General features: G+C 41.4%; 6 protein-coding genes across 10 annotated transcripts in view; all 6 read left to right on the top strand.

Moving 5' to 3' along the window:
* ifi44g (interferon induced protein 44g) overlaps positions 1 to 4153 on the top strand; it is a 5330-nt gene extending 1177 nt beyond the window's left edge. The window contains exons 2-9 of one of the 3 annotated variants that reach the window (XM_026142254.2): positions 1 to 57; positions 937 to 999; positions 1230 to 1281; positions 1403 to 1598; positions 1792 to 1938; positions 2677 to 2851; positions 3453 to 3553; positions 3853 to 4153. The exon at positions 1 to 57 is cut by the window's left edge and continues 140 nt beyond it. In XM_026142254.2, coding sequence (XP_025998039.1) covers positions 1 to 57; positions 937 to 999; positions 1230 to 1281; positions 1403 to 1598; positions 1792 to 1938; positions 2677 to 2851; positions 3453 to 3553; positions 3853 to 4053 — 992 coding nt within the window. In that variant the 3' untranslated portion in view covers positions 4054 to 4153. Of the gene's footprint in view, positions 58 to 936; positions 1000 to 1229; positions 1282 to 1402; positions 1599 to 1785; positions 1939 to 2676; positions 2852 to 3452; positions 3554 to 3852 lie in introns of all 3 variants that reach the window. The other 2 variants (XM_026142253.2, XM_026142255.2) reach the window with 2 other exon arrangements.
* A 3691-nt stretch (positions 4154 to 7844) lies between these two features.
* LOC145420308 (interferon-induced protein 44-like) lies at positions 7845 to 12597 on the top strand. The gene is made up of 9 exons (XM_080289393.1): positions 7845 to 7873; positions 8344 to 8504; positions 9384 to 9446; positions 9684 to 9735; positions 9857 to 10052; positions 10240 to 10392; positions 11131 to 11305; positions 11681 to 11781; positions 12084 to 12597. The coding sequence occupies exons 1-9, from the start codon at positions 7845 to 7847 to the stop codon at positions 12282 to 12284; spliced, it is 1131 nt and encodes a 376-aa protein (XP_080145519.1). The 3' UTR covers positions 12285 to 12597.
* Positions 12598 to 31341: 18744 nt separating this feature from the next.
* On the top strand, positions 31342 to 37100 carry LOC113007132 (interferon-induced protein 44-like). 2 transcript variants are annotated; one of them, XM_026143569.2, is made up of 8 exons: positions 31342 to 31664; positions 33360 to 33864; positions 34029 to 34077; positions 34349 to 34544; positions 34628 to 34780; positions 34881 to 35052; positions 36285 to 36385; positions 36514 to 37100. In XM_026143569.2, the coding sequence occupies exons 2-8, from the start codon at positions 33393 to 33395 to the stop codon at positions 36742 to 36744; spliced, it is 1374 nt and encodes a 457-aa protein (XP_025999354.2). In that variant the 5' UTR covers positions 31342 to 31664; positions 33360 to 33392; the 3' UTR covers positions 36745 to 37100. The 2 variants fall into 2 exon arrangements, with proteins under 2 accessions (XP_025999354.2, XP_080146194.1); XM_080290068.1 differs by having other exon boundaries at positions 36491 to 37100.
* A 9948-nt stretch (positions 37101 to 47048) lies between these two features.
* LOC145420644 (uncharacterized) lies at positions 47049 to 49058 on the top strand. The gene is made up of 3 exons (XM_080290066.1): positions 47049 to 47444; positions 47589 to 47862; positions 47990 to 49058. Exons 1-3 carry the CDS (start codon positions 47188 to 47190, stop codon positions 48659 to 48661), a joined length of 1203 nt encoding a protein of 400 aa, XP_080146192.1. The 5' UTR covers positions 47049 to 47187; the 3' UTR covers positions 48662 to 49058.
* Positions 49059 to 51195: 2137 nt separating this feature from the next.
* LOC113006449 (interferon-induced protein 44-like) lies at positions 51196 to 55418 on the top strand. Its single transcript, XM_026142429.2, has 8 exons — positions 51196 to 51291; positions 51884 to 52375; positions 53097 to 53145; positions 53236 to 53431; positions 53515 to 53667; positions 53767 to 53938; positions 54284 to 54384; positions 54473 to 55418. Exons 2-8 carry the CDS (start codon positions 51904 to 51906, stop codon positions 54665 to 54667), a joined length of 1338 nt encoding a protein of 445 aa, XP_025998214.2. The 5' UTR covers positions 51196 to 51291; positions 51884 to 51903; the 3' UTR covers positions 54668 to 55418.
* A 15193-nt stretch (positions 55419 to 70611) lies between these two features.
* Positions 70612 to 137323, top strand: large1 (LARGE xylosyl- and glucuronyltransferase 1). 2 transcript variants are annotated; one of them, XM_026194304.2, is made up of 15 exons: positions 70612 to 71197; positions 88829 to 89015; positions 92367 to 92665; positions 98571 to 98653; positions 107927 to 108050; positions 108197 to 108368; positions 115512 to 115616; positions 115966 to 116078; positions 119488 to 119613; positions 122143 to 122298; positions 127735 to 127898; positions 130196 to 130474; positions 130568 to 130714; positions 131437 to 131632; positions 134164 to 137323. In XM_026194304.2, the coding sequence occupies exons 2-15, from the start codon at positions 88910 to 88912 to the stop codon at positions 134359 to 134361; spliced, it is 2268 nt and encodes a 755-aa protein (XP_026050089.1). In that variant the 5' UTR covers positions 70612 to 71197; positions 88829 to 88909; the 3' UTR covers positions 134362 to 137323. The 2 variants fall into 2 exon arrangements, with proteins under 2 accessions (XP_026050089.1, XP_026050088.2); XM_026194303.2 differs by lacking the exon at positions 70612 to 71197 and having other exon boundaries at positions 88447 to 89015.
* The last annotated feature ends 6856 nt before the right edge of the window (positions 137324 to 144179 follow it).

Below are 144179 nucleotides of genomic sequence, written 5' to 3'. Positions count from 1 at the left end.
GCGAAGTCACAGGTAGTTCAGAGACAAGGGAACCAAGACCTCAGTTCACATTCTTGGGTGAGCCTCCTTTTACACAAAGTTCTTTTGTCAAAGACCCAAATAAGTATGAGAAACCTTTAACATCTCAAGTCCTGTGTTTCACCACGCTACTGTGAAGCTGTCTGTACACAAAGTGCAAATAGCTTTGGAGATCCATGATTTCCTCAGGGATTAATAGTGATTCTGGTAATAAAGTTGGACATTTTGTTCTTTCCTTTTTTGGTTACAAAGTCATTTTAATCAGTGGCATTCAATCAGGGCAAGAAAGACAAGCAGTGCTTATCTGGTGAAATCTACAAACAGACATCAGTTACAACATAACAAAGAAAAGGGTGTTTTTCTTTCATCTTAAACATCATTCTGACATGAAGCTTCTGTAATGCCTGTTGCCATTTATTCTTTGCATTACTGCCATCTTGTGGTCACAATTGTTTATTATCTCTGGAAGCAGAATGCTTGATTACAGAGCTGCTGAAATCTGAATGGGGTATTAGTCCCGTGACAGACTGGCGACCTGTCAGGGTGTAGCCCGTCTCTTGCCCTTTTGCTAAATTTCTGGTTCTGGGTGATTTTTATATATTAAATATATTTGTTACACTTTTTAAAATTAAGATGTAGGCCTGTGTTTCTGAGCTGGTTATAATGTGTTTTTTCCTTTCTTTTAAAAAAGACAAGGACAACAACTACATTTTTCTGTAGAATAATTATTTTTGCTTATTTTTTGTGAGTTATTAGTAATACAGTTTTATGTGTAGTGAAGTGTTTTCTTTGTGTTTTATTGTTACTTTTGCTAAAGTAATGGGTCTGAAAAAAATCCTCTACCATTGTCAGCAAATAGTAAAACTAAGTTTAGTTAGATGACAACTATAGTAGTAATATAATTTTACAATTCTTTAGCCAGGAAGGAGTGGCCAAAGGGGAGGACACCCAGGAAGAGTTCAGGAAAAAGCTGTCAGAATGGTATGTTTGATACTAGTCGAATTTTCAAAGACAGGAGGAAAGTGTTTTTTTTAGTATTATTTTTTTTTTTTTTTTTTTAAATTTTAATTTTTTTTTTGGGGGGGGGGGTCTTTGCTGAAGTCACTGAATGCCACTGCTTTTAACCCTAGCCTCGATGAATGTTAGAACTTTATATAAATACAACAAATACTGGCTATTTTGTCAAACCGCAATTCTTACATTTTTTTCAGGAGGTCAACTGAAGTTGGAATCTCCATGGAGAAACATGGACTGGACAGAAGAGTGAGTACAGTTGTGCTGTTCAATGAGCTCCTGTTCAACTAGCAGGAACTAGTAGATGTCAAGTAAGTGCATTTTTAAACTTTCAAACACAATGAGTCACTGAATGTATCACTGAACCCAGGCGAAAGACAAGCTTGATGGAGACAATCACCTCCTACAGACGGAGCTGTGAGGAGGTGCCTCAGGCCCGGGTTCTCCTCCTGGGCCCGGTCAGTTCTGGAAAGTCGAGCTTCATCAGTTCAGTCCAGTCTGTGTTTAACGGAAGAGTCACCAACCGGGCCATGGTGGGCTCCTTCTCATCTGGTTTTACCAAAAAGGTACACGAGGAGCATCTGCATGTATTTTAAATATGTGGAAAAATAAACACAGAGATCCTCATTTAGTTTCATGAGATTATTTAAGCATTTCAAAAAGGGAAAGCATCCACAAGGCCTCTCTTCATCCATGTCAATGAAACTAAACTTTAGGTTTCTGTCCTATTAACTTCCTTTTTGTGTGTGCCAGCTGCAGTCCTTCAACATTCGGGGTAAGAAGGGTGAGGATCATACTGGGCTGGTGCTGTGTGATACCATGGGTATGAGTGAAGACGGGATGACCGGACTGACTCTTCATGACATCCTGTCAGTCGTTAAAGGCCATGTTCCTGAAGGACACAAGGTAAGCATGCCTTGCCCTGTTTGTTCTCGTTTCAGTGCCCCACCCTGCCTCACTCATTCTCAGTTTGTCACCCTGCCTCACTAGCCTCAGATGTTCAGTGAGGCCTAACTCCAACTGTGGTCTCAGGCCTAGTTCATCGCTCACCCCATCCAGCTTTCATTCATCTACTATCAAACTTTATTTAACCGTGTTTGAGGTTGTGGTCCTTGTCAGTGAAGCTGCGCACTTTTTGTTCCCTATGAATCAGCAATAACTCCTTTATCCTGTCATGCTGAGAGTGGGAAAGAGCCAGGTTTCACCCAGGACATGTCATTAATCCATCACAGAGCTAATGCCCACAGCTAATTTAGGCTTGGCTTTAGAAATGCATGCTAGGTTAAGTGGGAGAAAGCTGGAGCAACCAGAGGAAATGAGGAGCAGGAGCAACGTCAAATCACCCAGAAAGTCAACAGCAGCTCCAAACCCCTTTTTAATGCCCGATATTTGTTCCCATCAGGGTAAACTAAAGAACAGTGATGATCAGCTGACTGGTCATATAGTCCTGTGATGTAAAAGAAACAACAAAACAAATCAGTTTCCCAACTTCTCTGACTAGTAAAACAACTGGGATCGCCATCACCCATAGCTGTACCTTATGGTTTGTGCCAACATGTAGAATTGTGTACATGAAGGCACACAGCATAGTTCTTTTTAATACTTTTTCTTTTTTAATAACTTAAAATACTTTCTCTCTTCCAGTTTAGCCCAGACCAGCCAGTCTCCGCCTCAGAAACTGTGGGCTATGTGAAGAGGCCGAGCCTTAAAGACAAAGTCCACTGTGTTGCCTTTGTGGTGGACGCCTCAAAAATCACAACTTACCCCAAAGGCCTGAGCACCACATTTAAACAGCTCAGAAAGCACATCAGTGACCTGGGTGAGCCACAGACACATGTTTACACAGAGCCTGACGTTAAAGGTTGTGTTGCTTGAGTTAGCTGACTTTTGCCTCAGTGCAGCTGCTCTTTAATAATGTTCCTAATACTCTTTTTTTTCTACATTTAGTGATTTTTTTTCTGTGTATGAATTAGGCCCGATCGTCTAAAACTAAATGAGTTTCAGGTTTTATGTGAACATATAATAACAGAAGAAATCATTTTAGATTGTGATTTTTTTTTTCTTCTTTTTTTGTGTGTTTTTTTTAAATAGGGTCCAGTACAACAGAGTATTAGAGCTACATTAAGAGCAGATTGTTATTGATCATTTTGAGAATAAAGCCTGAATTTCAAGAAAAAGTCGAAATGTGGAGATTACAGATGTTGTTTTGAGATAAAACGCCGCAACGCTTTAAAACACCTTATGTAGATGAGTTAGTGAAAAAGTATAAGGACGATGGTGAACGCTGCATCAGGTCAGAAAGACAACAAAGAAAGCTGAGCAAATGTTTATCTCTAGAACAAATGAACTGAGCACAATCTTTAAAGGATTCGCATTGTCTTTGCAAGTCTTCATCACAACAGTGTGTTTCTGTTCTTTAGGTGTTCACCAGGTGGCGCTGCTCACCCACGTGGACCAAGTTTGTTTGCAAACAGCCAAAGATGTCACTGGTGTTTATGAGAGCCGCACAATTCAGGATGTGGTAAGTTAAAACAAACCAAATACAGTTCAAGAAATGTTCATATACTGTAACTGCTCTACAAACCAGAATAGGATAAATCCTGCAAACAGCAATGTAAATGTAAAACTTGAAAAGATTTGACTTTGTTTGATTTTCTGAATATAAACAAGAGTTTAGAGTCAGTGTGACGTTAGAACAACTTTCCTCACAGATCACACTGAGATGATCATCTTAAGGAGATGCTGATTGTGTTTGGTGTTGTTCTTAATCAGCTGAAGAAACTAAACGCTGGAGGTGTACATGTGTCTGTGTGTTTGCAGATGGGTAAAGCCGCCGCTCTGTTGGGCATGTCCACCTCCTACATCGTTCCAGTGAAAAACTACTCGTCAGAACTGGACCTGGATGTAAACACAGATGTGCTGCTTCTCAGTGCTGTTGATCACATCCTGCAGTATGCTGACCTGTATTTCCAGGACAATGCACCACAGAACAAAGAGCTCAAGACAGCCCTGGATCTCTGATTTCTGAGCATTTAGATCAGGAGCATCATTTAACTGTTCCTGTTTCAATGTGTTAGAGAAGAGAGTTTTCATTTGTTACAAAAATTTGTGTTTCTTTTGTTTTTGACATTTCAAAAAAAAAAGGTGTAAAGGACATCAAAATGCTACACACAGGAACCTTAAACAATCTTGTTTTGTTTCTAGGTGATAAAACTGACTCTACGCTTTACGTTCTGTATGTGAGACAGATTTTTTTAATCAGTCTTTGGGCTTCTTTATTAAAACGTTTTACATTCACCAATGTTTTGCAGTTTTTTGCCTTTTTATTTTTCATTTAATAATAAAATAGTGAAAATGTGGTTCACACCCTCTCTAGAGACTTAAGGTTACACATGTGCTATCGCCCAGTGTACACCCTTAAAGTGGAAGATTTGTCTTTGCATTTTGAACAGGCTTGGAAACTGGACTGATTTCCCTTACTTTGGAGGTGGAGGAACATCACAGTAATTGCTTAAAGGAGCTTCTTCGACATCTTTAAGAGTTCTAAATAAATGTCTGTCCTCCTCCTGAAAGTCTTATGTACGCAAACACGCGTTGCAACTTCTTATCTTGTGTGCGTTTTTTATTTTGACAGCGAATGCGCACCTGCGGACCACTTATGTGCAGCCCTGGTTATATAGCTCGTCATATTGCAGCCACAGAAATTCTTTTGTCCATGAAACCATAAAGCTGCACTTTCTTTTTGCCTTATAGTCTGATTTGTCATAACCTCTCCGTTTTGTGGTAAGCTTTTCTTTGGCTGTCACTTCTTCACCCTGACCTGTCTTATTTGGCTCAGCAGAACTGAAATATATATCCTGCTACTTTTACACACGGACTCACATAACGCTCAGCGATTCTCTGCGCTCTCAACCTCTCACATGTTTAAGCTTGCTGCGGGAGATTTCACTTGTCATGTTTGCATAGTAAGCTAACGATTGATAAGACGATGTCAGAGGAATTGGTGCACAAATTATCATCACTCACCAATCAGTGCTGTCGCTCTCTATACACAGTTCGTGCGATTGCAAAGTGAAAGCAAAAAACAAGCGCAAATTCAAACGCGATTTCAATATGTCACATATTGACAGTGGCTCATCGATGCCAATGACGTAATTACCCAGCTACATTTCCGAAAGAATGCAAAAGCATTGACATATATTTTTCCTTCCTACGATAGGCCGACGGGCAGGGCAGAGATAGATTTTGGTAGCCCGACTGGAAAAATCGCTAGCCCCAGGACGTCGGGCTAGCGATTTTGCGAGCCCTGTATCTGATTGAGGAATCACTCATCTTTGGAAAAGAGAGTTTATTACAGAGAAATGTCTCTTTCCAAAATAAAAGCTATACTATACGCTTCTTCTGGGCTATATTCTCAGCAGCATATTAAACATATCAGGTCCCCATAAGGAGAATCATGTGCTAACGGCTGTCTAAATGACTCGAGTAAAGTTTGTAGCATGCGTGCTTGTTGTTTTTGTCTGCTTCCACTTGTCTTTGCACTAGGATGATGTCGGCGTAAATGTGCAGTCATATTCGTTGTGTTCCCACTAGTAAATCTCGTTGAAATGACCTTAACGCCACAACACGGCAAATCTCCGTTAAAGAGCTACCGCGGATCGCCCCGTGCATGGGGCTAGACGGCCAACACGTTAACGAGCTAATTGCGCTAACACACTAGCTCCCACCCATGTAATTGAGCATTGTGTGGCACATCCAACATACTGTTTTACTTTAGTCCGTGACGCGCTTACCTTCAGGGTCATACTTCACATGAAAACCAAAATAGTTCCAAACACCACATCTGAATGAGGGTGGGGGAGGTTCAATTTGCCATGTTGCAAGAAGAGCTTAACTTCTGTCTCGCTAGCTTGCCCTGCGCTCAGTGAATCTGCGTTCGACTACTCCGCCTAGGCTGCACTGTCGAGCGCAGATCCACTGAGCGCTCAACACAGACAGCATCGTCAGAAGGAAAGTTGATAAAATAAATTAAAAATTTTGTATTGTTCGATACATATGCGTACCGAACCGAAAGCACTGTATCGAACGGTTCAATATCGATACGAGTATCGTTGCACCCCTACTATCTATCTATCTATCTATCTATCTATCTATCTATCTATCTATCTATCTATCTATAGTTTGCAGGTTACAACAGAAAATTATTTATCATTCTCACGTGGATGAGACGTTTTGGCTGATAAGAGGTTAATCCCATCTGTGTAAACTTGATGCATATAAACTTTAACACTCAATATACCACATTCTCAACAAGTAAACACCCCGTGTTCGTTCCCAGACGTCCCATAAAAATACTATTTGCTCTGATTGTTGCACCAAACTTTACTGTATAGTGTAGTTACTGCTTTTGATCTTTGTCTTTTTAAGTCTTTCTGCCCCAGTCTTGTTTGGCCCACAGCCTTCTCCTGTGTAGAGAGAACAGATTCTATCAGAGCCGTTTACTTGTTGAGAACGTGGTATAATGAGTGTTAAAGTTTATATGACACACAGACTTGATTATCCTTTTATCAGGCTAAACGTTCTCGTTCTCGTTCGCTGTCCGTGCCCAGTGCGCGCTCCCGACGCACGGGAAACAAATTCTGCCGGGGGAATAACTACCTTGGCACACCTGTCTGGAGTCTGCGTGCGTTTACAGCAAGGACCGCGATCCCTGTTCACATTCTTCTATCCGTCTGGAACAGGAGGTAAAAGCGGAAACGTTAAAGAGCTTAATGAATTTAATGTAAACTTTTGTCTGTAAGATTAGTGAAATGTACGCATTATTCAAAAAAGAACCACTGCAAATGTGTTAAAGGATTCTTGGTGGAGTGGGAGAAACATTGTGTGCTCATCCTTATGCCAGTCTGTCTGGAAATGAAACTTATGACATCGTTACGTCAACTCAATTTTTTTTTTCTGTTCAGACCAAAGTAGCAACATACATTTAGATTTGGTTCTTTCAAGAAACAAATGCCTGAAGGGAATTAAGAACTGAAAATAATAATGTAAGTTGTTTTTAAATGGTTTTTAATATGCCATCGGGGTAGTTTTGACTGAATGAAGACGTCTACACAGTGGTGGAAAGTAACAAAAATTTCATTACTGTGGCTACTTAAGTAGAATTTTCAGGTATCCCTACTTTACTTGAGTAGTCTTTTTTTCTGATAGACTTTTAATTTGACTCCCTACATTTTTAAACAAATATCTCGACTCTCTGCTCCTTCCATTTTCAAATAAGGCTCCTTAGTTTTGGTTTAAGGCGTGTCTGAGGGGAGTTATTATTTCTGTCACTGAGCCTTCAAACACCAAATAGTCTCACAGTGTGTTGTGAGCTAGAGGTCCAGATGCTGTATTTACAGGGAGAGAAAAGCTAAATTAGGTTACTTGTTTGTTGATGTTGGTTTGATCCTTTTTATTATGATGATGCAGGAACAACAGCCTGTTTTAGCCTTGGAAGATGTAACTAGGTTGCTAGGCAGATTTTGCCAGCTAGCTACTTCTTTTCTTACTTTTGTGTGTGATCCAAGAGGTTGCGTTTTCGTTTGTTTGCTGTGTTTTTGCACATCTGCTTCTGCAGCATTAACTTTATTAGCACCAATCCATCTCCACAACGCAACACACCCTTCCTACGAACGTGTTACACTCAGATTTGCATTACTGGCGTTTGTGTGACAGTTTAAGTTTCATTTTCTTTTCTACGCAAAAGGCAGTGGCTCTTTCATTTGCGGTCTGTCCTGAGCTGCAGCTGCTGGTAACATCTACTTACAGGAGTTATGTCCACGCCTCGTAAAGAAATACTCAGGTAAGTTTAACTTTTAGTATTACAAAGATAAAGATTGCAAAGATACGTGAGTGGCCCATAGCAGTCATACCCTCAAATAACAGCAAGAAAAAAAAAGACCTGGCAGTACAAACAAATGTTAGAAATTAAATGGCTGCAAAGTGATAAAGTGAAGTTAGACATCTCCAAAGGTTGACTCTGTTCATAGATAGAGCATGCATCAAGATGAAGTTAGAAAGTAGTTGGATTCTGTAAATCGCTTCTAAATCTGAAGCAGGTTTCCTTCCAGGCTGCTGCAGGGACGGTGACACACACCTGCACCTGGCTATATCACCACATTTTAATTAGTTTCTGCTTTTCAGACTCATGTTTTGAGGTTGCTGATATTGTGTTTTAAGTGTAACATGTCAAACTAAAAACCTTCAATTTTCATGCTGTTCTAAATTTGTTAAGGGTCTTCCTCTAATGTGTACTTTTGTTTTTCTTATTAGCTTTGGTGGCTTTAGCTTTGGACTTCCACCACCACTCACAGCAGCTCCAACTACTTCAGTCCAACCTGCTTTTGGCACAACAACTCTCACCAGAGATGATAACAGCGAAGTCACAGATAGTTCAGAGACAAGGGAACCAAGACCTCAGTTCACATTCTTGGGTGAGCCTCCTTTTACACAAAGTTCTTTTGTCAAAGACCCAAATAAGTATGAGAAACCTTTAACATCTCAAGTCCTGTGTTTCACCACGCTACTGTGAAGCTGTCTGTACACAAAGTGCAAATAGCTTTGGAGATCCATGATTTCCTCAGGGATTAATAGTGATTCTGGTAATAAAGTTGGACATTTTGTTCTTTCCTTTTTTGGTTACAAAGTCATTTTAATCAGTGGCATTCAATCAGGGCAAGAAAGACAAGCAGTGCTTATCTGGTGAAATCTACAAACAGACATCAGTTACAACATAACAAAGAAAAGGGTGTTTTTCTTTCATCTTAAACATCATTCTGACATGAAGCTTCTGTAATGCCTGTTGCCATTTATTCTTTGCATTACTGCCATCTTGTGGTCACAATTGTTTATTATCTCTGGAAGCAGAATGCTTGATTACAGAGCTGCTGAAATCTGAATGGGGTATTAGTCCCGTGACAGACTGGCGACCTGTCAGGGTGTAGCCCGTCTCTTGCCCTTTTGCTAAATTTCTGGTTCTGGGTGATTTTTATATATTAAATATATTTGTTACACTTTTTAAAATTAAGATGTAGGCCTGTGTTTCTGAGCTGGTTATAATGTGTTTTTTCCTTTCTTTTAAAAAAGACAAGGACAACAACTACATTTTTCTGTAGAATAATTATTTTTGCTTATTTTTTGTGAGTTATTAGTAATACAGTTTTATGTGTAGTGAAGTGTTTTCTTTGTGTTTTATTGTTACTTTTGCTAAAGTAATGGGTCTGAAAAAAATCCTCTACCATTGTCAGCAAATAGTAAAACTAAGTTTAGTTAGATGACAACTATAGTAGTAATATAATTTTACAATTCTTTAGCCAGGAAAGAGTGGCCAAAGGGGAGGACACCCAGGAAGAGTTCAGGAAAAAGCTGTCAGAATGGTATGTTTGATACTAGTCGAATTTTCAAAGACAGGAGGAAAGTGTTTTTTTGGTATTATTTTTTTATTTTTATTTTTTAAAATTTTTATTTTTTTTTTGGGGGGGGGGGGGGGTGTCTTTGCTGAAGTCACTGAATGCCACTGCTTTTAACCCTAGCCTCGATGAATGTTAGAACTTTATATAAATACAACAAATACTGGCTATTTTGTCAAACCGCAATTCTTACATTTTTTTCAGGAGGTCAACTGAAGTTGGAATCTCCATGGAGAAACATGGACTGGACAGAAGAGTGAGTACAGTTGTGCTGTTCAATGAGCTCCTGTTCAACTAGCAGGAACTAGTAGATGTCAAGTAAGTGCATTTTTAAACTTTCAAACACAATGAGTCACTGAATGTATCACTGAACCCAGGCGAAAGACAAGCTTGATGGAGACAATCACCTCCTACAGACGGAGCTGTGAGGAGGTGCCTCAGGCCCAGGTTCTCCTCCTGGGCCCGGTCAGTTCTGGAAAGTCGAGCTTCATCAGTTCAGTCCAGTCTGTGTTTAACGGAAGAGTCACCAACCGGGCCATGGTGGGCTCCTTCTCATCCGGTTTTACCAAAAAGGTACACGAGGAGCATCTGCATGTATTTTAAATAAGTGGAAAAATAAACACAGAGATCCTCATTTAGTTTCATGAGATTATTTAAGCATTTCAAAAAGGGAAAGCGTCCACAAGGCCTCTCTTCATCCATGTCAATGAAACTAAACTTTAGGTTTCTGTCCTATTAACTTCCTTTTTGTGTGTGCCAGCTGCAGTCCTTCAACATTCGGGGTAAGAAGGGTGAGGATCATACTGGGCTGGTGCTGTGTGATACCATGGGTATGAGTGAAGACGGGATGACCGGACTGACTCTTCATGACATCCTGTCAGTCGTTAAAGGCCATGTTCCTGAAGGACACAAGGTAAGCATGCCTTGCCCTGTTTGTTCTCGTTTCAGTGCCCCACCCTGCCTCACTCATTCTCAGTTTGTCACCCTGCCTCACTAGCCTCAGATGTTCAGTGAGGCCTAACTCCAACTGTGGTCTCAGGCCTAGTTCATCGCTCACCCCATCCAGCTTTCATTCATCTACTATCAAACTTTATTTAACCGTGTTTGAGGTTGTGGTCCTTGTCAGTGAAGCTGCGCACTTTTTGTTCCCTATGAATCAGCAATAACTCCTTTATCCTGTCATGCTGAGAGTGGGAAAGAGCCAGGTTTCACCCAGGACATGTCATTAATCCATCACAGAGCTAATGCCCACAGCTAATTTAGGCTTGGCTTTAGAAATGCATGCTAGGTTAAGTGGGAGAAAGCTGGAGCAACCAGAGGAAATGAGGAGCAGGAGCAACGTCAAATCACCCAGAAAGTCAACAGCAGCTCCAAACCCCTTTTTAATGCCCGATATTTGTTCCCATCAGGGTAAACTAAAGAACAGTGATGATCAGCTGACTGGTCATATAGTCCTGTGATGTAAAAGAAACAACAAAACAAATCAGTTTCCCAACTTCTCTGACTAGTAAAACAACTGGGATCGCCATCACCCATAGCTGTACCTTATGGTTTGTGCCAACATGTAGAATTGTGTACATGAAGGCACACAGCATAGTTCTTTTTAATACTTTTTCTTTTTTAATAACTTAAAATACTTTCTCTCTTCCAGTTTAGCCCAGACCAGCCAGTCTCCGCCTCAGAAACTGTGGGCTATGTGAAGAGGCCGAGCCTTAAAGACAAAGTCCACTGTGTTGCCTTTGTGGTGGACGCCTCAAAAATCACAACTTACCCCAAAGGCCTGAGCACCACATTTAAACAGCTCAGAAAGCACATCAGTGACCTGGGTGAGCCACAGACACATGTTTACACAGAGCCTGACGTTAAAGGTTGTGTTGCTTGAGTTAGCTGACTTTTGCTACATTAAGAGCAGATTGTTATTGATCATTTTGAGAATAAAGCCTGAATTTCAAGAAAAAGTCGAAATGTGGAGATTACAGATGTTGTTTTGAGATAAAACGCCGCAACGCTTTAAAACACCTTATGTAGATGAGTTAGTGAAAAAGTATAAGGACGATGGTGAACGCTGCATCAGGTCAGAAAGACAACAAAGAAAGCTGAGCAAATGTTTATCTCTAGAACAAATGAACTGAGCACAATCTTTAAAGGATTCGCATTGTCTTTGCAAGTCTTCATCACAACAGTGTGTTTCTGTTCTTTAGGTGTTCACCAGGTGGCGCTGCTCACCCACGTGGACCAAGTTTGTTTGCAAACAGCCAAAGATGTCACTGGTGTTTATGAGAGCCGCACAATTCAGGATGTGGTAAGTTAAAACAAATCAAATACAGTTCAAGAAATGTTCATATACTGTAACTGCTCCACAAATCAGAATAGGATAAATCCTGCAAACAGCAATGTAAATGTAAAACTTGAAAAGATTTGACTTTGTTTGATTTTCTGAATATAAACAACAAGAGTTTAGAGTCAGTGTGACGTTAGAACAACTTTCCTCACAGATCACACTGAGATGATCATCTTAAGGAGATGCTGATTGTGTTTGGTGTTGTTCTTAATCAGCTGAAGATACTAAACGCTGGAGGTGTACATGTGTCTGTGTGTTTGCAGATGGGTAAAGCCGCCGCTCTGTTGGGCATGTCCACCTCCTACATCGTTCCAGTGAAAAACTACTCGTCAGAACTGGACCTGGATGTAAACACAGATGTGCTGCTTCTCAGTGCTGTTGATCACATCCTGCAGTATGCTGACCTGTATTTCCAGGACAATGCACCACAGAACAAAGAGCTCAAGACAGCCCTGGATCTCTGATTTCTGAGCATTTAGATTAGGAGCATCATACCCATAGCATCATGGCCATTAGATTAGGAACCCGGCTGTTCCTGTTTCAATGTGTTAGAGAAGAGAGTTTTCATTTGTTACAAAAATTTGTGTTTCTGTTGTTTTTGACATAAAAAAACCCAAAATGTGTAAAGGACATCAAAATGCTATACATAGGAACTTTAAACAGTCTTGTTTTGTTTCTAATTAATAAAAACTGACTGTACGCTTTACGTTCTGTTTGTGAGACAGATATATTTTTTAACCAGTCTTTGGGCTTCTTTATTAAAATGTTTTACATTCACCAATGTTTTGTAGTTTTTTCCCTTTCACAGGAAAAAAAATGAAACTTTTTCGCCATTTCATTATTAAATTAAAAATAAAATGTGGTTCACACCCTCTCTAGAGACTTAAGGTTACACATGTGCTATCGCCCAGTGTACACCCTTCTCTCCTCCATCAGAAAGGTTAAAGTGGAAGATTTGTCTTTGCATTTTGAACAGGCTTGGAAACTGGACTGATTCCCCTTACTGCTGTGTCATTCATTAATGCTGTGCAGAGTTCCTTTATCATTATTATGTCTGTGAAAGTTCTCAGTCATCCATGTCATCGTAGTCTAAGGAGCTTGGAAAGAAAAGCATCTGGACTTCTTTAAGTTGCATGAAAGCACATGATAGGGTGGGGCTAGGTTTCACAATGAGCTTTTGTCCCTCTCGGGAAGATACTTGTACAGGGCTTAAATGTAGGACTCTCCACTATTTGACCCTAGAACTGAAGAAGCTTCTCAGATGAGAGGTGAAACGTCTTCAAGCAACTTAAAGAAGTCTATAAGCTTTTCTTTCCAAGCTCCTTAGTTTATCCTTATTACTATTATTATGTGTGCTAGTTTAAATTGCATATATTTTTTAATGAACCGTCTTTTTAATTTAATAGCTGAAGAACCAGTAAGATGGGTCATTCTTGAGAAGAAGCTGGAAAACTGCAGCATGTGACGATGCACGGATCAGTTTGTTTATCATCTCACACTCTTAAAGTGATCCTTATTATTTTGGGAGAAGCAATTAAGGTCAAATGTCTCTAACGTTCATTTCCTCCTGTTCATGTTATTATGAATATAAATGTTCAGAAGTGAACACGGTTTGCTTGGAGCACCGTGCAACAGGAGCTTACGTGGAAGTGGATCCAAGTGCAGATATCAAACGGAAACAGTGATAAAGTTTAACATTCTCACTCGGATCATGACGCACGGGTGCCAAGAAGATAAAAAATTAATGAAAAAGTTCAGAGGAGGTCTATGAGTTTAACTAACGACTTGTGTTGTATTTGTCTTGAACTGAAAGGAAATGAAATAAAAACATCAGACAGGTTTTATTCTAGGAGCTTTTCTAGTAGGACACTTTCAGTTTCATTTCTTTCGAAAGTGGTGCCAAAATTGGAATTTGTGTCCTTGCGCTCCGGGAGCGCGCATTGGGCAGGGAACACGGACCCAAACGTTTTCTTTTGTGAGAAAGGGTCGTTACATTGCTGTTCAGTTTGCAGGTTACAACAGAAAATTGTACATTTATCATTCTCACGTGTATGGAAGCCCTTTTCCGCCACTGAAAAAAACACAAGTATCCATAACTCAAAATTTCAGGATATTTTCTTGAAATTTCGACTTATTAACTCGAAAGTTCGACTTACGAACTCCAAATTTTGAGAAACGTAACTCAAAATTTGGAGAAACATAACTCGAAATTTCGAGTTACTTTTCTCAAAATTTCGAGAAAATAACTTGGAATTTCGAGTTATGGATCCTTTTTTTGTGTGGTGGAAACGGGCTTCCATAGACGTGGTATCGACGGGATGGGACGTTTTGTCTGATAAAAGGATCCATATAAACTTTGACACTCAATATACCACATCCTCAGTCCTAGAAATACTATTCTCTGATTGTTCCACCAAAGTTGTTTCTGCTGGGTACAAAAATGCACCTTTCTAAGAGCACCAATGAAAACAATTGTGTGTTTTATTCTTCTAAAATACTTCTGTAGCTAAAATACAATAATAACTTTATTGTATATTTACTGTATATTTAAGATTATATTAGATTATAATTAATTACTGCGATTGATCATAGTCTTTTTAAGTCTTTCTGCCCCAGTCTTGCACAAAGTCGGCCTACAGCCTTCCCCTATATGGGCAGAACAGATTCTATCAGATCAGTTCACTTGTTGAGAACGTGCTGAGTGTTAAAGTTTTTATGACACACAGACGTGATTGTACTGTTATCAGGCTAAACGGATTCAGGAGACAGACACTATCTCTACTTTTAAGATTAGGTTTAAAACTTTCCTTTTTGCTAAAGCATATAGTTAGGGCTGGACCAGGTGACCCTGAATCCTCCCTTAGTTATGCTGCAATAGACATAGGCTGCCGGGGGATTCCCATGATGCATTGAGTTTTTCCTTTCCAGTCACCTTTCTCACTCACTATGTATTAACAGACCTCTCTGCATTGAATCATATCTGTTATTAACCTCTGTCTCTCTTCCACAGCATGTCTTTATCCTGTCTTCCTTCTCTCACCCCAACCGGTCGCAGCAGATGGCCGCCCCTCCCTGAGCCTGGTTCTGCCGGAGGTTTCCTCCTGTTAAAAGGGAGTTTTTCCTTCCCACTGTTGCCAAAGTGCTTGCTCATAGGGGGTCATATGATTGTTGGGTTTTTCTCTGTATCTATGAAGCGCCTTGAGGCGACTTATGTTGTGATTTGGCGCTATATAAATAAAATTGACTTGAATTGAATTGAACGTCCTCGTCTGCGGTCCGTGCCCAGTGCGAGCTCCCGACGCACGGGTAACTAAGATAAGATAAGATAAGATAAGATAAGATAACCTTTATTAGTCCCACACGTGGGAAATTTGTTTTGTCACAGCAGGAAGTGGACAGTGCAAAAGTTATGAGGCAAAAATTAGAATACAATAAGAATAAATACAGTACACAACTGTACAGAATAGAATAAAATAAAATACTATATACAGTAGAATAAAATAAAATAAATATACAATAAGATAAAAATAGAATACAAATACAAATACTATATACAACTGAGTAAAAATACAACGATGACAGAAAGGATTATTGCACTTAGTATTATTGCATATGTATGGATGTGTGTGCTTGATCAGTTAAAGTCTTTATTATGGAGTCTGACAGCAGTGGGGAGGAAAGACCTGCGAAATCTCTCCGTCCCACACCGTGGGTGCCGCAGTCTCCCACTGAAGGAGCTGCTCAGTGCTGTCACAGTCTGCTGCATGGGGTGGGAGATGTTGTCCAACAGGGATGACAGCTTAGCCGCCGTTCTCCTGTCACTCACCACCTCCACTGGGTCCAGAGGGCATCCTAGAACAGAGCTGGCCCTTCGGATCACCCTGTTCAGTCTCTTCCTGTCCCCAGCAGAGATGCTGCCGCCCCAGCAGACCACGCCATAAAAGATAGCAGAAGCCACAACAGAGTCATAGAATTTCTTCAGGAGTGGGCCCTCCACTCCAAACGACCTGAGTCTCCGCAGCAGGTACAGCCTGCTCTGCCCTTTCCTGTAGAGGGCGTCTGAGTTATGAGTCCAGTCCAGTCTATTGGTCAGATGAACACCAAGGTACCTGTAGCTGTCCACAGCCTCACTAACTGCTTGTGTTTGGCACAACACCTGGAATAACTACCTTGGCACACCTGTCTGTAGTCCTCCGTGTGTTTACAGCAAGGTCCGCGATCCCTGCTCCCTCGTCCGTCTGGAACAGGAGGTAAAAGCAGAAATGTTAAAGAGCTTAATGAATTTAACTTAAAATTGTGCCTGTAAGATTTTTATTAACTAAAGTTTTCCTTTCGGGATAGTAACTATACCGATGTAGTTGCGTAGAGTAGGAGTAGAGTAGTAGCCACCGCTAAAGTCACAAATTCAATTCTATTTATATAGTGAAATCATAGCTGGACTGGCCATTGGGCATACCGGGCATTTGCCCGGTGGGCCGCTGGCGATTTTTTGTTTTTATGGGCCGATGGGTTGTTTTTTTTTAGTTTTTTTTTTAGGGTATATATAATGAAAGGTGTTGGATTGGCTAATTGGTCATGATCGACTCTGGGCTGGACCAATTACAGCCGAGGAGGCCGGATGCACCCTCCCCCTTGTTTAGCAATCACGTGATTTTCGCACATTGCATGCCGGGAACTCGTGGCAAAACAATCCAAGTACCGCATCAAATGCAAGCATTTGCAGCACCGCAAAACGTTCATTCTCCGGTTCCAATACCTTCTTGTTTTTTCTTTGCCGCACAACAAAGGAATGTACAAAACAAAAGGAGAAGAATGGAAGAATGACGGTCCGTACAAAGACAGACTCGACGAAAAGACAAAGAAAAGATACGAGGAAAAAATCAAAGGAGTGAAAGGGTCAGACCCTTACGAGCACACAGAGGGACAAAAGACGTCAGCGTGCTGCCCAACTTTCACCACGCTCATATTTATAATTGTACGGTTCTTGGAGTGAGTGCATACACTCATGAAGTTTAGTAACTTCAGGTCACTGCAAGAAGCCCAGGTACAGTTTACCGACGGATGGGTACAGGACCTTGAAATGCACTGTGTAGAACGAAAGACCATCGTACGAACAAAGGTAAATTTACCAGTCTCACAAATCGTCGTCATAAATACACATTCGTTAACCGTTTATTAATAGGACCTTTGAGCTCAATTAATTAGTAGTGGAAATAATTTCTGGTAGCATTACAGAAATGTAGCAGTGACAATAATATTGTATGCTGTAATCGTACTGGGCAATTAGTGATACAAAATACCTGTTTTATCCTGTGAATAAAAGTATATGTTTTTGTCAGTGTACCATGGTAATAACAGAAGCGAAACGCAATATTGTGTCAGGACAATTTACTATTTATGCACAATAAACAAAGAAGCATAGCGCGACAATTTCTGTTCAGCGCCAGACTTGCTTGTAACCTATATCACCAATTATGTTATGAAAATGACGTATTAACTACTACAAAACTCTGACCTTTGTGGGAATGCTTGGAGCAGACTAACCTGTGAGCTGGAGTGTTCTGGGACGTTATATTTGGTATATCCAGACCATCCGTCGGCTCTTACTTCGGAAACATGGCTTAAAAAATTTCTCTTCAACGACGTAATCCGATTTAAAAAAAAAACGATCTCTTTACCCGTCGGCTTCCCGTGGCTGTCATGCGACCGGCTATTGAAGTTAATAATACAACAGCTTCTTGCCATTTTTTGGGTTTATTTTTATCGCTGTGTAACTGAGTTCAATTGAAAGCCTGCGTGCGCTAGTACCTCTTGCCACAAGTTCCCAGAATCCTTTGCGGTTTTACACCTGAATGCCGTCACATTGTCAATCTTTATCCTGGTGGGCCGGTCTCTAGTCAAAATGCCCGGGCCGATTTTTTGTCCCAGTCCAGCCTTGAGTGAAATGTACGCATTATTCTAAAAGCAACCACTGCAAATGTGTTAAAGGATTCCTGATGAAGTGGGAGAACAAAACGTGCTCATCCTTATGCCAGTCTGTCTGGAAATGAAACTTATGACATCGTTATGTTAACTCATTTTTTTCTGTTGAGACCAAAGTAGCAACATACATTTAGATTTGGTTCTTTCTAGAAACAAACATCTGAAGGCAATAAAAAAGGAAAATAATGATGTATATTGTTTTTAAATGTAGCTACTTAAGTAGAATTTTACTTGAGGAGTTTTTTTCTGACAACCTTTTAATTTTACTCCCTACATTTTTAAACAAATATCTGGACTCTCTGCTCCTTCCATTTTCAAATAAGGCTCCTTAGTTTTGCTTATTATTTTCTGTCACTGAGCCTTCAAACACCAAATAGTCTCTTCGTGTTTTGCTAGGTAAAGGTGCAGCTGCTGTACGTCACAGGGAAAGAATAGAAAGAGACAAACTGAGGTAGACTGTGTTATTTAAAGGTTACATGAAAATCCTCTGCAGGTTAGTGCAAGGTATGCAGGTTAGTTTGCTATATATTTCTATATTTCTGTACTGTGATGGGTTTAAAGTAAACAACAGTGTGTTGGACCGGTGCATCCATCTAATTGATGGAAATCACCCAGGAGAGCTCATGAAACATCTGCTCACATCTGGTTGAATTCAGGTGTGTAAATCCGCAGGGAACAGCAGGTCAGCTGATCACAGCCTGTACACTAAGAATATCTACTGGAGGTCTCAATAGAAATTATTGTAAATTGTGTAAATTGTAATCCTTTCCCTATGCTGAGCCATTAAAACTAATTTTGGGGTTCATGTAGATTGTGTTTGTCTTTTTGTGATTGATTCCACAGATTCAGTCACTTTCTTTACTACACTCAAACAACCAAGAGTCCAAAATGAACCCCATGCTAACACAAAGCCAGCAGAGAACAATCTGCGCTCAGCTGAGAAGAGTCAAACTACAGCTGCTGTACAAGGCCAGCATCCACGGCTTCACCGGTGCAGCATTTCACCAAAGATGTGACAACCGCTCTCCCACTGTGTCTGTGGGCTACAACAACTCTGGTTTTGTGTTTGGAGGCTACACCAAACAACCTTTTAGTCAGTCTGGACAGTACGTGAATGATGATCAGGCTTTTCTTTTTACATTTAATGGTGAAAACCTCATCAAATATCCAGTTACTAATCCTACATATGCAGTGAGAATGATAGCTAACTCTGGGCCTTATTTTGGAGGAGATTTGGTTCTTGTCAATGGAAGCCAAGCAGTAACGCACAGCAATCCAGGAAATTATTACAACTTCCCTGCTGCAGAGATGCATGGCAATGATCTCAACCTGACTGAGTGTGAAATCTACCAAGTGGAGGGTAAGTGTAACATAAGGCATCATGTAATCATTTAGCTGTTGCAGATAAGTGTTGATAAATTAGATATATCACAGTACAAATACTACAATATGCCAACACCCAAGCATGATTACTAACAGACCTGCCGAATAATGAAATCTCTTAATTTAAAGATGTCTGAAAAAATGAAGTAAGCTAAAAGATCTCAAAAAGCAAAACATCACAAAACAATAAAGAAACTTGAGAAACAAAGTCAGTGACATCTAAAGTTGGGGACTTGAGTGAACCATATATATATATATATATATACAACTGATATAAAACTAACACAACATTTCATAATAAGAACATGAAACCAACAGTCAAACTGTTAGGGTCCCTGGGTCGTTGACCCAGTGTTTTGTGTTTTTGGTTCTTTGATTTTGTTATTTCATTATATTCTAGCTTTGCTTTATGGGTTTTAGGATTATTCTTAGTTTAGGTTCTCTGGGTGGGGTTTGGTTAGAGTTTTAGTGTTCTGGTTTTCTGTCTGTGTTCCATGTTGCTGTCTCCCCTTTCTGCTGTATCCCCACATCCAGTCAGTGTCTGTGTCTGCCCTGGTCCCACGTCTGTTCCCTTTGTTATAGTGCCTGCCCGTGAGTCTGTGTTATGTTTCCTGTTTTACTTTGAAAGTCCATGTCTGATGTTAATGTGTCTGGTTTTGCTTCCCCTTGTCTCGTTAGGCCTGATTTGTCCCAGCTGTGTTTCCCTCCTGTTACTCATTTCCTGATTGCTCCCTCTGTGTATTTAAGCCCTGTGTTTCTCTGTGTCCGTGTCGCGATCTACCGTTTATTTTGCTGTGTGTTTTGCCCAGCCACTGGTGTTAGTTTATTTTGACTTTTTTCCAGTTATGTTATGTTTGAGTTCAGCATTAAAGCTGTTTTAGTTTAAGTTTCTCTCTGGAGTCTGCATCTTGGGTCCCATTCCTGTCTGCACACAGCCGTCACCTAACACAAACATGGTGGTGGCATTGTGATGGTGTAGGAATGCTTTTGCTGCTTTTACTTCAAGACCGTAAACAGTATAATCCATCAATTATACTGTTTTCATAATTGATGGAACCACAAGTTCAGTAGTGATGGGCAGATGAAGCTTCATGAAGCACTGAAGCTTTTCATCCAATTGGTTCACCCCAGCGCAAAGCTTCTTGAAGCTTCATTTGCTCTAGTAGGACACCTACTGGACGTAAAAATATTGGTTGGCATGAATTTGAAGAGTGTGACATTTTGCACACAGCCTGTAAATGTCAACAACAAAAGATCTATATTGTAGTGATGCAGTATACTGTGTATATTTATACTGGCAGTATGGAAAATGATAATTTGGAAATGCTTAAAATGGAAATGATCATCTCCTCCTTGAATCGCCACCTTATCGTGGTGGAGGGGTTTGTGTGTCCCAGGGATCCCAGGGGCTATGTTGTCTGGGGGCTTTTGCCCCCTGGTAGGGTCTCCCATGGCAAACTGGTCCTGGGTGAGGGACCAGACAAAGAGCGATTCAGAAGACCCCCATGAAAAGAATATCGAGGGAACAGTTTACCCTGCCCGGGATAGGGTTACCGGGGCCCCGCCCTGGAGCCAGGCCCGGGGAGGGTGCCCGAGGGCGAGCGTCTGGTGGCCGGGCCTTAGTCCATGGGGCCCGGCCGGGCACAGCCCGAAGAGGAGACATGGGCCCATCCTCCTGCAGGCCCACCACCCGCAGGAGGCGCCATAGGGGTCGGGTGCATTGTGAGCCGGGTGGCGGCCAGGAGCGGAGGCCCTGGCGGACCGACCCCCGGCTGCCAAGACTGGCAATAGGGACATGGAATGTCACCTCTCTGGTGGGGAAGGAGCCTGAGTTGGTGCGTGAGGTTGAGAGGTACCGGCTAGATATAGTTGGGCTCACCTCTACGCATTGTCTGGGCTCTGGAACCAGTCTCCTGGAGAGGGGCTGGACTCTGTCTCAGTCTGGAGTTGCCCCTGGTGAGAGGCGGTGGGCTGGGGTGGGTATTCTTATATCCCCTCGGCTTGCTGCCGGTACGTTGGGGTTTTTCCCGGTGGACGAGAGGGTTTGTTCCCTGCGCCTTAGGGTCGGGGAACGGGTCCTGACTGTCATCTGCGCTTATGCGCCGAGTGGCAGTTCGGAGTACCCAGCCTTCTTAGAGTCCCTGGGGGGGGTGCTGGAAGGTGCTCCACCTGGAGACTCTGTTGTCCTGCTGGGAGACTTCAATGCTCACGTGGGTAACGACAGCGAGACCTGGAGGGGCGTGATTGGGAGGAACGGCCTCCCTGATCTGAACCCGAGCGGTGCTTTGTTATTGGACTTCTGTGCTAATCACAGTTTGGCCATAACGAACACCCTGTTCGAACATAAGAGTGTCCATAAGTGCACGTGGCACCAGGATGCTCTAGGCCGTAGGTCGATGATCGATTTTGTAATCGTATCACCAGACCTGCGACCATATGTTTTGGACACTCGGGTAAAGAGAGGGGCTGAGCTGTCAACTGATCACCACCTGGTGGTGAGTTGGATCAGGTGGCGGGGGAGGACGCTGGACAGACCTGGTGCACCTAAACGCGTAGTGAGGGTGTGCTGGGAACGTCTAGCAGAGGCCCCAGTCCGCGAGATCTTCAACGCACACCTCCGGCAGAGCTTCAACAGCATTCCGAGGGAGACTGGGGACATTGAGTCCGAATGGACCATGTTCAGCGTCTCCATTGCCGAAGCTGCTGCATTGAGCTGCGGCCGCAAGGTGGTTGGTGCCTGCCGTGGTGGTAATCCCCGAACCAAATGGTGGACACCAGAGGTGAAGGGAGTCACCAGGCTGAAGAAGGAGGCCTATCGGGCTTGGTTAGCCTGTGGGACTCCGGAGGCAGCCGACAGGTATCGACAGGCCAAGCGGAATGCGGCTCGGGCAGTGGCTGAAGCAAAAACTCGGGTGTGGGAGGAGTTCGGAGAGGCCATGGAAAAAGACTTTCGGACTGCCTCGAAGAGATTCTGGCAAACCGTCAGGCGTCTCAGGAGGGGAAAGCGGTGCTCTACCTGCACTGTGTATAGTGCTGGCGGAGCGCTGTTGACGTCGACTGAGAAAATTGTCGGGCGGTGGAAGGAATACTTCGAGGACCTCCTTAATCCCACTGACACGTCTTCCGGGGAGGAAGCAGAGTCTGGGGATGAGGGGTGTGACCCGCCAATTTCCGGGGGCGAGGTCACTGAGGCAGTTAAACAACTCCTTGGTGGCAGAGCCCCTGGTGTCGATGAGGTCCGCCCCGAGTTCCTGAAGGCTCTGGACGTTGTAGGGCTGTCTTGGTTGACACGTCTCTGCAATGTTGCGTGGAGATCAGGGGCAGTACCTGTGGACTGGCAGACCGGGGTGGTGGTCCCCATCTTCAAGAAGGGGGACCGGAGGGTGTGTTCCAACTACAGGGGGATCACACTCCTCAGCCTCCCCGGGAAAGTCTATGCCAGGGTGCTGGAGAGGAGGGTTCGTCCGCTAGTCGAACCTCGGATACAGGAGGAACAATGCGGTTTTCGTCCGGGTCGCGGAACACTGGACCAGCTCTTTGTCCTCTCGAGGATACTTGAGGGTGCATGGGAGTTTGCCCAACCAGTCTACATGTGTTTTGTGGACCTGGAGAAGGCATTCGACCGTGTCCCTCGGGGTGTCCTGTGGGAGGTGTTGCGCGAGTATGGGGTGTCTGGCCCATTGCTACGGGCCATTCAATCCCTATACAACCGTTGCAAGAGCTTGGTTCGCATTGCCGGCAATAAGTCGGACTCGTTCCCGGTGGGTGATGGGCTCCGCCAGGGCTGCCCTTTGTCTCCGGTTCTGTTCATAATTTTTATGGACAGGATTTCTAGGCGCAGCCAAGTGGCGGAGGGCTTTCGCTTTGGTGGCCTCAGAATCTCATCTCTGATTTTTGCGGATGATGTGGTTCTGTTGGCTTCATCGGGTGAGGGCCTCCAGCTCGCACTGGAGCGGTTCGCAGCCGAGTGTAACGCAGCGGGAATGAGGATCAGCACCTCCAAATCTGAGGCCATGGTTCTCAGCCGGAAAAGGGTGGAGTGCCCACTCCGGGTCGGGGATGAGTTCCTGCCCCAAGTGGAGGAGTTCAAGTATCTCGGGGTCTTGTTCGCGAGTGATGGGAGAAGGGAGCTGGAGATCGACAGACGGATTGGGGCTGCGGCTGCAGTAATGCGGACGCTGCACCGGTCGGTCGTGGTGAAGAGGGAGCTGAGTGTAAAAGCGAAGCTCTCAATTTACCGGCCGATCTACGTCCCTACCCTCACCTATGGCCACGAGCTGTGGGTAGTGACCGAAAGAACGAGATCGCGGATACAAGCGGCGGAAATGAGCTTCCTCCGAAGGGTGGCTGGCCTCTCCCTTAGAGATAGGGTGAGAAGTTCGGCCATCCGGGAGGGGCTTAGAGTAGAGCAGCTGCTGCTCCACATCGAAAGGAGCCAGCTGAGGTGGTTCGGGCATCTGGCAAGGATGCCCCCTGGGCGCCTCCTGGGCGAGGTGTTCCAGGCATGTCCCACCGGGAGGAGGCCCCGGGGCAGACCCAGGACACGCTGGAGAGATTATATCTCTCGGCTGGCCTGGGAACGCCTTGGTATTCCCCCGGACAAGCTGGAGGAGGTGGCGGTCTGGACCTCTTTGCTTAGGCTGCTACCCCCGCGACCCGACCTCGGATAAGCGGATGAAGATGGATGGATGGATGGATGGAAATGATCATTTACTGTGAGGTGAGGTGTGGTTGGGGTGTGGACAGTGGTTGTGCTTTTGTAACGTTGAGGTATGGACAGCTACACTGAGCCTCAGTCCTGCCTGTTCACATTTTATTCTGTAAAAACTAAATTTTCACTGCTTTTATGACCTTTTTAGTGGGGAGAACATAGCTAGGATTCAATGATTTAACAAATCTTGTAAATCCTTTGTCCTCCACAATGCTAAATGGCTGGGAGTCCTCAATCACCATGGTAACCAGGTCTTCATCTATTTGAGATTGTTCTCCTGAGGAAAGACAACAAAAACAAAGCACAAATATAAATATCACACACGTAACTTATTACAGTTGTATAATATTGTTATATCATTTAGTAACATTACTGCATGCTATATTATCATTGCATTTGATGGCTCACCTGGTCTTGCTCCACAATCGGTGTTCCCTTATTCTCATGCAAAGCTCTGTAGTGCCTAAGCATGGATGAGGTGTTGTTGTTATTATATCCCAGCTCCCTGGCACATAGCAAACACTTCACCTTGTACAAAAGTAAAGCCGCTTAACATAAATTGTATTGCACCATCAGTATTATGAAAATACATCTTCTGTAGAAATTTAAATACCTTGTTGAGAGGAATAAAATCAAAATGTTCCCACACAGGGGAGAACATCCTCCTCTTCTTAGCTGGCCCCATTCTCTCCTGACTTTCTCTCATAAACCTCCAAACTGTCTCCAAACTCTCACTAACTGCAACTGTCCATCAAACACCCACATTTTGAATGAAGTCTGAGGGGTTTATATCGCTGTCATATCTCGCGGCAAAGTTCGAACCACTTCATGAACCAGTCACGTGGTACAGCCGGGCAGCGAGGCTTCGCACGTCATCATTTTCAGCTCCTCCCATAAATGAACTAGCCTCGATACGCGCATCGCGGAAACGCCCCCTCCATTACTCGACACAAGCTTTGAAGCCTCGATACAGAACGTCACATCACTAAAGTTCAGCTCCCTACCAGAAAATCCTGAAAGAGAATGCCAGTCATCAGCTCATGCCATGAAGCTCAAGCATATTTAGGTTAGCAGGGGAAAAACAGCAAGTCCATGTCTAAATGACTCAAAGCAAAATGAAGGCTTGGGATTAGCCCAGTATGTATCTGCAGATCTAGAGAGTTGAATTTAATGTCTTTACTAAATTCAATAACATTAATGTATCATTTCACTTTTTTCTTTAAGAAAGCACTGAACTTGAGAGGCCATGGAGGACTGTAACCTGGGAATCTAAGTAAGTCTGATGGAGCCAACATCCAGTCTGATGCTTTATGCACAACATATTTTAAAGAGTTTGATCGGGGGAAAAGCAATAATCTATTTTTGAACTGAATGCAGTTACATTATCCACACTTTATGACAAACAAGCTATATTTGAATGTCATACTCTACAAAGTATTTAAGGTGGCATTCCTGCAAAATACTATGCAATACTGTTTACCATGTTACCATGTTTTGTTTTGGCTTTACACTAAACATTACTGTTATATTCAAAATTTCTTCACGTTCAAAATGTTACCATTATTCATCTCCTTGTTTTGTACAGGAAGAGGACGGAGCTGATTGAGAGCATTAAAAGCTACAAACCCACAGTCAGCTCTGTGACCCAGCCTCGGGTTTTGCTCATTGGACCAGTCGGAGCTGGAAAGTCCAGCTTCTTTAACTCTGTCAACTCTGTATTCAGAGGCCACGTCACCAGCCAGGCCATCTCTGGCTCCTCCTCCACCAGCCTCACCACACAGGTCTGTGTCTGCTGTCTGATGATTTCCACTTATTGTGACTGATTTCAGTGGTCTGTCACTCATTCTCATTGTACTGTAAACAGTTTCGCTCCTACTCTGTGAAAGCTGGGCGTGAAGGGAAACCTCTGCCAATAATCTTGTGTGATACCATGGGACTGGAGGAGACCAAAGGGGCGGGGCTTGACATAGACGATCTGAGCAGCATCCTCAAAGGTCACCTGCCAGACCGTTATCAGGTGCTACATTATATCAGCGGGACACTGAATGTATGAAACACTGATTTGTCAGCAGTCGACTCAAACTGTGTCTCTGTTTCTCCTCAAATGTGTCATTTAGTTCAACCCTTCAGCTCCTCTGCATCCTGAGGCCCACGGCTATCGCACATCTCCTGGACTCAAGGACAAGATCCACTGTGTGGCCTATGTTATTGATGCTTCCAAGGTCTCCGTCATGCCCACAGGGCTGGAGGAGAAGCTGGATGCTATCCGCAGAAAGGTCAACCTAATCGGTCAGTGCCTGAGGTTTTGTCATATCTTTGGGGATTAGACAGTTTATGTGTAAAACAAATGAAGACAAAAATGCAATAATGTAAAAATCACTGAAAATCAGTTTTTATCTGTGCAAATTAGTATATTATGTGTTGAAATTGGAAATGTTTTCCCTTTTTAACAAAAAAAAAAAGCTATAGGTGGACCAGTTTAACAGCCGTGCATGGACTGTAGACAGGCAGAAATGAGCTTAATGGAAAACAAGCCTTTATTGAGACTGATTGCAAAAGTACAAAGTAATCAAAAAGGAAAATAACACAGGAGGAAGGGTATGTCAGGAGACAGGAAGTAACTAAATGTAAGAGAAGAAGAGTGACTGGCACAATAAGATGGAAAGTACAGAATACAAAGATGCAGATTTCACACACAGACAGGGAGACAAGACTGACTACATACAGGGGACTCTAGGGAGGATGCACAGATGAGACTAAGACAGACTGGACACGAAAGGAAACGAATTTAAACAGAGAACGTGTAACTACAAACATGATTAACTAAACTTGGAAAATTCACAGCACGACAGAACTCTGCACAAGTGAGCCGGAATCATGACAGCAATTTTCAACTTCATTTCATATCTTAAACAACTCAAAGAATTTGGATATTCCAATAACAATCCAATAGAAATCATTATGTCAAAGTGATCTTCCTGCTCATTTTGTTTCCAGGTATTCCTCAGCTGGTCCTCCTCACTAAAGTAGATGAAGCCTGTCCACTGGTGAAAGAGGATGTGAGAAACATTTATAAGAGTGGCTACATTAAAGATGTGGTAAGCATTTTTTACTTTTTTTAAACTGCTTTTTTTTAATTTATTTTTTATTAATAAACATTTTATATGAGGGTAGTAATACTTTTTCCCCTGTGTTCTGTCATACAGATGCAGGAGGTCGGCTCTCGGCTCGGTGTGCCGTTGTCCTGTGTTGTTCCGTTGAAGAACTACAGCGAGGAGCTGGAGTTGGACATGAATTGTGACATCCTGTTGCTCAGCGCCGTCATCCAGATGCTTCGCTTTGTTGATAATTACTTTGATGAGCTCAGTGACCGAATGAGCAACATGCAAACCAAAGACTAGGAGAAGACTGAGGAGATGATGTAATAGTCTGAGCAGCTGATGACATTTCCTTTAAAATGATTCAATCATGTACCTGCAGGTGATCCTACTGAGTACTAGTTCCCTGTGTTAACTGGGTTACTTGAAAGGCAGAAATTAGAAGCTAAACTACAAATTAGAAGCCTTCTTATATTGTGGGTATTGGGAGATATAGTATCTGTACTTTGTGAACATCCAGTTTCTTAATTTGAGCTCAGCAACAGAAAATAATGACATTAAAGGTCATCAGTCTCAAGATAATAAATTATTTTGAACATTTTTATTACCTCCTTTTTTCCATGTAGCTGAATATTTCATCACAAGTTAATAGATTTAATAAACTAAATTACTGTTTACTGTGTCAGAACCAGACACGGGGAAGCTGCATTCAGCTTTTATGCTTCATATATCCGGAACAAACTCCCAGAAAGCCTCAGATCAGCTGAAACACTCAGTTTATTTAAATCCAGGTTGAAGACTCACCTGTTCTCAGCTGCATTTGAATAAAACACCAAATCCACACTTTAAACTTAAATTTCAAAACTTACATTTTAACTACTGATTTTATCTACTGTTCTGATTTTATCTACTGTTTTTTTTTATCAATTTTAAATCATGCTTTTTATTGTTTTTATTTTTTAATGTCTCTGTAAAGCACTCTGAATCACCTTGTTGTTGAATTGTGCTATATAAATAAACTTACCTTGCCTTAACAACCCCGACTCCTACATGATGTTTTGGTTTAACATGAAATATTTCAGCACCCTGTGTAATTTTTTGCCTGCAAGGTGCACACATGCACACAAGAGAAACACTCAGTATAGCAGTATTATTTTTGGGGCAAGTTGCATCTGGCTTTTGGAATTGAATTTCTGCATACAAAATAAACAAAATGTAACTTTATTGTACTCAAAATGGTGCAAACACAACAACACACAACAACACTCAAACACAAACATTTGTGGCATCAATAAAAGGTATGTATTTATAGCTTTTTCTCTTTGTAACGTGACCTTGGGTTTTAGAAAGGCGCCCTCAAATAAAATGTATTATTATTATTTCCAGAGTTTAACAATCAACACCTGTGTTAAAATCTGAAATGCCCGTGGAGTTGATTTAAAATCTGCTCTGGCACATTTTTAGGAGTTGCTACTTAAAACAAGGAAAAAACAAACAGGAAAATAGGAAGATGAAAACCTTCAGTAACATGAGCAGAGATCATCAAGAGCCCGAAGGAAGACCACAAGAAGGGAGCAGAGTGTAGGCTCTTAGGGCAAAGCTGACAGTATCAGACAGTTCAGTTAGTCGATAGCAACACACACAGAAAGCACACATAGGATTGGTCACAGTCCAAAGGATGGTTTTCTTATCAGCACCTACACTGTAGCTTATCAGTAAATGATTTACTCAGATGGGCCACGATGATGGGTAATGATTTCCAGGTTTATGGTTAAAACTATGACGTATGCGTTCAGGCTAAATGAAACTAGGGGGCGTCTCCCATTTTGACCTCAGGACTTCCAGGCCATACTCAGAACAGATGTTACTGTATACTGTGCTAAGCTTGTTTCTGTGCTGCCATGATTAGTGCCTCTGTGCAGTCCAGCTTTGTCCAGCCACTGGTAGGATTTCTGGATGTCAGCCACCTCCTCTATCTGCCGGTGGTACATACCGTGCAGGGGCCTCTCCTTCCATGATGGTTCCTCCTCTTGGTCCTCTTCTTTCTTGGGTTTCTGCTGCCTGAGGTATTCAGTAAGCAGGGGGTTGGTTGTGGCCATCTTCCTTATGTACTCACAGATTTTCTTTGTTTTATCCTCTGATGATGGTTCTGACACTCACTAGTCCCTGGTTTCCTTCCGTCCTTCCACTTAGCGTACAGTCTTAGGGTGCTGGACTTGGGGTGAAACCCTCCAGCTCCAGGAGCATCCTGGTCTTGATGTCAGTTGCTTCTATCTCCTCCTTTGGCCAACTTATTAATCCAGCAGGGTACCTGATCACAAGCAGGGTATAGGTGTTTGATATCCTGGATTGCGTTCTTTCCATTCAGCTGACTCCTGAGGACTTGCCTGATCCTCTGCAGGTATTGGGTGATTGCGACTTTCCTAGCGGCCTCTTTATGGTTCCCATTTCTGACCACCTTCTCTTTGTTACCATCCGACTACGTTTCTCTCCGGTCATTCCAATGTTGTTGCTTATATCCTCATATCCTCGTGATGTGGATCAGTAAGTCGATGTCTCATTCACTCTTGGCATATGGCTTGATAACCCCTGCAGACACACACACACACACACACACACACACACACACACACACACACACACACACACACACACACACACACACACACACACACACACACGTTCTCCTTGTCCTCCTCTGTCTTCAGCCAACAGTAACTCAGCTTCCACCAGCGCCCTGTTGGCCAAAGCACCGCAGTGAGTTGTTGTTAACCTGCTATGGAAATCTCATTTTTAAATATTCTCATGAAAGTTGTCGATTTTGCCCATCGGTGCCCTGCTTAGCTCAACATCTCGAGCAATGGAATTCATTTTCTAAATTGTTTTTCTTCTCTTAAAAAAATGTACAAGATTATCTAAACAAACTGACACTTTAATGTCATTATTATTAATTAATTATTATTTTACAACTATAAGATCCTATAGTAAGTTTTGTACTGTTCTCATCTGAGACGGTATGTTCCATTCCTTTTTCAGAGGGCTGGAGAAATTGTGCACTGGAAAAGGTTAATGGACTTTCATTTTTAGCATTAATTAGTTTAAAACATTGATTGGTAAACGCTGCTGTTGTAGCTATATATTTAGCATGCATAAATTGTGTCCTGTTTGTGAAACTTGCAGCAGTTTTAGTATCTCTAACGTCATACCAATATAATGATTATCATTGCAATAACAGTGTTTGCACACAGGGTGGAGCTGAGCGACCAAGACAGATGAACCAATAGCTACTTCGCTTGTTGCCACAGATGCAGGCTGGATCTCTCGTCAGGATTCCTCTGATTCCTCAGCTCCTGCAGAACCACAAAATATGAACTGCATAGAGATATTTGATTTCCATCTTGTGTTCAAAGGATTTATTGAATATCACCATCAAAAGGGGCGTGTCCTTCCTGGGCTGGGAAGACAGGGTCAAGTTTATTTATGTAGCACATTTGCTAAACAATGTAAAATGCAACTAAAATAAGTGAAATGCACAACAATGATGCAATAAAATATAAAAGAGAAAGAATAATGCAATAAGTCAATTAAAAACAACAAAAACAACAACAACTAAGGCTGGTGAAACCAAAATGTTTTGCTGCTCAAAGTCAGACCATACGGAAGTGTTTCTGTTTTAAAAGTTCAGTGTGCAGAAAAAATGTTCTTAATTTTGCTGTTGTTTGAAGCAGGTAATGTATCTTAAGAATTTACTTGTGTATGTTCACGAGAATGCATGAGGCGTAGTATCAAGAGAGCTGTGGTATAAGACTGGATTTGACTGTGTCTGTTATTATATGCGTTTCTCAATTGTAACAACATCCTTGAGGATTTTGTGCCTACAAAATTATCTTTTTTTGTTTTTTAAAAATAAGACTCAAGTCAATATTTGCGTTTCAATGCAATTTAAACAGGAAATGTAATCAGTCTTGTACAACAGCATGCTCTCTTTTATTTCTCAAAAACTTTAATTAATAAAGCTAAAACTCTTAATAAATTTATTTTTTTATTATAAGAATGATCTTTATCAGTCAAATTGTTATTCATTAAAACTTACTACACTCACCGTTTTGTTAATTAGGTAAAATTACAGTAGATTAAGACAATCACACATATGTGTTTCAAACCTGCCATCATTGAGATGCACAGGTTGTCTTTATAGAGAGCTGAGGTTACACGTGGCATCATCTTGTGTTCTCTCTTCCATCTCCATTATTATCTGAATAATATTAAGGGAAAGGCTGACTTGTAAGTGAGGGAGGAGATAGGTAGGCCTATTGCGAACAGGCTTAACAGGTTAAACCTGTCATTACGTCGGAGTACTGCTGACGTATTGGTGGTAACATTTTGTTGTTGTTTTTCCTGAAATTAATACTCATAGTTTTCTAGATCAGACTAGGACCGAATGTAGGAAAATAAATCATTAACCCCACAGAGAAGTTGAAGTTGTAGTTTCTGCCATTGTTACTTTTAGATATTTTAAACTGAAAGGAGAGGCGCCACAAAGCACAGGCTTTAGCAACACTGCACGTAAGGCGTTCAGGACATCCAGTTTCACTTGCACAGCGCGCAGACGGCTCTCACACGTGTAATCTGCGCAACCACGATCCCCGCTCAGTTTCTAACCACAGCAGGTAAGACTGAAAATATTAAAGAGCTGCATGATTTTCAGAACTTTGTAAAAAAAATAATGTATGCGCTGGTTTTTGTTGTTGTGTGGAAGCATTGTGTTAAACTGACTTTAACACAATGCCCAGTAGGTTATTACTCCGACTTTTCATTTGAGCTTGTGGATACACTTTTTAAAAATATAACAAAAATGGTCTGTATTTATATAGCGCTTTACTAGTGCCTAAGGACCCCAAAGCGCTTTACATATCCAGTCATCCACCCATCCACTCACACACTGGTGATGGCAAGCTACATTGTAGCCACAGCCACCCTGGGGCGCACTGACAGAGGCGAGGCTGCCGGACACTGGCGCCACCGGGCCCTCTGACCACCACCAGTAGGCAACGAGTGAAGTGTCTTGCCCAAGCACACAACGACCGAGACTGTCCAAGCCGGGGCTTGAACCGGCAACCTTCACGATTACAATGCGAACGCCCAACTCTTGAGCCACGATCGCCCCAGCCCCAAAAGTACAAAGCGATACCTTAAGAAAGTGCAACGAGTACATCTGTGTTAAACTCATGATATTAGTGGAACGTTTGGCACAGTTTATAAGCTGGGTGTGTCTAATCCTTTTGACAGTTTTTTTTTTTGGCTGTTCCCCAATTCATTGGCTGCATTCTTCGAAAGCGGCACAGCAAACCATCCAGGCCAAAATTCGCCACTTTTCCAACCGTTTTTAATAACGGTGTTTTCGGCTGCGGCGCCCAGTGACAGCTGTGTCGGAATTTTCTTTAAATAATGCAGGGCCCTCCCCATGGTTCTCTCAACTGCTTAATTTAAACTCCAAATACCCAATCAAAGAGGAAGAAATTCATCCCAAACCCACTTTGTTGCAAAGCGACTGTCCAAGTTTGCCTACTTCATCTATTGACACTGGCACCACTGACTAACAATGAGCCGTGAGGTCATTCCCCAACTCTCTGTGAATGTTACTCATGGCTATTTATCAGTGATCATGACAATTTGTTTATTGTTTATTATTTATGATATTTAACTGAACTCACAGCCCATTGTTCACTCAGTAACATCAGCCTGTTTAATCTTCTGATTGTTTTCCATTTTTGGAAAAATTATTTTTCTCACCCAATAATTGATTCACTTTAGCCTTAATTTGAAGTGAAACATACAAAATGATCACATCTTTCTGGTTTATTTTTAGCTATCACTACATGATGTTGCCCAGACAGGTTAAATATATTAATATTTGTCTCTGAGACAATCATAGAGGTATAAAGTCTTATAGAAAAAAATAATGTACTGAAATGGAATATTTGAGACAACTGAGTTGAATTCAAATTCAAATCAAATTCAAATTTTATTTGTCACATACACAGTCATACACAGTACGATATGCAGTGAAATGCTTAGACAACTGCTCGTGACCTAAAGAAAAAAAGACTATGAATAGGATAGGAATTCCACCACTGGTCATTTTTTAAAAAGTATATTTCTCAGATGCATCACACCTATGAAACATCTCAATTTGCTCCGGTAAAAGTAAATCAAATGAGAGAAAGATTTTCAGTCAATCATACTCTCCACCATGGCTGTAGTTGCTACCAGAGCCGTTGAAAGGAACAGTTACAAAACCCCCAAAAATGTTAGCTCACCACTTTATGATGGTTTTTTATTATTTGTTTGTGTGTTTCAAATAGGCTTCTTGGATTAAAGATAACAAGATTTGAACTATGAACCCCAGACTAACACAAAGCCAGCAGAGAACAATCTGCGCTCAGCTGAGAAGATTCAAACTAAAGCTGCTGTACAAGGCCAGCATCCACGGCTTCACCGGTGCAGCATTTCACCAAAGATGTGACAATCGCTCTCCCACTGTGTCTGTGGGCTACAACAACTCTGGTTTTGTGTTTGGAGGCTACACCAAACAACCTTTTAGTCAGTCTGGACAGTACGTGAATGATGATCAGGCTTTTCTTTTTACATTTAATGGTGAAAACCTCATCAAATATCCAGTTACTAATCCTACATATGCAGTGAGAATGATAGCTAACTCTGGGCCTTATTTTGGAGAAACACTGGTTCTTGTCAATGGAAGCCAAGCAGTAACGTACAGCAATCCAGGAAATTATTACAACTTCCCTGCTACAGAGATGCATGGCAATGATCTCAACATGACTGAGTGTGAAGTCTACGAAGTGGAGGGTAAGTTGTAAAAAAAAATCATGTTGTTTTTTTTAGATGTTGCAGTTGATAAATTTCTTATATAATAACAGAACTAGTAGTTCACTAAAACTGTACTACATTAATATTTTTGGATTTGGGCACCAATTTAAAATCACAAATAAACTTACTGGTTTCTTTAACAGGAACCACTGAACTTGAAAGGGCATGGAGGACTGTAATCTGGGAATCTGAGTAAGTTTAAGGAAGAAACCATCCTGCTTGGTCTATTAACATTCCTCGGTTGTGCACAATATCCTTTCTACATTAAATGTAAAGTATACTATTGAATACTTAGCATGATATGGTATACTAAATATTTTAGATTTTGACAGAATCCATGCAAAATATGGAATATGTGTAACTGCAGCTGCTTCTGTCAAAGAAGTAATATTAGGAAAAATGATTTTACTACTACGACTTCTTCTAAAATGGGAAAAGTTCTTTATTTCCTTGTTTTGTACAGGAAGAGGACGGAGCTGATTGAGTACATTAAAAGCTACAAACCCACAGTCAGCTCTGTGACCCAGCCTCGGGTTTTGCTCATTGGACCAGTTGGAGCTGGAAAGTCCAGCTTCTTTAACTCTGTCAGCTCTGTATTCAGAGGCCACGTCACCAACCAAGCTATAGCAGGCTCCTCCTCCACCAGCCTCACCACACAGGTCTGTGTCTGCTGTCTGATGATTTCCACTTATTGTGACTGATTTCAGTGGTCTGTCACTCATTCTCATTGTACTGTAAACAGTTTCGCTCCTACTCTGTGAAAGCTGGGCGTGAAGGGAAACCTCTGCCAATAATCTTGTGTGATACCATGGGACTGGAGGAGACCAAAGGGGCGGGGCTTGACATAGACGATCTGAGCAGCATCCTCAAAGGTCACCTGCCAGACCGTTATCAGGTGCTACATTATATCAGCGGGACACTGAATGTATGAAACACTGATTTGTCAGCAGTCGACTCAAACTGTGTCTCTGTTTCTCCTCAACTGTGTTATTTAGTTCAACCCTTCAGCTCCTCTGCATCCTGAGGCCCACGGCTATCGCACATCTCCTGGACTCAAGGACAAGATCCACTGTGTGGCCTATGTTATTGATGCTTCCAAGGTCTCCATCATGCCCACAGGGCTGGAGGAGAAGCTGGATGCTATCCGCAAAAAGGTCAACCTAATTGGTCAGTAGAGTTGAGTCAACAAGGTTCCTGATAGCGTTATTGCGGCTTCCCACTTCCCACTGTGACAAAGAGAAAGACACATCCACACTCACACTCTCTCTTACACAAACTCACAGACACACACACACACACAATGTTGATTTATTCACCTGTGTATTTTTGAAGTTTTGTGTTCCAGGTGCAGCATGTTTGTTTTCTTACAGGCGCGGCACTTGGCGATACATCGTGCATCCTTTTATCACACACCCCCCTCCCTTTTTTCCCTGTCTGTCCTGCTTTAGACATTGTCACACTGTATACGACATATTATGTAATAACTGAAATAACACAAATAGATATGAATAAATAAACAGATAAAATAAACGCCTGAACAAGAGGAGCATTTAGATAATTTAGAGATCTGATCTTGAAAAAGCAAAATGTGAAGCACAACACTGCATTCAGATCATTATTATGATTGCAAAAGCTGCCAGATAGGTCAGGATTTAAAGGAGAGAAAAAGCCAATGCTCCCCAAACAATACCTACCTAATTATCAGCCTGTTAAGATGAATGAATGCAAATCATTCAAAACCTGTATTTATCAATGCAAAGAAACATCTCAAATGTTGAAATTTGTCAAATTCTTTTTTTATTCAATAAACAAAAAATATAAAATTGCTAGCAGGCTAGTTTAGCAGCTGGACTTAAACCGTGTTTTTTGTGATTCATGCTGATGTGATTTGAAGGAAGCAGGTCCTCAAATCTCATCTGAATGTTACCATGTGTTTATCCAAAACCTACATAAACACCTGTGAAGATGCCCGTTCCATAACATCACACAATATCATGATCTCTGTATGACATAGATCATGATGTCAATGATTTCAGTAAAACTGGTCACACTACAGAACAATTTCCTCTTCAACACTATTCATCTTAATTTCATCATGATGCAATTCATTATAAAGCCAGGGACAGAGGTAGCAGCAATATTTTGGAACATGATCAGTTACAATAACTGGACAAAGAATATGTGGAAATTATTTAATGGAAAAACTTTTAAAGATCTTCATAAAGACTAGAGAACTATTGCTCAGAACCACTTAAAAAAGATAAATATGAAAAAATAGTGAGTGACTCAAGACTCTTGCACAGTGCTGTGATTATTCCAGATACATGATCTTCAGATACTGAAACCTCATTATAAAAACCTAAGGTATTTTACCAGTCATCTTTCTGGTTTGTTTCCAGGTATTCCTCAGCTGGTCCTCCTCACTAAAGTAGATGAAGCCTGCCCACTGGTGAAAGAGGATGTGAGAAATGTTTATAAGAGTGGCTACATTAAGGACGTTGTACGTGCTTTTTATTTTTTTTACTGCTATTGTGGTTAATAATAATAATAATAATAATAATAATAATAATAATAATAATAATAATAATAATAATAATAATAGTAGTTTTCCTGTGTTGTGTCATACAGGTTCAGGAGGTCGGCTCTCGGCTCGGTGTGCCGTTGTCCTGTGTTGTTCCGGTGAAGAACTACAGCGAGGAGTTGGAGTTGGATATGAATTGTGACATCCTGTTGCTCAGCGCTGTCATTCAGATGTTTCGCTTTGTTGATGATTACTTTGATGAGCTCAGTGACCGAATGAGCAGCATGCAAACCACAGAGCGGAATGAAGTTAAGAAGCAGCTGTACCAACCCGAGTAGCTGATGAATTATGTCTGAAAATGGTTTGTTTACAGCAAAAAAAAAAAAAAAAAAACTTCGTTTATTCATCATCAGTGCAAACAGTTGAAGTTTCTAATGGCCCTGGGATTTGGTGTTGTTTCTGATTTATTGATTCTTCTTCATTATTGTGACTTTTGAGTTCCTTGTTATCATACTGGATTGTGAGTTTTGAGTGACATCACCACGTTTACAGTTTTATTCTGATCATCTTTGAGTTTTGCTTGCTCTCTGTATGACTGCCTTGATTACCTTTTTGTGTGTCTCATAATGAATGTGTCTTATTACCCTCCTGTCTTGGTCCACGCTCAGTCATTCAGTAAATCCAGGAAAGTTGATTCTGTTTCTGTTTGGATTGCTGCTTTATACCTTTTTGAATTTAGTCTATTTTGGAGTTTTGAATCAGCCACAACAAAGGCTCGGCTCTTTCTGAACATTCTGCCTCCATTGTCCTGTATTTGGGTCCTCATTTGCATAATCATAACAAAGCTTTAGTATTCTGTCATTTCAGACACTTTACCCTCACATCAAACTCTGTAGTAATGATACACTAATGAGTAATGGGTTTTTCCTTCAATTAATCATTTTTCAGTTGTTATCATGCCTACTATATTTATATTAGACTGGATGCCTTCATGTAAATGTGACAATTAAATGATTGGTAAAAGTAGAATTTTAAAAAGAAAACATAAAAAAATTCAGGATGTTGGCTTTATAAAATAATTACAGTTATGCATTTTGATAATTATACGTCTTTCATAAATTTGCAGTTCTACACCAACACAGTGGATTTTCAAGCAATTAAGATGTGATTGGAGTGCAGACTTTCAGCTTTATTTAAGCATTTTTACACAAACTATTACATTAACAGCTTATGAATTAGAGCCGTTTTTAAACACACAAAAATTCCCATTTTCAGAGGCACAAAATTAATTGGACTAGTCAGGATTATTTTAAACATGGGGATTGTTTTTAACACTTGGATGAAATCAGTCAATGACTGTCTGAAGACTAGAATCTTTTTATTTTTATTACCAAATGCTCATTCCTCTTTTGAGATATTCTACCAGCCCTTTACTGCTTGTCTGGGGGTCTCTCTCTGTATTCAGTTTTATATTTAATAACTGAAATGCTGACACTGTAAGAAAATTATACAGTGTCAGAGGAGAGGATTAATGTTAATATTACATAGATAAAATGACTATTTTGCTGCAATGGCAACATGTGAAGCAGGCAGTTATTATTATTATTATTTTCTTCACTCATTCAGACAGATGGCCAAATTCCCTCACTTGGTTCTTCCATCAGTTTTGCAGTCCTGGAAGTCAGTAAGCTCCACTCTGCCACCTGCTGGAAAAGGAATATTGCATTTTTTTTTCTACTTGCTTCAGCTGTGTTGCTTAGCTCTAGTGTGCATCCTACTATGGAAAGAGGGGGACTGGGATAATCATCTAGGCAATACCATTGATTGGGGAGGACAGGGTCTGGCATATGGAGCTGAAAGGAAAGGAGGCAGCGCTCTTTGAAGACCCTAAACTCTTGCTGGGCCAAGATGTTGTTCATCAAGACTTCCTGCTGACACTGGAGCTCCTGCAGAGCCAAAAAGGAGCAATATTCATGAATTAGGATGAGCATGAAGGAGAGGACAAAATCAAGCATAAACAAGTAACCCTTTTTCAATTACTGACTTTATTTGAACGTTAGAGCAGAGACAGAACATAGCTGTGTGGAAAACTAGTTGGAGCTGGTCCAATGAGTTCTTTAACTCTGTCAGCTGTGTATTCGGAGGTCACATCAACAATCAGGCCATTTTTGGTTCCACCACCCCAGCCTTACCACACAGGTTTGTGTCTGTTGTCTAATGATTTCCAGTCACTGTGATTCATTTCAGTGATCCACGTTTTGGGGTGTAGCCAATAATTTTGCTCTTACTTAGTGAAAGGTACGCATGAAGGGAAACCTCTGCCCATAATTCTTTTATACCATGGGACTAGAGGAGAGCAAAGAGGTGGGAATTGACATTGATGACCTCACCATCATTCCCAAAGGTCACCTGCCAGACTTTTATCAGGTAATGCATTTCATCAGCAAGACACTGAATATATGAATTCTGGGCTCCATACCTTACAGCCTCAACACCAGTCACACACTTAGTCAACAACAGACAAAAAGGACAAGATAGGCTTTCCTGAATCTGAGACGCTTCCCTGCCAGTGTTGGGAAAGTTACTTTGAAAAAGTAACTAGTTACTAGTTACTTCTTCAAAAAAAAGTACCTGAGTTAGTAACTGAGTTACAAGATTCAAAAAATAATTAATTACTTGAAAAGTAACTATTGCGTTGCTTTAAAAAAAAAAAAAAAGTTTAACCCTCTGGGGTCCAGGGTATAATTGGCCATTTTAATTTTATTTGCCTTGTTTGGTATCATCTTTTTCAGCACAACCTCACATGTCTGAATTTACAGTTACATTTTGACATACTGTATTAACACAATTGATCTAAAATCAGACAAAAAAAACATAAAATCAGAGTAGAAAAAGTTATATTTTTTACTGTAACAACCACAAACATGTTTAATGAATCATATTTCATAACTTTAAATGCAAATATACATTTTCAATTTTAAAACCGTATGCACACGTTTTGGAAACAAAGTTATTTGCAGCCATTTACCTTTTACCTTGATTTTTCTTAAAATAACCATTTCAAACTATTTACATAACAATCAGGTGTTCTGCATTCAATAAAATGCCACACAAATTATTTGTGCCACTCCAAAAACATAATTTCTGTCCACTATAAAGGAGAACATCACAGCCTGATACCTGCAGGTCTGACAGCAGGTGTATCACTCCTGTTTTATACCTGGAGACAGCAGCCACCTCATTGTTCTGACAGACAGCACAAAACTATCCACAACACTACACAAGACAAGACATTAACTACACACTCCAAACACGCTATAGGTCACAAATCTCTCACATCTCAAAACTCGCTCTCGCTCTCTCTCGCCGTCACTCCTGAAACTTCCTCCTCTTCCTAAACAACCAAATGTCATGTTGCCATATAATTTTTTGATTGGTCAACATGGTGCATTTTTCCATTTTTCAACACAATTTAAAAACTGGTATATATCACCTTGTAACTTTGTCATCTTGATGTGGTCGTGTGATTCACTTACCATGACTACTTTATTCTTACTCAGTCAAACAGCAGCACTCATACGCAGTGTTGGGTAAGTTACTTTAAATTAGTAACTTAGTTACATTACTAGTTACTTCTATCAAAAGTAACTCAGTTACTTCAAGTTACTCGTTACTTTCAAAGTAACTAGTTACTAGGGAAAGTAACTTTGGTTTTACTCAGAATTCTCTTGTTGACCGCCGCCATGATTCTAGCCTACATCACAGCGACATGTGTGCTTTTTACATCCAACACAAAAACTGCAGTCGTGGTGCTTTCGATTGTACTCAGAAGTCGGAAATTCTGCCTTCTGAATAGGAAGATGTAGGCAACACCAGACTGCAGATGAGCTGCATACAGAGCTGGACTGGGACAGAAAATTGTCCCGGGCATTTTGACTAGAGACCGGCCCGCCATTATAGGAAAAATCATAAAGCCTTTGAATGAAAACAAACGCTGTTGTGACAGTGATGTACACTGTTTTGATGGTATATATGTATCAATCTATCAATCGTTTGTTGTAAGACTCAGATAATTATTTTTTAAAAGCAAAACATTTTAAATGAGAATAAGAAAGAAAAGTATTTCTTTGTGCCCCCCTTTCCCTGTTAATGCCCTACCTGGCCCCCCAGCAACACTTTGCTAGACCCGCCCCTGCACAGTTACCAGCTGTCAGCTACATAGAAAAAGGATCCTGGTGTTATTTGTCTCTCAGAAACAGTTCATAACTTCCCTTCAACTCATTCCTGTCACCTAAAAGGTAAACCTGTTTCTCCATCACAGCTCTGATGATTCAGTAAGGACGTCTCCTGGTTTCATCTTCATGTTTCCCTCTCACCACATATACAAACCGATATCATGACCAGCAGCTTTACAGCTGTGGCTCCAGCAAACATCAGCTGATACTAGAAATTAATATTAAATAAAATCTAACAACAGCTGATCAAGCTTAAACGTGCTGCTGTTGTTTAGCGCGACAAATCGCGTTCCTTTTCACCTCAATACGAAACGCACAATATTTTCTCTGAAAATGGGACATTCCGTTTTTTAGGGCACGGTTGGCAACTCTAATAATTAACCTTATGAACTATGAACAAAATAAAGTTCAACATCAGTAACATCATAGCACCCACCCAGCTGTATAGAAACTCCGTCATGCTAGCTAGTACGCAGTACGGAAAAAAGTCAGCACAACGAAAATAAACTCCACCTAAACTTGGTTCATATCTGACCCAGATAGACTGAAGGTCATAACTTATTACCTGAAGTTCAGTTCTCCTGACACTCGGACCAGCGGCCGTTTCGGGTCTCTCCTCTTGCCTCCCCTTTCCCTCATCCACCTGCTGGCCTCCACCACTTGCTAATGTTACTGAATCTGTGGAAGCTCCGCGATAGCCACCACACGAAGTAACGAATAACACCTGGGATTTAGATTGGTTTTGGCATAATAACTAGTTACCATGCTCGTTACCACAATAATAACGTAGTTACTGTAACACGTTACTTAATAACGCGTTAGTCCCAGCACTGCTCATACGATTGTTTTGCCCCCTTAGCAACACGTGTTGTGCCAAAAAGTGATCGTATGCCAGAAAGTGACTGCCGTCCGCGGGAGCGTGCGCAGCTGCATAAAGCTGTAGCGCCCAGATTACTTGGAGCTACTTCTGTGCAACTGATATAAGATGCCGTAAGCTGAACACAGCTTCAACCGTCTGTTTGTTAAAAAATAGTAACGGACTGCATTTTCTTGTTAGTAACGGTAACAGCGTTGTAACGATAGAAATAGTAATTAATTAGATTACTCGTTACTGAAAAACGTAACGCCGTTAGTAACGCTGTTACTTGTAACGCCATTATTCCCATCACTGTTCCCCACCCACCTAAACTACCTCATAACTGGGCAATAGCACTTCCCTCACCTGAATGTTCCACTGCCTAAAGCCTGTGTGCAATCTAGAATCCCCAAAGCACAGACTGGACATCCAGATGTTGACGAATACACAGGATAGCTTGCCCAAGGCAACACACACCAACCCTATGAACATACAATAATACAGATAATACAAAGAAAATAGGAGGTGTGCTCTCCCATCCTGACGTTCTGGGGTCTATCACTGAGGAAGTCCAATATCCAGTTGCACAGTGAGCTGCTGAGTCCTAAGTTGCTTAGTTTTTTAACCAGTTTGTGGGGTTGAACTGTGTTGAAGGTGGGGCTTAAGTCCACAAACAGCATTCTCACATAAGTGTTACTATTGTCCAGATGTGTGAGGGTTGTGTGAAGAGCTGTTATTGTGGCATCGTCTGTCGACCTGTTTGCCTTGTATGCAAACTGGTATGGATTGAGGTCTGCAGGAATGACAGCCTTAATGTGTGACATGATGAGTTTCTAAATACAATTGGTGATTATGGGCATTAAAGGAATTGGATGACAGTCATTCAAGCAGCTCACTGTGTTCTTCTTGGGCACTCGAATGATGGAGGCTGACTTAAAGCAGGATGGTACTACAGACTATAGCAGTGAGAGGTTGAAGATGAAAGGCGAAAACCTCTGCTAATTGGTCTGCACATGCTTTAAGCACTCTTCCTACTACTCTGTTAGGACCAGCTGCTTTGGACTCTGTGCAGTGTGGTTCTGACCTGATGCTGTTCCAGCTGAATGGGGGCATTGTCCCCCTCTGAAACAGGTGCTGATGTCCCTGTTTTGTTGGTCAAAGGCAGAGAACTCATTTAGAGTGTCAGGTAAGGTGATGTGCAGAGAGTTTGTTTGTGTGCAATTGTGTTTGTAGCCTGTGAGTCTCTTGATCCCCTGCCACATGTTTCTGGAGTTGTTTGTGCTAAAATGTTCCCCTGAGGCACTGTTTGTATTTGCACTTGGCTTTGTTTATGCCCTTTAGCAGAGATTTGAAGGCATTGTCACATGCTCTTAGTAGGGCTTGCACTTCTTTGTTGAGCCATGGCTTCTGGTTCAGGAAGACTTTATGAGTTTTTGTTGTTGTTGCACTCTCAGTACAGAAGTTGATGTATGAGAGTACGGCAGATGTGTGGCCCTCCAAGTCTGTTCTTTCTGCAAATATACCCCAAACCGTGTTGTCAAAACAGTCCTGTATGGCTGTCGTGGATTCCTCCCACATAGCAAAATTGGTATGGCCCGCATCTGACCCGCATCTGACCCACACAGTGTGCTTACACATGGCCCACATACCGCAAAGAATGATGGCCCTTTGGTGGCCCAGATCTGGTTTGCCAGAGGTGACCCACACATGGGCCATCACAAGGCCAGTTGCAGACACCCCTGTGCTGGCCAAGAACAGTTTCAGCTCTGGCCCCAGATGTCAGCCTAATGTGTACCTTAATTAAGCCCATATCTGGATGACATATGTCTTATCATGCCAGAAGTCAGCCAGCAGTGCTGGCTTGATACCAGATCTGGGCCAGACCTGTCTGCTATGTGGGCTAATGTTTTCACAGACAATCTGAGTATGGACCGTGGACACCACCACAACCATACATGAAGCCACGACAGCCCTACAGGTTTGGGGTATATTTGCAGAAGGAACATACTTGGAGGGCCACACATCTGCCGTACCGCCATTTCCTCTCTAGCTTACGAGTTATCTGTTCTAAGATTTGAGAGTTATACCTGGGAGTCAAGTTCTTCTGATTTGTGGCTTTCTTTTCAAAGGAGCTACGGTATCCATGGACGTATATAGTGGGGAAAAAAATTATTAACAAGATAATCAACATCTGTGGGAGTGGGATTCAGGTAGCTGTTCTGCACTGCGTTGGTACAGGGCATTAAAGATGATAACAGTGGGTGAACTTTATCCTTTAACTTAGTTACAGTCCATTCAGAAAGACATCTACTGGGATGAAGTCTACTTCTCACTGCTGTGTAATCAATCATTGTAAATTTAAATGTTAACAGGAAATGATCAGACAAGAGAGGGTATTTAGGAAACACTGTTAAATGTTTTGATGCATGCTCAATCATCCAGGTAAGTAAATCCCCAAAAGTTGGGTGACTTCTTCAGTCTCAGCAGACTGCAGGTTTTTTCACTTACTACTATGAATCCCAAGCTAGTAAGAGTCAAGTGGCAGCTGCTGTACAAGGCCAGCATCCATGGTTTCAGTGGTTCAGTATTTCAGTATCTTACCAAAGATGTCACAAATATACTCCCACTGTGTCTGTGAGCTACAATAACTCTGATTTTGTTTTTGGAGGCTACACCAAACAACCTTTTAGTCAGTCTGAACCATACGTGAATGATGATCAGGCTTTTCTTTTTACCTTCAATGATAAATAGCTCCTTAAAAATCCAGTTACTGGTCCTGGAAATGCAGTGAGAATGATATCTAACTGTGGGCCTTAATTTGGATAAGCACTGGTTCTTGTCCACAAAAGCATCAGTAGTGTACAGCAATCCAGGAAATTATTACAACTTCCCCTCTGCAGAGATGTGTGGCAATGACCTCAACCTGATTGAGTGTGAAGTCACATTATCATTAGTCAATGAGCTGCGAAGTAACTTCAAAATGAGCACATTTGAAATGGTCTTTAAAATATCAGTGTCATGCACATAATTGACAGGGAACTTTCTCCAGCTTTGTCACAAACTTTCACAGACCAAACAGCAAGACTGATACAATACAGAAGTCCAGGTGTTCAGTAGGGCTGCCACAAATAGGGATGGGTATCGTTTAGGTTTTATCCGATACCGGTGCCAAATCGGTACTTTTGAAACGGTGCCGGTGCTCAAACCGGTGCTTAAAGAATGGAGAACACAAACTTTGTCCAAAAACCTCTCATGTTTAACTGTTTTCCACTTTTTCTTTGGTCATTTTAGCCTTTTTGGCCAAGGTGAAAGGAGTATCTGCCATCAAACAAGAAGACAGCCGCATGTAACTATGATGATGTTTGCTAGTTCACCTTACATGCATTAATGTAATAACGTGGTTAGCCTACTCAACGTAAATTACACACGAACAACATTAAGCTACTCACGCAGAGAAGAACGACTGCTGCTGCCATCATCATCCTCATCATTTCTGCTACACTGGCAGGGCTAGGGGCCAGGACTCTCCTCTTCGGGTTTTTGGGGGATGTTGCTAAATCCGGGTCCAATAACAGGCACCACACCCGCAGTAGATGTGCTCGGTGTGAAGTCTCGCAGCAAGCTATCAAATACGCCGCATTTCTCGGCTTTTAAAAAAAAACGCTATGCGTCGCCAGGTGTTTCATCGGATTTGAGGTGTTACCTCCTTTGACAGTATCACAGTATCACCTTAAAACACTTGTTGCAGGCTGCTGAGTTTGCATATTTTGCTGTGAAGTACAGCCAGACTTTTGACCGCTTCGCTTTGGGCATTTTTAATCTGTAGCTCTGCTCTAAAAGAACGTACGTACCTGGACCCGCCTACTATCCTCGGAAACGTAAAATGATTGGCTAGAAGTGTATAACAGCTCAGGAAAAAAAAGCACCGAAATAAAGCACCGAAATGTGCGCTGCTTTTCGGTCTGGTTACTACCGTTTATGTCAGAACCGGACACCGGTACCCATCCCTAGCCACAAACGATTATTTTGATAGTCGACTAGTCACTGATTATTTTTGCAATTAGTCGACTAATCAGATCATCATCCATTGGACGTAAAACTACAGCTTATTACACCAGCATGCATCTGCTCTTATATAACTATCATTAGCTTACAGCTTGAAGTGTTTAAGGTATGTGCTAACTAAAAATAAAGACAATTATTAAATTTTAATTAAATGTGCAGATTGTTTCGGCGGAGTTTAATAAACTCAGCCGATTTACTCAGGAACAAATAAAATACTGAAAAAAACAAACAAAAACATTTTTAAGTTATCTAAGTGACTTATATATTGTAGCGGGTCAGGGCTGTTCGGGGTTCTGTTTGTCTATGTTGCCATAGTGACGGGTGACGCCCTCTCGCTGCGACGGTGTGTCCTTCCGGGGTCAGAGGGCGCCCTGTGTGTTGTTGTTGTTGCTGCGCTGAGCAGTTAGCTAGCGGCAGTGTTCTTCTGCAAATGTTAATAAACGGCTGTGCTCCCTGGCTAGCTCACGGGAAGCAAGACCAAACAATACCTCCGTCTCCTCCTTGTCTGAGCTCACCACAATATCATGTTTAAACTGAGTAGCGAAAGACGGCGGTGGGTTTGAAAATGATTTGCCAGGAGTCCGCTGCTCTCATGGGCTCTAGTGAGCCTTGAACCCCGGCTTGCTATCGAGCTAGTGGGTAACAGATGTCTCCGAAAACGCCGGAGCGCTTTTGAAAATATGTGGTGTCTTGATAAACTGAACAGATTAATGGCAGCTGGCATCCTTGTACATGCAGTGCTGCCATCTTCTGTTTCAGTCCGTTATTACACTTAAATCCTACTACTTATTCCTGCATCTTTTGGGATCTTACAAAACTTCAAACGACACGTCGACTATTAAATTAGTCGTCGACAATTTTGATAGTCGACGTAATCATGACTAGTCGACTAATCGTGGCAGCCCTAGTGTTCAGTGAGCTTTTGTTTTCTCTTGTTTCACAACATTGAAGCATTTTCTCCAGTTGAAACACCAACTGACCCCCAGTAAGAGGACAGTACTCGTCTAATGAGGCTGAAAAATAAGATTATTTGACGAGTTGGGCAGAAATCATTAGGAGCACAGATGAAGACCACAAGAAAGAGCAAAGGATAGGCTCTTATGGCAAAGCTGACTCTCTCCAATAGTCCAAACAGTCAGTTTCTATACCTTCTCCCTCACAGAGAGAATTATGACCTTGTTTTCTGCTTGGCCTCCACCTAAGGATTTACATCCCTGATAAGCAGAAGGAGTCCCACTATCTGTTTACAGTTTTTCTCGATTGCTTAAACACTATAACCAGGCCTCTAAACTAAAATTTCAAAACCGTAACGCTACTGTTCAAAAAGCTCACCCATTTCCCTGAACTATAAACACTATTCCCTGCTTTGACACATGACTCAAATTTGGTGAACTGTTACTGCAAAACTCTACACACAAATCCCTACATTTTACAGTGCTTACACCATGTAGCCATTTAGAAAGCACTAGCATGCAATAATGTTAACTTAAGTCAGCATAGCTTGAGCTCAATTAGCACACAATTAACCAGGTGGAAACACTAGGAGTCAAAATTTAGCACACACCAATCAGAACCTGCGATAGATAGATAAAAGGGCCAAAGTCAGCTCATTCAGGTTTGAAACAATGGATCCAAAGAGATGCAAAGGAAGAGGACGTGGTGGAGAAAGAGGACGTGGTGAAGGAGGTGGAGAACGACGGCGACAAGGAAGGGGAAGAGCAAGGGCAAGAAGACAGTCAGTCTCGGATGAAATTCGAGCCACTTTAGTTCACCATGTCCTTGTCCATGGGATGACTATGAGGGAGGCTGGGCAACGAGTACAACCAAATTTGAGTCGCTTCACTGTTGCCTCCATCATCAGAACCTTCAGGGAGGAAAACAGGTAGGTGTACTTGCAGTAAGACTGCTTTGTACAGTAACGTTTAAGTTACTGAACTTATGTGTCTTGAGTTTCAGTATGTTTCCATTATTTGCCTGTAAAATGAATGTGTGACAGTTACAGTAATGAGTGCTTCTATTTTTGTAGGACACAGAGACGACCACCTGGTGGAGGCAGGTTAAGGCTTTTGTCGGAGGAGCAAGAGAGGGAACTTGTAAACATGGTAATTGCAAATAATGTAATCCGCCTGCAAGAGATTCAAAGGAGAGTGATTGAGGATGATCATCTTTTTCGAGGCATAAATGCCATCAGCCTCTCCACAATTGACCGAAAGAATCAATTCCGGATGAAACAGGCATACCGAGTCCCTTTCAAACGAAACTCTGACAGAGTGAAAAACCAACGTGTGGAATATGTTCAGGTATGAGTTTTGATACTGTATAAAGTATTGTGTACCATCACAGCATGGCAGTTTATGCTGCCATTTCAGCACTCTTGAACTGTGGTTCAGGGTACCGATTGACTCTACTGTGTTATGTGTTTTGCAGAGAATCTTTGAGATTGAAGGACGGCCTGTTCCCCATGAAATAATCTTTGTGGATGAGGCAGGTTTTAACCTGACCAAAAGAAGGAAAAGGGGGAGGAACATAATTGGCCATCGGGCTATTGTAAATGTCCCTGGTCAGCGTGGGGGGAATGTCACTATGTGCGCAGCCATCAGCCAACGAGGGGTACTCCACCGCCATGGGGTACTAGGACCCTATAACACTATGCTTCTCCTTGCTTTTCTTGATGGTTTAAGACAACATATGTTCCAGCTGGACTACAGGGAACCAGCACAGCCAGAGCAGCCTCACTACGTTGTTGTGTGGGATAACGTCAGCTTCCATCGCACTGCTCTGGTTCATGACTGGTTTACCAATAACCCAAGGTTTTCTAATATCTTTCTGCCTGCATACTCTCCCTTTCTAAACCCGATAGAGGAGTTATTTTCGGCATGGCGGTGGAAAGTGTATGGCCGAGAACCTTATGTCCGTGTTCACCTCCTTCAGGCCATGGAAGAGGCCTGCCTAGACATATCAGTAGATGTATGCCAGGGGTGGATCAGGCATGCAAGAGGATTTTACCCCCGCTGCCTGGCTGGGGCCAATATAGCCTGTGATGTGGATGAGATTCTCTGGCCTGACCCAGACCAAAGACAAGATGCTGAGGTGGGATAATGTTTCTGGTGTGTGTTGTACTGTATAGTACATGAATGACAATGTGCCACTGTACATACATTGGTTGCGTCTTTTGTGTTTATCATGTGACAAGGGTTTTGAAGGGGAGAACCATAAGCAACCTATTTGTTTTGGAACTATTGTTTTGAATTAATTGTACCAGTGTGCAAAACTCTGTTGTAGTGTGTGTCTTTTTGAGGGCTTGTGTTTGATGTCTGAGGGCAAAGTTTGGTTTTTCAGCAGGAGTGAATAGTTTTGGGTGTAGAGCTTCATTTTGACCTGGAAATAGGATGTTTGGGAAATTGAGTGAGATGTTATGGATTTGTGTTTACTGTTGTGAGGATATGAGGCGTAGTTTCAAGAAATGTGTTTTAGCAATCGAGAAAAACTGTAACGTCTCCCATTATAATGGCCTCACTGTGTTAACATTCCCCATGTATGTAAACTAGTGGCAGGAGTGCTCTTACTATAGTAAAGTGAGAAAGTGATATTACTATAACCAGAGATGGGCAGTAACGCGTTACTTGTAACGCGTTACTGTAATCTGATTACTTTTTTCAAGTAACGCGTAAAGTAAGGGATTACTATTGCAAAATGGTAATTAGATTACCGTTACTTTCCCGTAGTAACGCTGCATTACTGCGTTACTAAAAACGTCACGACAGTGACGTAAGCGAGTGCGCCGTTCGTGACAACAGCTGTGTGCAGATCAACAATGGATCACATATCGATTGTGGGAGAGAGTATGAGCGTGCAGCGTTTAAAGCGTGGAAGTACTGACCTTACTTTGAGTTTGATTCCATAAAAAGTGACAAAAACATTAGCGTCCATTGTGCGTGAGAAGAAAACTTCTTTATACAGCGAAAAAAAAACCTAAACTTCCAAGCAAGCACCGAGTGCGCTACAACGTAATGGGAAATTCACAGAGAAACTCGCGGATTCTTCAACTGACCGCGGCACACCTGCACCAGGGTAAACCTCCGCCTACCGCAGTCCTGCTTTACAGGTGAAAATAGAGCAACAGGACCGCTGAGTCTTTGACTTTATTTATTTTCTGCTGTGTTTTACTTGCATCTATTTGAAAGAGTGAGTGTAAACACAAAAAATATTTTATTTTATGTGCTGGAATGTGTAGAAAATAGGTTTAAATGTTAAACTAATTTATTCCAGTCAGAGAATGTTGCATATAATTAAATTTTTGCTTGATGCATAAAGTTAAAAGATTAAAACTGATAAAACAAGTTAAAAAAAGAGACTTTTCCATTTGATTACATTTTGTATGATGGATTATGCAGAAAAAGTAGAATTGGGCTGAAAGATCTATCGCTTTATCACCTCTTCAGGTTGTAAATCGGGTTTTTAAAAAGTAACTAAGTAATTAATTACTGTTGAAAATAAGTAATCAGTAAAGTAACAGGATTACTCTTTTGGGGAGGTAATCAGTAATTAGTTACTGATTACTTTTTTCAAGTAACTTGACCAACACGGACTATAATGTGATATGATTAAATATGTGATCAATACATGAAAAAAGAAATCTGCCACCACAGTGTTTATTGCTCAAAAAACAGAACACACAAGCAAAGCCAATAATGCCTAATCTGCACTTTATTTATTCATCATCTTTCTTAATAGCAGGTAAATGCTCCTTTTCACTGTTTACACTGTTTCCTGGCAGAGAATAAACATTTGGCCCTGGATCAGGTTAAGCTGCTTCTTAGTAGTGTTGACTATAAGTTTTGGCCTACAATTTTCTCGTAATAAGAAAAAAGTCAACATTCACATATCGATAATCACTTATGTTTCAGTGTTAACATTTAAAAAATGGGTTTGTTTTAAAACTTTTGTTTGTGTGATTTTAACATTTCTGTGAAAGCTTTAACAACAACAAAACGCTGCACATAGCTAAAGTAAGTAATCTTGTTTCTTAATGAAATTGATAAAATATAATTCTGAATGCAACACAAATGTGATTCAGAAATATGTTATCAAAGGTTTTGACATTCATTCAGTGCTTTAAGTTTTTTCTTTCACAGCATAAAAGTGAAATTTGCGTGTTTCAGTCATCCTCACCCTGCACAGACGGCCTTCCTCGTGTTACACAGCATTACCCAGTGCACCGTTCTCTCTTCCATCTCCATTACTGCTTTGAATAAAGTCATCACAAAGGTTAACTTGGAGCTGGAGCAATTTGGGCTTCTCCGCTCTTATAGTTTTCTTATTGTTGATTTTTACTCTTTGGGGAGAATTCTTGTTGAATTAATTAATAATGATCAAATGCTCTAACACTCACCTCCTTTTGAGCAAGTCGCTGTTTAATCAATCTAATTATGTTAATGTGGTTTACTTCACTCTATCACTCTATCTTCATACTATCACTAGTATGAAGAACAATGACCCCTCATAAAACATAAGCAAAAGTATACATTATTTATGATGTGTGCCACCTAGGTTTGTTTTATATGTGTTTTAAACTGAAAAGCCAGCGGACACAGTGTTTTATTTTGAAATCCAGCGTGTTCCAGTCTGAGACTTTCGGTTTCGTTTCTGCCGGCCTGAAACTGCTTGTCACATCTGAACAACGCATTTGTGATTTCTTCTCTTTTTTCCTCAGCTCTCTATAACAGGAGGTAAAACTGAAATTATTAAAGAGATGTATATTGATAAGATTTTGATTCTGATTAGATTATGAATGCCATGTGATGTAGTTCATTGATAGTTAATTAATGAACAATAGTGTAATGATTGTTCGCTGATTTATTTATTTAAGTAACATGTATGAAAATATTCTAAAAGTACCTGCAACCAGTAAAAATGGGGTAAATGACTGATGAACAAGTAGGAGAACTATTTGGCACAGTTTATAAGCTGGGTGTGGTCTACCGCGAAATACAAAGTCATGCTTCATATCATGCTGTGGTACTGTGCATCTTACTCTTATTCGAGGATATTTAGTATTTTAAAGAAACAGAGAGACAAAATATGAAGGACATAACAAAGCGATCTGTAGTAAACTAAATCAGGCTTTCCTGTCACCAAGTTTTCAGCAAGAAATGCATAAGAAAGAATAACATGAATAATTCTAATCCAAATGACTTGGAAATTCTAATCATGCTGTAGTGTTGCTTTAAGTTTGTGTGGTTTAAAACAATGTGGTTTTGACCATTTGTGTCTGTTTTGGTTCAATGAGCTCCACAAATTCATTCACTGTCCTTTACTCAGTTCAGAAGTCCAAGTCCAAAATGAACCCCAGACTAACACAAAGCCAGCAGAGAACAATCTGCGCTCAGCTGGGGAGAGTCAAACTACAGCTGCTGTACAAGGCCAGCATCCACGGCTTCACCAGTGCAGCATTTCACCAAAGATGTAACAACCGCTCTCCCACTGTGTCTGTGGGCTACAACAACTCTGGTTTTGTGTTTGGAGGCTACACCAAACAACCTTTTAGTCAGTCTGGACAGTACGTGAATGATGATCAGGCTTTTCTTTTCACATTTAATGCTAAAAAGCTCATCAAATATCCAGTTAATAATTTTGCATGTGCAGTGAGAATGATAGCTAACTCTGGGCCTTATTTTGGAGAAGATTTGGTTCTTGTCAATGCAAGCCAAGCAGTAACGTACAGCAATCCAGGAAATTATTACAACTTCCCCGCTGCTCAAATGCATGGCAATGATCTCAACCTGACTGAGTGTGAAGTCTACCAAGTGGAGGGTAAGTGTAACATAAGGCATCATGTAATCATTTAGCTGTTGCAGATAAGTGTTGATAAATTTGATATATCACAGTACAAATACTACAATATGCCAACACCCAAGCATGATTACTAACAGACCTGCCGAATAATGAAATCTCTTAATTTAAAGATGTCTGAAAAAATGAAGTAAGCTAAAAGATCTCAAAAAGCAAAACATCACAAAACAATAAAGAAACTTGAGAAACAAAGTCAGTGACATCTAAAGTTGGGGACTAGAGTGAACCACGGTGAAAGACATTATCCACAAATAAATAAATAAATAAATATACACATTTAAAATTGACAGCTTGATGAGCCACAAGACGTTTGGGAAACTATTTTGTCAACTGGCAATACAAAAAGTGAACTTTTTTGAAGGTTTGAGTCCCGTTACAACTGACATAAAACTAGCATGAATAAGCATGAATAATCACATTTTCATTTAGTTGTTGCAGACAAGCAGTGATACATTTTAGGTGTGACAGTCTATAGATAAATATAATAAAATGACTCGCAAATCTTGACTACGTGAGTGTGAAGTTTATTGTGATTTATTGTACATCAATTTATATATGATTTACTAAAAAGCAAGCTAAGATTCAACCTGATGACATTAGATTTAGCACATTAACTGTGCTACAAAGTGCACCTAAAACACCTACAATCTGATATTTATCATTTATTTTTTCTCTTTAACAGGAACAACTGAACTTGAGAGACCATGGAGGACTGTAATCTGGGAATCTGGGTCGGTTTGATAGAACCACCATTCTGGCATATCTGCAAAATTCACAGTCAATATGACTTCTAATGTTCTTTATTTCCTTGTTTTGTACAGGAAGAGGACGGAGCTGATTGAGTACATTAAAAGCTACAAACCCACAGTCAGCTCTGTGACCCAGCCTCGGGTTTTGCTCATTGGACCAGTTGGAGCTGGAAAGTCCAGCTTCTTTAACTCTGTCAACTCTGTATTCAGAGGCCACGTCACCAGCCAGGCCATCTCTGGCTCCTCCTCCACCAGCCTCACCACACAGGTCTGTGTCTGCTGTCTGATGATTTCCACTTATTGTGACTGATTTCAGTGGTCTGTCACTCATTCTCATTGTACTGTAAACAGTTTCGCTCCTACTCTGTGAAAGCTGGACGTGAAGGGAAACCTCTGCCAATAATCTTGTGTGATACCATGGGACTGGAGGAGACCAAAGGGGCGGGGCTTGACATAGACGATCTGAGCAGCATCCTCAAAGGTCACCTGCCAGACCGTTATCAGGTGCTACAGTACATCACGGGACACTGAATGTATGAAACACTGATTTGTCAGCAGTCGACTCAAACTGTGTCTCTGTTTCTCCTCAAATGTGTCATTTAGTTCAACCCTTCAGCTCCTCTGCATCCTGAGGCCCACGGCTATCGCACATCTCCTGGACTCAAGGACAAGATCCACTGTGTAGCCTATGTTATTGATGCTTCCAAGGTCTCCATCATGCCCACAGGGTTGGAGGAGAAGCTGGATGCTATCCGCAGAAAGGTCAACTTAATCGGTCAGTAAAACTGAGTCCCTCTTCAGTTTCATTGTATTCTTTTTTCTGAACAAGTTTATGTGGAATGTACAATCCATGCCATGTAAACAAAATCAAAAGAAAATGCAGTGATGTGTAAATCAAAGTTCGTGAAATTATATATTTTTTAAAAGGTATACCAAAAAATACAATAACATAACTGGAGGCAGATCAGTTTTGCATCCAGACTGTTTCATGTGATCAAAGTTTTCAACTTCAGCTCATTTGATCTTCAATGAGTCCAGATGTGTTCCTAAAATTCTTACAGTCCAATACATAAACATCTCTGGCAGTCTGGAAGTGATCTTCCTGCTCCTTTGTTTCCAGGTATTCCTCAGCTGGTCCTTCTCACTAAAGTAGATGAAGCCTGTCCACAGGTGAAAGAGGATGTGAGAAATGTATATAGGAGTGGCTACATCAAGGATGTGGTGAGTTTGTACTTTTTTCTTCTCTTTTTTAGTGAGTAAAAAATTAGATGAGGGTACTAATACTTTTTTCCTGTGTTCTGTCATACAGATGCAGGAGGTCGGCTCTCGGCTCGGGGTGCCGTTGTCCTGTATCATTCCAGTGAAGAACTACAGCGAGGAGCTGGAGTTGGACATGAATTGTGACATCTTGTTGCTCAGCGCCGTCATCCAGATGTTTCGCTTTGTTGATAATTACTTTGATGAGCTCAGTGACCGAATGAGTAACATACAAACCAAAGACTAGGAAAAGACTGAGGAGCCGGCATAAGCAAGTGATGAAATATCCCTGAAAATACTTCATTTACCTGCAGGTGACCCTGCAGAGTGATGGTTACCAGTGTTGACAGAGGTTTGATATTGTGAATATTGTGAGATACCTTGGCGGGGATATCCAGAGTCTTACTTCAGAAATTTAGTGCACTGATTATTAAGTTTAATTTTATCTAGCAGTAGAAAAATTTGGCATTGAGGATACACCAAGACATTTTTATTTAATTTTATATATTTTATCATAAATGAATAGGTCTGGCAAACTAAAATATGTTCATCATAAGAGTTTTTTATGTTGCACAAACATTTAAATTTTATTTATAAATGTATTCAGTAACTTAATGTATTTTGCTTATTTTTTCTTTATTAAATGTGGCTAAAACTGTGGCTACTCGCCAACAGTGTGATGTTTTCCCATCAAGTCCTTTCATGAACTGTTTCCCTACATCAAGCTTTGCAGTATTTATCAGTTTCTTCTTTTTTCCCTGGAACTTGTTTTCAGATGTTTTCATGTCTAATCATGATGTTGACATTATTTACATTCACCTGTGTTTCAGCTTTGTCAGTGATGGTCCTTACTGAGCAGAGTGAATGCAGTGAAGCTTTTAGTAAAGTAAAAATGCAATCTGTGCTGAAAATGTTTATGTCAGTATAACTACTTCAAATGAGTCATCTAAGTCAGTGTTCTGTAGTAATAGCACAAATAAAATGCAAATGTAACAACACTACTGTTATGATTTATACATTTCTTTTTGTTAAAGTTGAACGTGTGTGTACAGGAATGTGCAAAGTTTTGTGAAAAGCATCAGTACTCGCTGCATTGAATCATATCTGTTATTAATCTCTTTCTCTCTTCCACAGCACGTCTTTTATCCTGTCTTCCTTCTCTCTCCCCAACCGGTCGCAACAGATGGCCGCCCCTCCCTGAGCCTGGCTCTGCTGGTGGCTTCTTCCTGCTAGAAGGGAGTTTTTCCTTCCCACAATGCTTCCTCATAGGGGTCATATGATTGGTGGATTTTTCTCTGTATGTATTATTGTAGGGTCTACCTTAAAATATAAAGCGCCTTGATGCGACTGTTGCTGTGATTTGTCACTGGCACTAGAATTGAATTGCCACTAAAGATAAAGATAAACCATTTTGAACAATCAAAGCTGTCAGATGATGCCTCAAAGTTTTAAAAAGAAAAATACGTAAGAATGTTGAGTCTCAGTGTGGAAAAGTTCTCCTTGCAGCAACAGATAAATCGCCAGTCCTTTACCTGTTGCAGAAAGGATCTTCGACTTCTTTTCTGAAGTTGTTGTGTGTCATGTGACCCAAGGGGAGGGCAGACCAGACAGAAAGCAGCAAAAAAAAAAAAAAAAACAACTATTAAATTATATCTGAAAAATCCAGAGCTGTGAGGAGACTAATCATGCCTAACTAAACACTACATAGGCATCTAATAAGAGCCCAATCCTAATATGTCCTCCCAATTCCTCACAAACACTATCAAGTGCCATTAATAACTTGGCGCCGAGCTACCTCAATGAGCTTCTCAGGTTACACACTCCTGTCAGAGCACTTAGATCTGCTACCCAAATTCTTCTGGAGCAACCTCGTTCTCGGCTGAAGTCTCGCTGTGACCTCGCGTTTGCTGTAGCTGCCCCGGAACAACCTTCCTGTTGCTATCCGGGCGTCTGACTCTATGCCACTGTTTAAATCACGGCTTAAGACTTATTTGTTTAATCTTGCCTTTCCACCTAGTTAACACTTGGTGTGCGCTGGTACATTTTTTATGCTTGTGAACTACTTTTATATCTTATGATTGTCAAGGTTTTTATAATTGATACGTGCCAGGTCCTTTTTCTTTTCCTTCCCATCTCCCTTTTCCTATTTTATTTTTGTCAAGCACCTTGGTATACCCTTGGTTTTTTAGTGTGCTTTATAAATAAAGTTTATTATTATTATTATTATTACCCCAATTAAAATTTCTTAGCATCCATTTCTTAGCTGCGAGACCCTTTGTTACAGGTACAAGTCATTCTTTAAGTTGGGGGAGACTGTAGGTAGGAAGTGACACACTTTCAAAATAAATGCATGCAACCAAAAAAGTGCAACAAAACTACACAATAAAACACACATAATAAAATATTAAAATAATGCTATCACACAGATACTGAGGGTTCACAGTACTGCAGCTGATGTGTCTGCAGTGGGAAATTTTCAAGTTACGTGGTGTTATCACCACCGCCTCCTGGGTGAGGTGTTCCAGGCATGTCCCACCGGGAGGAGGCCCCGGGGCAGACCCAGGACACGCTGGAGAGATTATATCTCTCGGCTGGCCTGGGAACGCCTTGGTATTCCCCCGGATAAGCTGGAGGAGGTGGCTGGGGAGAGGGAGGTCTGGGCCTCTTTGCTTAGGCTGCTGCCCCCGCGACCCGGCCCCGGACAAAGCGGATGAGGATGGATGGATGGATGGATGGGTGGTGTTATCATCCAAACAGACCAAATTTCTGTATTTTTTTTTTACGTGTGACCAACTTCTCATGAAACTACTGATACTGCCATCACCTTTAGCTATACCTTGTGTTTAGTACTATATAAAGGGTGAAGGCGCACACAAGTTTGGTGGGGGTTGGGGTGGGGGTTGGGGGGGGGGGGTGTTACCTCTGTAGCAAGTAAGAACCAGTCTAGTCAAGTTCTGGCAGAAGTAAACTGCTTTCGTGTGGTGCCTGTAGTGGTACCCATGGTTTTGTTTGGTTGGTTGTTTATTACTGATAAAAAGATAAAGTATAGTTAATGTACTTAGATAGCAGTTGTCAGATTTGACTTTGGTAAATGGCCTCTATTTGTAGTATACTTACTTAGTCCCTAAGGACCCCAAAGCACTTTACACTACATTCAGTCATTCACACACTGGTGATAGCAAGCTACATTGTAGCCACAGCTGCTCTGGGACACACTGACAGAGGTGAGACTGCCAGACACAGGCACCACCAGTAGGTGGGGTGAAGTGTCTTGCCCAAGGATACAACAAGTGAGACTGAGCCGGGGCTTGAACCGGCAACCTTCCGATTACAAGACAAACTGCCAACTCTTGAGCCATGATCGCCCCAGGTGATAGTTGTTTTAAAATTAAAATGTGTCACAAAGCATCCTCTTCATTTCTTCATTGCATAAAGTGTGTAATTGTGAAACTTAATGTGTTAATGTGCCAGAAAATTGAAACCAAAATGCATTTGTTTTGGCATGTTTTAGCCAATTCCAAGAGAAAAATATCTGAAGTGGAAAAAAAGTTAGGGAACAAAAGAGAATTAAAGCAAGCTACTTTTCTTTCAAGTTCTGGGCCTCTGACTCCGTATGCTCAATTGATTAATACTACAGGAGTATTTCAGATCATGGAAAATGAATAAATCCATGTGTGGGAGAGCTATTCTATGCACTGAAGAGGCTTGATGATAGATAGGGGGCCAGTTAGAAGTTAACTGAGATCGAATGTATTTAAAGTAACTTAAAAAGGCTACATGTTATGATTCACCAAGTTCTGGTGAAGGAATGCAGGAGAAAATAAAGTGAGCTAATTATAATCAAGACCTGTTTAAAATGCTTTTTAGGCTACATATTTAACATGTCCTTTAAGCTTTAAGTTTATTGTTTATGTTTGTTTTTAATAGAATACACAGATTCATTCAGAAAACCTGCTTACAACTGTTTTCACGACTGAATAAATTATTGCACTCTTTTTTGAGAAATTGAATAAAGACAACATGAAGGGTAAGTTTACTATAAGAAGGGCAGTAATCTGATTACTTTTTTCAAGTAACTTGACCAACACTGGTGCTGATGAATCTCTTTCTCTCTTAAATCTATTGGTGTTCTTTGAATTTTAATACTTTTGCCTGATTTCAAAATCTACAAATATCCCAGCTGTAAAATTCAATTGGCAGCAAATTAATTAGTGGCAAAAAAATAAATAAATCTGTAAACTTGTACAATCTACATTTATACACCTCCAGATCATTGAGGTGTTCCAAACACTTCCATGGCCACATGTGTATAAAATCAACTAGACTGCTTCTACAAACATACACACAGTGCACAGAGGTCGCCAACCTTCAGCAGAGTCAATTGCTACAGAACTCCAAACTTTATGTGGCCTTCAATTTAGCTCAAGAACACTGTGTGGAGTGCTTCATGCAGCTGCATCCAAGCCATGCATCATCAAGTGTAATACAAAGTGTCGGATGCAGTGGTTATGTGATGGGGATGCATGCCATTACTGGACTCTGGAGCACTGGAGACATGTTCTCTGGAGTGGTGAATCCCACTTCTCCATCTGGCAATCCGATGGGTGAGACTGGGCTTGGCAGTTGCCATGAGAATGGTACTTGTCTGGAGTTGTCAGGAGTTGTCCTTGGCCTCTTTAATGCTTCAGCACACCAAGACATTTTGTGCAATTTCATGATCCTAACTTCTTGGAAACAGATGGCTCCTTCTTGTTCCAACATGACTACACATCAGTGTGCACAGCAAGGTCCATAAACATGTAGATGAGTGAGTTTGGTATGGAAAAACCTGACTGGCCTGCACAGAGTCCTGACCTCAACCTGACAGAGCATCCTTGGGATGAATTAGAGCAGAGACTGTGAGCCAGGTCTCACAAATGCACTTCTGGAAGAATGATCAAAATTAGCAAACCAGGGTTCCTCCCTGTCCAAGACATGTTCATCCCCTGTATCATCCTCATCATTGAAAGAGTGTCCACTGGTCTCTAGGTTTAAATAGACTGCAGAGCACTGGTCTGACAAGTTAGCTCTTCTGTGTTGTCCCATCTGCTTCCCTAGAGGTTGTTTGGTTTCCCCGATGTATAAATCATCTTACAGAAAGATACACAAATTATATACAAAACAGAACAGCAATAATAAAAATGTAATGAAAATATATGAAGTTAAAGCCACGCTAAGGTCAATTTTAACAGCAAATAGGTTTTCTGATATGTTTCTGCAGAAAAGTGACATTAAAACAGTTTGCAGCAACAGATTGTGGTGGCAGGGTGTGGTTTGTGACTCAGCTGCAGGGAAGGGTGGTACAGGGGTTTCAGGGGCAGTGCCAGGGGAGGCTGGCTGGGACAGCTGCCAGCCTTCACCTAATTATACCTCTCCTATTTTACGCAGTGGGACACTGGGAGTTATGTGTGTGTGGAGATGAGCAGTACTGAAGCTGACAGCACCAAAGCTGCAGTGAAGTTACAGCAGCAATGGTCCTGAAAAGCAAATGTGAGAACTGCAGAGGTAGAGTGTGTACAAGAAGTGAACAGAAAAGAAAATGACTTTCTGAACAATAATAAAAGTATGTGAGACTCTGTGTTCTGGCACTCTCAGTTGCCTTGAGTGTCATACTGATATGACGTGTTTGTAAGTATAATGTATGGTATATGGTGTCATTAATGCGACTGGGTTCTGCAGACATGGGTATTAATAAAGTATGCTGATTCTGATTCTCCATCTCCCAAGAGGAAGAGGCCTGCTGGTGAATACAAAGCACAAACTTGTTAGAACAGAAGAATAGAATAGAATACCCTTTTATTGTTATTGGACTTGGAAAACATAATTGTGGATGCTCTGCACCAACTGTGTATGTATAAAATTATAAATAGCAGGACAGGAACAATAAAAAAGCAGGCAAAATGAGTATATACAAACAAGATGAATATATAGAAAACAGGAGGAAGGCACACAGTAGAGGTTAACATTGGCTGGTTTGGTTGGAGTGTAGTTATAGGTCAACAGTACCGTGGCACTGGGGGTTGGGAAGCGCATCTGTAACCGGAAGGTCGCCGGTTCAATCCCTGGGCTCTCTGTCCTGGTTGTTGTGTCCTTGGGCAAGACACTTTACCCTACTGGTGTTGGCCAGAGGGCAGTCTGGCTGTGGCTACAACTGTAGCTTGTGTGAATGTGAGAGTGGAATTGTAAAGCGCTTTGGGTGCCTTGAAAAGCGCTATATAAATCCAATCCATTATTAATAAAAGGGTGTCCAGCAGGGGGCTGAGAATGCAGCCCTGTGGGCATCAGAATGCACTGTGGCTGAGAAACAGTTCCCACTCGTGAACAATAGGAGGTGGTAGAAACATCATGTACAAACAGGTTTTCAAACTGTTTGAATGAGGAGGTTGAAATTACACATTGATGAAACGAAACTCTGGCATCACAGAGATTTCGTGTTGATATGCGATTTTTTTCTGTGGTTCTCCAAATGGAAGAATCTGGTGTCCAGCAATTACACCAGCAATGCAATGGAATACCTCATGGGAAGGTGTGCAAAGCGTGCCCACACCTCCTCCATTTCCTTTATTTTGGGGAAATGAGTTTCTCTGTGGAGGAGACTTTTCCAGCAACACTGTGGTAAATCAGCAGTGCCACGCTTACATTGAACTCACAAGCCTGAATGTGCACTTGAAGCCATTTATAATTCTTAACTTGTTTGATCTGCTGCTTACCACAAACACATAAGCAGAAATGTTGGACTTTTTAATGTATTTTCATAAATTTTACAGTTTTTGTTACTAATAAAAACCTCCCTTATGGCCATTCATAATACACAAAGTATTATCGTGTTTCCAAACCATAGCTGGCGCACCATCAGTTGTCACAGCAAAAGTCTTTGTAATGTCAGTCTTTCGCTGCTTAAAATGTTCCTTAAAAACGTTGGCGAGATCCTCACCTTGAGTTGTTTCAGGCATCGGATTACAGTTTTTTCTGATTGCTTAAGCACATTTTTTGTAACCATTGGCTAATTTTGCAAAACTCTTCACACAAATAAGAAAACCTGTCACCCAATAATCAAAACATTGTAGTTCTCTTGCAAAAGCAAACACAGCTAGATTAACTCTTCACACCTTCGTAAAAATGGTGTTTCCGTATCAAACAGTACACACAAGCCATCATCTACTAAGCACACAATGCGCCAACTGCACACTGATGGTATGAATACAAAACACATCTGGCTTTTGCTTTCTCTGTGCACAAGGTAGGCTATGTCAGTTTGAGCTCATACTTCTGTCATAGATCCATAAGCATAGAGGGATCCAAACTTCAAGTACTGGTGTTTATTCAAACACATCAAAACAAACACAAGTGTTTATTTCCAAGTATAGGATTATTTGCAATCTGGGTTACTTGGTCTGCAGTGAACATGCTTCCTCTGCCCCCAGCATCTGGTCATCTAGCAATTCTGTAAAGTAACAATTTCAGTATTTTTACATCAATGGTATTGGTGTGTTTCTCATTGGCATATGGCAGTGCTACAAATCTTTGTGCGAAGTGACTGTACTCACCGATTCTCATTTCAAGATGTCCTTATGGTACTTGCTACAGTGTAGCGGCTCGAGTTAGGCTGGATCCGTTGGCCAGCTACCCTCAGGGTCATTCCACGGTTGATTACATGGTCCACTATTGTAGCTCTGATGTCATCAGCAATTCTATTTCTTACTCTTCCTACCCTTCCTCTCCCCCCTCCTTGTCTTCCTCTTGCTCCTCCTTGTCCTTGTCGTCCTCTTCATCCTACTTCTTCACCTCCACGCCTCCTCTACTTCTCACTCTTTCTGCTCCCTCCATTGTACTCCGCACACAGCTTACCTGTATTATAGTGCTTAGGCTGATTGCAAAGTGAACTAATTATCTAAGAAAGTTTTGACATGTGAAAGTGTGCCAGACAGTTGGCAAATTAGTGTTAATGATAGCCATACATGTGTATACTTTTGCTAGGAGTGTGTTGGAAATTTGGTAATTGAGTGTTGTGCAGTGAATTGTGCCTACAGTTTTGCAAAGTGTGTGTTACAAAATTGCAAACTGAGTGCAAAGCAGTTTTTGTGCTTTTAGTTTTGCAAACTCAGTGAGTGGTTTTGCTATAAGTCTGAATAGTTTTAGAGATTGTGCTACAGGAATCACAGTTAGGGTTTAAGCATTCAGAAAAAACTGTAAGCAGAACAGTTCCTCCTGTACAGCCTCTAGACACTACGCTACACTAAACACTTGGTCTTCTTTCAGACCAGCTGTTTGTTGGGCTCTGACATTGTCACCCATTTCCTGGATGGGTCATTCCACAATTCTGGCTGATGGTTGAACACTCAATTACCAAATTTCCAACACACTCCTAGCAAAAGTATACACATGTATGGCTATCATTAACACTAATTTGCCAACTGTCTGGCACACTTTCACATGTCAAAACTTCTTTAGATAATTAGTTCACTTTGCAATCAGCCTAAGCACTATAATACAGGTAAGCTGTGTGTGCGGAGTACAATGGAGGGAGCAGAAAGAGTGAGAAGTAGAGGAGGCCGAGGAAGATGACGTGGAGGTGAAGAAGTAGGATGAAGAGGACGACAAGGACAAGGAGGAGCAAGAGGAAGACGAGGAGGGGGGAGAGGAAGATGAGGAGGGGGGAGAGGAAGGGTAGGAAGAGTAAGAAATAGAATTGCTGATGACATCAGAGCTACAATAGTGGACCATGTAATCAACCGTGGAATGACCCTGAGGGAAGCTGGCCAACGGGTCCAGCCTAACTCGAGCCGCTACACTGTAGCAAGCACCATAAGGACATCTTGAAATGAGAATCGGTTAGTACAGTCACTTCGCACAAAGATTTGTAGCACTGCCATATGCCAATGAGAAACACACCAATACCATTGATGTAAAAATACTGAAATTGTTACTTTACAGAATTGCTAGATGACCAGATGCTGGGGGCAGAGGAAGCATGTTCACTGCAGACCAAGTAACCCAGATTGCAAATAATCCTATACTTGGAAATAAACACTTGTGTTTGTTTTGATGTGTTTGAATAAACACCAGTACTTGAAGTTTGGAAACCTCTATGCTTATGGATCTATGACAGAAGTATGAGCTCAAACTGACATAGCCTACCTTGTGCACAGAGAACGCAAAAGCCAGATGTGTTTTGTATTCATACCATCAGTGTGCAGTTGGCGCATTGTGTGCTTAGTAGATGATGGCTTGTGTGTACTGTTTGATACGGAAACACCATTTTTACGAAGGTGTGAAGAGTTAATCTAGCTGTGTTCGCTTTTGCAAGAGAACTACAATGTTTTGATTATTGGGTGACAGGTTTTCTTATTTGTGTGAAGAGTTTTGCAAAATTAGCCAATAGTTACAAAAAATGTGCTTAAGCAATCAGAAAAAACTGTAAATAACAACTCTGAGCTGGGGAGAAAAGCCTCCTTAATAAATTCTCAGTCTGTAAATAGCTTTCCATGTTTATCAATGCAGTGTGCGATACTAAAACTTGCTTCAGTTCCATGATGTTTAATTTAATTCAATTTTCAATTTTATTTATTCCCCATGAAATAATCTTTGTGGATGAGGCAGGTTTTAACCTGACCAAAAGAAGGAAAAGGGGGAGGAACATAATTGGCCATCGGGCTATTGTAAATGTCCCTGGTCAATGGGGGGAATGTCACTATGTGCGCAGCCATCAGCCAACGAGGGGTACTCCACCGCCATGCCGTACTAGGACCCTATAACACTATGCTTCTCCTTGCTTTTCTTGATGGTTTAAGACAACATATGTTCCAGCTGGACTACAGGGAACCAGCACAGCCAGAGCAGCCTCACTACGTTGTTGTGTGGGATAACGTCAGCTTCCATCGCGCTGCTCTGGTTCGTGACTGGTTTACCAATAACCCAAGGTTTTCTAATATCTTTCTGCCTGCATACTCTCCCTTTCTAAACCCGGTAGAGGAGTTATTTTCGGCATGGCGGTGGAAAGTGTATGACCGAGAACCTTATGTCCGTGTTCACCTCCTTCAGGCCATGGAAGAGGCCTGCCTAGACATATCAGTAGATGTATGCCAGGGGTGGATCAGGCATGCAAGAGGATTTTACCCCCGCTGCCTGGCTGGGGCCAATATAGCCTGTGATGTGGATGAGATTCTCTGGCCTGACCCAGACCAAAGACAAGATGCTGAGGTGGGATAATGTTTCTGGTGTGTGTTGTACTGTATAGTACATGAATGACAATGTGCCACTGTACATACATTGGTTGCGTCTTTTGTGTTTATCATGTGACAAGGGTTTTGAAGGGGAGAATCATAAGCAACCTATTTGTTTTGGAACTATTGTTTTGAATTAATTGTACCAGTGTGCAAAACTCTGTTGTAGTGTGTGTGTTTTTGAGGGCTTGTGTTTGATGTCTGAGGGCAAAGTTTGGTTTTTCAGCAGGAGTGAATAGTTTTGGGTGTAGAGCTTCATTTTGACCTGGAAATAGGATGTTTGGGAATTTGAGTGAGATGTTATGGATTTGTGTTTACTGTTGTGAGGATATGAGGCGTAGTTTCAAGAAATGTGTTTTAGCAATCGAGAAAAACTGTAATATTAAAATCTGTAACATAATGTATTGTTTGGAGTTTAGTCTGTTACAGTTACTATTTTTACCATTTCTTTTTGGAGAAACTGTAATCCACATTATTTCCTTAGGGATTAATAAAGTATTCTGATTCTGATTCTGATTGTTTCAGGATGACCTGCCATTATCCAATGACACATCTGCTTACCTGTATCTTTTGCTCGTTTCTCCTCCTCTTCTTTTCTATTTTTTCTAAACTGAGCACCTGATGGCTTTGAACTTTTCTTGTCCATCTTCCATTGGTTTTATTTTGCACTCCAGTATGAACACAAGTCCCCCAACTCGAGGATCACCACAACATAACCTAATAGACCTACACCTTAGTTCACAGATTCACTTTGTCTCAGGTGTATTTCTGGGATTTCACACAACCCAGGATTCAAATCATGAATACATAATGGACTTGGGTTTACATCATTATGAATGAAATGTGCTCTACTTGGAACCAGCCGGGGCCCCTCCCCTGTCAACAGGTTGTGTGTGAGACTTTAAATCATCAAACTGTAAATAATAAATTTTAAATTGTTATTGATCCCTTTACCCCTGGTCCTAAAGTGTATATTTATTTTCTTACTCTTCTTATATTTATTGTTTGTTTACTTGCACTGCTGTAACTGGAGCCTCGTCATCTCGTCTCTCTATATACTGGACTGTATGTGGCGGAGATGACAATAAAGTTTTTCTGTGGAGGAGACTTTTCCAGCAACAGCAACTTTTTTTTTTTTTGCCGATGCCCGTGATGCCGCCCCGGGCAACCACCCATCTATGTCACCCGTATCAAAAACTGCTACTGCCCTCACCAACCAAACATCACTGAAGCAGCAGCAAAAGAAGATCAAAACTACGCTCCACATTTGATAAACATCGTCATGAATTCCCTCTGACTTCTGCTGTTTGGCTCCCACCACGATAAAATCCCACTTCATGCACAGCTCTCTCTCTCTCTCTCTCTCTCTCTGTACTTCAAGAACAGTTTCCAATCTCAAATCTCTGTTTTCAGCATTATTCATTCACTTATTACCTACCAGTCTACCGTTGTTTGCAGCCTTGTTGGCCGCTCTTTTTTTTTTCTTTTTACTTAAATGACCTCGGAAAAGAGAGTCTAATTTTTGTTGTTCAGTACTGAAGAAATTTAAACTTTTTAAAATCATGTAAAATTGCACAATGTGTTTGAGGTTATCTGCTATAAAAAGCATGCAGGCCAGGAAAATCTCCTTTTTCTGTGTTTTATCCTCAGTTACTCTGACACGAAGGCATCTTGTCATGGTCCGTGGCCCGGTGTCCAGGGAGCTGATGGGATGCCCACGCTCACAGGTGTGGCCGTCGACTCCACACCTGCATCCCATCCCAGGCGATCAGGTGGACCATTTAACCCAGCTCAGCCAGCTGCTCCACGCCAGTCCGTTAGTCACCTCTCAGCGGTAACAGCTTGGCGTGTTTGGAGCCCTCTCCTGCCTGTCTTCCTGCCTGCCTGGAGTTTTTGGATCACTACCGGCACTCGTCTCCTCTAATCACCTGGAACTTCCCCGCGGACCCTCACCCCTCCCTCCAGTTCCCACAGCCCCATCTGGACCGTAAGATTCATTCTCTACCCACGTATGCTGTTATTTCTCCGTTCCCCAGTAACCCTCTTCCTCTTTCTGTTGCAGCCTCCCACAGTCCCGATTACGGCGTTCCTGAGTTATTTCCCGGTCCCTTGGTTTTCTAGTTACCTGTCGTGTTTTCCTTTGACCCTTCCGGGACGCCCTTAGTTAAAATAAAGTTCTTTTGCGTGCACCTTGGCGTGTTGTCTCTGCTTCTGGGTCCAGCTTGTGTGCTGAACTACGGTTCATGACACATCTGCTTTGATGCTCACACCTCTGATGAAGTTTCACATATATCAGTACTTAAAAATGATCAGAATTATAATATTTCTGACTATCTGAGGCAAAATTGAATCGAATTGGGACCTTGTGAATCGGAATCAAATGGATTTTAGAAATGAGTGATGACACCCAGTCCTAGTGAATAGCCTAGGCCTGACAGAAGTGGATGTAGCTGTGGGTAATAAGAAAAGATGAAAAGAACTATTGATAATTTTCTTGTTAAGTTAAGGCCTGATCCATCTGAAATTCATAGCCAGTGCTCTGACACGGAGCCATCAACCTGTTTGCTGCAGCAGGCAGCAGCAAACAGGTTGTCAGAGGAGGCTGAGATGATGATTAAGTTTAACATTGTCTACAATATTGCCAAAGAGTGCCAAAGGACTTTAAGCACAAGCACTTTTTCAGTAACTTATCTTTCTTGTAGAAATGTGCTCCAAACAAAGAACCTTGTGTTGACAAGATTGTTAGTTAATCATTTACAAATTAATAGTGTCTGTATAGACACAATTTCCCCCCCAAAAAAGTGCACATGTAAAACTGCGGTTTTATGCGATGCAGTTGAAAAATTTGAGTGCGCCTAAGAAAAGAAGTTAGGCGCACCAGTTCAACCGTGGCAAAAAGTTAGTCTAGAACCCTGCCTACTTAGCATAACTAAGGGAGGATTCAGGGTCACCTGATCCAGCCCTAACTATATGCTTTAGCTTTAGAAGGTTTGAAGCCAAATCTTAAAAGTAGAGATAGTGTCTGTCTCCTGAATCCAAACTGGAAGCTGGTTCTATAAAAGAGGGGGCTGAAAACTGAACCCTCTCCCTCCCATTCTACTTTCAAATACTCTAGGAAGCCAGCAACAAGAGCCTAAAAAAACTAAATTGTAACCAAGTATGGAAGCACTGAGACACTGTGGGTGTCAGGCTGGGCAGAAATAAGACTCCATCATGTTACACAAAGTATTTCCAAACATCTGTAATTGCTAACTATGATTGCAAATTTCCATGTCTTGCCAGGGCCTGCTGAGAATTTGAAGAACAATTTGTTAAATGTACAGCTGTTGCGCAAAGGTGTTATAAATGCTGTGACGCTCAAGATTATGATCTACAGGATATTAACTGATAAAAGTGAGCTTAAGATTCTGTATAATCAGTGTTCGTATAGTGTGCCTTGCTGTTTTGCAGTCTTAAGGATTAAAGTCCTAAGGATTAATTTTTACTACACTGCAGTTCAGTTGTCATAAGTGATGGATGGAAGGAATTTTTCTGCAGTCACAGAAATATTAAACAGGGAGGAAGAAAGCAGTTTCACTGGATCACAACAGTAAAATATGGGAAAATAAGATGCATTTCATTTAAATGTGGGGCAGGTTTATTTAGTGAGGCAAATTTTGTGATGTCACAATTACAGTGTGATTCACTAATGATTTATTTACAAAGACGCAGCCAGTTCAGTAATAACCAGCATTCTCCCAAGAGAAGGACTCAAAACTCATGAGAAGGGAGCGTGAGCACTGTAGGCCTGCTAACCAAAATATTCCAGTGTAAATGTAGGCTTCTCTCTGAAAAACGTGAGGCAGTTCAGATCACTGAGGAGGCTGAAGGAAAATTAATATGCTTCTGATATAAGAAATAACTCTTCAGATAGAAATTGACAAGCACTGTGAAAGTGCAAAATCCATAGTTCTGAGGACTGAGACTCAGGTGGAGCTCAGGAGAGCTGCATTAATACAAACTGTTCCACCATATCAAATTGGGCCCATATCAAATTGATGGCTGCAGTTATAGCCACACATATAGTAATATCTACCAAACATCACAGTGCTACAATAGAGACTTATACATAACACTACACTTATATTTTGCTTTCTTTAAAAATAGCCTTTACTTTACAGAGTGATGAAGGTGGTTTTGGTTTAGAATTGATTTATACAATCACACAATACTGTATTCCATAGGTGTCAAACTCTGGCCCCAGACTAATTATATTTGGCCCGCGAAGCCATACCAAATTACTATTAGAGCTGGCCTACTGGTATTATACAGCTAATATATATATTGTTTAGTATTAAGCTTTGCTTGTTCCATATTCAGTTTTTCAGCTAAACTTGTTTGAGTCCATAAGAAAAGATTCATTCTTATATCTGGAGGAAGATTTTTTTTTCAATAAATATTAACGTTAGCCCGCGACTTTGTTCCAGTTTTGAATTTTGGCCCACTGTGTATTTGAGTTTGACACCCCTGCTGTAGTCTATAAATAAGTGTGCACACTTTAATTTACACTGTTACACTTAATGTAATCTTCCTCTGTTTTCTGAGTTACCTTAGTGGCAGCTGCTCCAGTTCCTTGGCTGATGAACTAAGAATCTATATAAAGACCAACAAATTAGGTCATACCACAACTGTATCGTGGAGGGGAGGGGGGGGGGGGGTGTAATGATATTTGCTATGTTACTTTCAGTAAGGTTTTTTTTTGTGTCTTTGTGGGCTCTTTTTGAATTATTTTCAAAACACTCAAATCATTACAAATTATATATTTAAAGTAGCTTATCTCAAAACAAATGGTAACATGTAAATGTTGACATTATGTGTACACTGTTTTATTGTAAATACATTTTGCTAAACAGTGTTTAGTGCAGTGGTACTAATATGTGTTGTCATTGAAATCTGTAAATAAATTCATAAAACAGTGATGCTAATAGTGCTTGTAACTGATTTTGTCTTATACAATGAATATGTAGCGTCTATAGAAGAACAATTAATATTTTTTAAATATGTGATTATAAATGTTTTTACTAATAACACAACAAAATTAATTAAAGTACATATGTGATCCAAAAAACACCTGCGGGACAGGTTTATGTAGTTCTTATGCTGACAGTCGGTTTAAATTCTTCTTCTTATTATTAGAAATTATTAAAACTGAAAATGATTATTCTGTACAAAAAGGTCCCCATCAGTGCTATATGGGTGCTGCTGTTAATGAGCTCAGAAAAACAGGCATACATCTTATTTTTTTTAATAAAAGTATATTAAAATCAATGTTTTAAAAAAATAAGGCTTAAGCAGCTTGTGACATGGTTAACTTTTAATATCTACCAGAGGGCGTAAAAATATTATTGAAAAAAAGAAGGCAGGGTGTTGGGAAAGCAGCTAGTTAAACTTATCATGCAAATGCTAATGCTAACTCTGTTTCCACACAAAGTGTGGCTCATAACTGATCTCAGAGCAGAACTAGTGGCAGTTTGTCTTAGATGCTAATCCCCTGTTACAATCACTGGCTGCAGCCACAAAATGGCACTGATGTAAAGGATAGATGAATATAGGTGAAATATCCCAATGGCAGAAGGCTTTGTGAGATGGAAGGAGATGGAAGGACAGAGAGAGACTTTGGTGTATTTGAAGCCATGACAAGGCAAATGTTGTTTGCCTTGCTTGACCTGACAGAGACCCTGTAGGTCAAGCAATGCTAACCGCGATGAACCCAAAAATCTCAAAACTGACTCTCAGCTTTTGTTTTGTTACTTCAGTTCAATTGTGTTTTGATTGTGTTAATCGGGCTGCTGAGGTCTTCAGCCCATCAGTAGGTTAGTCAATTCCAAGACTTCCAATCCGTTTGATCGACTCCTTTGTATCCTCCCACACTTCCAGAATCCAGCGTTGGGATTGGATGTTGGCTGCCTGTCAGGAAGAAAGAGATGCTATGCTGAGGCCGAAAACTCAGACAGAACCAGGACACGGACGATGTTGGAATATCTTAACTGGGGGATTTTAAAGTGTGTTGGGAACTCGGAGCGATTTGAAAGTTGCTGAGCTTGAGCGGAGCAGCGACACCGGGTCTCCGTGTTCCCGCTGCGGACCGTCGCGGCTGTTCGCCTCTTGCCTGCTGCTCTCACAAACGCGAAGCCGGCGCTGTTTTAATGAGACTGGAACTGCCGTGTTTTCGACGCAGCACAGACCGGTGTGAGATTAAGTCTTTATTTAGCCCGAAGCAAACGGAAAGGCTCAGATGTCGTCGCTGGTAGCCGGGGCTAATAGCCGAGGCTGCTGGGCCACATAAATATCCCGAGAAAATCCCAACCTGATGGAGCGAGTGAGCGACGGAGCACGGGCTTATTTTGCGCCAGAAGGACCGTTATGACTGAGCTGCAGGCTCAGTTCTCTTTTTGAAAAGCGCCACGGGGTTCAGTGCTGGGTATTGATTTGATCGAGGGCTCATAAAAGCAGTATTTGGAGGTTCTCTGCATCAGGTGAGTGTGACATTATTCACCAATGACTATCACGGTCACGCTAACAACCCTGGTATTTATGCCACGATCTGTTTCGCTTGTTATAACCTTTAAAGTCCTTGTGCTTACATTTCTATAAGGCCCTTTTTCATACGGTCATTAAGCATGTGTACAGCGCAGCGGATTTACTGTGTGCCGTCCTCCCATACAAAAACTGGGGCATTTTCCTCTAAGTCAGTCTTAAATATTGGAAGGAGATGGTAAACGGTTCAAGTTCAGTCCCCTCTCCTAAAAAGTGTTTTTAATCTTACTGAGAGCTGCGAAAACAACGCCAACAACCTTTACTTTGCCATGTTTTCAGATATGCTAATTCTTGCTTCCCAGTCCTCGGGTGATGGCACTGAGCACACAGACAGCCGTACGTCAGCTGCCTAGCTCAGCGGCAACAGTTGCACGCAGGAATACGGTCATGGTGGGGAAAAGCTCGTTGAATGGTAGCATGGGCTTGGTAGTCCGTGGGCAGGTGCTGACTGACAGTCTACCTGCACGTTTTGTCAGATGTGGGCAGTGTCAGAAATGTGCAGCGCAACCAGTTACCGTGAAGAAGATCCAAGTTCTAACCAATGACCTAACAGCTCCCCCAAATGAAGCCAAAAAGTCTCTATCGCCCCCTGGTGTCTGGCTACAGTATAGGTCACAAACCCCGCCTCCTCCATTTTAGAAGGTGGGACTGGGGTAAACCAAAAACAAAAATTCTCCTCAGATAATTTTTTCCAAGGATGTGCTTTCGGCCATTATTAGTAGTTCGAGTCATGCTGATTCGTGTTCAAGGGGTTTCCCTTCTCATAACTCTGATTCTAATTACAACTATAATACTGTTCAATTTGGTCATCGTAACAGCTCTGAAAAACAGCTGCAATCACGGAGAAACTTGCCTATCTCTGTTCGAGAATGGTAGATGAATCCGTGGATGCTGAGAGGAGGGCAAGCGTTTACTTTACAAAACCATGACTGACTGTGTCATAGTAACAGCATGAGATGATCTACAGTAATCAACAGAAGGATCTGAGGTCCTGCTGCACTTTTTTGGTAAGTTAAATGTGTGTTTGTAAGCTAATCAGTAAAGTCCTTAGCTAGCTAGCTAAGCTTACAGTTGGCTTTTGGGTAAAGCTGTGCTCATTAGCTAATCCGTGCACATGAATGAATTTACCTTGACTAAAGAAATCACTGTTACCGTATGCTACCCGTACATACGGGTGTGTGAGGACATGGAAGGATCAGTTTTATTTCAGATTTCAGAGATAAACTGCACATTTGACAGTTTGTTATGAGTCTTTTCTCATTGTGATTACAGGAGCTGCCCTCAAATTCAGACCTCAGCACTACCCAGTAACATCATCCTGTATGTTCACTCTTAATGCAGAATACACTTAATTTAATATTGGAGTAAATTAGCAATAACTCCAGAAGTAACTAATGGAATAAAGTACAAAGTCTAAAGTACCATGTTATGTACTGTTAGTGAATGCTGCAGCTGTTTTACTGAGAAAATTAAAGACAAAACATCAGGTCATCAATATACAATGAGCATAAACAGTAAGTTTGGTGTTTAAGAACGCTGCTGATCTCAGATCTGCACAGCTTTTGCTTTTAACAATGAATGTCTTCAGCTACATGAAGAGGACATTAAATAAAACCTGGTGAAAGGTCATAAGTTGTCACTTGTATGTTGAACTAAAACCTTTAACCTGGAATTCTACCCAACTGTGTTTTGCCAATAGCAAATCATTATAATTCATACCAGAGTACCCAGAGGGGATAATGTATATTTCTAATGTATAACTTTCTACAGGAGTGAATATATCATTGTTATGTAAAAGTCCAGAGCCTCTAAGCTTGGCTGAGGATGTGAGTACGTCTAATATCACATAATGCAAAGTTCGCTGTCCCACTGTTCATGAAATGCTGGGTTTGTCCATCTTCTGGGGCGGGCCTACAGTGGAGAAAGAAAAGTTTTCCTCTGAGTGTGATGCTGGTGAAGATTATGAGTCCTCCCTCTTTTTAATTATAGCAACATGATTGTGCAACATGTAGAGAGCTGCTGTTTTAAAAACCATGACAGCTGTCCATGGCAGCCACTGCCTCTACTTTATACATTACATTTTTAATTTTTGTTTAATCTTTCATGTTGTTTTTTTTTTTTTTGGTTGTTGTTTTTCCCCCCTGTTGTTTCTCCCACTCCTGCTAAACTCTGGCTGTTTCTCAATACTATGCAAGTCTGTACTCACGTTCTCGCTAGTCCGTACTTTGTAAGTTCATCGTCATTCCACAATTGGAATGGTAGTATACTTGATGACATCTCAGCTCCAGGGTTTTAACTGCCATCCCCTCTTAATTTAACTGTGATTAATATTTGCAATTGAAAAGACGCATGATGTAGTAGATTTCTTTATGAAAAAACAAATAATTTAAATAAGTATTTTAAGCATTTTGGCCAAATTTGCTTTTACTTTTATCTGTTTCATAATGTCTAAGCTTAATACAGTTGAGCACAATCACTTCATGACAAAAACTCACTATTCAGCAACATAAGCTATGCTGCTTATTGAATAAAAACAAACAGATGAGATATTAGAATGCTTTTATTTTAGTAGACACTCAAGACCTACAATAGTCTGCTGGGGTTCGGAAGAGAATTGAACAAATATTTAAAACATAATTTGATCATTTCTGGAGCAGTCTTCAGGATCTCCATATATTAACATCCTGTTTCTGTTTCCTGTTTCCTTCTGAATTAAAATATTTTTAATGTTAGCGTTTGATGTTTAGTAAAGACTCTGGGTTCATGATTCCCTATAAACTTTTACTGTGTGTAACTGTGGAGACCTTACATGCAAGCAGCTCGACTCCAGGGGTGGGAACCTGGTCCTGTGTTAGCCATTTTTAATTGCGTGCATGGACTTCAAATATGTATGGGAAACCCCCACTATTCAGCAACACTAGTCAGATGTTCTACAATCTCTTTCTTTAGCTTATGTCTGACTAACAACAACATCCATCCATCCATCCATCCATCTTCATCCGCTTTATCCGAGGCCGGGTCGCGGGGGCAGCAGCCTAAGCAAAGAGGCCCAGACCTCCCTCTCCCCAGCCACCTCCTCCAGCTTATCCGGGGGAATACCAAGGCGTTCCCAGGCCAGCCGAGAGATATAATCTCTCCTGCGTGTCCTGGGTCTGCCCCGGGGCCTCCTCCCGGTTGGGACATGCCTGGAACACCTCACCCAGGAGGCGCCCAGGGGGCATCCTTGTCATATGCCCGAACCACCTCAGCTGGCTCCTTTCGATGTGGAGCAGCAGCTGCTCTACTCTGAGCCCCTCCCAGATGGCCGAACTTCTCACCCTATCTCTAAGGGAGAGGCCAGCCACCCTTCGGAGGAAGCTCATTTCTGCCGCTTGTATCCGCGATCTCGTTCTTTTGGTCACTACCCACAGCTCGTGGCCATAGGTGAGGGTAGGGACGTAGATCGACCGGTAAATTGAGAGCTTCGCTTTTACACTCAGCTCCCTCTTCACCACGGCGGACCGGTGCAGCGTCTGCATTACTGCAGCTGCAGCCCCAATCCGTCTGTCGATCTCCGGCTCCCTTCTCCCATCACTCGCGAACAAGACCCCGAGATACTTGAACTCCTCCACTTGGGGCAGGAACTCATCCCCGACCCGGAGTGGGCACTCCACCCTTTTCCGGCTGAGAACCATGGCCTCAGATTTGGAGGTGCTGATCCTCATTCCGCTGCTTCACACTCGGCTGCGAACCGTTCCAGTGCAAGCTGGAGGCCCTCACCCGATGAAGCCAACAGAACCACATCATCCGCAAAAATCCGAGATGAGATTCTGAGGCCACCAAAGCAAAAGACCTCCGCCACTTGGCTGCGCCTAGAAATCCTGTCCATAAAAATTATGAACAGAACCGGAGACAAAGGGCAGCCCTGGCGGAGCCCATCACCCACCGGGAATGAGTCCGACTTATTGCCGGCAATGCGAACCAAGCTCTTGCAACGGTTGTATAGGGATCGAATGGCCCGTAGCAATGGGCCAGACACCCCATACTCCCGCAACACCTCCCACAGGACACCCCGAGGGACACGGTCGAATGCCTTCTCCAAGTCCACAAAACACATGTAGACTGGTTGGGCAAACTCCCATGCACCCTCAAGTATCCTCGAGAGGATAAAGAGCTGGTCCAGTGTTCCGCGACCAGGACGAAAACCGCATTGTTCCTCCTGTTAATTTGGGTTGAACCCAGGACTGTATAGGCGTTGGCTGAATAGCAGTGGTGTTCACCTTGGGGTGTCGGTCAGAACACACAGGACGCACAGATAAAGGTTATACCGTCTTTACTGTGATTCCTCAGCTTAACAGCACAGTACAGCAACACAGTAATGCAACCGCAGGCTTACAGAGTGGTGAGGGGTGTGGGTGTGTGTGTGTGGTCTGTGAACAGAACATATACAGAATACTGAATGTAATAAACATCTAAGTCATGAATTATGATGCATTAGCGTTCTTCGAATCTAACCAGAACTACAAATGGGAATTCCTATATGAACATCTACATGCACGAGTTTCATACACTACTCCCAAACCCTTACAGTACATGACATTGATTGCCAATACACCCAACAACAATATATCACAAACACCAAATCGTTTAGCTTACAGCTAGCAGGTATGTAGCATAACAGGTAGCATTAGTAGCATGAACTAGCCACATAGCGAACAGGTCGATACACATTACACTTCTACATCCACTAAATGTCTAATTGGCATAAAAGACTAAAACTGTCCTTTTCAGGCATGGCTCCACGTCTACTCACAGTTCTTTAGCGACGCACACAACTCACACCGTGTGTAGACATCCCCTGCAGAGTCAGTCTGCCAGGCGGCTCTTGCTATGTGTTAGCTCCAACTCTGATCACTGGAACATGTGCTCAATAGTGCAACTGTGCTCTCTCGCCACAAGGGGGGCCCCCCCACACAGCTGACAGCCTTTCCAACACCTCCTGTATCCGAGGTTCGACTAGCGGACGAACTCTCCTTTCCAGCACCCTGGCATAGACTTTCCCAGGAGGGCTGAGGAGTGTGATCCCCCTGCAGTTGGAACACACCCTCCGGTCCCCCTTCTTAAAGATGGGGACCACCACCCCGGTCTGCCAGTCCACAGGTACTGCCCCTGATCTCCACGCAACATTGCAGAGGCATGTCAACCAGGACAGCCCTACAACGTCCAGAGCCTTCAGGAACTCGGGGCGGACCTCATCAACACCAGGGGCTCTGCCACCAAGGAGTTGTTTAACTGCCTCAGTGACCTCACCCCCGGAAATTGGCGGGTCATTCCCCTCATCCCCAGACTCTGCTTCCTCCTCGGAAGACGTGTCAGTGGGATTAAGGAGGTCCTCGAAGTATTCCTTCCACCGCCTGACAATTTTCTCAGTCGACGTCAGCAGCGCTCCGCCAGCACTATACACAGTGCAGGTAGAGCACCGCTTTCCCCTCCTGAGACGCCTGACGGTTTGCCAGAATCTCTTCGAGGCAGTCCGAAAGTCTTTTTCCATGGCCTCTCCGAACTCCTCCCACACCCGAGTTTTTGCTTCAGCCACTGCCCGAGCCGCATTCCGCTTGGCCTGTCGATACCTGTCGGCTGCCTCCAGAGTCCCACAGGCTAACCAAGCCCGATAGGACTCCTTCTTCAGCCTGGTGGCTCCCTTCATCTCTGGTATCCACCATTTGGTTCGGGGATTACCACCACGGCAGGCACCAACCACCTTGCGGCCGCAGCTCAATGAAGCAGCTTCGGCATAGGAGACGCTGAACATGGTCCATTCGGACTCAATGTCTCCAGTCTCCCTCGGAATGCTGTTGAAGCTCTGCCGGAGGTGTGCGTTGAAGATCTTGCAGACTGGGGCCTCTGCTAGACATTCCCAGCACACCCTCACTACGCGTTTAGGTGCACCAGGTCTGTCCAGCGTCCTCCCCCGCCACCTGATCCAACTCACCACCAGGTGGTGATCAGTTGACAGCTCAGCCCCTCTCTTTACCCGAGTGTCCAGAACATATGGTCGCAGGTCTGGTGATACGATTACAAAATCGATCATCGACCTACGGCCTAGAGCGTCCTGGTGACACGTGCACTTATGGACACTCTTATGTTCGAACAGGGTGTTCGTTATGGCCAAACTGTGATTAGCACAGAAGTCCAATAACAAAACACCGCTCGGGTTCAGATCAGGGAGGCCGTTCCTCCCAATCACTCCCCTCCAGGTCTCGCTGTCGTTACCCACGTGAGCATTGAAGTCTCCCAGCAGGACAACAGAGTCTCCGGGTGGAGCATCTTCCAGCACCCCCCCCCCCCCCCCCCCCCCCCGGACTCTAAGAAGGCTGGGTACTCCGAACTGCCACTCGGCGCATAAGCGCAAATGACAGTCAGGACCCGTTCCCCGACCCTAAGGCGCAGGGAACAAACCCTCTCGTCCACCGGGAAAAACCCCAACGTACCGGCAGCAAGCCGAGGGGATATTAGAATACCCACCTCAGCCCGCCGCCTCTCACCAGGGGCAACTCCAGACTGAGACAGAGTCCAGCCCCTCTCCAGGAGACTGGTTCCAGAGCCCAAGCCATGCGTAGAGGTGAGCCCGACTATATTTAGCCGGTACCTCTCAACCTCACGCACTAACTCAGGCTCCTTCCCCACCAGAGAGGTGACATTTCATGTCCCTATTGCCAGTCTTTGCAGCCAGGGGTCAGTCCGCCAGGGCCTCCGCTCCTGGCCGCCACCCGGCACACAATGCACCCGACCCCTATGGCGCCTCCTGCGGGTGGTGGGCCCTAACCCTAGCAACAACATCTTCAGCATAATGCATTAACAATAGATTGTAATCCATAACATTATAGCTTGAAAATTAGCCATTCACTTGAAACCTGGAACTGTTTCACTGGTAAGAACATGGTCAACATTTCACTTTGTCAACATCAATTTACATGTAATTTCTATGAATATCAATAGTAGAAATAAATATTTAAAGAAATAATGTACACTTTTAAAAACAATTTTAAACAGTCCATCTCCTACGCCTTAGTGTTGGGGTTTGGCTTGCAAACTCTGCCAGATCGTGCAATGTAAGCCTTTTTTGTACAATATCTGGAAGTTGTACATTAATGTACTACACAAATGAGTATGTCTCTGATGAGGTTGTTGGCAAAACCTGCAACTGCCTGCCTTATTTTTCAAGTCCACATAAGACTTGTTTCATCACGGTCATTGGTTTCTGGTGTTAAACTTATGCCTTTCTATTAGGGCTGCTCGATTATGGCAAAAATGATAATCACGATTATTTTCACTGAAATTGAGATCACGATTATTTGACGATATTTATTTAACCCTTTAAGACCTACTATGGAACCAAGTCCACCAGAGGTTTTTTTTTTTTTTTTTTTTTTTACATGCTGTAGTGCCATTTGTGGGAGCATTTCAAGTTGCTACACATCAATACAACTGTTATAGCCCATATTTTAATAATATGTATGCATTAAGTCCATAGTAATTACATAAATTGCAAAAAAGTGCAATAAACTACAAAAAAAATTGAAAATCGCTTTTGTTTTGTTTACATATATTTCTACTTGGAGAAATTTAAGAGGTTTATCCCTCAAAACTTTAAATACAATAAAGTTGCAAAAAATAGTTTCCCACCACAGGAAATTTATTTTGAGTGTCTTCATAGTTTTATTTTGGAGATACACCAATTTTTATATACTGCAGGAAAAACAAAAAACAATCCTATGATGCAAATTTGCAAAGAAAACAGCATGTGCCTCATTTCACTGTGGGAAGTGTTACGAACAGCTGATAGGATCGGCAAAGCGTGTTTCTGGAATATTATGTTTTTGTTCCTGCAAGCGCTTTTTATGCAATTTTTGCAAAGCTATATGTGGAAGGAAACCGTGACCGAGGACAAGCTGATGGCATAAGATGTAAGTACAACTCCTCCGGTTTCATATGCAAAACAAATTATTGCGCTAGCTTACACGGTTCAGGTTCTACAGGGATTTAAAAATAGTTACGCAAAACGGAGCGTGCTGCTCTGACCGGCTTTAAAGGGTTAACAATGACTTTAAAAAAATAATATAAAATAGTGTGCAACACCACTGAAGTTTTTTTTTTTTTTTTTTTAAACTCTCTTTTCAACCAACGGCAGTCACTCTCCAAATAACTTCTGCTTAGCTTTCCGAGCTTCCCTCGGGTCCTCTTAATCAGCGGTCTCCAACCTTTTTTGCGCCACGGACCGGTTTATGCCTGACAATCCGGTTGTTCAGTCTGACGTCACTAGCCGTGTCTGGGTCTAAACTCCGCTGCAGGTCCATATATCAAACGATCACTATGGCATTACTGAGAGTTGAAAAACTGTCTAAAGTATTTCATCTTTAATAAAATGATCAGCCTTCTCCTCTACCAGGTGTAACAATTGAGTTTAACATCCAGGCATCCATGAAAACGGAATTTATGACATTTAACGGAGTTAGAAGTTAGCAGGGAGTTAGCTCGCTAGCTTCTATCTAAATACAATATAGCATGTCCTGACTGCGGGGTTTTGGAAACAAATTAAAACGTACAGCTCTGTTATCACTTCCAGCATAAATGAAGACAGAAAACTAAACAGCAGTGACGTTTGTAGGGTTACTGAAGTTGGGCTAGCTGGTATATAATGATGTGCTACGTGACTGCTAGCGACACAGCTATGTTGGCATAATATAAACAAGCTAACTTTTTTTCCACTCGATAAAAGTTAATGTGAGTGTTCTCGGTGGTCAGGAACAAATGTAATCGCATGGCAGGATGCTGTAAAAGGACCAAACTTCAGCCAGGAGAACAACTGAGATAATCCATCCACAATACGAGGTTAGTCATTCATATACTGCTGCATGGGCTGGGCTGTAGTTACATCGTAAGGTTTTAAAAACTGAGCTTAAATAAATGATTAGCGGTAATAAAAGCGAGGGAGGTCAACAGTGGTCGCTGACTGTTTTAGGAGCTTTTTGAGATCAAATAGAAGAAAATACATAACATTAAACATGTTAACAACACAAAAGCCATATTAAACGCAGACTACTTTAGACCCGGAAGTAGGATTTGTCGCGTCATCACTGAACAACCGGATATTTTCACGGACCGGCCTTTAAGGTGTCGCGGATAAATGAGGGAGGGGCTAATAATCGGCTCAGTCATTTTTAATGATCGTTGAAAGCCCAGATCGTAATCGTGATTAAAATTCGATTAATTGAGCAGCCCTACTTTCTATAGTTATATTTGAGGAATACACAGTTTGTGGAATTTGCATTTGAGACATTGCACGTTTTTTCTTGATTCTGCTCTGGTCACTGGTCTGTGTTCTCCACGTGTAAAGGAAGGCACGCTCCCTCTCGATGGCTTCATAGCTGGCCAAGTTTAGAAGGATAAACGCTGTAGTTCGGGCATCCTTATCTGAATGAGCAGCTGCAATGAATGAATCGGATTTTTGCTTGAACACATGCCGCTTCTTTGCAGTGTTTCCTTTGAACATCAATGTTTCTGGTGTACGGAATCCTTCCAACATGGTCATTAATGGTCATTTACTAGTCTTTGATACGATAGCTGAACAACGCTAGCTGGCTGCTTGCTCGCTACAATAATAATAATAATAATAAACTTTATTTATAAAGCACACTTAAAAACCAAGGGTATGCCAAGGTGCTTAACAAGTAACATAGAGAATAGAAGGAAGATAATAGAAATAGGACCAAAGCAAGTACTAGGTATGCAAGCAGGTAGCTGTCACTGATACATAGGAAAGCAACAGGTACAGAACAAACAAGAAATTAAATGAGCATAAATGTGCATAATATAAAATCATAAAAGAAATATTAACTTAGAGGGAAAGGCAAGATTGAATAAGTGGGTTTTTAGTCGTGATTTAAACAGTGCAATGGAATCAGATACGCGGATATCGAGTGGAAGGGTATTCCACAGTACCGGGGCAGCCAGAGCAAACGCACGGTCACCCGGGACTTCAGCCGAGATCTAGGTTGCACCAGAAGTAGTTGAGTGGCAGATCTAAGTATTCTAGCAGGAGTATGTGGCTTGAGAAGTTCACTAAGATAACTCGGCGCTAATTTATTAATAGTTTTGAATGTAAGGAGTAATATTTTAAATTGAATAGGGTACTTTATGGACAGCCAATGCAAGCTAGCTAGAACAGGAGTAATAGGGCAAAATTTCCTGGTACCAGTCAAGAGGCCAGCTGCGGCATTTTGGACTGTTTGCAGTCTAAGAAGAAGAGAAGAGGGAAAACCGTAGTACAAGGAGTTACAATAATCCAACCTGGAGGTCACAAAAGCGTGAATAAGCTTCTCCAGGTCCTCATGTGGAACATAATGCCTAGCCTTAGAGATAAGGTGCAGTTGGTGGAAGCTAGATCTCACTACAGCAGACACTTGCTTATTGAGTTCGAGCGAGCTATGCAGCAGTACACCCAAGTTACTGACATAGTCACAGGAAGAGCTAGCAAAGGAACCCAGGGCAGCACAGAGTTGGGCACAAGGGATTTTATGTCATCAAGGTGCTGAGAAAACTTTCACTTTAGCATTTTGTTGGCAGCTCTTTAGCACATGACCACACCACAACTTCTGACACCATGTTTGATGTTTAGTAAAGACGCTGGGTTCATGATTCCTTATCAGCTTTTACAGTGTATAACTGTGGAGACATTACATGCAAGAAGCTTCTTGACTCTGGGGGGGAACCTGGTCCTGTATTAGCCTTTTTTTCTTTTTTCTTTTTTTCACTGCATGCATGCGCAGTGCACTATTCGCTTCAAACAGGTATGGGAAACCCTCATTACTCAACAACACTAGTCAGATGTTCTACAGTTAGATTTAGTTCAGTCAGCTGTTTAAATAAGAACAGCATATTTTTACATCAGGGATATGATGGGTGAAATATTCTATTTAAAATATGCTGACAGCTCTCAAAGTAAGACTTTAAAATTAAATAAGCTTCATAACTGAACTGTTCTAACTTTATTTACTGCCAAACTGATTTGTTCAGGAACAAATAAAACACTGAAATAAATAAGATTTACTTTATTAAATTAAATTACCTAAGTGACTTGTGTCATGTTTAACCTGAGTAGCGAAAGACCATGGGGGTTTCAAAACGATGTGCCGGGAATCAAGTGTTCTCGCCGGCTCTAAGCTGGTGGGGTAACAGACATCTCCAAAACTGTTGGAGCACTTCTGCAAATGTGTGATGTCTTGATAGCAGATATTTGAAGTTTACACAGCTACATTCTTGCCGTAAAATATCTTAAAAGTTTATTTTGTTACACAGAGAGTAATATTTGAAACTTCTTAGCCGCTCTCCTCCACCATTGCCGCGTTTGCGTTTTGGATGAAATGCATTCTGGGATATTTGGCTGCACCAGGTCCACAAGTCACCACCGATGCATGCTCGATAGAATTGGAGGAGCAAGAACACATCCGGGAATTTTGAGCATACTTGGCTTGATGTGTACTTTAAATTGGGACAGTACTTGGTCTGCAACTGATGACATATAACAAGTGCATGAGAACACAAGTACACACAAATACACACTTTGAGAAAGGCCTCGGTCTCCCTTCCATGTTCCAGGCCACTTGTCAACTAATTGGCATTCCACCAATGCACAGTGTCATTTACACTGGGCAATGCGAAGATTTTGGAGGGCTGCACAGGTGCAAAGCATCTCTCCATAAGCAAATACTTCGACAAACAAACACAACTGTGGTAGCATATATTTGACATGACTGTAGGCATATAAATTGATTATTAATGGAATATATAAAATGTAAGTAAATGAGAAAAAAATACAGTATAAATAATCATTTTGAAGGCCGTGTCACCACATATTAAATAATTTTTGTAATGGTCAATATTTTAACTTTGTAACTCTGTTATTAACTAAACTTTTAAATTATTTATTGTTTTCTTATATCTTAATTCAAAGGTAAAAATATAATATTTTTAGAATGACCATACAGCTGTGTGTATAAATGCATGAACAACCACTGGCTATGATTCGGATCATTTTCTGAGCATAAGATCAGGAGGATGTTTCAGCTTCATTAAGTGCTTCTGCACAAAATCCTGTCAGTAAATTCACCTTTGAGGATTGGGTATTCAGATGTTAACAGTAAATGAGTCAAAAACCTTAAGCTAATCAGGCAACAATCGATATCGCCTTTTGTCCCAGAATGCATAATGTTTCAAGATTATGCCTGTTTGTCTTTATAAATAAACATGGAAGCTGCCTCTTAAATGAAGTATGTTGGATCAGCAAACGAGCCTCTTCTGGTCACTGCTTCATTGATTTTCTCATTCTGGGCTGCCAGCACTAAACAAAAACATTCACTGAATAAACAAGAAATTCTTTTCTTCTTGCATCGTGATATGTGCTTATACTTTTCATATTAACAGTGGACTTTGGAGACAATGCATTATGGTCCATGTCCAGGCTCACACAGTATATGAGGGTTTACAGCATATTATATTTTGACATGTTCATCTTCTTAAAGTCAGATTTCAAATGTTAGTTTCAGTTCTGACTCTTAATGTCGATATGCTAGGTTTCTACTTCATATCACTACACCCCTTTGGTAATCAAAATAATAATATTTACCCCCATTAATGGAAATAAAGTTTAGAATCACACAGCTTTTACAGAGGAAACAGACGCAGTTACTTCAAGCTAAAACACTATCTGGAAAAAACATTTTGATGCATGCTCAATCACCCAGGAAAGTAAATCCCAAAAGGTTAATTCTATTCATTTTATTATACTCATGGCCATTGATCAATGATCAGTGGTCTTTGATCAGTGGTTGTTGATCAATGGTCATGACATTTTACATATTAATGACCAAGAAACTGACCTCACAGCCCATTGTTCATTAACTGGGTTAGTTTCAGTCGCTGTGCAAAGGTACTGTTTATAAGGTTGGGGAAACCCACAGTCAGCTGAGACTGAAGAAGTCACTTAGATAAGTGGCGAACCATTTTTCCACTGAAAATGCTATGTCCAGTTGAATAGATTCAACCTTTTGGGCTCTGACAGGAAGAGGTCTGGCGCACCCAAAGCCACAACTAAATCAAAGGACAAGTTTCTGAGAGTTAACAGCTTGTATGATAGGTGGCTCACAAAAAAAACAGCTTTAAGCACAACTTAATAGTGGTCGTAGTAAGAAAATCTCAGTTTCAACTGTGAAGAGAAGACCTCGAGCTGCAGGTTTGACAGGACGAGTTGCAGCAAGAAAGCCGTTGCTAAGACGTCAGAATAAGGCAAAGTGGCTTGCCTGGACCATGAAACAACACCAATGGACTACTGAAGACTGGAAGAAGGTATTATGGAGTGATGAATCAAGTTTTGAAATTTCTGGTTCATCACGCATAATCTTTGTACGCCTTCGAGCAGGTAAAAGGATGGTTCTACAGTGTGTGACATCAACTGTCAAACATGGAGGAGGAAGTGTGATGGTCTGGGGCTGTTTGCTGGATCCCGGGATGACTTTTTCCAATAATAGTGTAAAGGCTTTTTCTATATTTCTTTTTTTTCTGTTTTCTCAAAACAAAGTACAAAAAATATACAGTTAAAATAGACAGTGGACAATGCTGAGTCATGTGATAACTCCACCCTTAAAAAAGAGTAGGTTTTATATGTCACAGTTTCTGATACTGTGAGAAACTCCCCATCAAGGCTTATTCCCAATTACATTTCAAGAGCAAGATCTATTTTGGGGACTGTGCGTGTGTGATCTTATTAGTTGTTTTAATTTTTGCTGGAGAGTGTTGGAGAAAGTTTCTCTAAAAACACATTTTAGGAAATAGTCAACAAATTGAGAAAGTGATAAATTGGTGGATCTCTACTATAAACCATAATGACAAGAAATAGATGTAATTTATTGTAGCAGTAATGCAAACTGGTCTTCTCACAGAATTAAAGAATTTAAGAGCCAATCAATCAAAACTTGGTTTCCCAAGCATTGACCTTATCTATGTCATGTCTATCTGTCAGTGCTGCATATAATCAATTAGCCACAACAAGAAAAAACAAAAGAGCTTAATGACATTAATCGGTTCTTTGCAATACTCTGCTAGGAAAATTCGACCCAGAGAGGTCTTATTGTACAAGACACTGAATCCATGGATCTGCTAAGTGCTAAACGCCTAGGACACTATACAGTACTTTTGGACTTGAGGATCTCATAGGTGATTAGACAGCACAAGGTTTCAGTGTTGTGGCTGATTAGTGTATGTCTCTTCCTGTAAATCTACAATGGGGGAAGTAAGTTATCTGATCCAGTGCTGAATGTGGTTCAGTGCTGACTGTTTCCACAGTCTCTGTTTCCACCTCTGTGCTTCATTGTGGCGATGGAGTTCTTTGGGTCATATTAAGCATTTCTCTTCCTCTAAATACAGTGTTGATGTTCATGCCAACAGAGCTCGGCTTTAGTTTGATGTGACCACAGCACGTTCTCCCAAGCCTTCTCTTAATCATTCTAACGTTCACTGAAAAACTTAAATTTGGCCTGTTTATTTCTTGATCCAAGGTGACCTTGTGGTTCCTACAAGATGATTCAAAAGATTGTAACATGTTATCAAAGATGTTCTTGGTGACTGTGGACCCAGCTGGTTTCAGATCATTACCAAGCGTCTTTTGTGTAGTTTTGAGCTGATCCACCACATTTCTCAAGATTATCTCCACCCCATGAACAAGATGTTGCATGGAGCTCCAGACCAGCGGTGATTGATGGTTATTTCGTATGTCTTCCATTGTACCAACGGTGGTCATATTTTCACAGAGCTTCTTGCTGATGGTCTTCTAGCCCATTCCAGCCTCGTACAGCTCTACAGTCTTGCTTTGAAACTGATTCTGTGGGCAGGTGTGTTTTATACTCATATACAAGTTGCAATCAAGAGTAGCTGAAATAGATTAATTGATTATAATTTGTGTGCCACATGGAGACAGCCAACCTTTGGAGCCACAGTTTCTTGTAGGAGATCAAATACTTATTTCACTCTACTATATGCAAACCAATAGTTTTTTCTGGATTTTTAGTTGATATTCTCTCTCTCGCTGTCAAAATGAAACCACCATAAAAATGAGACACTGTTTGTTTCTTAGTAAGTGAAGGAAAATACAGAGGTATGCTATTTTCCTTCTCCAGTGTTGTGTTCCTGCTTTTTCAAAACAATGCGTTTTTTCTGCCTGCTTTTCCCCCACATAATTTCCTTATAGATTATTAAAGTGTTCTGACTCTGAGGCTGATCCCTGCATAGCTGGATTTGTTCACTCTGTCCTCTGACATCTGACTTGGATGTGGTAATAAATTTCTTCAGTGTAGCATTTGTAATGTAAATTACAGGATCTAGTGGAGTTATTATCACACAAGGGTCAAATGCTAAGGACCTAATAAAATGATTCATAGCCTGCCTGTCAGAATTTTGTGGAGACACTTGGTTAAGTCTCCCCAGCCACTCCACTTTACTCTGCACTCTTTACTTTGCTCAGGCCATATGTTTAAAAAAAAGAAAAAGGACAAAAAAAACAGATTTGGTAATACTTTTCATTTTAAACTCTGCCTGCTTTACATCGTTTTACCGGGTGACACTATGATACTATATTGCTTCCCTAACTACAAATGTAGTTATAATGGAAAAAGGATTTTTCAAATAATATTATATAATTGTACTTCTAACCTCTGTGCTCTACATCAAACTAAAATATGTCAAATTACCATCCATCCATCTTCTTCCGCTTATCTGGACCGGGTCTTGGGGCCAGCAGCCTAAGCAGAGAAACCTAGTGTACCCTCTTCCCAGCCACCTCCTCCAGCTTGTCCGGGGGAACACCAAGGCGTTCCCAGGCCAGCCGAGAGATATAATCCCTCCTGCGTGTCCTGGGTCTGCCCCGGGGCCTCCTACCAGTGGGACATGCCTGGAATACCTCACCCAGGAGCCGCCCTGGGGGCATCCTTATCAGATGCCCGAACCCCCTCAACGATCTCCTTTCGATGTGGAGGAGCAGCGCCTCTACTCAGAGCCCCTCATGGATGGCTAAACTTCTGACCCTATCTCTAAGGGAGAGACCAGCCACCCTTCGGAGGAAGACCATTTCTGCCGCTTGTATCCACAGTCTCGTTCCTTCGTTCACTACCCACAGCTTGTAACAATAGGTGAGGGTAGGGAAGAGGATCGACCGGTAATTTGAGCGCTTTTACACTCAGCTCTCTCCTCTTCACCACGGTACAGCATCTGCCTTACTGCAGCCGCAGGACCAATACATCTATCAATATCCTGCTCCCTTCTCCTGTCACTTGTAAAAAAGACTCTGAGATACTTAAACTCCTCCACTTGGGGCTGGAACTTGTCCCTGACCCAGAGCTTGCACTCCGCCCACTTCCGGCTGAGGACAATGGCCTCAGATTTGGCGGTGCTGATTCTCATTCCCATTGCTTCAAACTCTTCCCCGAATAGTTCCAGTGCGAGCTGGTGGCCATCACCTGATGAAGCCAAGTCCTGGTGGCACGTGCACTTATGGACACTTATGTTTGAACACGATGTTCGTTATGGACAGACTGTGGTAAATTGCTTTAGGTCATAAAGCCACATAGTGTGTGACTGCCTGATGTGTTATGTGATATTTAATAACATGAAAGTTGTCAGACTTCATTTCTGAAGGTGTGATTTAAGTTTTAGATGAACAGTTTGACTGAATAATTTTGTCTGATGTTTTTTATTTTAACTTGTTTTGTGTTTGTTTTTGTTGTTGTTGTTGTTTTTTGTCAAAAAGTCTTTCAAAAAATATTCAGCTAAACAGCTAAATGTTTGGATCTGACATTTGCAATTGTATACAATAAATGGATGCAGTTTTCACTTTATTATGTAGTGCTATAAATTGAATTGAACCAAACTGAATTGAAAGTAGAAATGTTAGCCACTTGCACAACCTGTGCTTCCTAACAAGGCAATGATACATTTCATTGCCAATTATTGTCATGATTGACTTCTACTCTCAGGCAGTCATATACTGCAGGCTTGGTCAGAACCATTTGTTTGCTTGGGAACAGGTTGGGTATTCTAACCCAGATTTTTACCTGTTCCTCATCCTACACAATATAGCTTTGGTGCTGTAAGTAAACGTTGCAGCATGTAAGGAGGAAAGTGACAGGCCACCACGCATTCTTCGCTCATTTAAAATTTAGTATGCAGATGTCACATCTCCACCAAGTGGCATTTGTGTATCATACACACTTGGATGAAATTCTAACGGAGCAGATTGCATGGCTTTTAGGGTGTCCTATCTTCTCCAAGAGTCCATGTTATCTAGAAATTCCTTAGTTGTCGCGTATGTCACCTTCTTCTGAAGCTGAATGAGTAAACCTGCTCAAACATCATCAGCGTCAGGAATCAAAAAATAATCATTATAATAATCAATCTATGTAGACTGTGAAATGTGTGCTTCTTCTCTAACCTCTTTTTTTTTTTTTTTTTTTTTTTTTTTTGTCCTGGTCTCTCCTCTCCCTCAGTGCTATGACTCAGCCTGGACAGCAGCTCCTACCTACATAGAGGTCACTTTACCTCTCTTTCTATCTGCTTTGGTCCAGAGGATGCTGGGAATGTGTCGCGGGCGCCGGAAGTTCCTGGTGGCCTCCCTCGCCCTGCTCTTCATCCCAGCACTTACGTGGCTTTACCTGTCAGTCGGGAGCTTTCAAGGTAAGGACAATAAGTATTGGCACAGTTGTTTGCAACTTTTATGGCTTTAAATTATTTAGGTTTCTGTGGGGTTTTTTTGACCATTTTGAAACAGTCTAACAATAATGAAAACACTAATTAGAAATGAATACATAAACACATAAAACAAGAACAAGAAGAGCCTATAGAGTTCTTCTTGGAAAAGCAAACTGTGTTTGGTACATTATCACATTCAGATCATAATTCTGATTGCAAAAGCTACCAGACAGGACAGGATTTTTAAAAAAAGTGATGCAAGACTGGGAAACTTTCTCCTGTTCTAACTGTTTTAAAATTAAAAAATTCATGATAAAAGGTTGTTTTTTTTTCAACATTTTATTTTTGACTTTATTCTTTTCTAAATTTAACACATCGTTAAGTTTTTAAATATTACAGATAAATATTACCTATTTTGAAAAATCTGTTTGAGCTGATTAAATGTTAACAAAATGCTGGACTGGTTCTCATATAGTCCTTTTCTAATCTGAGCACTTAAATTGCTTTTATACGACTTGCCTCATTCGCCCATTTATACAAGCAGTGTTTCTATATTTTTTTCTATCGAACAGTCACATACATTTAATGCATCATAGGGCAACTCTAGGTTAGTGTCTTGCCCAAGGATATTTGGCATGAAGACTGGAGCAGCCAGGGATCAAACCACCAACCTGCTCTACCCCCTTAGCTACAGCCATCCATAGTAAAGATAAAAGTTTAGGTTGCTGGGATTAAAATAAGGAACAGTACTGTCATACTTTTCAGTGCATGTCATGCCTTAATATTAAAGCCCGAGGCTTATCCCAGAAAGTGTGAAGATACAAATTTCCTGTAGACAAAGTGACCTTTCTCTCCCAACTTTCTTCCTGAGGTGGTATGTTAATGAATTACTGAGGCCTGTCTAAAGTTGATTACTTCCTCCAGACAATAATGTCCAAAAGTTCTTGGAGCCATTTTAATCACTTTGACTCACAGGATTGAAATGCTGCAGTAGTGCCATTATTAATTATGATTAAATTGGCAATTTTGACTTGGGGTCACAGTCACTGGAGAGCGTATATGTGTATACACTCCCATAATGGAATAGTCACCAAGGTCTGCAAAGTAATTATTAGATTTGGCAGTAATTCCTGGTGGTGGGATGCAGTTCCTGGGAGTGTGATAAGCTGTGACAGGGCCTGGCTGCAGGTTAAGCCTGGATGTGTGAGACAGGACCGATGTGCTACTACTGGCTCAAATTCAGTTTTACATTTTGACTCTATCACTACCTCTCAGTTCAGTTCATTTTATTTGTTTTATTGGCTTGATCATATTCATAATATTGCCAAAGCAATGCGTTTTATACATTTTGAAACTATGATCCTTGGACTGATCCCATTTGAACTGGTTTGTGAACAAAGCATGAATCCAGCAGTTATGTGGCTCTTTAAAATGTCTTACATACATCATGTTTTACATACATCAATGTTTATTTTTAAAGACGCTTTTATGCAGGTTGGTACAATTCTTCACAGGTGACTCTTAAGCTGATAAGCAAAATGTAATAAGACAAAACAAGTAGTGGTAAGCAATTTAAAAGGAAAATGTAACACGCCATAGAAATAAAGTAAACTGTAAAGAAGCCCCTAAAAAGTTTTTAAAATAAATAGATTTCTAATCAATTTTTAAAGGTTTTTAAGCAAATCTGAGACCAGAAGTTTTGGTCTAAGCTGAAATCCTAAACTGACTAATGTTTGTAATTCAACTTTATTAGGTTTAAATTTCTTTTTTACTATAGATTTAATTTGTTGTTATTCTAAAAATCTAATCTTGTTAATCACATACTGTATATCTATTTTGTGAGATGGAATAAATATATATAATAAGAATAATATATAATATAATAAATATATGTTCCAAGTATTTCATTCCTTTACAATTCCATTCTGGGAAGTTAATCATATTAGAAGTCGAATGCCTTTTATTGTGACTATACAGATGTACAATGAGATAAAGAGGATCTCCTACTCAGTGCAGACATGTGGGGAAAGGGGGGGCAGTTTCTACAGCACTACATATGAACAGTATTCAAAAATATAAAATGTATAAATATACAAATTGGGGGAAAAAATATTAAGACAGGGGTGTCAAAAATGCAGCCCATGGGCCACATCTGGCACGCGATACAATGTGGCCTGTGAGAACATTTCATATGTCAGTTATTAATTAATAAACTATATACAAAGTGCCCTTGACTGGCAGAGATGCAGTAATGTCTTCATGTAGCACAGAGCCATGGCTCAATGTCTGATTTTTAAATGAGTCTCACAGGTCTGAATGTGCACTTAAAACCATTTATAATTTGATCTGCTGCTCACTGGCCTCCTGAGAATGCAGACTTCAACATTGTTGAAGCAGTGTGGGATCATCTTGACAGAGAATGGAAGAAAAGACAGAAACATCCAAAGAAGAGCTTTAAAAGAAGCCTGGAGAACTATTTGTGACCGACATTGTAATTTAACCTGAAAAACTTTGTTATTTGTTGTTTTCACTGTAGAGGATGTGCAAAAGGGTGCAGCTAACTACGGTATTGTACATTAGATGGAGGAGTTGTACAGGGAGATGGCCACAGCGAGGAATGATTTCCTGTGTTGTTCAGTGGTGCATTATGGGTAATCTCAGTCTCTCACTGAACATGCTCCTGTGACTGGCCACCAGGTAATGGAGTGGGTGGGAGGTATTGTCCAGCATTGTCCTTGTCTTGGACAACATCCGCCCCTCTGACACCACCTTAAGGGAGCTCCATCCCCACAGCATTACTGGTCTTGAGGTTCAGTGTATTGAGTCTTTTGGCGTCTGAGAGCCTCAACCAGCTGCTCCAGCGAGCAACAGCATAGAGAATGGTACTGGCCACACAGACTCATAAAAAATCCTCAGAAATGAAAGAAAGTTTTCCAACAAAGTTCAGGTTGTGCTGAAGAATGAAGATGGTCGTACCACTCCTGAATCAAGCCTAAAACTGCACTATGCAGCACAGCACTATATGTTTCTGTTGTACCATTCCAGATTAATAAGATGTGTCCATGGGTATGAGCCATGGATAGGAATAAATAATAGCTGTAGCTCTAGCCTTATACACTTGACGCACCTCTTTTTGGACAAGCTACTTACCTGCTTCAATTTAGATTTGTTTTTGTGCAGTGACGTTTCATATCAGTGGTTTCTCTGTATAGAAAACCCACACTGGGGCTGGTCAGTGTGGGTTTTTCTATTAGTATTCAACTTCATATATATTGGCCACTGACACTGATGTTCTTAATCATGTTAAATCAGTTTCTCCCTGTTATAATTCCACAGTGAAGCCCCTCCCTCTTTCTCCATTGGAAGCCCTGTCATCCACCCCGGTGGGCGGAGCCGGTGAACGACAGGCCTTAGAGTTGCGGGTTCGGGTGGTGGAGGAAGAGAACCGGGCGCTGCGCCGAGAACTTAGCCGTCCACCTAGGAGCCCATCTGCACAGCTTCCGAGCAATAATCACCGTGGCAACCAAAGCCGAACACATTCAGAGGAAGGCACAGGTGACAATGAGAGCCAGAAAGCTGTTACAGTGGGTAATAGCTCAGACTGTGTCCGACACCCAGTGGTGGATAAGTGCGAGGTGAGATATGTTTAATTTTGTCCTAGCAGGTTCCACAAGCAGGTTTTCTAATACTACAGTGTTCTACCCACAATAGACCATTCAAAGTTTCTGCTTCTACAGGATGCCTTTAGGCATATTTTAGCCTACTCTTCTAGTTAATTGCTGGCCTCCTCAACGAGATATGACTCTGTGACGTGGCTTGGTAATGTAAGCTTTAATATATCCATGTTGTGTTTGACACAGTATCAGTGTCCTGCCATGAATCATAACGTACTGTGATCCACAGATTCAAGAGCCCTCAAATCAGTTATGCTGAATCACATATTTCCCTCAATATCCTTTGTATGTGACAGAAGCCAATTGGGTGAGGGGTCTTTTGCCCACCTATTCTGGTTTTGCCCCACTCTTAACCGCATTCTGGTCTGCAGTGTTTCAGTGGTTTTCTGGATAATTTTTCTGTAACATTGCAATAACATTGCAAATCAAAATCTGGCAATATTTAGATGCTCCTCCGAGTCACATCAGCTGGCGCTCTATATTCAGATGGCTGTGCACCTTGGGATGGAGGTGGCAAATAAACTCATCCTACTGACTTGGAAGTCAGCTACCCAACCAAGTTTTGAACACTGGCTCAATGAGATGTCTGTTCTACAACTGAAAAAGCTTCAACTAAATACAGTTGGTACTAGAGACAAATTTGGGAGGATGTGGTGGCCTTTATTGGCTGAGTGTAACATCAATCTGCGCTTATAAGAGCACTTTATGTCAACTCATTTTATGTCAGCTTTTTCTGTAGAGTGATTTGCTAATTCATTTGTTTATCCGAGGGTTCCTACTGTGACTATAACCTCTGTTTCTGTACCTTTTCTTCTTGTTGAACTTTCTCATGGTCTGGCAGCCGACATATTTGTCTGTTTCTTGTTTGAACTGTTTTTAATTAATTTTTTTATTTATATTCTCTACTAAACTGCTAAATAAGATATTGCTAAAAAATAGGCTTCAAATCATAAAAGCTCACCTCAATGACAAGAAGAGGACTTTCAGAATGGGCAACAGAGGTGAGAATGGTTCAGGCACTACTGAAGGACAAGGTCATAGAGGGTAAGGACGACTCCAGGAGAAAGCTGGAGTGGAAACTCCAGCAGAACAGCATGAGAGAGGCGTGACATGGCATGAATCACCTAATTCAGGCCCATCCAACAGCAGAGGAGCTGGGGACAATGAGGACAGAGCCAACGAGCTGAATGTGTTCTTCAACAGATTCAACACTGCAGTGAATGCTCACTCCCCTACTGACTTACCTGTAGTCAGCCTGCGATCCACAGCCACGCCACTCTCTCTACACATTGCACCATAGCTTCCTGTAAAAGTCCTGACACCCCTCCCCCAGGTATTACTTTCAGCCAGGTTCAGAGACAAATGAGAAGACTCCCCTTAGACAAGTCTGTTGGACCAGACGGGGTGAGTCCTCGTGTCCTCAAGGCCTGTGCCCTCCAGTGTTGTGGAGTCTTTCATAAATGAGTCAGAGTCGGCAGAGGATCCTGGTGCTGTGGAAGACATCATTCCGGTACCACAGACACCATGTCCCAGTGGCCCCCAGGGTTACAGACCTTTGGCTCTGACATCCCAAATCATGAAGACCCTGGAAAGACTCGTCTTTGACCAGCTCGACCTACTGTCAGGTCACATCAGGATCCCCTTTTCCAGTCCATTCAGAACTATCAGACCAACCCTCTTGGGTGATAAGCCGATAGCGATGCAGGTGGATGCCTCTTTTGTGTCCAGGATTGTTAATTACCTAAATGAATGACCACAATATGTGCGTCTTCAACATTTGTGTATGGCAAGGTGATCAGCAACACAGGGACACCACAAAGGACCAATTGTGGATGTTAGCAGGACCAGGAAAACTGCGACTCTGTTTCAGTCCATGCAGTTGATGTGAACATTGTGTAGGACTATAAATACCTCGGTGATAATAAACTGGATTGGATTAAAGAGACCACTACACTGTGCAGGAAGGGCCAGAGTCGTTTCTATTTTCTGGGGCAGCTAGTCTTTTAACATTTCTCAGACAATGCTTATTTCTCTGTACAACTCCTCCATCTAATGCACTGTACAGTTTAATAGTTACACCCTTAATATTTACTAGTGCTGTCAGCGTTAATCTCGTTAAAATGACGTTAATACAATAACTGCATTAACGCGGCAAATCTCCTTTAGCGAGTTAACGCGGATCACTCTGTGCGTGGGGCTGCACAGGGTCAACGCGTTAACAACGCTAACGGTAACGTCATTTTAACGAGGTTAATGCTGACAGCACAAATATTTACACATCCTCTACAGTGAAAATAAAGTTTTTAAGTTTAGAGTACAATTTAATCTCTGTAATATTCTGTATATTTATAATTGACCTATTTATATATAGACAAGATCTATTTGTTATATTTTGCAACTCTGTAATATGATGTATTATTTAATTTAGTTCAGTTACTGTCCTTATTGTCTGGGAGTGTGATAGACCGAGTTGAAAAAACAGGAGTCGTCCCAGGAATTATTAGAAAAATATAGTTTCCATTTATTTAACCCCCAAAATTATATTTACAAGACTAATAAATGTTGAGCTCATAAAAGAGGTCAAAGAAACAAAACTGAACTTAGGCACAGACTGCAAACTTAACAAACCAAATGACTGCTCAAACATACATAATTGACCTAAAACATGAAATGACATACAAGGGTATATACAGTGGGGCAAAAAAGTATTTAGTCAGCCACCGATTGTGCAAGTTCCCCCACTTAAAATGATGACAGAGGTCAGTAATTTGCACCAGAGGTACACTTCAACTGTGAGAGACAGAATGTGAAAAAAAAATCCATGAATCCACATGGTAGGATTTGTAAAGAATTTATTCGTAAATCAGGGTGGAAAATAAGTATTTGGTCACCTCAAACAAGGAAAATCTCTGGCTCTCACAGACCTGTAACATCTTCTGTAAGAAGCTTTTCTGTCCCCCACTCGTTACCTGTATGAATGGCACCTGTTTGAACTCATCATCTGTATAAAAGACACCTGTCCACAGCCTCAAACAGTCAGACTCCAAACTCCGCCATGGCCAAGACCAAAGAGCTTTCGAAGGACACCAGGAAAAGTATTGTAGACCTGCACCAGACTGGGAAGAGTGAATCTACAATAGGCAAGCAGCTTGGTGTGAAAAAATCAACTGTGGGAGCAATCATCAGAAAATGGAAGACATACAAGACCACTGATAATCTCCCTCGATCTGGGGCTCCACGCAAGATCTCATCCCGTGGGGTCAAAATGATCATGAGAACGGTGAGCAAAGATCCCAGAACCACACGGGGGGACCTGGTGAATGACCTGCAGAGAGCTGGGACCAAAGTAACAAAGGTCACCATCAGTAACACACTACAACGGCAGGGAATCAAATCCCGCAGTGCCAGACGTGTTCCGCTGCTGAAGCCAGTGCATGTCCAGGCCCGTCTGAAGTTTGCCAGAGAGCACATGGATGATACAGCAGAGGATTGGGGGAATGTCATGTGGTCAGATGAAACCAAAGTAGAACTTTTTGGTATAAACTCAACTCGTCGTGTTTGGAGGAAGAAGAATACTGAGTTGCATCCCAAGAACACCATACCTACTGTGAAGCATGGGGGTGGAAACATCATGCTATGGGGCTGTTTTTCTGCCAAGGGGACAGGACGACTGATCCGTGTTAAGGACAGAATGAATGGGGCCATGTATCGTGAGATTTTGAGCCAAAACCTCCTTCCATCAGTGAGAACTTTGAAGATGAAACGAGGCTGGGTCTTCCAACATGACAATGATCCAAAACACACCGCCCGGGCAACAAAGGAGTGGCTCCGTAAGAAGCATTTGAAAGTCCTGGAGTGGCCTAGCCAGTCTCCAGACCTCAACCCCATAGAAAATCTGTGGCGGGAGTTGAAAGTCCGTGTTGCTCGGCGACAGCCCCAAAACATCACTGCTCTCGAGAAGATCTGCATGGAGGAATGGGCCAAAATACCAGCTACTGTGTGTGCAAACCTGGTAAAGACCTATAGTAAACGTTTGACCTCTGTTATTGCCAACAAAGGTTATGTTACAAAGTATTGAGTTGTATTTTTGTTATTGACCAAATACTTATTTTCCACCCTGATTTACGAATAAATTCTTTACAAATCCTACCATGTGGATTCATGGATTTTTTTTTTTCACATTCTGTCTCTCACAGTTGAAGTGTACCTCTGGTGCAAATTACTGACCTCTGTCATCATTTTAGGTGGGGGAACTTGCACAATCGGTGGCTGACTAAATACTTTTTTGCCCCACTGTATAATGGCTGATCAGACCATTGTGACACATGAGGGGTAACAAACAAAACACAATCATAAATCACAACCGATGCAGTACAATCTAGTTTGTTAATAAACTAAACACTAAAGAAGAAAATCAAAAAAACCCATTAAACCCTAAACTCAAATATTTAATTAAATACAAATACTTTGTTTTTAAAGTAAAGAAAACACACATTCCCCCCTTCAGCAGGAAGTGGTGGTGTGGTCCAATTATCTTCCTTCATATTTAATGGTTTCAAACCCTAGCTACCATCTTTTGTCCAGCAACTCCCAGGGATGATGGCAGGTAAGAAATAAAAAGACAAAGGTTAGTCAGAAAGCAAAGAAATGAAGTAGTATGAATACATAAGTAAACTAAATGTGCGCGCTTACAAATAGAACAAATGTATCCAAACCAATCAATGAAGTTATTGGCAACTAAAATGTCTTCTTCATTACTATGTTCAAATGAAGAATGAAAATACAAAAGTTACCGACTTTAGAGTGTGGCCACGGGTTTGGCCATTACAGGGAGCAACCATAACCATACAATTTCCTTAGGGATTAATAATGTATGCTGATTCTGATTGATTCTGATTCTAATTTTACTTATATAGCACCAAATCACAGCAGCAGTTGTTTCAATGGGCTTTTTATTGCGATGTAAAGACCTTCCCAGGAGTGGCCAGCCAACCAAAATTACCCCACTCATCCAAGAGACGACTTATCCAAGAGGTCGCAAAAGAGCCAGAACAACATTGAAAGAACTGCAGGCCTCAATTGCCTCAATTAAGGTCAATGTTCATGACTCCACCATAAAAAAGAGACTGGACAAAAATGGCCTGCATGGCAAAGTTCCAACATGAAACCCCCTGCTGAGCAAAAGGAGCATAAAGGCTCATCTAAGTTTTGCCAGAAAACATCTTGATGAACCCCAAGATTCTTGTGAAAATATAAACTGATGAGACAAAAATTGAACTTTTTGGAAGTTGTGTGTCCCATTACATCTGGCATAAAAGTGATACAGCATTTCAGAAAAGGAGTGTCATAGCAACAGTAAAATATGGGGGTGGTAGTGTGAAGGTCTGAGGCTGTTTTGCTTTTGCAGAGCCTGGAAGACTTGCTGTGGTAAATGGAACCATGAATTCTGCCGTCTACCAAAATATCATAAAGGAGAACTTCCAGCCATCTGTTCAACTATATGTTGTGAAATCAACATATTTGAGAATTATTAGAATATCTGCTCTAAATGTATGAAGATATTATCATATGAGTATATAGTATAGTATCATAAAAGTATTATCAAATCTATTTCCTCAATCTTCTCATTAAAAATTCATTCGATTTTACAAAGCTTCATCTTACAGTTGAGTTTTATACACGTTTGAGAACTTTTGTTTGACAGTTACTATAATTGCCCTTTGGATTGAGGTGGAATGAGTTAATGAATGCTCCAACACACAATCACTGTTTTCTTTTTCTTTTACTAAGCCAATTCACAGTTATACTTTGTTCCTTGTGCTGTGCACATCTCTCCTTCTTAATCGCTTTGTCATTTTCTCCTCAGACCATCCATGTGGCCATTGTATGTGCAGGTTACAACGCAAGTCGAGATGTGGTGACGCTGGTTAAATCTGTCCTCTTCCACAGGTACAGCAAATCTTTTCTCCTTCTCTTAAAATAACAGACTTGGTGGAGTATAAATCTTTTTTTCTTTTTCTTTTTGTGTACTCATATATACACACTGATTAGTTTATAATAATGTTTTCCAACAAATTGATGTATTCTGATAGAGTAGACTAGATACCAAAGTAAGACCCGGGCCTTTTAGTTATCAGTGTTATCCAGTTCAGGCCTGTCAGGTGATCTCAGCAGTTTATTGGTGTGAAATCGGTCTAACGATTGATGTACGGTTTGCACAGTTTGTCCTAACCCTAACCCAATTCAGGCAATCGGACTGCAAGATTGAGTTCCATATGGGCTGTGGCACGACATCCATTGCAATGGAAGATCATTCTCCTTCTGTGGATTTCCAGAAGGTCTAAAATTCGAAGTTCTCTGGGGACTTTGAGTCCTTTGATCTCCAAATCAAAAAATCTGACCTAAGAGCGAGGTCAGAGTTACTTCAAATGCACATTAACCATAGTTAACTGACAAATATCTATAAACATTTCTGCTTGAGGAATGAAGCATGAACAAAATTAGTTTTAAATTCAAGTTCTGTTTTTATTGTATTGTACAAATGACAAGTTCAAAATGTTTCTACATTTCACCAGTCATGAAACCAGAGTTAGTTTTGTTCTCCTAAAGTAATGCAAGTCACTTTGCATCAGAAATGGCTGTGACTTCACCACTTGAGGGAATAGCCCCTGGTGAGTTTTTGAAACTTTGCTCTGTTAAGCTAAGCTAAGCTTAAGCCTTGGAATAAATATTGCACAATAGATATCAGTGGGTTTCCCAAGTGGGTGTGCTGCAGTCTTTCTGGTTGAAGTCTGCTTCTGACTGAATGCCTAATAGTGTCCATTTTTTTTAACCTTCCACACTTTGCTGTGAATCTTTGTTGTTAATGGCCTTAGGGTCAATGTTAGAGTCTTCTCCACTTCGGAGAACGTCTCCCTAGAAAGTGGACATGTCTGCTAAGTCACTTTCATTTTCGGGAGCATCAGCAGTCAAGTGTTTTTCACTCTACAGTGGTCTCTGGATTATCATGAAACAAGTTTTCTCTGATCACTGTGTCATCGACGCCTAAGCAGTCTTCAGTTAAACTTGGCTGCACTATCTCACTATCAGCTCTATCAAAGTATGATTTAGGAACCTCATATATTGTGGTGAATTGGGTGGTTTCTTTGGGAAGCCTCTCATGAAGCCGGATGGTATCCTCCTCTGTCTCAGAAGGCTCAGTCTCATCATACTATTTAGCTGATAACCGCGTTATTGGCTTGTGCTTGAATTTTGTCGTAACAGGCTTCTCCCCAGTTGGTGTGATGAAGCCACACGGGAGTAAGAGAACTTGATGAACAGTTCGCCAAGAAGCTTCTTTGTTCTCAGGTTTTATGGTGTAAATTGGGAGATCTCTATCTTGTTTTACCGCAACATAAACATCTGACTCCCACTCAGCAAGTTTATATTTCCCTCTCAGGCAGACAGCATGCACTAAAACAGACAATCTGGTTTGACAACCACACATTAATTCATAAGATGAGAATCCTGTTACATCATTCTTTGTACAATTGTACGGATGGACCGACAGTTTCGAATAGCTATGCCACTGTGATTTGCCTTTGTTTTCCAATGTGCCAAACATGTTCAGCAAAGTCCTATTAAAACAGTCCACAGTGTTTCCACTGGTAGGGTGGTAGGGTGTGGTATGTATTTTGTGAACACCCATGATTTTGCAAAGTTCTTTGATGATGTGTGATTCAAAGTCAGGCCCTTGGTTACTGTGCAAATGTTCAAGAATCCCATAGCGGACAATGAAATTACCCCACAGACAATTGGCTGTTTGAGCTTTCTGGTTTGGTGTTGGGATTGCAATGGCTTACTTAATAAACTGGTCTGTAAGTACAAAAATGTCCTTAATATTACTCAGGCTCTTTTGGTCCTTTGAACATGATAGGCTCAAAGGAGCAGCGCTTTCAGGAAGGAACTTTCTCAGAACACAGTGTTAACAGGTTTTAATCTTTTCTCTCAAAATCTTTCCCTCAACATCTGCTTGGCCAGTAAAATCTTGTTCTCACCGAGGTTGAGAGTATGTACAATGCGTAAGCCTCCCATATCATCATGGAGACTCTGGAGGACTGCATCTCGAAACTGTTCCGGAAGAACAGTGTGTCAGGTTACAGAATCAACAACTTGATGTGTCCGGTACAGTATTTGATTGTGTAGCTCAAGAAGACTGAATTGTCTAATTAGCAAGGGGATATCAGGCAGTTGCTTTCTAAAGTTGGGTTAAACCTTGTTCCCAGTCTCAAGTTGAGCTATGGTTTCCCTCAAACATGGGTCAGCTTGTTGATTGGCTCTTAGCTGCTTTACTGGCATGTGGGGAATAACTAGTAAATCATCACACTGATCTTCATTTACAAACTCATCTGGTATAGCAGCTACAGACAAGGCTGAGTGTACTAGGGTGAACGCACACTCCACGTCTGTGTTTTCACTTGGATTACAGCCAAGGAGATGCTTCTCACAGATAGCTGGTACCACATCTGGGCCAACTGTGATTCCTTGACCAGACAGATCTGTTTCAGTGAACCACTGTTCACTGAATGTACGTTCCTGCTCTTTTTTGTGAAACAGTGTCATTGAGCAGTTTTCGATGTGGTCACATTGAAAGACCATCTGCATCAGAATTCAGCTTTCCAGCTCTGCACTGAAGCTAAAAGTTAAACATAGAAAGTGCTGCTAGCCAACGATAGCTCACTGCATATACACTCAACAAAAATATAAACGCAACACCTTTGTTACTGCTCCCATTCCCCATGGGATGGACGTAGAGACCTAAAATTCATCCCAGATACACAATATAACCATCCCTCCCAAACAGTGGTCACAAATCAGTCCAAATGTGTGGTAGTGGGCACATCTGCTATATTGAGATAATCCATCCCACCTCACAGGTGTGCCACATCAGGATGCTGATCTGACATCATGAGTAGTGCACAGGTGTACCTCAGACTGCCCACAACAAAAGGCCACCCTGGAATGTGCAGTTTTGTCTCACAGCAAAATGCCACAGATGCCACAAGCAATGAGGGAGCGTGCAATTGGCATGCTGACAGCAGGAATGTCAACCAGATCTGTCGCCCGTGCATTGAATGTTCATTTCTCAACCATAAGCCGTCTCCACAGGCGTTTCAGAGAATATGGCAGCACATCCAACCGGCCTCACAACCGCAGACCTCGTGTAACCACACCAGCCCAGGACCTCCACATCCAGCAGGTTCACCTCCAAGATCGTCTGAGACCAGCCACCCAGACAGCTGCTGGAACAATTGGTTTGCACAACCAAACAATTTCTGCACAAACTGTCAGAAACCATCTCAGGGACGCTCAACTGCATGCCCGTCGTCCTCATCGGGGTCTTGACCTGACTCCAGCTCGTCGGCGTAACAGACTTGTGTGGGCAAATGCTCACATTCGATGGCGTCTGGCACGTTGGAGAGGTGTGCGCTTCACGGATGAATCATGGTTCACATTGTTCAGGGCAGATGGCAGCTGAGAATGTTCCAGTTCTTGCATGGCCAGCATACTCACCGGACATGTCACCCATTGAGCATGTTCGGGATGTGCTTGACCGGCGTATACGACAGCGTGTACCAGTTCCCACGAATATCCAACAACCTCGCACAGCCATTGAAGTGGAGTGGACCAACATTCCACAGGCCACAATTGACAATCTGATAGACTCCATGCGACGATGTGTTGCACTGCATGAGGCAAATGGTGGTCACACCAGATACTGACCGGTTCTGGGTCCCCAGACCCCCAATAGCGCAAAAAACTGCACATTCCAGGGTGGCCTTTTGTTGTGGGCAGTCTGAGGTACACCTGTGCACTACTCATGATGTCAGATCAGCATCCTGATGTGGCACACCTGTGAGGTGGGATGGATTATCTCAATATAGCAGATGTGCCCACTACCACACATTTGGACTGATTTGTGACCACTGTTTGGGAGGGATGGTTATATTGTGTATCTGGAATGAATTTTAGGTCTCTACGTCCATCCCATGGGGAATGGGAGCAGTAACAAAGGTGTTGCGTTTATATTTTTGTTGTGTATTAAAGGACTACTGTCACTGAACTGGCTACCATAAAGGTAATCACAAAGTTTTTTCGTAACTGCCCACTTTCGGGCTAAAAACTCTAATTTGTGGGCATGGTAATGAGACTCACGCTTACACAAAACCCTGCTAGCATATGCTGTGACTCTTATCTGACCCTCCTGCTCCTGATACAAGGCAGTACCAAGTCCCATAGTGATAGGATCGGTATTGATTTAATTTCAATTCAATTTTATTTATACAGCGCCAAATCACCAACAACAGTCACCTCAAGATCCTTTGTATTTTAAGGTAGACCCTACAATAATACATACAGAGAAAAACCCAACAATCATATGACCCCCTATGAGCAAGGACTTTGGCGACAGTGGGAAGGAAAAACTCCCTTTTAACAGGAAGAAACCCCCAGCAGAACTAGGGAGGGATGGCCAGCCAGATTTTAAGTCGAGGACAGAGAACCACTGGGACTCACTCAGCGTGGAGAAGGTCTCCTCCAAATTCGGGAGCGCGTAAGCATCTTTCACTGTCTGCAAATTGAGTTTCCTGTAATCAACACAGAGACACATGTTCCCATTCTTTTTCCTCACCACCACTATGGGCGAAGAGAATGGTGACGTGGACTCCCTGATTACACCTGGCTGTTCTTGCAAATGCTTTTGGACAGCTTTACTGTGCTTAAATGGAATCTCATCAGACAGCTTACGCAGTGTTTTACCTGATCTCCCAAAGTCAAGTCATCTAGAACCACTAATGCAAGTGTGAGAACTTCAACCTCAGCACCCAAAAAGTCCTTGGGGAATACAACATTAATCTCAATGTAGCCTAGATAATGCATAGATTAGCCATTGGCTTCTTTAACCTCCAAAAGCTCAAGGATTGCTCTGATCTCATGTTGTGGCATGTTCTGATTGTAAAAAGACTCGGGAACTGTGGTAACCTGGGAGCCTGTATCCATTATGCAGCTATCACAATTGCCCTCCATTTGAACCTGTGCTGTAGTTTTTACCCCTATCAAACCTTTGGGTAATTTGAAATTACCTCGCTCAGCATGCAATGTTAATATCACACACTTCTTAGCGGTCACTTTAGGCTTCTTATCAGTCATATGTGTTTGACCCGTAGCATTTCCCATCTGTCTCACAACAGGGAATGTCTTCAGTTTAATGAAGGTGTGTTCCTTTGCTGGCGTTCCCATAACTGCTGACAATTCTTAGTTCCTTCTTTTTTGCAGCTACCAAGGCATGAGTTGAATCTGACTCACACGTGGCCACAATGTGACCATCCTCTCCACAATGAAAACACTACCACAGTTTTTGCTTTAAAGTAGAGGTACTGTGTAAGAGGGCCCTGGTTTGGTCTTTGCATGGTCAGGTTTTTTTAGTTTCATCTTTCTGTATCTGTTCTTTCTTAGAAGCTGTGGTTTTCATTTGTTCCATGAGGGAAATCAATTGGCTTTTCAGGTCAGCTTTTTCAGATTTTTTTAACCTGCTGATGTCGCTTGATGCAGATTCAGCCTGTATTTCACTTGCTGAACATTCTGTCTATGGGAGACAACCTTCAGTTTTGTAGTACAGAGGTGCAGTTTTATTCAACTACTTTCTGTTTCTTGCCTATGTTCTGCAGTACGCAGCAGCCACAAAAGCTCAGCAAGTGATGGGGGTTCTTGATTCTTAAGTTCTAGCTGCAGAACAGCAAGCAAGTCATGGTCTCAACAGCCACTGTAAAACTGTTTCAGGAAGTGTTTGTTGACCTGTTGTGGCTGTATACCTCCCCTATATACAATGCGGTCAATGCCACCTGCAAGCGATGCAAGTAAGCCATAATAATCTTGCTACGTGTTCATGAACCTCACCAACAGTTCCTCCCCATCCTCAGCTGTGCCAAATGCAGAGTCTGCAGGTAGGTAGTTGGTGGCACGTTGGGTCCAAAATGTCTAACTACATCTGAAGCTGGAATAAGAAGGCTCTTGAGTTTTTATGAGTCTTCTCCAAGTCAGAAACAGAAGTGTCCATCATTAGATCAACATGACCGTTCTGCCTAATTGTGTTTTATATAAATGACTGGCTACATACTTGGTACGTCAAAGACAACTCATTGGGCTCCCCTTCACTAAAGAAGTGAAAACATGATGGATCCTCCTCCTGAGCAGACAGTTGCCTGAGCAGTCATCCTGTTGGATTGTTCTGACTGTGTAGGGAATCCTGGTGAATCAAAATGTGGAACAGCATCTAGGACACTGATCAACAGATCCACTCTGACCTTGTGACAAGATTTAAACAAAATTATTTAATTTTGGTATTTCTTCCCTCTATTGTCACCTTGTAATTCATTATTGAATATGCTATTAATTCCCTGTGAAACAAGCTTAAAGATGTGTGCCATTTCATTCTTTATATTTACTGTTCTGCCGCTTAATTTCTGCCGCTAGATGTTTTAGCAAATGAATTTTTTGCTACCAGTGAATCTCTTGCCTAAATGATGGAGAGCCTTGTAGAAGAGCCTGTCTGTGTGACTGATGCTGTCACTCCTGAGAGATGGCCTTTTTATGCTGCACTCTGTCACATAGTGGAGGTTCTTATCATTGTCTTCTGTTCAGCAGCAACTGTATATGTCCTGTCTCAATAATACAACCTCAGCAGAAAAATAATGTCATCAGTTTCAAAATGAGCCTATTTTGTCTTTGCTATTTTCTGACACGTAAGCTAAGATAAATTGACTGGTTGTTATATAAAGTGTGACAAGCACTCAAAGCGCTTTGTACAACATGCCTCATTCACCCACTCATAGAAGCACTTTTGTTTTTTACTACACATAAGTGCTTTCTGTCACACTCTGATGAATGCATGACCTCTACTTCCTGAGCTACATCCACCCTGCATTACAATGGTGTATGCTAATATTAAGACAAATACAAAAAGTTGAGGTCGGCGTGCAGGAAATCTCTATGACCTAGCAGCTCAGGCTTCAGACTGCTCGAAGCACTCAGTTTCAGAGCGTTTTTCCTACTCTTGGCTCTGTTCGATGTCAGTGAGAGCGAATATATTTCTGTGTGGTCATCTCAGTCACACATCTGTGACTGTGAGCCACTCTTGTGTTTTTTAAGGCTAAAGTGGCCTGTTCCAGACAGATAACCTCAAGGGCTGCACCAGGGAAAAAGTAAATACTGTTGCCATAGTAACATGACGTTGTTACAGGTCTACAAAAAAAAGCTTTCTAAGCAAGAGGTTTGGCTGAACAATTTTTGAAAAATGAATGTGGACAATGTATGCCCATTCAACAGTTGTTACTTTTAACTATGACTACCATACCTTCCCTACATATCTATTTTCTAATTAGTTACCATTTCCAAAAGTGTTACAAGTAATGAGGTATGATCAAAAGATTCTGAGAACAGATCTATAAAATCAAAAGCCTTATCTGATATAAATATGGCCACTGTGACACTGAAGGTCAAGGAAGTTATAGAAGGCCAAAGGTGATGGCTGGTTGAGTCAGTGAGTGAGCATTGTCTTGGTGCAGGTTTGAGCCTGCACAAGATGGGACTCTTTTACGCACCACGGTTCTGATGTTTTGGCTAAATTTTCTCTGTCATTGTTGAATATCTTAAAAGAGCACGATGAGGGTCTTGATCTTACTTTGGAAACTGTAGTCTCTTGCACTGAAAACTGCTCTACCACACTTGAGCTCTCATCTTCAGTGAGGGTCTCTCACAGAAAAGTTGGGGCGGTTTAAAAGAGAAGTGGATGTAAATTTAAACTTCTAAAAATGTACAGTAGACTGGCACACCACACAGCAGAAGCAGTCAGTCGAGTATATTAAATAAACAGATATATTAGATATGTTGAAGCACAGTCGTATAGGATATTGTGAGGCTGACAGCCAATGGTCTGACTGTTTGGGCACTGAGAGGGGAAAAGGTGCCCCAGTTGCACACACACGCCATCTGTTGTAGTTTAGGATAATCCTTCACTCTGAGCAGATATGAGGCAAGGCAAGGCAAGGCAAGGCAAGTTTATTTGTATAGCACAATTCAACAACAAGGTGATTCAAAGTGCTTTACAGAGCATGAGCACAGTGGATCTTAGTGTCTTTCACCAAATCCACAAGAAAACGCCGTTGCATCATGAGGATGAAATTGTCATGGGTCACTACAGCCTAATAGTTTTTATAATCAGATGTACGTGACACTTTATTTTTAGCACAATTCTAATCGTCCCATCAAAACCTTGTTGCTGTTTATCCAAAGGATGTGAAGGTCTTTTCAATGTGCACTGCTGTGTTGACAGCTTTTCTGATTTTCTGGGTTCTGATACATTCTGACAGCTCCCAGCCTTCAGTGCTTATTGAGCCAGTGCAGCTGACACATTGATACACAAAGTCAATCAGCATAAGACACCCCCGGGTGCTCACATCCTCAGCTTAGTGTCACTTTCCTGTGACCTGATTCGGAAGTCCTGAACACCTATTTTATACCCCCATCCCTCACACCTCTTCCCTGAGCTGAAATGAGATGTAAGATTATCATCTCTCCATCAGTGTGCCATGTCTGTCTCTTGCAGCCTTAGGGTTTAACACATGCATTTATTAATGCTGAAGCTGAAACAACTGGACTTGTTTTCTTGTTTTGGAGTTCTCAAGCATATCACATAGTCTTATTGACCAGGAAAAGTACAGTTTATATTTATGTGCTAAACAAGAAAAGATTGGGTTCTAAGACAACAGGAAAGATGAGTGCATTTTGAAATGGATGTGAAAACAGTTTCCATTCCTGTACCTGTACGTCTTGTGCCTTATTAAACTCAGTCTCTCACAAACTTTGCTAAAATGGTTATTCTTCTAGCGGACAGCTCATGTAAATAAACACAATGAAAAAATGTGGCTGCTCATTTAATATGCCATCTGTGTGTTAGACATCATGATGTGTGATGAACATTTTTCAGAGAATATGAGAAACACATATGTGGATCATGGGCACATTGGTGACGTTTTGCAGAATTTATTTCAAGTTTCTTGTAAAAATGGACAGTTTGTCCTTTCCAAACTCCCACTGTGCATGTACTGAATGTTTTGTGATATGATGCAGGAAGTAAAAGTAAAAGCCGTGAATTCATTGGAGCTTGGTATTTGTGTGTGTCTACAGGCGGAATCCCCTTCATTTCCATTTCATCACAGACTCCATTGCTCAGCAGATCCTGTCCTCCTTGTTTCATACATGGATGGTTCCTGCCGTCAGGGTGGACTTCTATGACGCAGATGAGCTGAAGGTGGGGAACACAGACTCCATCACCCTGCTTTACTGATTGGGCTGCTTAATGATCTCATGGCTACTGCTTTATTTAATGCGAAACATTATGAGCTATTTCTATTTAACAGTAAATGATCCCAACCCTTATTTCCTCTTGTGTTTCAGTCCGAAGTCTCATGGATTCCTAACAAACATTACTCTGGGATTTATGGGCTAATGAAACTGGTACTGACAAAGACCCTGCCATCAGATCTACAGAGAGTCATCGTTCTAGACACAGACATCACCTTTGCCACTGACATTGCTGAACTCTGGGCTGTCTTCCACAAGTTCAAAGGTAATGCAACTCCTTTTCTCTCAGATGGCCCCGCCCCTCCCTGTTTGGTGTTTCTCTGTATTATTGTAGAGTCTTTGAACTCTGAACTTAAAAATGCAAAGCTGAGATAATTTGGACATGCAGAGGAGTGAGAGTGGATATACTGAACAACAGATGGTTAACATGGACTGAAAGCATGAGGAAAAGAGAAAGACCTCAGAGGAGGTTAATGTATGCAGAGGCTGGAGGATACAGGGACATGGTGAGATGAAGACAGATGATCCAGCGTAGCAAGCTCAAAAGGAAGCAGCTAAAAGAAGGAGAAAAGAATAATGATAAAGAAAATAAAGTGCCACAAGGTGACTGCTTTTGGGATTTGGTAAGAATAAATAAAACTTAGTTGAACTAAACATACAACATTCCTCTGTTCCCACTTTTATGAAATGTAAAAAGCTTAGTTTTGTTATAGAAACTGTTGTCCAGACACGTTGCTATTATTGTTTCTACTGAAAATGTCAAGCGTCCTCATATCAGTGAGAGTAACAGAAAAACCTCTCTGTGTGATGCACTTCAATAGCATCGCAAACTAAAACCTCCAAAATGTTCTTATTCTTTAATCAACACTTCTCCAGTTCTACCTTCATAAAAGATGTGATATACTGGATTAGTTTCACTGACATGCACCTATAATTTGTTCTGTGAAGTATGTGCACTGGCCTGTTCTGTTCTTCTTATTCTAAATGTGGGAATTCTTCTTTGTTTGGATACCTAACCTGCTTCAGTATATTGAGGATACTACAGAGCTCTACATGCTGAGCATGTTTGTCCAGTCTAATGTAACTGCTGGGAGAATGGGCCTTCTGGAGGCATGCAGCCGCGAGCTCTTCAACAAGCGACCCTCCTCCCAGCTTCCATTCATAAGCGAAAGCCAGGATCACGGGGCAATATTTCACCATCATATGATCACAGTTTGATTGCGTTAGTGTAATAACATCATGGCAGGAGATGCAATTTATATTTAATTTACACATTAAGTCTCTGGCAAGCAAATTGACGGGACACAGATCAGACCACAGAGACCCGTGTCTGAATTTCTGCCCCTGCCCTTCTACACAAGACGGGGCTACGGTGAAATTTTCCCTCTGAACGGTTCCTGATGCAAATCCAGAATGAGTGAACTTCTCACTTAAGACAGCCTGTGGAAAGAGAGAATCTGAGCATAACACAGAATGAGTGGCCCCGGAATCTGCAAGAAATTCCACTTCCTGACCACAAACTAACGAGGAGTGATTTATAAGGTGCACTATCTGAATGTACATATGTACCAGCCGGCAACGCAGAAACATTACAAGTTACAAGTAACGTGTTATTGTAATCTGATTACCTTTTTCAGGTAATGAGTAAAGTAAGGGATTACTATTAACCCCTTACTTCACTCATTACTTGAAAAAAGTAATTAGATGACTGTTACTTTCTCATAAGCACGCTGCGTTACTGCGTCACCAAACCATGATTTTGTAAAGCGTAAAAAAGTAACTACATTACTTTGAGTTTGATTCTGTAAAAAGGGACAGAAACATTAATAATGTGTACTTTATTGATCCCTGTGGGGAAATTACTTTCTGCATTTGATCCATTCACTCAGTGAAGCAGTGGGCAGCCACTAAGCAGGCGCAGGGGAGCAGCGTGTAGGGACGGTACCTTGCTCAGGGGTACCTCAGGGTAGCCGTTCAGTGGATTCAAACCCCCGACCTTCCGATCATGGGGCGACCACTCTACCTACTGAGCTATCCCTGCCCCCTTAGCGTCTGCTGTGAACTGTGCGTGGGAAGAAAATCTGAGCAAACACCGAGCACACTGCCACAGGAATGTGAAATTCACAGAGAAACCCCCAGATCCCCCCACTGACATGACTGCTACAGTACCGGGCAAACCTCCACCCGCCCCACTCCTGCTAAACAGGTGAAAATAGATTTAAGAGCAACAGGACTCAGTGCAGCTGAATCTTTGATTTTATTTAATCTTTGCTGTGTTTTACTTGCATCTATTTGAAAGAGTGAGTGTAAACACAAAAAATTATTTTATTTTATATTTTTGAAATATGCAGAAAACAGGTTTAAATGTTAAACAAATTTCTTCAAGTCAAAGACAGCTACATATAATTTTTGCTTAATGCAATGTGCATAAAATGTAAACATTAAAACTCGTAAAACAAATTTTAAAAAGAGACTTTTTTCATTTGATTAATTTTATATGATGGATTATGCAGAAAAAATAGAATTGGGTTGAAAGGTCTATTGTTTTATTACGTATTCAGGTTGTGTATCATATTTTTAACAAGTAACTGAGTACTAACGCAACTAATTACTTCTGAATATAAGTAATCAGTAAAGTATTGGGATTTCTTTCTTGGAGAAGTAATCAGTAATTAGTAACTAATTACTATCTTCTAGTAAGTTGACCAACACTGCTAATAAGTTCATTAAAAATAATATGTTGAAAAATGTTACAGGAACCTAAGCTATTTGAGTTAGTAGTGTGTGTGAATGGGTGGATGTCTGGCTGTGTAAAGCGCTTTGGGGTCCTTAGGGACTAGTAAAGCGCTATACAATACAGGCCATTTACCATTTTAGTAGGAGTGTTTTTAAAAAATAAGTTTACATTAATTTATTTTAGTTTGAGTGTTTGGGTTTACAGCTAGATTACACCTCTTAGGGTGAGTAATTGGGCCAAAGAGCTGCGCCCTGTCTCTGTCACTACCACTCACACTCCTGCTTAGTTCAGTGTCAATAAAAGTGATTTGATTTGATTTGATTTGATTTGCTGTAGGAACAGTCGGACAGTGCTGTTTTTGATGTATTTCATGATGCAGTCTAACACTGAATAACTGTTCCCTGTGGGTTTTTTTTTCACTTGGAACTCAACTAATTTCATACAAATATTGTGGCCATCCAGTTTGATTAACCTTTATAAACTATAGCTTTTTGTATTTGAGCTCTAATTATCCTGCTCAGGCAGATCTGCGTTCTTTGTTTCGTAGCCTTTGTAAAGGAGCACCCTGCTCTCTGCTGCCTGCTGCAATAAGCTCTCATTAATCTTCCTTATAGCCTTCATTAAACCTGCCACCACTGCACCCATGCTCTTCTCTCCAGGCTCCCACTGCCTCTTTCCTCAACCTTTATCTCTGCCCAGCTTCCTTCAATAATCTCTCACCTTAAAGCCCGCATACTCCCCTCCTCCTCTCTTCTCTTAATCTCCCAGTTATATTTAATTCCACCCACTTGCTGTCTTTATACTTTTTGTTCAGTGACTCAAAAGCTTTAAATGTATGAGTGAATTCAATTCTTGCTTCTTTTTATTGCAGCGTGGTTCCATTTATGAGGCAGCAATTAAAGTTTTTGACACTTTGTTGTGAATTTAACATAAAAGCTGGTTTTATGATATGATTAGGTTTCTATTGGATCTGGATGTTATGATATTTGACCCTAAAGTGTCTGCTACTCAGTGGCGTGTCTAGAAAATTTTTGTTGGGGGGGCCAGGTAGGGGCACAGATTTGGAGAAGGGTGGCAGATTTAATTGGCAGATAATGTTTAAAAAAAAAATTCTACCAACCGTTAACCATAATTCAATAATCCTATAAACCTAATAACCAAATGCACTTTTAACTCTTATTAGAATGAGATTTTAACCACTACGGTGCAAAGTTTTTAGATACTGCGTTGATAAAGTACAAGAGATACAATCAGTGCTTTGTCAGTGTTTACTCAGCATTCAAGGACAGCAATATTTGCATAGTATTTTTACTGACATGTAGTGCACATATGTTTTGGGCAAAAACATTTTTGAAAATTAAAATACGAACATTTGTAACAAACAATTGACAAATTAGCCAATGCCAATGCAAAACTTTATCTGCCTGTTAAAAAAAGAAGATAATCTTCTCACAAACTGGTGTTTGATTTTGAAACAGGAAAAAAGTGGGGAAACAAATGAAAAGACTAACATTTGAATAAAACCTGAAAGCAAGTAAATACTTTCTATGCTGCCTTATGGTAAACTTTGGTAATATTGATAAAGAACAACACTGGCTGATGATAAAATACAGTCAGCTGGCATGGTGACACTGCCAGTATTAACCTGCAGGGCTGGACTGGGACAAAAAAATTGGGCATTTTTACTACAGACCGACCCACCAGGTAGTAAAGCCATAAAGACTTTGACTGAAAACAAACCCTGTTGTGACAGTGATGTACAGTCTTGTTGGTATATGTATGATTTCTATACATTTTACGTCAGATAAAAACTTTGGTTGTAAGATTTAGATAATTATTTAATAAAAACTAGGTATTTTAAATGAGAATAAGAAAGAAAAGTATTTCTTTGTGCCCACCTTTCCCTGTTAATGCCCTACCTGGCCCCCTGGCAAAACTTTGCTAGACCCGCCCCTGCACAGTTACCAGCTGTCAGCTACATAAAAAAGGATCCTGGGGTTATTTGTCTCTCAGAAACAGTTCATAACTTCCCTTCAACTCATTCATGTCACCTAAAAGGTAAACCTGTTTCTCCATCACCTGTTCAGCTCTGATGGTTCAGTAAGGACATCTCCTGGTTTCATCTTCATGTTTCCCTCTCACCACATATCCAAACAGACATCATGACCAGCAGCTTTACAGCTGTGGCTCCAGCAAACATCAGCTGATACTAGAAATTAATATTAAATACATTCTAACAACAGCTGATCAAGCTTAAACGTGCTGCTGTTGTTTAGCGCGACATCCGCTCGTTTCCTCTTTCTGGCGCAAAGTCGGTGATAAACAAGAGAGAAAAGCCGATCAGCTGATCATTGATCAGTTTCATGATTTAAGTAGCAACAGGAGAGGGAGGGGGAGAGAATGAGAGAAGAAGAGGCAGCTGTGCAGCATAAAGACAGAATAAATCCAGCTTTGTGTCTTTTTTCCATTCTAGCTGAAGTCCGGGACAAACTGCGTCTCTTCTCAGCTCAATACGAAACGCATAATATTTTCTCTGAATGAGGGACCATTCCATTTTTAAGGAGCCGTTGGCAACTCTACTAACCTTATGAATAAAATAAAGTTCACTATCAGTAACATCATAGCACCCACCCAGCTGTATAAAAACTCCGTCAAACTGGCTAGAACGCAGTATGAGTTATTGCAACTGACAGTAAAAAGTCAGCAACATGAAAATAAACTCCACCTAAACTTGGTTTATATCTGACCCAGATAGACTGCAGGTCATAACTTCTTACCTGAAGTTCAGTTCACCTGACACTCGGACTGGCGGCTGCCTCGGGTCTCTCCTCCTGCCTCCCCTTCCCTCATCCACCTGCTGCCTCTGTGGAAGCCCCGTCATAGCCACCACCAAACAACGGAGTTATTTCTACACATCGACCTGCATCTGGCCAATCCACCACCTCTCATTGTTCATGCCATTACAAAAAAAATAAAAAATAAGTCACTGGGGATATGCCCGGTATGCCCGATGGCCAGTCCAGCTATGTTAACCTGCAACCAAATCTGCAGCTCCATACAGCAATGTTACGACTTAGATTATATCTTATAACTCATAACTCTTATGTTAGCTGCCCTCAGTAGCATACTGTCTGAAATATTCCACAGCTGCAATAATTCTTTAAGTGTTATTTTTTCCTTGGTATTCTAATTTCACCGAAGTTTACTAAACTCAACAAACTTAATATTACTTACCGGGACATTTATTCTGTCCTCATTTTCTTTCACCAAAAAATTGTTTCCAGCAGTGCCATCTTTCGCGCTTGGCTCTCCTACCTTTGCTAACGTGATGCGCATAGCGCAGAAGCGATGCTGCATTCACTTACACTCGGATATCTGAGCGTCACCGTGAAAACATAATCGGACATTTGATATTTGATTGAATTTTATTGTTTTGCCTTTGGGGTGGCACCTGGGGTGGCCAGTCTGGTTTGGGGGGTGGCCTGTGCCCCCCCAGGCCACCCCGCTGGACACGCCATTGCTGCTACTGATGCGTCCAGCTTCTAGCTTGGTGACCTTTCTTGCAGAGAGACAATTGATAGGAGAGAACTCCACACAGAAAAGCCCCGGCCAGATAGTGAATTCAAACCCAAGACCTTCTTGCTCTGAGGCAACAGTTTTTCACTCCACTATTAAGCTCATGTTATGTCATTCGTGCAGTTTTAATCTACTGTTACTGCTATTGAAACACTTTCTCAAATGATGCAGTCAACCCGCTCTAGAAACGAGCAGATTGTTTCTATAAATTCTCTTATCTAAACAATCTACATACGTCCTTTCAAAGTCTTGCTGAACTCGGAGTGCGGAGTAGAGAGACATTGGACCCAAATGCAGACGCTTTGGACGGACTTAAACCAAAAGTGAGCCTTTATTAGCAGCGGAACAGGACACAAATGCAACATGAAAAGAGACAACGAATAAACTACAAAGCCTAAACTGGGAAGAAACTAAAACATAGGCTCATAGCAAAATAACCGGCATGAAATGGGGAAAGTAGAACCCTCAGGGGAGATACACAGTCCATCCAGCAGCAAACCTTAAATACACAGAGGGGTAACGAGAGGATGGGAAACAGGTGGGAACACAGCTGGAGCTAATCTAACAAAATGAGACAGAAAACATGAGACATTCACAAAGATGCAGACTTGAGGCTGAGACATGGAGACACGACTGACTAGGGAGACACAGGAAATGCAGAACATAGAGACAAGGGTGTCTCGACATGAAACAAGGAACACAGACTATACGCAGGCTAGATAAAAGTTGAGGAAGAACTAAGATCACTATTAACCTAAGAAATAAAGATAACCAAAACCATGAATAACAATAATCAAAGAATATTATATTATATAAATCAAAAAACACAAACACTGGGTCACCAGATCCAGGACTGTGGCATACAGTTATTCCTCCCAATATAATCATGATGTTTTGTCCTCATCCCTTATGAAATGCCTTTATTTTTTTCCTCAAAATACTACAAATCAGTAATTACTAATGACATTGCAGCCACTGTGCAGCAGGTTAGAGTTGAATGAATTGAAGGTTGTGGAGATAAAAAGGTGCTTGTTTGAGACAAAGAAAAAAACAAAAAACAAGTGAGAACAGTCATGATATGTATGTGTGTGGCAGGCCAGCAAGTTCTAGGTCTGGTAGAGAACCAGAGTGACTGGTATCTGGGGAACCTGTGGAAGAACCATCGACCCTGGCCAGCACTGGGCAGAGGCTTTAACACTGGTGAGTACCTTATAACCTGCTTTTAGCATGTTAGCTGTGTAAAGCAAAGTCTAGATGACTGAATTTAAGAAAGGAAACAAAATGAGAAAATGTGAATGAGAAACAACACTTCTGGCACTGCGTCTAGCTGGTCTTAAGGAAGAGCTGGCCTTCCTTAAGACCAGCTAGACGCCAATCACTCTGTTTCTTAAGCTACCATCTTTGTTTGTACCTTTTGTGTGTGTGTGTGTGTGTGTGTGTGTGTGTGTGTGTGTGTGTGTGTGTGTGTGTGTGTGTGTGTGTGTGTGTGTGTGTGTGTGTGTGTGTGTGTGTGTGTGTGTGTGTGTGTGTGTGTGTGTCCACTTTACAGGGGTTATTTTGCTCCTCCTGGATCGTCTGCGAAAGCTCAGATGGGAGCAGATGTGGAGACTGACTGCAGAAAGGGAACTAATGAGCATGCTGTCCACTTCCTTGGCAGACCAGGTAAGACACACACACACACACACACACACACACACACACACTGTCATAGCTCACATCACAATTGTGTCATTTAAATTGTGAAAACAGCTGTATTTGAAAGTAGTATTTTCGGACTTACATAATTAAATAAACCTGTTGTGCTTTCATATACTGACAGCACAGCATTATGGTGCTGCACCAATATAAAAATGTCCTTTAAATTTGACAACTCTGCATTCAGTGACAGTTAAAATCTGAATAGGAATATCTCACTCTGGTACTGGATGAAATCACCAGGAAAAGGAGGTTGGGACTGGTGGGTAAACCTGCCATTATAATAAAAGTCATTAAAAAAATATTTTCAGTTGTGTATAATTAGTATGAGTACGTTGCATCAAATGTTGCAGTCAATAAAGGTTATAGACTGTACAAAAAATGACATGTTGGATATTGATGATTGAACTGTTCAAATGTTTCTTTAATTTGTTGAAAACAAAATGATGTGACAGCAGTTACTGGAAAACAAAATCAACTCTGGCCCCTTTGGGGTCAGAGGTTGGGTTTCCCCCCCTTTGGAAAATGGTTCTGAAGGTCAGTGATCCACTATTGGTTTCCCCCCCCCCAAAAAAACCCCCAAAAATTCACTGGCCACAGCAAAGAGTAGGGACCTGGGAGAGAAAAGTACCAGCATTTTTCTTTTTTTTTAATTGGCTGACATCACAGTTGAAACACTGGAACATGAACACGTAATGGTAAAGGTTCCCTGCAAAAGTCTAAATCAGGCGTTAGTCTTAAGCTGGGCTCACACTGTGCAATTTTTTCAGTCGCGATATTCAGCTCCTGCTCAAACTGTATGATTGAGTCGCAGGGGTTAGAAGTTCATAGGTCACGATGCAGCGTCTCACACTATACGGCCTGATCTGATGCGACCTGAGTGCTCACACTGTGCGTCCATAACATGAAGCTTATAACACAAAATGTGCCTCCCGCTCCCCCTCTCTGTCTTTCACTCACACAGACACACACACACACACACACACACACACACACACACACCACCACCATCAACTTTGCTAAATTGCTAATGAAAAACATTGATCAGGCAGCTGTGACTGAGCAGCAATGTATAGATCCAACTATTTTCATGGTTGTTGTGGTCGTGATAATTTTGTGAGGCCACATCGAAAAGACCCAGATGAACTTGCCAAAGTTCTACAAGTTGTGCCTCCATCATACGCTGCACTGCCGTGTTGCTCCGTCTTTTCACTTTCATTTCTGTGTTTGCGCGTGCGCAGTGTGAGAGGCTGCAGTGACAGCCTCACGACAGGATTTCAAACATGTTTGATTTTCTTACGACCAAACGATTGATGATCGGGAGCTGGTCGTGAGGTGTTAATCGTTTCTTGTTACCCCACATATACTACACCAGGGGTGTCAAACTCAAATACACAGTGGGCCAAAATTCAAAATGAAACAAAGTCGCGGGCTAACGTTAATATTTATTGAAAAAAAAAAATCTTCCTCCAGATATAAGAATGAATCTTTTCTTATGGACTCAAACAAGTTTAGCTGAAAAACTGAATATGGAACAAGCAAAGCTTAATACTAAACAATATATATATTAGCTGTATAATACCAGTAGGCCAGCTCTAATAGTAATTTGGTATGGCTTCGCGGGCCAAATGTAATTAGGCTGCGGACCAAATTTGGCCCGCGGGCCAGAGTTTGACACCTATGTACTACACGATGCACAACACACGATTAAGGCGAAACTCGGGCCGATCCCCAAAATGGTCGCACGACTGAAAAATCGGCTCAAAATGGGCCAAAATTGCACAGTGTATGCCCAGCTTTACATTGTATCTCAAAAGATATAGTTTTGACCTTCATCCATTTTCTCACGCTTATCTGGGTCCAGCTTACAGAGGCAGCTGTCTATTTATAGACATCCTCCCTCAACTTGTCAGTGACCTGCTTCACTCTTCGCTCAGTAAATAGGACGTCAAAATAAACAGCGATTCCTCCCTTAGCTGCATGCAGCCCTTTGCCATCTGAGAACAATAGTGTCAGATTTAGAGGTGGCAATTCTCATTTCTTTTGCTTTAAAACTTGGTTGCAAATCACCCAGTGGGAGCTGGAGGTCACTGCCTATAAAGTCACTTGCCTCACCTAAAAATGTTGGTCAGTCATAAAATTTAGGAACAGAATTGATAACAAAGGGTCCGACTTACTGCTGGATCGAGAGCTTTCACTACAGTTGTACAGGGAACTAATGGCCCATACCAATGAGCTCCTGCCACACCTGAGTTTTTGCTTCAGCTACTGCCGGATCCATTCTCCTCTTGGATTGTCAGTGACTGTCAGCTGACTCAAGACACCTACAAGCTAAATAAAACTTATAAGACTCTTTCTCCTCTGAAACTTTAATGTTTGGATCTTTTGCAAAACTAAATATACTAAATAACTGGAGTCCTGCATTGTGCCTGTGCCAGGATGATAGAACTCTTCATGTATATGTTAGTGGTCTTCACAGTTTCCACAGTCCACTTGGGCATACCTATGTGCCAGTGGTCACAAAGACATGTTATCATACTCTGAGTTGTTCCACATCAACAGTCACAGGGCAAACACTGAGAGCTTTGTGAAGTTATCCTTTTTCCGTTTAGTTATTCAGAGCTTGTCTAGATGAGAGGTATGGTTATGAGAGTTAAATTAAACCTTCATTAAGTAAAATTCCCGCAAGGTAGGCAGTTTGGAAAAGGAGCAGGCTCCTTTCAGCTTTCCATCTGCCTTCTGCTATATGACTTCCTTCCATGGACTGTCAGCCCACTTTATTGTAGTATTCATTACATGGTTAAATAGTTTTTATGTTTCCCATTAGGAAGCTAAAGCTGCCACTTAGGCTTTTGCTTTGTGAGTTTTCAAAAATCTCAAAGTTAAAGAAAAGTCTGTCAGATGTAACCAGACTTCATTTCCTCAAAGCAATTTCAAGTTTTTCGCTTTATGAGAGTGAGTGTACGAATAAATGGACTGTATAAGGATGAACATCTGGATACATACAGCACACTTAACAGGATGGTGGCTGAGTCAGAACTATGAAACTGGGCCCAGACCAGTAAGATTCCAGAATATCTTTTTCACTTGCTTTTTATTAAACATAAAACCATGAGGCAGGTAGTAATCCCTCCCAGCTCTCCGGTTGCTGATGATGATAAATGATTCATGTATGTAAAAAATCGAAATCGATCAATTAAACACAGAAAAATACTCACAAAGCAGATTCCAACTTAGTTCTTTAAGTTAGCATTTGTACCACATTTAAAACATTCAGGAAGACACATCTCTTTCAGCAGATTAAAGAATGGACAACCTAAATATGTGGGGGTTTTTGTGTGGGGATATCATATCTTATATGATTTTGTGTCTGCAGGATATCTTTAACGCAGTGATCAAACAAAACCCGTTCCTGGTTCATCAGCTGCCTTGCTTCTGGAACGTCCAGCTGTCTGACCACACCCGTTCCGAAAAGTGCTACAAAGATGTGTCCGACCTAAAGGTGAGATCTTGATAAGCCCGTTATACATTTATCGAGACACATATGAACCTGCTCGGAGGTGTTCCCCACTTTCTATCCTTTATTTTACTTTCTATTTTTCAAATAACTAGACATTTCAAACCCTGCATAAGAGTACTATTAAAAAATGAGATCAAAACAAACTCTAATGTTAGTTGTTAGTGCCATTAACCATGCTCTTTAGATTCACTGCTCCTCTAAACTCCAAAATAACACCAGCATGCAGCTATAGATTATGTGCACTTTAGCATATGCTACTTCTGGTGGGGAAACGCCTGTAAGGCGCTTCGTTTCCGGTGTGATATTCGCACCTTGTTTACGGTCGGGTTTTCCAAAAACAGGTCAACCAAATGGATGAATCAAGCGGCGATTTACATTTCTCAAGATGTCTTGAGCATTTAACGAATATATCTGTAGATGATGTTCATCGACTTGTCGATATTTTCCCCCTCGCCTCAGGGCAAAATAGAAAAAGGATTCAAATTTTATATTTCTTAGTATTTGTATATAGTGTTCTCTCGTTTATTGCGGGTGTCTAAAAATAACCAGCAATAGGTGAAATCTGCAAAGTAGCCAACTTTATTTTTTTACAATTATTTTATATGTTTTAAGGCTGTAAAACCCCTCACTACACGCTTTGTACAGTTTTTTTCAGACAGGCATCGACATTTTCCCACTTTTCTCTGTCATTTAAACACTTTAAGAGTTCAAACCTTCGTAAAAAAAAAAAAAAAAGTCCAGTATTATAGAATGAAACCAAAGATCAAAACCTGTTTTCAGTCTCAAACATTTAGTTGAAAAGTAAACATACAGTATATTTGTTTTCCTATAAATAATAATGACGGATTTTAGAACTAATGAATTTAAATGTAAGCTTAATTGCTTCATTTAAGCTTAATGCACCTTATAACCCGGTGCGCCGTATGGTCCCAGAAGTCCAATGTTTTTTGTGCCATGGTTATCTTCCTCTGCCTCTCGGGTGCTACCACAGGTGCCTATGACGGTGCAAAACGTTTCGTCGGCATTGTTTTTGTTGAGGAGAAAACTTACAAACATACAGTACAGCACTTCAGAGTCACACTGCTAGCGATTGATGTAGCGATTCTGTACTGTACAGGAGAGACGGCACGGAGATCGACAACGGTCTGCAGTCGATCAGGACGCAGAACACACTGCGCTTTAAAAAAAAAAAAAAAAGAAAATCATGCAAAATTGCACTAAAAACATCCGCGAAACAGCGAGGCTGCGAAAGGTGAACCGTGTTATAGTGAGGGACCACTGTAATTGTGAAGCTAAGTCACAACATACCCTTCGTAAATACTAATATATAGAGACCCTTACCAGCAATCATTCATGTATTTTTTATATCCTGTGGCTTTTTTTCACGGTTTGTTGACATGCTGTGTAGGAGAGCACTTGACCAGCTGATATCGACATAACGGGGAAACATCTGGCTTTGACTATTCTTCACCTGTAGTTTCAATACTGGACATTTTCCTGTTTAAATCATAAGAACTGTCACTATACAGAGATGTGCTTCTGAATGTGGACGATGTGTCTTCTGATGTGATGTAAACAACCAATCGATCTACACGCTTCAAACGTCAAAATTGATCATTTTATTTTTAATGACACGGCAATGGTGAGTGTTCCCACCTTTTGCTCTTTGTAACTTAATGTAATCTTTCCGTTTTCGTATTTCGGACATGATTTTGGAGTCCACCTTCGCAGTAGCGATTGACCGCAAAATAAAGCTACCAGAAATGTACAAGCCTACATCCGGTCTTAAAACAGGAACTTAGCATTTTCTCATGCACAGGGTCTGTTACTGTTCTTACCACACTGGTCTGTGTAGGTTTTTAGTCATCCAAGTAAAAGTAATAGAAAATAACTGGACGTGTTTAACTTTCCACACTAGCACAGTGCTTTTGAGACCGTTAAACAAAGACATTAAGAAACTCTGCTGAATGAGTTTTAGGAAAAGCTCTTGATCTTACCAATCAAAAGTGAAGCCACGCCTCATACATGTTTTGGCAGTTTTGTGGATTCTTTCATGTGGTTTCTTCTATAATGTATCTTCTTGCATTGGATAATGCTACATGTGCTCCTCGCACGGTTGGCAGTTCATTCTATGTCCACAAAGTGTTCTTGGCCAAAACACTGAGTTGCTGAATATGACAAACGAGCATCTTGAATGGCATTGCTGAAACGTATTTATATCAATCTGCAAAAAAGTGCAGTTAGTGAAATGGCACCTTTGTCTAAAGCACTGAGTGAAGTAATTTCACATCTTAGCAAACAGTATAATGAGGCTTTTCTTCACTGCTCTCTCATTATTTTTGCCAGGTATTGAGCCAAATAACGGACAAGTGTTAACAACAAGTAGTAACTTTGTTCTGCACTCTTGGCAAAGCGCAGTGTAAATGTTTTGGTTTATTGCTCTGATTCTTTAGAACCTGATGATACCAGAAGCTTCTTCACCACTCTCCCATTTGTGGTTCTCCTCAACAGGTGATCCACTGGAACTCTCCAAAGAAGTTGCGAGTAAAGAACAAGCATGTGGAATTCTTCCGGAATCTCTATCTTACCTTTCTGGAGTACGATGGCAACCTTCTGCGACGAGAGCTGTTCGGCTGTCCCAGTGAGGCTGACCACAACAGTGAGAATGTATGTGGGACTTCTGTGCTTCTGTTTCTGTTGTCAGTGTAGTGAAGTTATTTGAGATGGTGCTTAACCACTGTGGGATTCAAACTGCCATCATCCATTTAGTTAGAAACAAGTTACATTTGTAGCGAACAAAGAGTCAATTTCTTATCAATTGAAACATAAGTCAGGAATTCTCTTAACTCTTGACTTGGTATTGACAACATACATGAGAGTTTCTACATCTCCTGATGTAACTGCTATGCCTAGTACATTAAATTAATACCTGACATGGTATGTTCAGGGTATGCTGGCTAGTCAGACATTAGCATTAGCATTGTGGATGCACATGGACATTTTGCATCACCTACACTCATGATGCCTTTACTGCTTCTGAGGTGTGCGCCAGGTTTTATGAATTCCTATCATTAGCTCTTTAACAGGAGAAAACATCTAGCACAGGGGTGTCGAACTCCAGGCCTCGAGGGCCGGTGTCCCGCAGGTTTTAGATATCACCCTGTTTCAACACACCTGAATCAAATTATTAGTTCATTAACAGGCTTCTGGAGAACTTCAAGACATGTTGAGGTGATAATTTAGCCATTTAAATCAGCTGTGTTGGATCAAGGACACATCTAAAACATGCAGGACACCGGCCCTCGAGGCCTGGAGTTCGACACCTGTGATCTAGCAGAAGCAGGCTCAGGGAGGGAAAGTCATCTTTTGAGGGTGAGGGAGGGAAGGAAGGAAGGAAAGAAGGAAAGAAGGAAAGAAAGAAAGAAAGAAAGAAAGAAAGAAAGAAAGAAAGAAAGAAAGAAAGAAAGAAACCTATATCCATATGTATTGTACTTCCTAAAGTTTTTATTGACATGACTCATATTACTTTTATGCTTTACGTGTTCCCAGTCAAGTTGGCTACTGACAGTATTCAAATGTTTTGTTTGGGGGGGGGGGTCTGAATAACTTCAGACCTGCTTTGTATAATTAACATACAAACACTGAACAAAAAATCTAAAACTAAGTGATCTGATCTTTACATTTTAAGAGAGCAGGATTGTCATGAACCAGGAATTGGACTCAAACACAAACTCACTTAAGAAAAACGTGAATTCAAAATACAGTTTTATTGCCGGGAACAGAGGGAGCGATACAAAACTAAACCGGGAAAATCTAAGAATATGAACTCATGGGGAAACACAGGGAGAGACACGCAGCCATGAGGGACGACGCGACAGAGGACTGAGGGAGATGCTGACCTAAATACACAGAGGGATAACAAGGAAGTGAGAAGACACAAGGAACAGCTGACATGAATAACCATAACGAGACAGGGGCGACTGGACTGAACAGAATAAACATGAAAACGCAGGACCTTCACAATAAAACAGGAAACATGATGTGGGAGTAGAGGAGAGGCAGATCACAGCGAGGGAGAGTACAGACACGACACGCTGGGGAAACATGGAAAACCTAACACAATAAAACATGAAGGGAACCACGGCACAAGAACTCACACCACAATATAAACACAGACACAGAGGGAGACACAGAGGGCAGAGACACAAGGAGGGAATCCAATAAACTAAACTGAACAACCTAGGAACCATGGAATAAATAATGAACTAACAAAATACAAAAACACAAGAAAAACTAGGAACACTGGGACAAAATGACCCAGGACCATGACAATGATTCTGTGTTAAAAGACATTACCTGTGCTTGAAGCATATCTATGCAATTTTTATTTTAGCCAGAGTAGCTCAAGTAAGCACAGTGTTACATATTGGACATTGTAAACATAGCCTGGAGTAACAGAGGATAAACTTCAGTGTTCATTAATAAGTTTTTGTGCTTTTGGAGCCATTACTAATCTGTAGAATAGAATGAACAGAGGTGTGTCTTGCCATAACAGTCCCACAGCAGGCACCCTGCTGCCCTCTACTGTCAACAGTGATAAACATTTACTTAAACAAAACTCCAACCAGGTGAAACTTGTATCCCCGGCACACAAACAGTGTGAAATATACTATAGAATCTCAGCATAGATAGGGCTTGTTTATGGTTGAATGAGGCATGTTGTATAAAGTGCTCAGTGCTAAGGCAGAGTAGGAGAGTATAGCATAAGCACCAGTCTATCTACCATGCCAGACACAAAAGCAGCTGTTCACATGTCGGTAATAATGTTCATGATCAAAGTCAGTGGCTCAGACTGACGCAAAAGTGCCACTGACCTTCACAGTCAGCAAACAGCAGACAACAGGTCTGTTCTTGTTAGAATCATAACGTGCAGAAACTTTTTAGCACATGTGAAGTTGCATTCGTTTAGGTTAAGGACAAAATGACTCGCAAGCAAAAAAATAGCAAGAATAAATTAATTGTGCAAACCTATGATGATGCAATAGATAGATAGATAGATAGGAGTGGGCACTTCAGCAGTCAACAAGACTCTCTGATTTGGAAGTATTTTTTTTATTTTTGCAGGTTTATTTGCTTTATTTCATTTTTACAGGTTCTACAGTTTTTCTATGCTGACACCAGAGTTTAATATTATGTATGTCCTCGAAAAGCAATGTGTAAAAATGGCCATGATCATCCAGTCAAACACACAGTTTTAGAGAGAGTGGGTTGACTGAGAGAGAAAGAATAAGAGGACTAAATGTGTCGTGCAGGTACAGGAGACATTTATCAAAAGTGGTCACCTTATTCCGTCCGACTTCCTCCGGAGAATAACGGACTGTATTCTCTGAAGGAAGTTTGTCACATCATTTCCCAGTGTCACACTTGAAGGAGCGATCAAAATTAGGATGAAGTCACTGTACAGTATCTTTGAGTTGCACACAGGAAATACTCGTTTCTGCTCGAGCTAATTGAGAACAACCTTCAGGATGCCTTATCTGAAAGAGTGTCACTGCCAGAAATTGAAAAGCTTCTGCTTGATTCAGCAGAAGTGATTATAAAGTGGAAAAGAATTAAGACCTTCACATGCAACACCATGGGACAGCAGAGGTTAAATGCTCTTGCCATGCTGTCAGTTGAAAACAAATTAATTTATGGATTGGTGGAGATTGTGAAACTTTTCTTTCCAAGGAATCCATTTGAGTTTAGAATGCTTTTATTTTCACTGGAACAGAGTTTAAACGAAATTTCAATTTCTTTTACAATTACAACTTTTACCATCACAATAGGATTGCTCCATTCACTGGTTGAGGGCTCAGTAACCCCCAAATCCAATATCAGAGCTACCTACTTCTCCAAAACTCCAATCCTGTACATTCTCTGCCATATTGGTGTACTCTCTTTCAGGCAGATGTCAGGCTCCACAAGGTTTCTCATCCCTGGTTTCTTCTTAAAAATAACTTGGCAGGAATAATGGCATGCAACTTCTCCTGCTGAGTTACAGAGAGATGGGAGAGGTCAAGAGAGACAGAGTTAAGCCCAACAGGCATAAATTCCTCATTGATATCATCCTCCTCCTTGTTGAACTGCTTTCTTAGCACAGCACCTTGCCATTTAGCCAACAATTTGTTTTCAGCAGTAGGAAGTAATAAGAGTACCTGCTGTTCTTGGCTGAACGAGCTCTCCCTTGCGGCCCTGTTGTGACAGTACTCTGCATATGTCTCTTCACCAATTTGGTGTTTTGCTCCATTTTCTCCCTCATCTGAAGAATGTAGTCCAACACGCTCGTCACCTCTTTCCTCGGCCTCACCCAGGATTCCTACAGAACATCCAATGGTCCTCTCACCTGCCTGCCATACAGGAGCAGGTGAAAAAGGTGAAAAGCCGGTTCATGCTTGAGGCACTTCCCTATAAGCGAACAGCCAATCAGGAAGCCACATGTCCCAATCTTTAGCATCAGCTGAGATTAAATTCTTCAACATTGCTTTCAGAGTTCGATTGTATCTCTCCACCAAGCCATCTGTTTGGGGGTCTAAATACTGCTAATACCTTAAAGCTTATACACCTGCCTCAGGGTATGCAAAAGAAACTCAAAACCATCATCCGTCAAAATCTCAGATGGAGTATCCACCTGGGAAATAAAACCTGCAAGAGAGCATAAGCTGTCTGTTTAGCTGTAATTTCCCTAAGGGGAAATGCTTCTGGATATCTGGTACTGTAGGCACAAACCACTAATATATAGCGATTACTTGCCTGGGTTCACTCTAGCGGCCACACTATATACATTGCAATGCGACTGAATGGAACATCAATAACAGGTAAAGGCTTTAAAGGAATTTTTGGGACATTTTTATCACCAGCCAGCTGACAGATTGAGCAAGAAAAACTCCTCAACCTCTCTGTTCATACCTGGCTAATAGAACCTGCTGGCAATTCGGTCCCTTGTCTTCTTAGTTTCCAGATGCCCCACCCGTGGAATAATATGCCCCAATCTTAAAACTTGCTCCCGCTGCTGCTGTGGGAACACCAACCTTAGTCTGTCATCCCTGTTTGCTTTGTAGTACAACACTTGTCCTTTGACGAGTGTTGTACTACAAAGCTGGATGGCATTACCTTGGCCTCCAGTAACACTGAAAGGAAACTTTGTATCGTTTTTGATCAGGATATGTCCTTCAATGCACATACAAATATGTGGGACTGCTTTCCTTCATTTGTGCAAGATCTCTAAAATCATGTGACACTGACACACTAGTGTATTCATTTATTAATTTTAGACTGAATTATTGTAATTTGTTATTATAAGTTGTCTTAAAAACTCCCTTCAGTTAATCCAAAATGCTGCAGCAAGAGTACTGACTGTGAATAGACAGAGAGAGCATATTTTTCCTATACTGGCATCTCTTCATTGGCTCCCTGTCTTAAGTAATCAGGCCTCACAGTATCGTGTCACCCTCCCTGAGCCTGGTGATGCCAGGTTTTTCCTTCCCACTCTCATCATATGATTTTTGGGGTTTTCTCTTTATTATTGTAGGGTCTTTACCTTACAATTCAAAGCGCCTTGTTATTGTGACTTGGCACAGTATAAATAAAACTGAATTGAATTAACCAACACTGATAAGACTCCTCCTTCAGCTTGATTGCTCCTTTCACCTCTGTCCACCATATGGTTCAGGGATTACCACTCCCATAGATACCAACCACCTTGCAGCCACAGTCCCTTGCAAAATCTTGCCTCGTAGGGTGAGGATGGTTAAGAGTGAGGTGGTGGATGAGCCCAGAACTACACAGGAGGAGCTTGTTAATCATCTGAAGGCAGATGAATGCAGCTCACAGTCACCAAGACTGCCATTGGTAACACAAAATCCCTCCTGAGATGTGTCCAAACTACGAGAATTACCAGCAAAAAGGGTTTCCCCATCAAGTACTAGAAATGTTTTGTTTGGGGATCAAATACTTATTTCACTCAGTGACATGCATGTTTTGTCTAGTTTTTTTGTTGTTGTTGAGATTCTGTCTCTCTGGTCTGTAATCTGTCTTATTCTTCCTATCTTTCTCTATCTGCAGCTCCAGAAGACACTGTCAGAGCTGGATGAAGATGATCCGTGCTACGAGTTTCGTCGAGAGCGATTCACTGTCCATCGAACACACCTCTACTTCCTGCACTATGAGTATAAACCCAGCTCTGACAACACAGATGTCACTCTCGTCGCCCAGCTCTCTATGGACAGGTGCTGGTTTACACCCACACTTACAGAAGCTACACAGGTGTGTTTAGTTCAAAGTGGGCAGAACAATGAAGTGGAAGGCTTCCAGAGGTTTTAGAACATTGAAAATGTTAAGAAAAAACATATTAGAGCTGCTCCTGGTTAGAAAAAACCCACAATAAACAGCTGTGTTGGCAAATCTGTTGACTGATGAAGATCGAAGGAGCAAACCTCTTAGGTATGACATTGGGGGAGAAATATATTTACATATCTAGGCTAATGGTTTATATATATAGTCCTGCACTACCAAAGAATACTAGGATACTTAAAAAGCAGAAGCAAACATCCTTCCAGTAACAGCTCTTTTTCAGTTTGCAGCTTTTGTCATACTGTCAAATACCCAAACCTACCTGAAATGTTTAAAGGTTAGCCATTCGGCCTGTACTCTGCAGTTTTATGTTTTTAAAACCATAGACCAGGGAAAAGTATTTAACAGTCAGTAAAAATGACTACCCCCAGAACTTCTGAGCTTCTAGGTTAATAATTTTAGAGTCTAAAAGTGTCCTTGATTAACATCAGAAAGTGAGATCAGTTCATCTCTTATTCGGCAATAATCTGGATCAAGGCGATATAGTGGCATTAAAAAGGTTTATTTTCACATCTTCATGATGGGGAATGCTTGCAAAAATATTGACTGGTAGCAAAGTAGACAATACATCAACATAGTAAAACAATCAACAACTGACTGTATAACATACATGTAGTGGATGGAGCATTAAAATTCTTTACTTACTTACTAACAAAATCAAAACCAGTCTGTGAACCCCTGGCAACATCTGGTCGCTAGAGGAAAATGAATATTTCCTGATGGCTGCTGAGTGGTTGCTGGAGGTTGCTCCCTGTGGTTTGGTGAAATTGGCTGCAAAGACGATGCTGCACTGAAAAACATCCTTGTGATTGCTTTGTCCGCTAGTAAATTATCATAGTTAGTTATAGTTTGCATGGAAAATGGCAGTTTGTATTATTTTAGGGTCTTGAAGGGTATTGAAGCAACTGTTGTTTTGTTTTGGCACTTTTTTTATAAAATTGAATCGAATTGTCTGCCGACACTTAAAATAATGGATTACATTTAGAGCTTTTCGAGACCATCAAAGCACTTTACAATTCCACTATTCATTCACTCTCACACACTGGTGGAGGCAAGCTACAGTTGTAGCCACAGCTGCACTGGGGCAGGCTGATAGAAGCGAGGCTGCCATATCGCGCCATCGGCCCCTCTGGCCAACACCAGTAGGCGGTAGGTGAAGTGTCTTGCCCAAGGACACAACGACCAAGACAGACAGAGCAGGGGATCGAACCGGTAACCTTTCAGTTACAAGATGAGCTTCCCAACCCCCTGAACCATGGTCGCCCCGATAAAAGCTAACCACCAAATGGTAGCGTAACTTGGAAAAGTGCAAGTCAAACCAAAACTTTGCCTTCAGTGTTAACTAACAGAAACTAACACTTTTCAAAAATTTCATCTTTTACTTTAAAGGGGAATGATCTCCATTTCTTGTGTGCAGACCAGTCAGTGTTTTCCATACTGTCTATGGGCAACCATGGAAATGTGTTTGCAACTAAAGCAAATACAAGGAGGTTTTTGGTTCAGTGCTCTATACACCTTTGCAATCAATTCCACTTTGCTACAGCAAGCAGCCTCTTGCAACTACTCACCAGCTAGTCAGGAAATACACATTTTTTTCCTAATTACCCTAATTACCACTGACAGCCTCTAGGCCTGCCTCACTTGGGCTTCACCAATCAATTTCACAGTGAGTACCTGCAACTTCCAACCACCACTCTCAACTACTCAGTCACTGCGGTTGCCAGTGACAGAAATATGTGGTTTATAAAAAAAAAGACTTCTTAATTATTTTATTGACTTTTCATATTTTTATTCTAACATCAATTCAGAATAATCATTGTGAACAAAACAGAACAAGAACTGCCCACAGCTAGCAAGCAGACTTCCTTTTTAACATCTCAAATATTGCAATCCAGTAGTTGTATTTCATTGCAAGGTCTCCTGCTGTTTTCTGTAATATGAAAGAACAGCAGATGTTTTGTCATTGGCTGATATATATATATATATGTGTGTATGTGTGTGTGTGTGTGTGTGTGTGTGTGTGTGTGTGTGTGTGTGTGTATATATGTGTGTGTGTGTGTGTGTGTGTGTGTGTGTGTATATATATATATATATATATATATATATATATATATATACATACATATATATGTATATATAATAAGTTATTTATGCCTGTGATCTGGTCTTGTAGGCTCCAGATGTTGGAGGCCATCTGTAAGCACTGGGAAGGCCCCATCAGCCTCGCCCTGTACTTGTCAGATGCTGAAGCCCAGCAGTTCCTTCGCTATGCTCAGGGCTCTGAGGTGCTGATGAGTCGTGGGAATGTCGGTTACCACATTGTCTACAAGGAGGGTCAGTTCTACCCAGTCAACTTGCTACGAAATGTGGCCATGCGACACGTCAACACACCCTACATGTTCCTATCAGACATTGACTTCTTGCCTATGTACAGCCTCTATGAGTATCTCAGGTAAGATGATTAAGTAAAAACCAAAGGACAGCTCTAAATGTTGATCTCATTCCTCATTGACACTGTGAACAATCACTTACCGTCTATGTGCAGGAAGTCTGTGGTGCAGCTGGACATGGCCAACACCAAGAAAGCTCTAGTGGTTCCCGCCTTTGAGACACTTCGGTATCGACTGTCATACCCGAAATCTAAAGCCGAGCTGCTGTCTCAGCTGGACATGGGCACACTCTTCACCTTCAGGTTAGACATGTTTGTCCCTGTCTGTCGTAGAAGGTATGTGAACCAGAAAAGAATAGTAGATTCGCAGATACGTTCTGTCAGTGGACTCAGAGGACGAGAGCAGTCTGAACAGCACTACTCTGAAGGGAAGGCGCACCAGGGGTGCTCAGTGCAGACATAAGACATGAGTGGCACTAACAGAAAGCTGCAATGAGGCACACATGACATCCAGTAAAACCAGCGTGACTCAAACCTTCTGCTTTACATCTGGAACAGAAGGATAAGAACCTGGTTTCACAAAATACTGATGTTAATAACTTTGACATAAATTAATGAAAATGTAATTTCATCTCACAGACATGGAGATAATTATATGCCTATGTTTAGTGTGAGTACAGATGCAACACTATACTGGTCAAAACTCTACATGGACTGCACACATGACTCCTGTGTGCAGTCTCTATGGGTGCCCAAGGCTCTTTGAGTCATATTCACTTTGCTTCAGTCTGTAATACGTCTTTTATCTTATGGTCTTATGGCACTCACATATATGGAGATAACTGTGCTGCCATCATAAATGATTTGGTCTGAATAGTGAGGTAAAAACTCAAAGACTCAATTTTCACATCTACGCTAGAGAAAGAGCTTTTAGCATCCCTGTGTCCAAAGTACCACCTAATCTTTTAGGAACTGTAGAGTGCATTTCTGCTCTGGTAAACTACTTTCCTTTTTTCTCCTTACAGATATCATGTGTGGACTAAAGGCCATGCACCAACTAACTTTGCCAAATGGCGGACAGCCACCACTCCCTACAGAGTGCAGTGGGAGGCTGACTTTGAGCCCTATGTTATGGTGAGGAGGGACAGTCCTGAGTATGACCGCCGCTTTGTGGGCTTTGGCTGGAACAAGGTGGCTCACATTATGGAGCTGGATGCACAGGTAACTCGGTGCTCCCATTGTCAACCTCAGTTACTCCCAAAATTGGGACTTTGTGTAAAATGTATCCAGTGATTTGAAAATCTCTTTAAGTCATATAATAACACATCGGTTATTTAAACTCACAACTGGACGAACATACAGTAGACTTATTAGCAACAGGTCAGTAACATGAGTGGATATAAAAAGAGTTTTTCTCAGAAGAAAATACAGGAAGAAAAATGTATCTACAAATTTTGCAACTAGCTTAATTCAGTTCAGTTTTATTTATGTAGCGCCAAATCACAGCAACGGTCACCTGAAGGCTCTCTATACTGTAAGATAAAGATCCTACAATAACACAGTAATGTTCCTAAACTGTGAAGACTGAACATCTCATTGTCTACAGTACATTATATCATCAACAGACTGAGAGAATGCAACACTTCACAAATCACCGTGTGTGAACACAGCTCAGAGTGCCGTCCGTACGTGCAGGTTAAAGCTCTATCATGCAGATAAGAATCATCTGTAACATTGATCCACAAACACTGCTGTCTCCGATGGACCAAAGCTCAAAGTGGAAAACGGATCTTAGGTCAGAGAAATCGGAACCAAAATGTTTTTTGGAAAACGCTGCGTCCTCTGGACTAAAGAGGACAGGGATGACCTGACTGCTTATCGGTGCTCAGTTCAAATGCCTGTATTTTTGATACTAGTGGGGGCATCAGAGCCTATGGAACTGGCAGCTGACACATCTGGAAAGGCTCCATCAGTGCTGAAAGGTATATACAGGTTTTAGAGCAACATAAAGACAGCAGGTGTCTTTATCATAGTTTAGCAGGACGATGCTAAACTGCATATTGCATCTATTCCAGCAGCACGGCTTCATAGCAGAAGAGTCCACACCATTCACCAGCTTAGAACATCTGGAGCCTCAGGACTGTTGAGCAGCTAGAATCCTCTATCAGATAAGACCAGGACAACATTCCTCTGAGAAATGTCAGCAGTTGCTCTCCTCAGCAGTTAAAAGAATCGTTCAAACCACCACCACCTTCAGACTGGTGTTTTGGACCTCAAGTAAAGTTAAAAGCATAGCTGATCAGCACAACTCATCACCAACTGGTGGCAAGTTAAGTCAGGTTGTAGGGGAAGACGCTAGATAGGTCTCATACTCAAGCTATTATTCTGAGGATACGCTGACCAGTCAGCTGACAGGTAACGGTAGGCCCTACGTTGCCAGAGTCACAAAGAGAGTGACTCTGGCAGTAGCTGAAGCAAAAACCTGGGTTTGGTGATGCTATGGAACAAGACTTTTAACTGACGTCAAGGCAAACTGACAAACTGTCAAGTGACTCAGAATAGAGAAGCATCTTCCAGCTCACCTGTATGTGGTGAGGATAGAGAGCTGCTGACTTCATATAAGGATATCGTTAGGTGGTGAATGTGGTGTGGCTATGGACTGAGAGGTGGAGCTGGTTGTCTACCGTGTGGAAGGTTGGGGGTTCACTCCCTCAACTTCCTCAAGTCTGCATATCAAAGCAAGATACTGAAGCCCATGTTGTTCCCCATCAGAGTGTGAGAGTGTGAAACAATGTTAGATTCTAAGAAATTGAAAAAAGCACTTCAAGCATTCAGAGTAGTACAAAAATGTATCAATTTATTAACTGACTTATTAGGAGGGTTTCTTTGAGCCCACTGACATCCTTTCCTTTGAGGAGGCAAATTGTGGGGGAAAGGGATGACTGGTCTATCCCTGGGCATGAGGTCAAGGAGGTAGTTAAACAAGGACATTTTTCAGTAGTTGGGGAGAGAGCGGTCTGGGCATCTTTGCCAAGACAACTGCCTCTGTAACCCAGACAAGCTGCAGTCGATGGATGGAAAACGTTTAAATTTCTCATTTAAGTTTGTTTTATAATGTGATACAGAATATTTTCAAATGATGAAATCCTTTTCCACTATATTCCATTCCATTAGGATAACTTAACTTAAGATAATTTTGATTTCCACTGTGTAATTTAACCACATTTATTTTTGTATTTTGAGGATTTGAGGATAAAGAAAGCTCAAAAGCTCAGTCGGTCAAATGATTGGACAGGTTGTATGGCTTTACAGTGACAGGTCCTGTTCTCTTTTAGCTGAAGAAGAAATCAGCATGCGACTCATTATGACTGGGTTTTAATTTTAAGAGGTCATAGGTCAGGTTTGACTGAAGTGCTTAACAATAGTCTTTATGCAAACATCCTTTTTTGGAGCATAAAAATGCAACTTCTAAAAGTCATAGAAACTATTTTGTGTTTATAAAATTTTTATTGTCACTATATCTAATGTCTGTGTGTGTCCTGTGACAGGTGTTGCTCATTGTTGAAAATATGAGAATAGTAATTATGTTAACTGCGCACTTCGGTTCAGTTCGACTGAGAATTTTAGCTTCTTATGCACGACCAAGAGGCATGTGGCTCATGCAGTTACATGTTACCAGATCAGATGGACTCAGGTATGAACGGTGATTCCTGAGGAATTCAGACTGAAAGTTTGTTCTTTTCTCTCCACAGGAGTATGAATTTGTGGTTCTGCCCAATGCTTTCATGATCCATATGCCTCATGCACCCAGCTTTGACATCACCAAGTTCCGCTCCAATAAGCAGTACCGGGTCTGCCTGAAGACCCTGAAGGAGGAGTTCCAACAGAACATGTCGCGGCGGTACGGTTTTGCCGCCCTTAAGTACATGACGGCTGAAAACAACAGCTAGCCACCACTGCGGACCCTCATAGCCCCAACTCTGAACTACTGACATGCTCCACAGGCTGCACGAGGGGAGCATAGTGTGAACGGAAGCCTGTGTGGGTCCTGGGGATACTTTGAGACTTAAGTCCCTCAGAACATTGGACACTGAGTGTGACACTGCAGGGGCTCTTTTGTTCCAACTTTGTCATCAGTTGTGGATAAAGGAGAAAATGTGTGAAGTGTTTCCTTCTCCCAGGATGTTAAAGCTATGAATGATCGCACAAGGGACTGCTGGGGCTGGGCCCCAGGTGTGTGGGCCTCAAGCTTCAGTTATGGAATATGATAGACAGCAAACAAAAATATTGCCTTGCCATATTTCTAAGACCAATGACAGTGTTATGGCTATGTGTAACATTATGTGTGTGTGGGTGTGTGTTTGTATGTGTATGTGAAGGTAGATACGTGTGTGTGTGTGTGTGTGTGTGTGTGTGTGTGTGTGTGTGTGTGTGTGTGTGTGTGTGTGTGTGTGTGTGTGTGTGTGTGTGTGTGTGTGTGTGTGTGTGTGTGTGTGTGTGTGTGTGTGTGTGTGTGTGTGTGTGTTCTGCCAGGACAGTGCTTAGCAGGGTGTAGAGCACTGTGGACTAAGCTTTCCAAAACTATGAAGTAACAGGAAGCTGCAGTATGACTGACAGCACAGCCCCGGCTCCAATGCAACCGATCTGCAGGCAGCAGGACAAAGAGGTCAACATGTTGACAGAGAGTTAAAAAACCTTGTTGTGACGAGTGAGACACACTCAGATACTGAGGGTAGCAGCCATCTGACCATCTGCTGCTGCTGAATTTGTTTCATGGCTGATACAGATCAGAATAAATCTTCCTACTCGTATGACAAATAAGCTAAAAGTGTAATAATGTCTGGAGACCATCCGCTTGGTTAATTTTCAGGGGATCTCCACATCAGCCCTGTAGTGTGTCTTCGGTTTTGGTACGACTACAGAATGTGACAGCAGATGGAAGCATTGTCGCTTAGTTAACTGCCTCCCATAACAGAGTGCAGCAACAAGGCCCAACAGTCAGCATTATCTATGAGTGGGTTAAATGGTTGATGGGTGGATGGGAAATCTATAAAAATCTACCAGTTCCAGTAAGGTGAGTCCCAAACACTTTCTTCCTCACGCTCGTTCTTTCTCCCTCTGGCCTCTAGTTTGACAGCAGTTCAATTCAGGTTTTTTTATATAGCGCGAAATCACAATAATAGGTCCCTGAAGGTGCTTTAATGTAAGGTAAAGACCCTACAATGATACTATAGCAGCCAAATGAGCCAATAACACAGTGCCAGTGTGCGCTCTCTTTGTTTGTGAGGTGTCACACCATCAGTTGGTGTATCGTCAACTTATTATTGGTCTGGTATGAATGTTGTGCCACTAATTTCGTGTTACCTGGAGAGGCTGTGGACAGACTGGCAGCCATAGAGTCCTGATAACAAGACACTACTGGGCATTAATGTCCTGTATGATATTATAAAGAAAAACTAAAGTTAGATACGGGTCTAAAGACATTAGGAACACAAATCACTGCAGGAATAATTTTGTAATCAATACAGTGAAAGTGAAACTGAACGTTTTGACTTCAGTGGAAAACATCATGAGGTCAGGTGAGGAAAGAAGTAGTGAAGCAGAATCCCGGTATTTAACCCAGATTTGTTTTGTCACCTTTAAAATGGTCCTGAAAGTTGCTGACCCACTAATCATCATGTGATTTGCCCCAGGAGTCACAGTGTGAAACGGCTGTGTAAAGGTCCGATCGCTCCTCCTGTGCACTTCACACATTGCTGTAGTCAAATTATTTAATCTTGGCAATACCTAATAAGGTAGCCACCCCAGGTATCATCCCAGGGTGGCTGTAGCTGAGGATCTACTGATCGCAAGGTTAATGGTTCGATCCCTGGCTCCAAGTTGCAGGGTCTCTCAAGCATCCATCAGTGTGTGAGTGTTAGCTAGGAAGCACTGAAAGGAAAGTGCTTCTGTGAATGTGGCGTGTTGTATAAAGTGCTCCAGGAGAGTAGAAAAGTGCTATATAAGAATCAGTCCATTTACCTTTTTTATTCATTTTTATTAAGTCTGCTTTACAAAGCGTTTCACACGGGAATGAGATTCATGCAAAGGTCATTTCAAGAAGAGTTCATTTATGGGCATAACAAATTGTTCAAAATATATATATCTTTGACTAGGATGTAGATGATGATCTGTGTTGCTTGTCAGTCCACTTATAGGACACCATCACTGCTTTCCTGTTATAGGAAATAAAGGCAGCGTTGAACCACGTTTCCTTAATTCACCCTGATATAATTATGGCTCACATTCTTCTGTGCAGCTTCACTCAGCTAGGAAAAGACAATCTGATTATCTGAGCACAGCTGCTGCCCTTGTGTTTCCTGCTGCCTGCTGTACTTCAGTCATGAGTGTGGTGGTAAAGCAACCTGTTACCTAAGCAACCAAAATGTAATAAAACTAACACATGCATTTTAATCCACATCAGTCCTTCTTCCTGCAGGTTAGGCGTGTAAAAATTGTTAACTGAAGGTGCAGTCAGCTGCAGTTATGGATTCACTCTTCCACTTTGAGCAGCTGGAGGCACCGCGGCCTCTGTCAGGTCCCAGCCAGGATCAGAGTGAACGCGTCATTAGGCAGCAACTTGTCACTCGGTCCTAGTCTCCAAAAAAGTCCCTGGACTCACACAAACTTGATACTGATGTGAAACTAGAGGCCTCTCTCTCACACACATCCCAGTGATCTCTCACCCTGTACAGGAAGCTGCACAAGGTCTTGGTGCAGGTTAGTGTGTATGAATGTGAAGAAGCTATCTAAGTGACTGTTGTATGATATTCGGTCTTCGTCTGTTAGCCTTGCAGGGCTGAGTGGGGCTGCAGTGTGTAAGTAGGACAGTGCTGATTGATGCTGCTACCTGAATAAAAGCAAAGAGTCAAAGCGTGCCGTTTCATCATTCCTACTTCTGTGATCGCCAGTTTGACCTCATGAACACAATAAATAAGAACACAGCTGGCACTACAGTATAGGGGAAATAGCCCATTCTGTTTTCAGTAGTCTGAGGGACGTCTTTTTGGTTTGTGAAGACATTTCAGCTCTTATCAAGGAGCCTCTTCAGTTCTAACAACTGATGGAGACTCCCATTTAACCCAGACTTGGTTTGTGACCTTGGAGATGGTCCTGAAGGTCACTAACCCAATAATCATCATGTGATTTGTCCGAAGCCGAGGTGTAAAACAGCTATGTAAGGGTCCAAGCACTCCAAAGTGCACCGCACAGCTTAGACTACATTTTCATCCATTCTTGCGCCACTGCTGCCAGGATATCTGATACATGATGTGTCTTGGCTGTGTGTTGAAATCACCTCCCCAGGCACCCTTGTCAGACAAGCATTGTCCTCCACAGTAATGAGAAGAACGATTTAGCACCTTTTTATAGTGTTAACAAAATGCTTTGATCCATCCTTCCATTTTCTTCAGTTTACCCGGGTCGCGGGGGCAGCAGCCTACACAAAGAAGCCCAGACCTCCCACTCCCTAGCCAGCTTCTCCAGCTTATAAATAAAATCTCTCCAGTGTGTCCTGGGTCTGCACTGCACTACCCAGAACACCTCACCCACGAGGCATTATTGTCTGATGCCTTTCAATGTGGAGGAGTAGCAGCTCTACTCTGAGCCCCTCCCAGATGGTCACTTCACACTGGCCTGTGAACCACTCCAGTGCGAGCTGGAGGCCACCATCCTGATAAAGCCAACAGAATCACATCATCTACGAAAAGCAGAGAGGAGATTCTGAGACACAACTTTTCAGTTTGGCTTTTAACCCAGTACAGAAATGTTCATTTTATTCAGATTTTGTTGTCTTTCTGATGTTGGTGTTCTATATTGTACTTTTATTTTTACTCTGGCAGTAGGGTGAGGCCCCACCTCACTTTGGTTATAAGACACTCGTGGCTTAGTGAATGTAACCTTCACATACTAAAAGCAAAAATAAAATTTCTGGTTGAAATGTTGTTGCCACCAACAGAACCTTAAGTCAGCCATTCCCTCAGTTGAAACTGACACCTTTGCCAAGCTCGACCTAACGACCTAGCCAAAATGTTCAGTAAGGATCTAGCTCTCTCTCTTCCTTATGGTGCAGATGATTGTTCAACAGACAGAACATGAAGCCATGGATTGTGCATTACTGACTCATTAGTACAAGGAATGATCTGTCCTTCATTATCCCCTATGCACAGGTTTTTTCTTTGTAGAGAAGAAAGACAAGTTCCTTTGGCCCTGTATCAACTTCCGTGGTTTAAGATAACGACAAAGAATAAATGCCCTCTACCCTTGCTTACCTCTATTTTTGAGTTGCTCCAGGAGTGCGACTGTTTTTACCAAGTTGAATCTCAGTAATGCTTACATTTGGTGAGAATAAAGGATTGGGGATGAGTGGAAGACAGCAATTAATACACATCTGGGTCACTTTGAGTACTTGGTGTAATGTCTTTTGGTTTAACAAATGCTCCTGCAGAAATTTCAGACCCTCAAACGATGTCCAGAGATTTCATTAACAACTTTGTCAATCTTGATACTCTTGATCTTGATGATACTCTCATCTTTTCCAAGACTTCTTTGGTTTCATTGTGGAAAGAGGTCCTTTAAAGTCAGACACAGTAAAGGTTCCATCAGGGTGGAGTAACGGAGGGAGCTAGCAATAACAGTCAGGCAAGCAAGCCATGTTGCTCGGCCATACTCGCCTCTCTCGACTAACCCACAGAGGATGCCTTGCAGTGGGTGAGCGTCTTTACTGTGGCACAAAAGGTCATTTTGTTTCTACTTGTCCGGTGTGGCCAAAAGGCTGTGCCAGCCAATAAATCTAAGGATACTGGCAGTCAATATCTTCTCCCTAACAAGTAATACCTGCTAAGATATGTCATCAATACAGTTTGGTAGACTGTGAGGCCATAAAGTTTCATTAATTACTATCACCTATAGATCTGGTTATCAAAATGTCAAGATAGTTTTCAACGTCTGACTGATCCCCTGACTAGAAAACTATCCTTCCACCCACCTGCATAATTGGCTCCCTGGCTTTGAGGCCAAGGGAAAACCCTTGGCCTCAAAGCCAGTGATGTCTTCAGCTTTCTGGACTTTAAAAAAATATTGTGGAAAAACCTGACCGGAGAAGAAATGGGAAAAAAGTAGTAGTAAATGTTTATATTTCCTTATACAGAAGTTTAAAACAGGCAACAAGTTTTGTTGTATAAAAAGCTAAAGCCTTGTGCATACTTTATGAAGTGCAAATGAGGGTTTAACCATTCTGTTATGGGAATGTTTTGGGGAAAAACACTGGGATCACAAGGATGGAAAGGGCTGCAGACGGAGGTGAGAGAGAGGCTGCAGTCAGATGTGGACAAAATGATAAACTTGAACATTTCTGCTTTTTTCGTCATTTATTATCATCTTAACATTGAGGCAGACAGTGAGCTTGTTTTTTATTTTATTTTAAGATAAATAATACTACCCTTTATCCAACGTTCAATTGGAACCTCTCCATAATGCTCTTCTTCTATAATTATTAAATTGATGTGTGACGTTTGTTTTATTTATTTAGCAGGTTCTGAAATACATTTTATCTAAAAGGTTTGAAATTAAATGATCTAAATCATTTGCAAAACAAATAAAACCTTTAAACTTCACCTGACTTTGTATTATTGTAGTTCTAGGTATTGTTGTTACTCAGATTAAACTCAAACACCTTGCTTCCTCAAACCCCTGTTTACTTTCTTCATCTGTAGTTATCCCTCTTTGTTTTTTGCTAACCTCTTCCTTTGAATATTATCTTGCGATCACATAATAAAACCGGGCAACAAGCCAACTGAGACATAATAACCACAGTGAATGACACAAATGGAGGATCTGACCAGCACTGAATGGGTTGATACACAGATAAAGAGGGACTGTGGTTCATGTTGCTCTCCTAGCAGTAGAAACTGTCTCAGTAATATTTTTGATTTTTCAAAGTAAACATAACCAAAGATATTGTGGAACAGTTCTCTGGTCGAGTCTATGCAGAAACGGTTTTGCAGTTCTTCTGGGATGACAGTATCACAGACTGGTATTATGGGCTCTTTTCAACAGGTGATGAAGACTCACAAACGTCTTCTGAGCAACGGAAGAGGGTCGAGGAACTGCCACTGCTGACGATATGAAAGTTCGAGTTAGAAATCATTGTTCAGACGTTATGCAAAACAGATTAAGACCAGAGTAGAAATATATCGGCACCAATCCATTTATGATTCACCGTTCTATTTATGACATCAATACAAGTACACAAAGATTGCATGTTGAACATGGGGCTTCATTCACTCCTCATTTGGTAACTTTAGATTTTTTTTTTTTTCAGTGTTATGATATTGGTTCTTCTTACCGGGATACACTGCCACGGTCACACCTCCAAATTTTGGAGTGTAGAGAAACTTGAAGCTTAAAGAACCTTAAAGTATGAGCCACATTAAACCATACAGTGTTTTAAGTACTTTATCTGTGTCACATATTGTGGGATAAAGCCAGAGTACTCAGAGAAACCCACTCAGGCTAACGCGTTGATGCCGCGCAGCCCCACACACGGGGCGATACGCGGTAACTCGCTAACGGAGATTTGCCGCGTTAATGCTGTTATGGCGTTAACGTAGTTTTAACGAGATTAACGCTGACAGCACTAATAATTTCTTAATTTGTTCTGCGAGCATGTGAAAGAATCTGACTGAAACTTACAGGTGACAACAACATAATAATCTAATGTTGGATCAGAGTTTAAAGCGATGCAGGGAGAATGCTTGCCAACAGATATCACACACCTGCTGATATGTTGTGCCATTGCTGTTACCTGTGATCAGTGCTAAGAAGGACAAACCCTCAGCTGTGGGGAGTGAATACGGAACGGCACTGTGGCAGAAGGCTACTGACAATCTGCAAGAAACTGACACTGTTAGATGGACGCAAACCAACTTTGAATGGTATTATTTCACATTTAACCACTTGAATAATAAAGGCTTATCAACAGGAGATTTAACACTTACCAACACATCCATGAAGAAAAAGGTCAAATTTGAATTTAATATTTCATATAAAGTAAGATTAAGGCTGTATATTTGCAGATTGTAGAGAGGCAGAACTACAAACATCTAAATACAAATGAAAATCATGGAAATTTGTCAAGTGTAAGTGACTTGAGCAGTGATCAGTAGCAAAGAATGACACATGGTATTCAATTGTATTTGCAATATACATTTACATAAAGCTGTACATTTAAAGCTTTGAAATACTCAGTATGTACACCTGCTTATCAAGTGGTTAGAAAGCAAACAGGCATTGAACACATTCAGCTGTATGACATTTAATAGTCTGGGTGCCAAAACGACAGATCAATAGCTGTTTGCACAGAACACCCAGTATGATCACAGCATGAAAAGAAAGCATGAATCCCGGTGTTGTGTAGTACATTCAGCAACATGATACTGGAAAAGCAGATTAAAATGTTGGTTATAAATTCAACAAAATTATTTGTTTTTAAATGCAAGCAGTGCAGTGCCCCTGCCTCTGACCAAAGTAAAACTCATACAAAGTGATGGAAACTACAAAAGATACAAAATTAGTCTAGAACTGAATACATAATAAGTGGACTTTATTCCCTTAATTAAATTGAATCATTCTTGGTGGGTCTATGGATGCATTTAAGAACAGTAGAAACATAGCAGCCACTTAGTTCCATGAAAGCTAAAGTGAAACTCATCTTAAAACTTTACATTTCCACAAACCCTGGTGTGAATTTTTCTGTTCCTGCTCGTGATGGTACATTGCTAAGTATATTGATAGTAAGCCAAGGAGGTGACCTCAACAGCATGTTCCATAAAGGACAAGAGGGGCAAAAACAGAAACCACTTAACCCCGGGGATCCAGTATGGCCTTCAACAACGCCAAATCATTTCTCTCCACATGATCATATAAATTGACAGGTGCCACATGATCCCACACCAAAATCGTTACCGTTACATAATCTGTTAAATTTATGTGGCTATGCTACATGAAATGCTGTGATTATGAGCCACGGTGAACAAGTAAACTGACATTAAAGTTTGATAAAAGTGCTTCAGGGTGTGCTAATAACTGAAGTAAAAAAAAACTGTTTCCTCCCTATTGGACGATTCTTTTTATACTTCGTGTTTATAGCTACCAGTTGATCAGAACACCAAAACTACTTTGCTGTGTGTTCATAAGAGGGAAAAAAAGTTACAGTTGCATTGAATAAAATAAATATGTGCATTTATATATATAATTGCTGCCCTTTTCATAAACTCCTGTGGTGTTAAAAGGCTCTAGGTATTTCATATGACCAGCATGTGAGCATTTAAGGTAAATGTTATCCCTTTAAATATTTATCTAGACTCATTTTTTTAATGTTCAAGCTTTCCTTGAATCTTTCTTGTCTGGACATCTAAACTATGTGGCTCTCTGTTATACACTGTCTGGAGAAGCCAAATGTCCAGATACAACTAATTATTCATCTCAGGCCACAAATCCACCAATGGTTAATGTAGCCATCTTACAAATTGAGCACTTTGAAGACACTTCATGGTAAGAGGGACTCCCACAGGTTTCAGAGAGACCTCCATTTATACCACCTGTTATGACCCTAATAGGGTCTGTAGGGATTTTGATTTCTCCTGCCTTAGGTGTTGTCCTTTCCCCAGCCAACTTTACTAAGCAATTAAGGCGGAGATTTTAAGGCTGGAGAAAGGGCGCTCTAGTGCCAGAGAGTCTTGTTGGTTTGCAGCCAGGGACCCGTGTGTGGTAGCTGTTTAATCCTGTTCTGGTAGCACTTTTTGACTTACTTTTATATTTAGTCACCGACTACAGAGCCTTGTTGTGTTTCCATTCTTCTAAAGGCGATGGCGACTTGTCTCTTTAAGCTTGATTAGTTAGAACAGATTAATAAGAATATTTAATCTAACCATGTTGCCTTCACATCTTCTTTTTTTAAACCACATTTTGTTGCTTTTCCACATCCCCTGGACCTTTTAGGGAAACATGACAACAACCAACCAGTTCCACCAATTATTCATCGGATTTCTTTCAAGAGGGGTAAAAATCCCTCCAGCAAATAATCTAAGTTGGATTTCCACAACATCCAGAAAGACTAATTGACTAAATCAGGGTTCTAATAATTCACAAGTATGAATGTCTTAAATTTCCTCTGTAAAAAACTGAACAGAAAATTGGACTACTTATTGTGAAGTTCCTGAACATTTATAAAATATCAACTCCTGACAAGGATCCGTTTTGGGGGAAAAGAAAGCTCAGAACTTACTTCAAAATCAAAATTGGAGGATTTTTGAGAAACAACTGTAAAAAAAATATAAACAAAAAACTGGTATGAATAGGACTGGACTGGTAGTCTGGCATAATTGAAAGGCCACTGTGAGGATGAGAAAGCGAGAGGTGAAATTAACAAGGAGAGAAAATAGATGAAGAAAGTAATCAGAAAGGGAGCAAGTAAAGGATTCAAGTAAAGTGAACGGCTACTTTAGCTATTAGCAGTGGCTAATGGTCAAAGTGTAGCTTTTTGCTACATGTGTGCAGTGCAGCTAAGAACTAACAAAACAACAACTGTAACAACGTGATTAACAAGAATAACTGTTTCAAAACTGTGTGTGTGTGTGTGTGTGTGTGTGTGTGTGTGTGTGTGTGTGTGTGTGTATGTATGTATGTATGTATGTATGTATATATATATATATATATATATATATATATA

The sequence above is a fragment of the Astatotilapia calliptera genome, chromosome 15, assembly GCF_964374335.1.
Source record: "Astatotilapia calliptera chromosome 15, fAstCal68.1, whole genome shotgun sequence".
Taxonomy (NCBI): Eukaryota; Metazoa; Chordata; class Actinopteri; order Cichliformes; family Cichlidae; genus Astatotilapia; species Astatotilapia calliptera.
This window is presented reverse-complemented; position numbering and strand designations above follow the sequence as displayed.

Excerpts from the sequence above, each read along its gene's own strand:
- LOC145420308 (XM_080289393.1), top strand. The coding sequence starts at position 7,845 with ATGTCCACGCCTCGTAAAGAAATACTCAG. Across the intron at positions 8,505-9,383 it reads ACCTCAGTTCACATTCTTGG|CCAGGAAAGAGTGGCCAAAG; the intron begins GTGAGCCTCCTT and ends ACAATTCTTTAG. Across the intron at positions 11,306-11,680 it reads AAAGCACATCAGTGACCTGG|GTGTTCACCAGGTGGCGCTG; the intron begins GTGAGCCACAGA and ends TCTGTTCTTTAG.
- LOC113007132 (XM_026143569.2), top strand. The coding sequence starts at position 33,393 with ATGAACCCCAGACTAACACAAAGCCAGCAGAGAACAATCTGCGCTCAG. Across the intron at positions 34,078-34,348 it reads ACTGTAATCTGGGAATCTGA|GAAGAGGACGGAGCTGATTG; the intron begins GTAAGTTTAAGG and ends TGTTTTGTACAG. Across the intron at positions 36,386-36,513 it reads GTGGCTACATTAAGGACGTT|GTTCAGGAGGTCGGCTCTCG; the intron begins GTACGTGCTTTT and ends TGTGTCATACAG.
- LOC145420644 (XM_080290066.1), top strand. The coding sequence starts at position 47,188 with ATGGATCCAAAGAGATGCAAAGGAAGAGGACGTGGTGGAGAAAGAGGA. Across the intron at positions 47,445-47,588 it reads ACCTTCAGGGAGGAAAACAG|GACACAGAGACGACCACCTG; the intron begins GTAGGTGTACTT and ends CTATTTTTGTAG. Across the intron at positions 47,863-47,989 it reads AACGTGTGGAATATGTTCAG|AGAATCTTTGAGATTGAAGG; the intron begins GTATGAGTTTTG and ends TGTGTTTTGCAG.
- LOC113006449 (XM_026142429.2), top strand. The coding sequence starts at position 51,904 with ATGAACCCCAGACTAACACAAAGCCAGCAGAGAACAATCTGCGCTCAG. Across the intron at positions 52,376-53,096 it reads TGAAGTCTACCAAGTGGAGG|GAACAACTGAACTTGAGAGA; the intron begins GTAAGTGTAACA and ends TCTCTTTAACAG. Across the intron at positions 53,668-53,766 it reads ACCTGCCAGACCGTTATCAG|TTCAACCCTTCAGCTCCTCT; the intron begins GTGCTACAGTAC and ends TGTGTCATTTAG.
- large1 (XM_026194303.2), top strand. The coding sequence starts at position 88,754 with ATGTGTGCTTCTTCTCTAACCTCTTTTTTTTTTTTTTTTTTTTTTTTT. Across the intron at positions 122,299-127,734 it reads CTGACCACAACAGTGAGAAT|CTCCAGAAGACACTGTCAGA; the intron begins GTATGTGGGACT and ends CTCTATCTGCAG. Across the intron at positions 130,715-131,436 it reads GGCACACTCTTCACCTTCAG|ATATCATGTGTGGACTAAAG; the intron begins GTTAGACATGTT and ends TTCTCCTTACAG.